This window comes from Sparus aurata, unplaced genomic scaffold, assembly GCF_900880675.1.
Source record: "Sparus aurata unplaced genomic scaffold, fSpaAur1.1, whole genome shotgun sequence".
Lineage (NCBI taxonomy): Eukaryota > Metazoa > Chordata > Actinopteri > Spariformes > Sparidae > Sparus > Sparus aurata.
Genome location: NW_022045141.1, coordinates 1 through 119,376, shown reverse-complemented (window position 1 = coordinate 119,376; position 119,376 = coordinate 1). Strand labels below are relative to the sequence as shown.

The window sequence follows — 119,376 nt, the reverse complement described above, 5'->3', positions numbered from 1 at the left end:
CATAAGTCGCGAAAACGGCGATAAAGTTTCCCATAAGGAATGAATGGGGGGGAGGCCAAAAAGTCGCAAATCTGCAACGTTTTTCAAACATCTCCTGCTCTGGCATACGTTCACGTAGAAACACCATTTCAGCTTTAAAATGTAGGCACAAGTACTGAGTATTTAAATTGTATTTGAACTTTTTTCCTATGATGTGTAGTTTTTGAACTGTGATCCTTGAATGACGGTGAGTGATTTTGGAAAAATTCTGGGTTTTCAATGATTGTGTATGGCGGAATGTTCGTGCAGCAGAGTGGAGAGGGCCAACTGACAGAGTGAGAGAACTTCAAAAATTTGCTCAGACATTTTCTCTTTCCGTGACGATCCTGACCACAAATTAGGCTCAAAAACAGTGATACTTTCCAGAGTTGTAGCCACACTTGTCTTCTTTCTCCCAATGTGTCCACTTTATCGGTAGGATTTACGGTTTTTGAATTATCGACCGCTAACCGACAAGAGTAGCTCTGAAATGCTCCATTTACTCCAATGTAAATCGGGAGAAGGATTTCCAAAACTGCACTCTTTTTTAACTCGCTGCCATTTCCACATTTCTGAAGCTAGGACAACAAAACTTAATGAGTGTGTTCTTTAAGGCCTTTCTGGCTCGATCGTGAAAAAAAATTGTTGATATCATGTAAGATTTTGACCAAATGGCACTAGTTTGACGTCCTAGATGTGAGGCAGAAATTGCTCTCAAATCAGCTCCCTCACAGGCCGTTGCTACGGCCCTTGCCAACGGTCACCTAGCAACCAAAAACAGCTGGGCCAAGAGAGAGAGTGACAGACAGACAGACACTAGACACACATCAGACAGACAGACAGACTGACAGACACACAGGAGACGCACATCAGACAGACAGACAGACAGACAGACACACAGGAGACACACATCAGACAGACAGACAGACAGACAGACAGACACACAGGAGACGCACATCAGACAGACAGACAGACACACAGGAGACACACATCAGACAGACAGACAGACAGACAGACAGACAGACAGGAGACACACACCAGACAGACAGACAGAGAGAAATGTACACACACACAGCCATCCTTAAACGTGCACTCACATGCACACAGACGCACACACACAGTATATTTCCCGACATTTAAACTATATTAAACGATCATTTTTTCACTCATTCAATGTGCGGCTTGATCGGAGTCTGTATGCTATTATTCAGTTTTCTAGAATATTAATGTTTCGCGTCATAAGACGCGAACAGCTGCAAGATACTTCCCATAAGGAATGAATGGGATGAGGTCAAAAAACTCGCAAATCTGCAATGTTTTTCAAACATCTCCTGCTCTGGCATACATTCAGCTAGAAACACCATTCCAGCTTTAAAATGTAGGCACAGGTCTTGAGTATTTTTGTTGTATTTGAACTTTTTTCCTATGATGTGTAGTTTTTGAACTGTGATCCTTGAACGATGGTGAGTGATTTTGGAGAAATTCAGGGTTTTCAATGATTGTGTATGGGGAAATTTTCGTGCAGCAGAGTGGAGAGGGCCAACTGACTCCCTCACAGTCCGTTGCTACGGCCCCTGCCAACTGTCACCTAGCAACCGAAATCAGCTGGGCAAAGAGAGAGAGTGACAGACAGACAGACAGGAGACACACATTAGACAGACAGACAGAGAGACATGTACACACACACACACACACACACACACACACACACACACAGCCATGCTTAAGCGTGCACTCACATGCACACAAACGCACACACACAGTATATTTCCCAACATTTAAACTACATTAAACGATTATTTTTTCACTCATTCAATGTGCGGCTTGATCGGACTCTGTATGCTATAATTCAGTTTTCTAGAATATTAATCTTTCGCGTCGTAAGACGCGAACAGCTGCGAGACACTTCCCATAAGGAATGAATGGGATGAGGTCAAAAAACTCGCAAATCTGCGATGTTTTTCAAACATCTCCTGCTCTGGCATGCATTCACCGAGAAAAACTATTCAAACTTTAAAATGTAGGCACAAGTCCTGTGTATTTGAGCTGAATTTGAACTTTTTTCCTAAGATGTATCATTTTTGAACGGTGAGAGACTTTAAAAAAACTGTCAGACATGTTCTCTTTCAGTGACGCTTCCAGCCACAAACTTTACTCAAAAACAGTGATATTTTCCAGAGTTGTAGCCACACGTGTCTTGTTTCTCCTAATGTGTCTACTTTATCGGTAGGATTTAGGTTTGGGATTTATCTGCCTCTAACCGACAAGAGTAGCTCTAAACTGCTCCATTCACTCCAACGTAAATCGGGAAGAGGATTTGCAAAAATGCTGCCTTTTTTAACTCGCTCCTATACACAAATCCGGGGCAACATCTATGGGCGCCGCCATCTTGCCTGCCGCCATTACTGCGTGGCTGCGGACTGTGAATTGCCGGTGCCCTCTAATGGATTTTCAATGGAAGCATCCTGCTCGTGAAAACGTCAGGTGACTTTAAACGCCGGATTCAGGTGTATATTTTGATTTAAAAAAAATGTCGGGTTATTTTTTATTTTTTTTAATTAAAGAAGGAGACGTGACCACTGACACTGCACGTTATTTCTTCTTCGCCTTTTTCACGTGCTGTGCTGCTTTCTGTCAGTCAGTATCACATTGATGATCACCATGGCTCCGGTGCAACAACAAATAAAAAGTACAACTTCAAATTCAAACTTTCTGTCGTAAAATATGCAGAGGAAAACTCGGGAGAAGCAGCCATGAGACGTTTCTCTGTCGACCCCAAGAGAGGGAGAGAAACTGAGCTTCAGCGTCTGTCCGAGGTGGACAGCAACAGGGCCAGGCTGCCTGTTGGAGGGAGGAAGAAGGCTAGAGAGGAGCCTGAGATAAACATGCGGGGATGAGTTATCAGCAAACGGGCACGCCACGAGAGAGTGTCCCGCAAAATGATCAGGGCGATGGAGAAACAAATGTCCGCCACTGTGAGTGACAGCAGAGATGAGGAGTTTGCAGAGAGTGCTGGTCAGCTGAATCTTTTCCTCTGCCGCAACAACTTCACTTGCAGAAGACAACTATTGCCCAGCAGGATGCCAGAGATTTCACCGAGAAGCTGGGTAAGTTTGTGACATTTTCATCCCGGATTTTTGAGAGGGAGGAATTAATCGCCTGTCCCAAATTGCCGCCTGGTCTCACAACATGTTCTTCCTGGCATTATTGAACAGCATACGTTTAAAAAAAAAAAAAAAGAAATAGAAGAGCATTTTCGCATCTACAGCTAACGTCTTCAGCAACCGCTACGGGACCAACACGCTACTTCCTTAGCAGCAAAGCACCGCAGTAATGGCGGCGCTGCTTTACTTCCGTGTTTCGCCGGATTAATGTATTACCGCATTTCTGAAACTAGGACCACAAAACTTGATGTGTGTGTTCCTTAAGGCCTTTCCCGCTTGATGTCGAGGAAACTTTGCTGATGCCATGTTTGCTTTTTCGTCACGGGGCAAAGCACACAGCCCACTCTCGCGATTTCCCGGCGGGGAATTGTCTAGTTAGTGGGCTGTGCTCGCCAGCCCACTATGGACACCTCTATAGCAGAGCTATAGGTGTCCATAGTGGGCTGTGCAGAGCACAGCCCACTATTGTTATTCCTCGACCCTCTTCTTATTATTATTCTTCCTCCCGCTCTTTTTTGGCTCTTTTCACGCCCCGCATCGTTGAGCGAATACAAACAAAAAATACATCAAAACGTGCGGCTCGGGCGGAAGAGTGCTGCTATTATTTTTCTCACGAAAATATTAATTTTTCGCGACGTACGTCGCGAAAAACTGCGAAGAATGTCCCATAAGGAATGAATGGGACGAGGTCAAAAAAGTCGCAAATCTGCGACTTTTTTCAAACATCTCCTGCTCGGGCATACGTTCACGTGGAAACACCATTCCAGCTTTAAAATGTAGGCACAAGTCCTGAGTATTTTTGTTGTATTTGAACTTTTTTCCTACGATGTGTAGTTTTTGAACTGTGACCCTTGAATGGCGGTGAGTGATTTTGGAGAAATTCAGGGTTTTCAATGAGTGTGTATGGCGGAATGTTCGTGCAGCACAGTGGAGAGGACCAACTGACAGAGTGAGCGAGATTCAAAAATTCGCTCAGAGATTTTCTCTTTCCGTGACGATCCTGGCCACAAATTAGGCTCAAAAACAGTGATACTTTCCAGAGTTGTAGCCACACTTGTCTTCTTTCTCCCAATGTGTCCACTTTATCGGTAGGATTTACGGTTTTTGAATTATCGACCGCTAACCGACAAGAGTAGCTCTGAAATGCTCCATTTACTCCAATGTAAATCGGGAGAAGGATTTCCAAAACTGCACTCTTTTTTAACTCGCTGCCATTTCCACATTTCTGAAGCTAGGACCACAAAACTTAATGAGTGTGTTCTTTAAGGCCTTTCTGGCTCGATCGTGAAAAAAAATTGTCGATATCATGTATGATTTTGACCAAATAGCACTAGTTTGACGTCCGAGATGTGAGGCAGAAATTGCTCTCAAATCAGCTCCCTCACAGGCCGTTGCTACGGCCCTTGCCAACGGTCACCTAGCAACCAAAAACAGCTGGGCCAAGAGAGAGAGTGACAGACAGACAGACACTAGACACACATCAGACAGACAGACAGACAGACAGACACACAGGAGACACACATCAGACAGACAGAAAGACAGACAGGAGACACACATCAGACAGACAGATGGACAGACAGACAGAGCGACATGTAGACACACACACACACAGAGCTGCTTAAGCGTGCTCTCACATGCACACAGACGCACACACACAGTATATTTCCCAACATTTAAACTACATTAAACGTTCATTTTTTCACTCATTCAATGAGCGGCTTGATCGGACTCTGTATGCTATAATTCAGTTTTCCAGAATATAAATCTTTTGCGTCGTAAGACGCGAACAGCTGCGAGACACTTTCCATAAGGAATGAATGGGATGAGGTCAAAAAACTCGCAAATCTGCGATGTTTTTCAAATATCTCCTGCTCTGGCATACATTCAGCTAGAAACACCATTCCAGCTTTAAAATGTAGGCACAAGTCCTGAGTATTTAAGTTGTATTTGAACTTTTTTGCTATGATGTGTAGTTTTTGAACTGTGATCCTTGAACGATGGTGAGTGATTTTGGAGAAATTCAGGGTTTTCAATGATTGTGTATGGGGGAATGTTCGTGCAGCAGAGTGGAGAGGGCCAACTGACTCCCTCACAGTCCGTTGCTACGGCCCCTGCCAACTGTCACCTAGCAACCGAAATCAGCTGGGCAAAGAGAGAGAGTGCCAGACAGACAGACAGACAGACAGGAGACATACATCAGACAGACAGACAGACAGACAGACAGGAGACACACATCGGACAGACAGACAGACAGACAGACAGGAGACACACATGAGACAGACAGACAGACAGAGAGACATGTACACACACACACACACACACACACACACACACAGCAATGCTTAAGCGTGCACTCACATGCCCACAAACGCACACACAGTATATTTCCCAACATTTAAACTACATTTAATGATTATTTTTTTGCTCATTCAATGTGCGGCTCGATCGGACTCGGGTTGCTCTTATTCAGCTTTACGAAATGTTAATTTTTCACGACATAAGTCGCGAAAACTGCGATAAAGTTTCCCATAAGGAATGAATGGGGGGAGGCCAAAAAAGTCGCAAATCTGCAACGTTTTTCAAACATCTCCTGCTCTGGCATACGTTCACGTAGAAACACCATTTCAGCTTTAAAATGTAGGCACAAGTACTGAGTATTTAAATTGTATTTGAACTTTTTTCCTATGATGTGTAGTTTTTGAACTGTGATCCTTAAATGACGGTGAGTGATTTTGGAAAAATTCTGGGTTTTCAATAATTGTGTATGGCGGAATGTTCGTGCAGCAGAGTGGAGAGGGCCAACTGACAGAGTGAGAGAGACTCAAAAATTTGCTCAGAAATTTTCTCTTTCCGTGACGATCCTGGCCACTAATTTGGCTAAAAAACAGTGATATTTTCCAGAGTTGTAGCCACACTTGTCTTCTTTCTCCCAGTGTGTCTACTTCATCGGTAGGATTTACTGTTTTTGAATTATTGACCGCTAACCGACAAGAGTAGCTCTCAAATGCTCCATTTACTCCAATGTATATCGGGAGGAGAAATCTCAAAACTGCACCCTTTTTTAACTCGCTGCCATTTCCACATTTCTGAAGCTAGGACCACAAAACTTGATGTGTGTGTTCCTTAAGGCCTTTCCCGCTTGATGGTGAGGAAACTTTGCTGATGCCATGTTTGCTTTTTCGTCACGGGGCAAAGCGCACAGCCCACTCTCGCGATTTCCCGGCGGGGAATTGTCTAGTTATTATTATTCTTCTTCCGTACGTTTTTTGTCCATTATCAACTCATTCAAACTTTGTCCGATTCAAACCATTCAAATATCAAAATGTTCAGCTTTTTAAGGACATTCCTGCCATTACTTTTGGCTTTTCTAACTATTATACTTTTGGAAATATTCAGCTTTTAATGCAAAATTTTCCCCATTCATTCTTATGGGGATTCTTTCAAATTTCATTCTGCTATAACTTCAGTATACCTTCAGCTATTTAAACCATTCAAACATTAAAATGTTCAGCTTTTTAAGCTCCTTCAGCCTTATAATTTTCAACTTTTCAACTTTTTAACTTTTTCAGCAATTCAGCTTTTTCAAAAAAAAATTTAACATTACAGCAAATGGGAAAATCTTCAAATCCTCTTCAAAACTCATCGCCTTTCAACCTCTTCTTGTTCCTCATACGTTGAGCGAGAGAAACCATTCAAACTTTAAATGAAGCACAAAACCTTGAACTATTGACACTGTGTTCAGATTTTAAAAATCTTGTACGGTTTTGAAATGGTCGCAGTTTTAGTTTTAAGGATTTTAAGCCCGTCTTCTGAGTTTATAATGGGTGTGTATTGCGTGAGCTAGAGTGCGTGACATCACCAACTGCCGCACCCCAGAGTGAGTAGCAGCACCGAAAACAGGATTTTTTTTTTGCTTCAGCTTGATTAGGATCCCAAATCTTGTACTTGACATAGACAATATAGGCATATAAATGTAGGAAATCTTGTTGGCTTTCAGCTGATCATCTCATTTCAGCTGTAGGACTTACGGTTTTGGATTTAGAAGCCCAGGAGCGACAAGCACGCCTGAATGTTCCCCATAAGCAGCAATGTTAATTTTGAGCCCAAATTTCTGGAGGATCGCAGACGGTACATGTTTTGTCTCTCGCTCCTGTGCCCTCATTATGCACTCTACAGAAATAAAAATAACATGGGTGCGTTCAGCAATGTCTCCTGTCACTCAACATACGGCATGTTTTGGCAATAACTATAACAGTTTTCTCAAGAATCGCAGGAGTTTGGGAGGCACTTCCGCATTCATTCCTTATGGGGACATTTTCGTCTGTGTTTCTGCTCCTGCTGCAGCATGTCTGCAGCCATTTGAAGCTCTTTCTGCATTTACCTTCTCACCTGTCAGCCCTTTTTTTACCTTTTTAACCTCTTTCTGCCCTGTTACTCTCCAACTTTTTGGCCATTTCAGTCTTTTTTTCACCTTTTTAAGCTCATTCCGCCCTCTTACTCCACAGCCTTTCATATGTTTTCACCTTTTAACCTCTTCCAGGCCTCTTACTCTACTGCTTGTCATCCTTTATTCACCTTTTTATCCTCTTCCAGCCATCTTACTCTACAGCTTTTCATCCTTTATTTACCTTTTTAACCTCTTCCAGCCCTCGTACTTTATAGCTTTTCATCCTTTATTTACCTTTTTAACCTCTTCCAGCCCTCGTACTTTACAGCTTTTTATCCTTTATTTACCTTTTTAACCTCTTTCAGCCCTCTTACTCTACAGCTGTTCATATGTTTTTACCTTTTAACCTCTCCCAGGCCTCTTACTCTACTGCTTGTCATCCTTTATTCACCTTTTTAACCTCTTCCAGCCCTCTTACTCTACAGCTGTTCATATGTTTTTACCTTTTAACCTCTTCCAGGCCTCTTACTATACTGCTTGTCATCATTTATTCACCTTTTTAACCTCTTCCAGCCCTCTTACTCTACGGCTGTTCATCCTATTTCCACCTTTTTAACCTCTTCCAGCCCTCTGACTCTACAGCTTGTCATCCTTTATTCACCTTTTTAACCTTTTCCAGCCCTCTTACTCTACAGCTTTTCATCCTTTATTCACCTTTTTAACCTCTTCCAGCACTCTTATTTTACAGGTTTTCATATCTGCCTATGCCTTTTTAGATATTTATGTTTCTGCCTTTTCAACTCCTTCAAACATACAACTTCATGTTCAGTTAGAGTACATGTTCAGCTATCAAACTGTTCAACTTTGTTAGCCCATCAAACCTATTGCTTTTAAGCTTTTCTGCCTTACCAGCTATTGGAAAATTCTTCCTTTTCTGCAAAATCCCAACCATTCAGCCTATAGTTGTATGCATTTCCGGCAGTACTTTCAGCAGATTTCGCTTCAGTCTTCAGCATTCACACTGTATTTTCGTAGGAAATGCAAATGTTTCTAGTTATTATTCTTCTTCCGTACGTTTTTTGGCACGCTACTCCTCCTTCAAATCTTCAAACCATTCAACCATTCAAATATCAAAATGTTCAGCCTTTTTAGGACATTACGGGGTCTATTTTTCTTGTTTCTACCTTTTATACTTTTAGAAATATTGAGCTTTTTCTGCAAAATTTTGCCCATTCATTCTTATGGGGATTTTTTCAAATTTCATTCTGCTATAACTTCAGCATACGTTCAGCTATTCAAACCATTCAAATATTCAAATGTTCACCTTTTTCAGCTCTTTCAACCTTCTTCTTTTCAACTTGTCAACTTTTCAACTTTTTCAGCTATTCAGCTTTTTCCCAAAAAAATTTAACATTGCAGCAGATGGGAAAAGCTTCAAATCCTCTTCAAAACTCATCGACTTTCAGCCTCTTCTTGTTCCTCATACGTTGAGCGAGAGACACCATTCGAACTTTAAATGAATCACAAAACCTTGAACTATTGACCTTGTATTCAGTTTTTAAAAATCTTGTACGGTTTTGAAATGGTCGCAGTTTTAGTTTTAAGGATTTTAAGCCCGTCTTCTGAGTTTATAATGGGTGTGTATTGCGTGAGCTAGAGTGCGTGACATCATCAACTGCCGCACCCCAGAGTGAGGAGCAGCTCCGAAAATGGGATTTTTTTTTTGCTTCAGCTTGATTTGGATCCCACATCTTGTACTTGACATAGACAATATAGGCATATAAATGTAGGAAATCTTGTTGGGTTTCAGCTGATGGTCTCATTTCAGCTGTAGGACTTACGGTTCTGGATTTAGAAGCCCGAGAGCGACAAGCACACCTGAATGTTCCCCATAAGCGGCAATGTTAATTTTGAGCCCAAATTGCTGGAGGATCGCAGACGGGACATGTTTTGTCTCTCGCTCCTGTGCCCTCATTATGCACTCTACAGAAATAAAAATAACATGGGTGCGTTCAGCAATGTCTCCTGTTACTCAACATATAGCATGTTTTGGCGATAACTATTACAGTTTTCTCAAGAATCGCAGGAGTTTGGCAGGCATTCTCCCATTCATTCCTTATGGGGACATTTTCGTCTGTGTTTCTGCTCCTGCTGCAGCATGTCTGCAGCCATTTTAACCTCTTTCTGCCTTTAACTTCTCACCTGTCAGCCTTTTTTCACCTTTTTAACCTCTTTCTGCCCTCTTACTCTACAAGTTTTTGGCCTTTTCAGTCTTTTTTTCACCTTGTTAAGCTCATTCCGCCCTCTTACTCCACAGCCTTTCATATGTTATCACCATTTTAACCTCTTCCAGGCCTCTTACTCTACAGATTTTTACCTTTTCATCCTTTTCTCACCTATTTGAGCTCATGCACCCTTAAACTTCTTTACCTTTTCATCCTTCTTTCACCTTTTAACCTCTTCCAGCCCTCTTACTCCACAGCTTTTCACATGTTATCACCATTTTAACCTCTTCCAGCCCTCTTAGTCTACATATTTTCATATTCTTTTCACCTTTTTAACCTCTTACAACCCTCTTACTCTACATCTTTTTACCATTTCATCCTTTTCTCACCTATTTGAGCTCTTACACCCTTAAACCTTTTCACCTTTTCATCCTTTTTTCACCTTTTTAACCTCTTCCAGCCCTCTTACTCTACAGCTTTTCATTCTTTTTTCACCTTTTTAACCTCTTCCAGCCCTCTTACTCTACAGCTTTTCATATGTTTTCACCTTTTTAACCTCTTCCAGCCCTCTTACTCTACAGCTTTTCATATGTTTTCACCTTTTTAACCTCTTCCAGCCCTCTTACTCTACAGCTTTTCATCCTTTTTCACCTTTTTAACCTCTTCCAGCCCTCTTACTCTACAGCTTTTTATCCTTTATTCACCTTTTTAACCTCTTCCAGCCCTCTTACTTTACATGTTTTCATATGTTTTCACCTTTTGAACCTCTTCCAGCCCTTTTACTCTACAACTTTTCATCCTTTTTCACCTTTTTAAACTTTTTCGGTCCTCATCAGCCTTTAACTTTTTGAATTTTTTGCCTTCTTTCACCTTCTTAAGCTCTTTCAGCCCTGTTACTCTACAGGTTTTTAGCCTTTTTAGATATTCATGTTTCTGCCTTTTCAACTCCTTCAAACATACAACTTCATGTTCAGCTAGAGAAACTGTTCAGCTATCAAAATGTTCAACTTTGTTAGCCCATTAAACCTATTGCTTTTAAGCCTTTCCGCCTCACCAGCTATTGGAAAATTCTGCTTTGTCTGCAAAATCCCGAGCATACAGCCTGTAGTTTTATGCATTTCCTGCAGTACGTTCAGCAGATTTCGCTTCAGTCTTCAGCATTCACACTGTATTTTCGTAGGAAATGCAAATATTTCTAGTTATTTTTCGTCCTTCTGTGATATTTTGGCACTTTTCACGCCCCGCACCGTTGAGCGCATACAGACAAAAAATACATCAAAACGTGCGGCTTGGGCGGACTCGTACTGCTAACATTTTTCTCAGGAAAATATGAATTTTTCGCGACGTGAGTCGCGAAAAACTGCGACAGATTTCCTATAAGGAATGAATGGGACAAGGTCAAAAAAGTCGCAAATCTGCGACGTTTTTCAAACATCTCCTGCTCTGGCATACGTTCACATAGAAACACCATTCCAGCTGTAAAATGTAGGCACAAGTCCTGAGTATTTAAGTTGTATTTGAACTTTTTTCCTATGATGTGTATTTTTTGAACTGTGATCCTTGAATGACGGTGAGTGATTTTGGAAAAATTCAGGGTTTTCAATGATTGTGTATGGCGGAATGTTCGTGCAGCAGAGTGGAGAGGGCCAACTGAGAGAGTGAGCGAGACTCAAAAATTTGCTCGGAAATTTTATCTTTCTGTGACGATCCTGGCCACAAATTAGGCTCAAAAACAGTGATTCTTTCCAGAGTTGTAGCCACACATGTCTTCTTTCTCCCAATGTGTCCACTGTATCGGTAGGATTTACGGTTTTGGATTTATCTGCTTCTAACCGACAAGAGTAGCTCTCAAATGCTCCATTTACTCCAATGTAAATCTGGAGAACGATTTTCAAATCTGCACCCTTTTTTAACTCGCTGCCATTTTCACGTTTCTGAAGCTAGGACCACGAAACTTAATGAGTGTGTTCTTTAAGGCCTTTCTAGCTCGATCGTGAAAAAAAATTGACGATATCATGTATGATTTTGACCAAATGGCACTAGTTTGACGTCCTAGATGTGAGGCAGAAATTGCTCTCAAATCAGCTCCCTCACAGTCCGTTGCTACGGCCCTTGCCAACGGTCACCTAGCAACCAAAAACAGCTGGGCCAAGAGAGAGAGTGACAGACAGACAGACACTAGACACACATCAGACAGACAGACAGACAGACAGGAGACACACATCAGACAGACAGACGGACTGACAGACAGAGAGACATGTAGACACACACACACACAGCCATGCTTAAGCGTGCACTCACATGCACGCAAACGCACACACACAGTATATTTCCCAACATTTAAACTACATTAAACAATTATTTTTTCACTCATTCAATGTGCGGCTTGATCGGACTCTGTATGCTATTATTCAGTTTTCTAGAATATTAATCTTTCGCGTCTTACGACGCGAACAGCTGCGAGACACTTCCCATAAGGAATGAATGGGATGAGGTCAAAAAACTCGCAAATCTGCGATGTTTTTCAAACATCTCCTGCTCTGGCATGCATTCACCTAGAAACACCATTCAAACTTTAAAATGTAGGCACAAGTCCTGTGTATTTGAGCTGCATTTGAACTTTTTTCCTAAGATGTATCATTTTTGAAAGGTGAGAGACTTTAAAAAACTCTCGGAAATGTTCTATCTCAGTGACGCTCCGAGCCACAAACTTTACTCAAAAACAGTGATATTTCCTAGAGTTGTAACCACACGTGTCTTCTTTATCCCAATGTGTCTACTTTATCAGTAGGATTCATGGTTTTGGATTTACCTTTCTTGAACCAACAAGAGTAGCTCTCAACTGCTCCATTCGCTCAGAAATTTTCTCTTTCCGTGACGATCCTGGCCACAAATTAGGCTCAAAAACAGTGATACTTTACAGAGTTGTAGCCACACTTGTCTTCTTTCTACCAATGTGTCTACTTTATCGGTAGGATTTACGGTTTTTGAATTATCGACCGCTAACCGACAAGAGTAGCTCTCAAATGCTCCATTTACTCCAATGTAAATCGGGAGGAGAAATTTCAAAACTGCACCCTTTTTTAACTCGCTGCCATTTCCACATTTCTGAAGCTAGGACCACAAAACTTGATGTGTGTGTTCCTTAAGGCCTTTCCCGCTTGATGGTTAGGAAACTTTGCTGATGCCATGTTTGCTTTTTCGTCACGGGGCAAAGCGCACAGCCCACTCTCGCGATTTCCCGGCGGGGAATTGTCTCGTCTTTTTATTATTCTTCCATGCGTTTTTCGGCACGCTTCTCCTCCTACAAATCTTGAGCTATTGAAACCATTCAACCATCAAAATGTTCAGCTTTTCAAGGACATTACTGCTTGTATTTTTCTCTTTTCAATCTTTCATACTTTTGGAAATATTCAGCTTTTTCTGCAAAGTTTTGCCCATTCATCCTTATGGGGATTTTTTCAAATTTCATTCCGCTATAACTTTAGCATACGTTCAGCTATAGAAACCCTTCAACTATTAAAATGTTCAGCTTTTTAACCTTTCAACTTTTTCAGAAATTCAGCTTTTTCCCCCAAAAATTTAACATTGAATCAAATGGGAAAAGCTTCAAATCCTCTGCATAACTCATCAACTTTCAACCTCTTCTTGTCCCTCATGCTTTGAGCGAGAGACACCATTCCAACTCTAAAAGGGTCACAAGATCTTGAACTATTGGCGATGTATTCAGTTTTTAAAAATCTTGTACGGTTTTGAAAATGGAGCAGTTTTAGTTTTAAGGATTTTAGGCTCCTCTTCTGATTTTATAATGGGTGTGTATTGCGTCAGCTAGAGTGCATGACATCATCGCTAGAGTGTGGAGCAGCTCAAAAAATGGGAGAAAAAATTCTCTTCAGCTTGATTTTGATCCTACATCTTTTACTTGACATACACAATATATGCATAGAAATGTAGGAAATCTTGTTGGGTGTCAGCTGATGGTCTTATTTCAGATGCAGGACTTACAGTTTCGGATTTAGAAGCCAGAGAGCAACAAGAAGTCCAGCAGCTGCCCCATAAGCCGCAATGTTAATTTTGAGACTACATTTCTGGACGAGAGCAGACGGTATCTGATTTGTCTCTCGCTTTTCTGCCCTCATTTCTCACTCGACAGAAATAAAAACAACATGAGCGCGTTCCGCCATGTCTCCTCTCACTCACCATATAGATATTTAGGCGATAACCATTAGAGTTTTTTAAAAAATTGCAGGAGTTTGGGAGGCGTTTCCCATTCATTCTTATGGGGACATTTTGATCTGGCTCTCCTACTTCTCCAGCGTGTGTATCTGAAGAATGCATGTGTAGTGCGTCAGCTAGAGTGCGTGACATCATCGCTAGAGTGTAGAGCAGCTGGCCAAACTGGAGAAAGAATTCTCTTCAGCTGGATTTGGATGCCAAATCTTTTACTTCACATAGACAATGTATACATACAAAATGTAGGAAATCTTGTTGGCTTGCTTCATGGTTGATCCTCCTCCAGCGTATGTGCAGCCATTTTAAGCTCTTTCACCCTTTGACTTTTTTACATTTTCATGCTTTGACACCTTTATAAGCTTTTTCGGCCCTCTTACTCTACAGCTTTTCATCCCTTTTCACCTTTTTAAGATTTTTCAGCGCTCTTACTCTACATCTTTTCATCCTTTTCATCCTTTTTTAATCTTTTTAACCTCTTCCAGCCCTCTTACTCTACAGGTTTCCATCTTTTTTTCACCATTTTAACATCTTCCAGCCCTCTTCATCTACAGATTTTAATATTTTTTTCACCTTTTTAACCTCGTCCAGCCCTCTTACTCTACAGCTTTTCATCCTTTTTCACCTTTTAAAGCTTTTTCGGCCCTCTTACTCTACAAGATTTCATCTCTTTTTCACCTTTTTAAGCTCTTTCAGCGCTCTTACTCTACATCTTTTCATTCTTTTCATCCTTTTTTCACCTTTTTAAGCACTTTCAGCCTTTCACCTTTTTGCCTTTCTTCACCATTTTAACCTCTTCCAGCCCTCTTACTCCACAGCTTTTCATCCTTTTTTCACCATTTTAACATCTTCCAGCCCTCTTAATCTACAGATTTTCATATTTTTTTCCCCTTTTTAACCTTTTCCAGCCGTCTTACTCTACAGCTTTTCATATTTTTTCACCTTTTTAACCTCTTTCAGCCCTCTTACTCTACAGCTTTTCATCCTTTATCACTTTTCAAGCTTTTTCGGCCCTTTAACTTAATCCTTTTTCACCTTTTTAAACTTTTTCGGCCCTCTTACTCTACAGCTTTTCATCCTTTTTAAAAATCTTTTTAAGCTTCGTCAGCTTTTAACTTTTCACATTTTTAACCTTTTTTCACAATTTTTACCTCTTCCAGCCCGCTTACTCTACAGCTTTTCACCTTTTCAGCCTTTTTTAAATTTTTTTAACCTCTTTCAGCCGCCTTACTCGACAGCTTTTCATCTTCTTTTCACCATTTTAACATCTTCCAGCCCTCATCTACAGATTTTCATATTTTCTTCACCTTTTTAACCTCTTCCAGCCCTCTTACCCTACAGCTTTTCATCCCTTTCATCCTTTTTTCACCTATTTAAGCTCTTTCAGCCTATAACTTTTTACCTTTTTAGCCTTCTTCCACTATCGTAACATCTTCCTGCCCTCTAAATCTACAGCTTTTGTCCTTTTTTTTAAACTTTCTTATAGTTTCATGCATTTACGGCAGTACGTTCAGCAGATTTCCAAAATTGTTTCGGCCTTCAGCATTCACACTGTATTTTTACTATTATTTTACTAGTTCCATAATATTGTCTTCCTCAGCTTCCTGCTTCCGTTTGATTGTCAAAGTCCTTTGTAAACACTGTTTTTAAAGGTCCTATATACATAAGGTTAATTATTAACATAATTCATAAATGGTAAATGGATACTGTGTAGTTCATTAATAAACATTATCTGGATGGCCTTTACAAAGTTGTGATGTTAATATACCTTCACAATGTCTTAACCCTATTTGACCATTTGTATCATATTTGATACATAAGTTTCTGAGACCTCTATCTTATCAACATACTCAATACTTTCCTTAAAAACCTGTTGTATATCATTTGATACATGTATTCTGCCCATTAGTGGATAATCATTCCACTGCAGGCAGTGGAAGGACTTTTTTTTGTTTTTTTCAAAATGGCTGCTGTCATTAGGCGAGTTCAAGATCACGCAGTGCTGTGCAGCGCTGCCTAAATCGTGATGCATGCTGGTTAAAATGTGTCCACGATGACCTGGATGGGAGTGGTTTCTGCGCCGCATCCGATGTCACATGACCTTAAGTTATCGCGGGAGCAAGGTGGCTGCAGAGCAGTTGCGCAGTTGCTCTCCAGGTACTGCGCGACCCTAGACCCACCTTCATGATATCAGGACTTTGCCCTAATTGGCTCTCATCTACGCTGACGTATATGACGTGTGTTTTGATAAATTTCCATATCCATAAGCGCCTGTGCCTCTTTTCTACTCAAATATCAAATACTTTAAGATACCGTATGGCCGCACCTATGGGATAGTCAACATGAATAAAGCTATAAAGTCCTTCATGTAACGCAACAACCCTGAAAGATGTCGTCAATAAATTGCTCAGTTCTGTCAGCTTACTTGTGGTGATGATGGCGAAGTGGTTAACTGCTGTGTCCAGTGTTATCTGTACTATCCACTCTTATTAATTAACCCTTTCTGTTCCCGTCACATCAACAATACAAATTATTATCCTGAGCTATTCTGCGTGTGATGAGATGGTGCAGCGGGACAAGGCATCTGATTCAGTCATTTGTTATGATTATTGTATTTCATTCATTCAGTGCAATGTATTTCATTCATTGTGAATAATGTTGCTATGAGAAAATGCATCATCTTATGTGTCTATAGTTATGCACATTTGTTAAATGTGGTCAGCAAATTCCCCTCAGCTGTTATAATCATGCACCTAAGCACAGTTGTCATCATAATAATTAATATCTGTTGTAATTGTATTGTATTGTTACTGGGCAAGACTTACTACAATGTACAAGATAGACAAAGTTCAAATTTATTTAATGGTGACATTACAAGGACATTATTACATTACATTTAGGCTATTCATCTACTCTTGATAAACCAGTTGGACCTTTAATGTGCCACTGTGTGACCGTTTGAAGTGAAGCAATTACAAAATATCCAAATTTGGAGTTGTTATTGTGACAAAGCTGTCACATTCTGTTGTCTCTAAATATGAACTGATATATATGTATATATATATATATATACATATATATATATATATACATATATATCCATAACTAATCAGATAAATACACCCTCTGCAAAAGACACACTTGACACAGGTCTTGATCCCCGGTCGTCTGCATGCAACACTGCAGCAGTTCCACTGCTCTATTCCCTCAGCCTACATGTTTTGGTTGACTACTATTTTGAACATCTCTGATTGAATAATTTCCGAAGGAGATTAATATGAGAAAAAGGCCAGCAAAGTTCCCATAGCATCAGGTCAGAAAACTGATCGCAGTCGTTGTTGATTTTCCTCAAACATTAATGGAATTTCAATTTCCTCCACTTCTTCCCAGACGAGAAAGACAAACACTGCTAGTTCAGCCAGACCACGTCACATCTACGGGAAGAGAGAGTGTCCGACTTCATAGCAGCGTTTGTATCCCCGCCCCTGCAGTTGCCCACAGATCTCGCTGATGTAGTCAGGCAGCAGGAGTTCAACTTGAACGCGCCTATTCAATCATTCTCACACTTTTGGCAGGAAAATCTTTGCTAATTTTCAAGAAGTTACAGTAGGAATAACATTTATATTGTTACTTATTTTTTCAAATAAATATGTTCTGTATTGAATCAATGCATAATTACTTCATGACTCACTCTTTATATTACAGTTAAACTGTGTTAAAAATGTGTGTATCAAATTTGATACTGCAGGTATTTATCCCTGAATGGTCATGTCACATTTTTATACTGTAATCTACATCAATCCTACCACAATACAACCACACACTATTTTACAAGCACTGCACCAGCAATCACCTCTCACATGCCTACTGTGAAGGTGTAAGGTGCATCTTTGCCTGATCAAGGACCAAAACTGTTTTTGTGTCGACCACAAAGTGAAAAAAATAGGTCGTGAAAAGTTTTATGTACAAAAAAACAATAAGAGAAATATGAAGGTAGATTTGTGTCTTTATTATTCAATTAAAATACATATTTTTAATAAAAAAAACCTTCACTTCAATCAAAAAAAACCTTTTCAATCAAAGAAAAAAAGTGTTTGAATGCAAAAATATAGTTGAGACTCAAAAAAATGCATTTGAACACTGTTTTCCTTTGATTGAAAATGTTTTCTTTGATAGAAGTGAAGGTTTTTTGTTTGAAGCAACTTTTTTGATTTAAGTAACTAGTGCATTGCCCGTAGGAAGCATGTATTCCTATAGAAAAGTGGGAGGTTAAGTAGCTTTTTTATGGATGGCCAAATGAGGCTGTGTTTGAAGGTGGGACGTCACGGATATAATTGGCTGTTTTTGACTACTTTTGATTATACCATTATATTTCACCTTAAAAACTATTAACCTTGCCTTACTTGGTGTAATTATTTTTAGCACAACCTCACATGTGTGACTGTACAGTTATTTTTTCATTTTAAGGTACTATATTAACACTATGGACCTAAAATCACAAAATAACATAAAATCAGAGTGGAAAAAGTTCGTTTTTTTACTGTGAAAACCACAAATATGTTTAATGAACCAATTGCATTAGTTATAATTCAAATATAAATTGTTGTTTACTAAATTGGTGCATAAGTTTTTGAAATTTACAAAGTTATGTGTAACTATTTACATTTAAATGCAGGCAATGCCTCAGGCTCCTCAGCTCATTCCTGCCTGTTCCACATTCAGCCGTCTCCTCCTTGGTTTGCCTCACAACACGACTCCACTACTCACTAAACACACCACACCAAATACTACATAACACACTAACTATACACTCCAAACACGCTATATGTCACAAATCTCTCAACTCTCAAAACTCGCTATCTCTGTCGCCATCTCCAACACATCACTGCTGTTGTCAATCATCCGCCGATGTCCCTCCCACATCTTCCTGTTCCTCAACAACCAAACTTGCTGCTTGGACACTTTCGTGACAAAAGCACATTTTTACTGTTTCTTCTTGCACCAGACATAAAGCAAACGTAACAGCAATGTTCGCGAAAAAGCGTGTTGGACATTATTTACCCTAAATCCAGTTTTGGACGTGCCAGTGCATCCGCTCCGTCAACTCGGGAGGTGGGCCGTGTGGGTCGGTTTGCGGCTAGCAGCTAGCTACACACGAACATCCACAGATTCCGATCCCACTTTGTTGACCGCGCGTCTCCGGATCTCCTCAGACCCGAACAGACTCGGTCGGGACTTGTTTAATCTCATTACAATCCACAACAGTCAGTTTAGATGAACAGAACAGAACAGAATGGGACCGAACCGCCGGCAAAATCCCGGTCCAGCTCGCGCCGCTGCAGGTATAAATCCGCTTGTGACAAAAGCACATTTTTACTGTTTCTTCCTGCACCAGACACAAAGCAAACGTAACGGCAATGTTCGCGAAAAAGCGTGTTGGACATTATTTACCCTAAATCCGGTTTTGGACGTGCCAGTGCGTCCGCTCCGTCGACTCGGGCGGTGGGCTGTGTAGCTAGCGGCTAGTGCTAGCTACACACGAACATCCACAGATTCCGATCCCACTCTCCGGATCTCCTCAGACCCGAACAGACTTGGACTTGTTTAATCTCATTAATCCACAACAGTCAGTTTAGATGCACAGAACGGAACCGAACCGCCGGCAAAATCCCGGTCCAGCTCGCGCCGCTGCAGGTATAAATCCGCTTGTTTTTTAAGGTATGTCGTAGGCTTGAGCTCTGCACTGATTGGCTCTGGTGCGCACGTGACTGTGGTGGCTCCGGTGGACAATGCTTGCAGAATTTGTAAAGCATTTATGAAATAATTTATTCACGCTATCATTGCAGTCCAAGCAAATGCTTAGTTGCACACCACTGAACCACGCAGCAGCCATGTTGAAAGTCTCAGGTCAGTCTGATCCTGATCCCGAGATATTTGAGGAACACACACACACACACACAGACACACACACACAGACAGAGATTTCTTGCTTTTATAGAGAGATGTTGTTTTTTGTTTGGGCCATATTATGGGTAGGACATTTATGTCTTTATAATTCAAACAAAATTTTCCATAAAAAAAATCACTTCAATCAAAAAAAAAGTTTTCAATCAGAGAAAAAAAGTTTTTGAATGCAAAAAAAATATTTGGGACTCAAAAAATTGCATTTGAACACTTTTTTTTATTGAAAATGTTTTCTTTGATTTAAGTAATCTTTTTTGTGTTTGGGCCATATTATGAGTAGAACATTTGTGTCTTAATTATTAAATCCCAAAAAAGTTGCTTCAATCAAAAAAAAATATTTTCAATCAAAGAAAAAACTGTTCAAATACAAAAATAGAATTGAATCCCCCCCTCAAAAAAAAAAAAAAAAATCATTTGAAGTGTTGTTTTTTATTGAAAATATTTTTTTTGATTTGAAGTGATTTTTTTTTTTTTTTTAATAAAGTGAAAAAAGTTTTGAAGTCGTTTTTTTTTATATTGAATTATTTTGACACAAACATCCCGCAGTGGGCGGGTGCTTCCCCATTGGTCAGACATGTTTGAGTGACAAGTGTCTACACCAACGACGTCTTTCTGACAAGCAAGTCATGGCCGCCAGCAAGCCAGGGAGCAGTGGTGGAGTTGTTGTTAACTACAGCATTAAAATGATTGGTGTCATGTTATTAGCCTACTCTGTTTGATATTTCAATTAAACATAAAGTTTGCTAACTTAGTTCACGTTGACTAATTTGTGTGATGGTGTTAGATATCTAACGCCGTCATATTGTCAGGCAGGCTAGCTGACAACGTTAGCCGATGGCCCTGCACACTGAATGAATTGTTTATTTCACCTAAGTACAGAGGCTTGCTATGTGCTAGTGCTATGTTATGTTATAATAAGTAACGTCATTAGTGGTCAAACAACAGTCCACAGGCCAACTGTTGCCCGCAGCGCTGCCTGTTTAACAGCAACAGATCATGCAGAGCCTGAGTCTATCTTCTCACACAGCCCAGTGGATTACTGCAGTCAAGCCAGCCGTGATTCGCGTTTGCTTGGTCAAATCAGCCGCACGTTGTTTTCTAGTGCGCGAATCTACTAACATTTACAGTAATCGTAATGAAACCCAACTTTGACGTGGAATAAAACGCTTATATTCCATAAGTAGTCCATGATTCACCACTGAACTTAGTACTTCCTAGACTACATGCATGCATAATATGAAATACTTTTACTGTGTACTGTTTGAGTAATCCTGTGTCAAAAAAAACGACTTCAAAACTTTTTTCACTTTATTAAAATTTTTTTTTACTTCAAATCGAAAAAAATATTTAACACTTCAAATGATTTTTTTTTTTTGAGAGGGGGATTCAATTCTATTTTTGCATTTGAACAGTTTTTTCTTTGATTGAAAATATTTTTTTTGATTGAAGCAACTTTTTTGGGATTGAATAATTAAGACACAAATGTCCTACCCATAATATGGCCCAAACACAAAAATTACTTCAATCAAAGAAAACATTTTCAATCAAAAAAAAGTGTTCAAATGCATTTTTTTGTGTCAAATATTTTTTTGCATTCAAAAACTTTTTTTCTATGATTGAAAACGTTTTTTTTTTGATTGAAGTGAATTTTTTTATGGAAAATATTTTTGTTTGTTTGAAGCATCTTCTTTTTTGATTGAATTATAAAGACACAAATGTCCTACCCATAATATGGCCCAAACAAAAAACAACATTACTTCAATCAAAAAAGTTGCTTCAAACAAAAAAACCTTCACTTCTATCAAAGAAAACATTTTCAATCAAAGAAAAACAGTGTTCAAATGCATTTTTTTGAGTCTCAACTATATTCAATATTGCATTCAAACACTTTTTTTCTTTGATTGAAAAGGTTTTTTTTGATTGAAGTGAAGGTTTTTTTTATTGAAAATATATATTTTGATTGAAGCAAACTTTTTTTTGAGTGAATAATAAAGACACAGATCTACCTTCATAGAGAAACTGCCTAAGATGTTCTATATTTTCAAAATGTTATTTGCACAATTTGATTTGTATCTAAAATCAACATTGTTGTGAGCAAAAAGTTGCCAAAAATGCCCAATGTATCAAATGTGATACAAGAAATATCTCATAAACAAAATGATATAGAAACATTTTTTGAACTGATTCGGTTAAAAGGTTTAATAAACATCTCACTTCCAAAAAATTTGAATTTTCTGACAATGTTTTGATGTGTCAGGCTTTAAGGTCTTTATATTGTCCAATATCAAACATTTGCCACAAGGGGCTTTTACAGTCTGAGCAGCATATGAAACCCTCTATCCTTAGAGTCTCAATTCAGATAAAACTCCCCTGAAACCCACCTGTGACAGGCAAAGAATTCAAGAAATCTCAGTGACAGCATAGAGGAATGATTCAGGACAGACAGACATGCCATAGATGTAGAGTAGACCAACACAGTACTACTACAGTGTGGATGATGAGGATGACACAATTATAGACAATAAATATATATGAGGAAAACATGTATGGAGAATAGAAGCTTTACAACCTACAACCACATCAGATTTATAACCTATTTTGAAAGAAAACATTGTTATATATTTAAAGAATAACAATCATTATTATGATATTGTTGTTGTTACTGTTGTATACTACAAGATATGGAGTCAGAATAAACCCAGAATTTCCTACCGTACATTTAATGCAGCAATATTTCAACTCTCCGCTTTGCACAGGTCTAAAGTTTTGTCATTGGTCGATCCTGACTGATGCCACAAAAAATCCCAAAATAGGATTGGCTGTCGCGTCCTGTCAATTGAGACAGGAATCCTGTAACCAGCGACCAGCCTCTGCGTTGCTAAGGTAAGATAAAGAGACAGGTCAAGCTCGTCGCATTTGGCCGTGAAATGAAGCGAGTTTGCCGTCAAAATAAAATAATACAGCTAGTCATTTTAGAAAAAAATACAAATATTTATGTGGGTTATCTGGATGTCGAGGTAAGCTAAAAAACATGTTGTTCATACTGTGTAACCATGGGATAAAAGTATGACTGAATGAAAGATTATATTGGAACTGCAAAAGCTACACCTCGTATTTCTGATGTTTTTAAAAAAGGGAAAAATTAGGTTGTAAATGTAAGCACTGATGTGATGATTTTTTATCTCAGTTAAGTGTCTGGCCTTAAAATCAATATCTATCTCTTTGGGTTTTCAGTTAGAATTCAAACATGCAAATCTGTGTTTCCTTAAAGTGACATTGCAGAGTGATTTATTTGTTTGTTTGCTTACCCCCACAAAAGGCACAGTGGTGTTAGCATCCCATAACATTACAATGATCAGTGTTGAAGAAGCTACTTTGAAAAGCAGAAAAGGTTCTGAACTATAGCAAAGCTACCCTAGGGAGTGTCTAGTTTGGTTTACTCAAGCTACTTAGAAATAGTAGTTCAAATGTCTTTTTACATTATGATCAGATTAATCATATAGGCTACATTCACTATGAAAAGGCGGCTGTAGTTCAGGAGGTAGAGTGGGTCGTCTAGTAATCAGAAGGTTGCTGGTTTCGAATCCCAGCTACATGTCGTAGTGTCCTTGAGCAAGATACTGAACCCCAAGTTGCTCCTGATGAGCAGCTGCCACCTTGCATGGCAGCCTCTGCCATCAGTGTAAGAATGTGAAAGAATTTGTAAGTCGCTTTGGACAAAACATCTGCTAAATGCCCTAAAATGTCAAATGTAAATGTACATGAAAATGAAACATAATACTATTATATATAAACGTTCTGCCTATGAAATGAAAGCAATAACTTGTTTGTTTTTTTATTATTATTTTTGTTTAATCCTAAAGCTAGTCCTGTACCAACGTGGCATAGTACAAAGTGAAAGACAAAATAGACCAACAAAAGTGGAACAAAATAACACAAGATACAACAAACAGGTCATGATTTCATTATTACTAATATGCATTTTTGTGGGAATATTAAATGTGTTTGTGTGCATGTGGGACTGTGCAGTTATGAGAAATAAGTAAATACATAAACTAAAATATTACACCAAATAAAAACATGTAAAAAAAGATAAAAACCATGATGAAAAAGAAAAATATAATAATAATAATGGCAATTTGGGTTTTGCAGGGGTTCAGTGCAGCCTGGGGAGGGGTAGCTCTCTCTTTTTCTTTGTAATAGTCTTCTCATATTTCTCGCGTTGGTGGCATTGCCGACGAAAGCTGGTCCACTACTGGTTATTACTGGTTTCAAATATTTGGCTGCCTCCAGGTCCTCTGGGAAGGAGCCAGTCCACTGTGAGTCAAATGTCATATTGGTGTTCTTTTCTCTCTCTTTTTTTTTTGTTATTTAGAATTTGAGGGGACCCATCTATCACCCTGGTTACTCCCACACCAGTTGGGTTCAGTAGACCCCTCAGGACAACATCTTATATTAGACAGGTTACTAAAAAGACATTAAATAAAACGTTGTGACAATGAATAATGGAACATAAACAGAATCATGTGTGCAGATGCATAACACAGTGTTCACAAAGGTAAATTGGAGAACACCCTTTGCCTAACATAGTGTGCATGCACATGGGGTGGCATTCACAAAACAAACTCTGCTATTGGCACTGGCGTTTCTAATGATATGATACTGTATGAAACTGTATTAACTGCCTGATATGAGTGATGACTTCATTGGCTTTCCTTACAAAATAACCACCGTATCATGTGCGTGTGATTTTTTTAATGTAATTTAAAAAATCTCTTTCTTAGATTGACTGGCCATTCTTTCATTTTAATAATCTAATTCAGAGTATGCATTACTTTTAACTTAACATACAAATATAAAAATATTTTCGCTATTGCTTTAAATGTGTTTCAAAGCTATAGACATGTATTGTAAACGAGTGTATTATTTTGAAAGCTGTAACCGGAAACGCAGTGTTTCATTGTGGCTATCTTGTTCCTGGCACTTGAAAGTGTTGGTGATGCTGTCAGTTCATATAGCTAACACTACTGTACAGCACCTGCTTAAACAATAAAGCGATGTGGCAGACTGGGGACATTGCGCTTTTTTAAAAGGATACATTTCCGGCGATTACACAGCCACCATTTTATGGAAAATGAGAGTACATGGAGTCATTTGAAAGCCACGCGTTTTCTCCCACAGTTGGAAGGCAGGTATCTTCCTATTGCCAGGCGTCGCACTGGGAAAGCATCATCTCATTGGCGCCACCGCCGGCTGGTGATTTAGCATGAATGCTACCTAACTAATGTACAGCACGCATGTTTGTATGTATCCGTAGAAGCAACATAAGGTTACGGAACAGAGGTTGTTCCTTTAATTCATGAGTTCTGGGTCCCCACCTCATGGGTCGTACACACACGTCCCTTCATAGGTCAGAGCCTCCAAACGTGAACTCTGAAGTGACTGTTCCGTGTCGGCTCATAATTCCCCCAGTCGTTGTGAAAAGAAAGCTGGGACAACGGACACTGCTTTTTAAAGTCGACATTCATTTGGCGTCTGTGGAGTGTGGCGCGCCCTGTATTCCGTGGTTTGGTTTAAAGGCTGGCAAAAGAAGCTTCAGGTATGGACTTTTCCGGCAGGATAAATGATGTGGACCAGCGCATCAGACAGAGGACCGATCCAAGCTTGTCACACCACAGGGCTGTGTGTCACAGTGGACGGAGCAGAGCATGTTAACACTGACCAGCCCTCCGACCTGACAGCTCCTCTTAACCAGCTCCACACGCTCATCATCCGACTGTGAGGACTTCATGGCTTTGTCCATGCGCCTGTCCCCATTTGTGTGTTGTGTGTGGTAAGCCGTCTGTGTGTGAGAGGACCAGCATTGGACAAGCCATGACGGGACAAGTCTGTTTCAGTCAATTAAAGGATGCCTGTATGAAATGTTATACATAACCTCACGTGCAGCATTGATTAAAACCAGGATCCCCCCAGCATAACCACATCAAGGATGATTTAATTACTGCACATATGCAGTAGGTACATGTTGATGATTGAACATTGCTGCATGGAACCTTTTCTGAGCTTGTTTTGGATTACTGTTGGCCCTATCATCTGGTGTAGAGACACCTGTGATCACATGATTTAACTGTGCTTAAAAATCTCATCAGTGGGATTCATTTTTTGCTCATTTTGCTGAGCACAGACTCCCTGGATACTTCCTCAGGGATCTGCTGGTGCTCACTGGACTCTACTTTAAGAGCCACCGGTTCCAGATCTCTTCTGTGTTCTCTTGGAGCTAGTTAATCACAACTCTTTCGATTTTCTTTCATCACATTAACAAATAACTTTTTGACCACGCACTGAAGACTGAACTGGAAGCCTTAGCAAGAGTCAAGTTTACACATTGTCAGCCATGCCTATCAGAAAAAAAGGTGAGTTACTGTACATGCCATATGTCTATTGAGAGTGTTTGCTCCACCCTTTTTTAAAATGTGACGGACTATGGGTGCTGTCACTTTGCCAACATTGCAAAAGTAATGGGAAGTCTAAACTCAAGCTGTTGTGTATATATAATGGTTCTAACTGGAGCCACAAACCACCAGGAAACACAGGTTGCAATCAGTTCATCTTGTTTATTTTCCCAGAATTATGTGAACTAGTGCAGTGCCCGTAAGAAGAGTGTATTCCTATAAAAAAAGTGGGAGGTTAAGGAGCTCCAAGATCTACTTGGTGTCATTATTTTCAGCACAACCTCACATGTGTGACTGTACAGTTATTTTTTTATTTTGACAAACTGTATTAACACAATGGACCTAAAATCACCAAAAAAACCCCATAAAATCTGAGTAGAAAAAGTTAGATTTTTTTACTGTGAAAACCACAAATATGTTTAACAAACCATTTTTTTTTTATTTTTACTTATAATGCAAATATAAAGTGATGTTTGCTAAATGTGTGCATACATTTAAAAAATTTACAAAGTTATATGTAACTATTTACATTTAAATGCAAGCAATGCTCAGGTCTGCCTGTGCTCCTTCCAGCTGAATGAAGAGCTGCACTGCCTGCTCCACATTCAGCTTCTCCTCATTATTCTGACTCATTAAACAAAAAACCGACTCCACTACACACTAAACACACTACACCAAACACTACATAACACACTAACTACACACTCCAAACACGCTAAATGTCACAAATCTCTCAACTCCCAATATCGCTGTCTACACACCGACCGTCGTTGCCTGTCAATCATCCGCCTAGGTCCCTCCCACAACTTCCTGTTCCTCAACAACCAAACTTGCTGCTTGGACACTTTCATGACAAAAGCCCGTTTTTACCGTTTCTTCCTGCACCAGACACAAAGCAAACGTGACGGCAATGTTCGCGAAAAAGCGCGGTGGACATTATTTACCCTAGGTCCGGTTTTGGACATACCGATGCTCCATCGGCTCCAACTAATGTTAAATACTTGTAAATTGGGATACAATTTATATTTAAACTTCATAATAAACTTCATAATAAACTTCATAATCCAAATGAAGCAGATAACATGCTACATACAGTGAGGGATTTGAAATACACAGGGCAAACTCAGTTAAGCACCAGCACACACTCAGCCTGATAAAAGTTTGAAGACATAGAGGAGGGAGGCCTCATCCAGGCCTCTATTTATAAAGTGGGAGGAACAGTGGGAGGTGCTTGCACCACTATTCCATCTCATCTCCTTGCCACAGACCATTAACAAGAAGGGGGAACAAACCTACTGTTAACACAAGTGTGTTTGTTCAACCTTTGGGTTTTTTGGTTTTAGTCTAAGTCTAACCCAATATCATGTAAGGCATATTTAAACTGCCAGATCCAGATTTTTATTTGGAGCCATGTTAAAACTGTTCTGAGATGTCAGCCATGTTATTAAGCTTGATTTTTTTCTCCATCAAGATCCATGCATTATTCCCCTGATAGATTAAATGAAATGTTGAAATGCGCCCTTGGAATGTTTAAGAAAGTGAGAAAACACTTTTGGATCTTTCCCTGTAAATGGATCCGCCCCAGAAGTTAAAGGGATATTCCGGTGTAAATTTAATCCATGGTCTAACACACCGTGAAACTGTGTTAGACTCCCTCTTGAGAGATAAAGTTTGCAGACCGCTAGCTAACGTAGTTTTAGCATCCTAAGAAACGACCGCACAACAACAATACATTGCAGTTAATGGGTCCAAATATAAAACCGCCATCAAAAAGCCACAAATAATGCTCAGAACAGCACCAAACTTCAGCAACATTAGAAATAGGGTCCCAGCACATATTTCGAGGCATCAAACATTTGATATCATTGCCGGATTTGTCGGAATAGATAAACAAAACTCACCACCCGAGAAGCCTTCCTTGCTGTGGGGAAGCCCTGTGAGTCGATTACCGACTGCAGTGGAGTCTTGCAGTAATGATCAACATTGAGCTGCGGAACTCTACTGCACTCGGTAATCGACTCTGAGGATGCTGTTAGACCATGGATTAAATTTACACCGGAATATCCCTTTATATATCCCCAGACATGGGTAAAAAACAAAATAGGGCAGAGGTAAGAATATAAACTTGTTTCGAAAATATTCCAGCTCTGCATGACGCTTTCACTAGCTGCTGATGCTCAACTCTCTCTCTCCACTCCCACTTCATGTGTCTCCTGTCTCACCTGCCATGTCTTCTTATCCCTGGAGTGCTAGTCCAGGTCCACAGCTAACTAAGCTACTTTTAAATGGCAGCCAGTTCCAATAGCCAAAGATAACACCAGCAAAGGGTTAAGTGAGCAGCAGGTAGCGGTTATGCTGCCTCCTGTAGTTTTAAATACATACTGTTGATTATATCTATCATGGAAAGTAATCAAGAAAACAACAAAGACTGTCTCATCTGCCTCTCCTCTGCAGACACAGCTCGCGCTTTGGAACTTTTGGAGGAGTACTGCACTAAACTAAGGAAGCCAGAAGAGCAGCAGCTCAAAACTGCCATTCAGAGAGTATTGGGGATTTTCCAAAGTAACCTGTTTGAAGCTCTTCTCGGTAAGTCTGTGAAACACAACCTAAACATCAAGCAACTGGAATTTTTGGGAAAGTTTCAATCTCAAGCTTGATGCTTTTTTTTGTGATCTTGCTTGATCTGTTAAATGTCGTAACAGCGGACATGCTGATGTAATACTCTCACCAGGGACGTGCACATGATTATAGAGGGGCAGGGGCTCAAAGTCAGAAAAGGGCAGTACGTGTTTGCTTTGCCAAAATTTTTTTCTGGCCTAAATAACACAATATGTAGATTAATTAATGTAAAATAAACAAAGTACTTATAAAAAGCTAACTACTTAGCTGTGTATCCTGTGTAGCTGTGAGTGATATGCAATTGCCATTTATTTTGTGTCAAATTATTGTCAACATGAGTTTATTCACATTATCATAATACTGAGGTTTGGAAAACATGCAATTCAGTTGCAATTCTTAAAAAGCAATGAAACACTGGTTTATTATTAGGCTATTTATTGGAGGGCAAGTGCAAACTAGAAATACAGGCTACACATCTAAATATGTGACAAAACCAAGAAATGACTACCGTGACTGTTAGTAGGAACAGCAATGTTTACAACAGCAGTCAAAATAAACTCAATATCTGGAAGAAGTTTAAGATTTGTGGCACGATAAACAGCCGACCGAGACAGCTGTCAGATTATTCTCAACTGTCATTAACAAGCAGTTAGCTTAAAAAGGACAAATGGACGCTCTTCTGAAATATATGTGGAAGGCGACTTGTTAGCCCCCACAAGGATGTTATGTTAATGGATTATAACTCACAAGTTAGGTTCAAGTTGCTCCACTGTCACATCTCATCTACGTGCGTGATGGAGTTCTGATGAGGCAGTGGCTTCTCTCTCTCTTTCTCTTTCTCTCTCTCTCTCTCTCTCTCTCTCTCTCTCTCTCTCTCTTCAAAATAAGAGCTTTACATTTACCCCCGCTGCGGGGGGCTTTTAATTTGAAAGTAGCGACCGTTCGTAGAGAGAGACAGAGCGGAGCAGCGGACAGAGAAGCGGCTTTAGGCTCAACACACACACAACACCATATTACGAGGAAATACGTACGGTAGATAACCGTGGTGTTTTTATACCGCCGTTTTTTGACATCCCTTTGCACAACAGGAATTTCTTTATTCATTAAAAAACACACAAAAAGGGCACTTTTTAATACGAGGCAAAAAGGGCAGGGGCTCAAGTACCCCTTGGGCCTTATGTGTGCACGTGCCTGACTCTTACACAGGTGTGCCATGACATGGACACAATAAAAGGCATCTCTAAAATGTAAAGTTTAACCCTTCGACATGATGCCATTGATGTTGTAAGTTTTGAGGGGGCATGCAATTGGCATGCTGACAGTATCCACCAGGGTAGTTGCCCTTGAATTTAATGGCCATGGCTCCGGATGAACTTTTTTCACCATCAATTTGGAAACGACCTGAAAAACAATATTAACTGCCCAGATATGAATGTAAACTGTCCAAAAATCAAAGTTTTGTTTCTTTCGTCACTGTTCGATGAATGTAGTTGCATTCACAGTACTTTCAACTGAAAACAGTGCTGAAATATCTCATCAATTAAACATAAACTTTTGTGTTGTCACATTAAACTGCAGTTCACTGTTTAGGGCTTTATTGTCTTCAGAACAGAAACTCTCAATCCTACTGTGTGTTTAGCTTTTCAAGATTACCTACATTAGCTCTGTTAGCTGTAACCCCCTTTAGCCTAACACATGGCAGGACTGCCAACCAGTGCTAACAGCTAAAAAGCTCTCCTGCTCCCAATTTCAATGGGAGTTGGTTGTTTATAATGTACAGTGTTTCCCCTACATACAAACGGCAGCTGTGGTTGTGTACAGAGGGCTGTGTTTTATCTCTGACGTTATATCATTGCGCTTTGGACGCTTCATATCTCAATCAATTAACACACCTACACATGATAGCAAGCGAAATGGCAGGTACATCAGAATCAGAATGAGATTTTTTGCCAGGTAGGTTTTTACACAAACGAGGAATTTGTCTTGGTGCAATGGTGCTTAAAATATACAGTCACACAAAAAATAAAAAGATAAATATATCAATTACACAACAAATATACAAGTCACACAAAAGTCACACAAGATTAAAGAACTTTAAAAAAAAATATATAGATAAATATAGATAAGAAAGATAAGAAAAGATAGGAAAACTGTACAGAAGACGGGAGTGCATTAATGTAATGCATATATATAGGGTGTGTATAAGAGTCAGTGTCAGTGGGGGATTCGAGCCTTGTTAATGAGACCAGCTGCAGACGGGAAGAAACTGTTTTTGTGACGAGAGGTCTTGGTCCTGATGGACCGTAGCTTCCTGCCAGAGGGGAGTGGTTCAAAGAGTTTGTGGCCGAGGTGGGAGGGGTCAGCACAGATGAGCCCAATGAGGCAGGTGTCATCCGCGAACTTCAGTAGTCTGACGAACTGGTGACTGGAGGTGCAGCTTTTGGTGTACAGGGAGAAGAGTAGAGGAGAAAGAACGCAGCCTTTGGGGGAACCGGAGCTGATGATCTGAGGGTCAGACATTTTTCCCCAGCTTCACATGCTGTTTCCTGTCAGACAGGAAGTCCACCTGCAGGTGGAGTCAAGCACAGTGAGCTGGGAGAGCTTGTCCTGCAGCAGAGCTGGGATGATGGTGTTAAACGCAGAAATGAAATCCACAAACAGGATCCTGGTGTAGGTTCCTGGGGAGTCCAGATGCTGGAGGGTGAAGTGCAGGGCCATGTTAACTGCATCATCTACAGAACTGTTGGCTCTGTAGGCGAACTGCAGAGGGTCCAGGAGTAGGTCCGTTATGGCTACAGGTGGGAAAGCACAAGGCGCTCAAAAGACTTCATGACCACAGAGGTGAGGGCAACAGGTCTGTAGTCATTTAGTCCTGTGGTCCTTGCTTTTTTGGGGACAGGGATGATGGTGGATGACTTGAAGCAGGCTGGCACATGACATGTCTCCAATGAGGTGTTGAAGATGTCCGTAAACACCGGAGACAGCTACTCAGCACAGTGCTTCAGGGTGGATGAAGAGACGGAATCTGGTCAGGCTGCTTTGCGGGGGTCCTGCCTCTTAAAGAGCCTGTTGACGTCCCTCTCTTGTAGGCAGAGAGTCGTTGCTGTGGTGGAGGAGGAGGGATTCACATAGGTGTGAAGTTGTGGAGTGGCCCTGGCTCCTGCTGAGCTCGGGGGGAAGGGACTGGTGAGGTGGGGCTGTTGAGGTGTGTCACAGGAAGGGGTGGGTAAAAAAAAAAAAAAAAAAATCGATTCATCAAAGCATTGCAATATATTTTTTCCCAATTCAATATCGATTCATAAAATCCTCTGAATCGATTCGGGCAAGCGAACACCTGCTGTCCCTCGCCGGACCTCTCGGTCCCCGCCTCAAGCAGCTGGAAGTGTCTCGCCCGCAACCTCACTCGAGGGTCGGAGGGTGATGCGCCGCGGAAACACCGTCGGAGCTGCGGAGGCGGGTAGCCAATGTCTGACGCACCGCTCTTTCGGAGACTGTAAACTCCCAGCACAGCCGGTCTCACCCTGGCCACTGCACCGTGCACCCGCGAGTAGCACTCTCCTCCGGGGAGAGAGGGGGGGTCAGTGTCAACGTTTTACCCCCTCGCGTCTAGCCGGTGGGCGGAGGGACGGCGGTCATGTCTATGTTGATGTCAGACAAAAATGTACCATGCAGTCCCAGAAACAATGGCACTTTCTCAGCTTAACTATGGTTGCACTATTTTATAACTATACACATGGAGTACCTTTGTTTACATTTCAATTCGAACTAGAACTTCCTAGAGGAAAGATTTATAATTTAAGAGGACTTTTTTTAATAAAAAAATTATCAACAGGTACTCTAATGAATTATTTGTTTATTACTACTTATCACTGAATCGATATCGAAGCATTTAAGTCAGTATTGAATCGTATCAATATTGAATCGAATTGCGACCTAAAGAATCGAAATCGAATCGAATCGTGAGGTTCTTAACAATACCCAGCCCTAGTCACGGGGGAAGGTATCAGAACTGCTCCTTTGTCTGTCGAAGCGGCAGTAGAACTCATTCAGCTCATTTGCCAGGCGCAAGTCGTTGATGGAGTGGGGGTTTTGGGCTTGTAGTTGGTTATCTGTCTGAGCCCCTTCCAGACAGAACCAGAGTCATTGGCTGAGAACTGTTGTTGAAGTTTCTCAGAGTACTGTCGTTTAGCTTCTCTCACCAACTTCCTAAACTTGTACTTAGACTCCTTAAACTTGTCCTTGTCTCCACTCCTAAAAACTTGCTCCTTCTGCAATCATAACTGTCTGGGTTTGGCTGTGAACCAGGGTTTGTCTACTTTCAGTAGTCTGGATGAGTCCTTCTTACAGTCAGACTTGTCTGACTGTATGAAGGAATCAGGTGGACCATGGCGTGGTCAGAGAGGCCCAGTGCGGCACAGGGGACAGCGTGATAAGCTCTGCTGACTGTAGGGTAACAATGATCCAGTATGTTCTTCTCTCTGGTCGGGCATTTGATGAACTGTTTGTATTTAGGAAGTTCATGATTGAGGTTTCCTTTGTTAAAATCAATAGATAAATTGTGTTCATTATTTCAGTCTTTACAATTCTAACAACGAATTTGCATAGAAACGAACAAAATATATAAGATGAATGGCAAAAAGTGACTAAACTAAAACTAAAAATTATGAAAGGGGGAAATACTGCCCCGCATACGTTTGATGATGCTTTAAGTACATATGAAAGTGTCAAACATTCATCTAAGATGAATTAGGTGTTTACATTTTTTAACATCATAAAAATTGACAATAAAATTGTATGTAAGCTAATTGTGGCTACAAAACTATTGCAGTTTCACAGAGTAAAGCTCTTTCAAGTTGATGTATTTCTAATTAAAAATGAAGTTTTGATAATTTTCCCTTCCTTGTTCTTAAGACAATTCGTGGAGCGCTGTAGTTAAAATGTTTGCAAATGTTTCGGTTTTTAGTAAGGCTAATAAAGTTGTAATAATTGACCACATTATTTCTGGATCTCAGCAGCCCTCTAATTTACCTCACTGTGTATGATGATTGTCACTGAAAAAACCTGGATTTGCTTTTGTCTCACCAATAGTATATTGAAAATGCAAGAAATTAAACTAATGTCAAATGTCAAACATCAGCAGGAACAAGCTAAAATCTGGAATCAAGTTAGTGCATATTACATTGTCATGTGTTAAAATAAGTGTTGAATAGCTCTATAATATAATAAACAGCTATTTAATCCCATCTTCAATTTATATTAACAGTAATCACTGTTAAAAAGTGTTTGGTCAGGCACCCATGTCTTTCCTCCCTCTGCTCATGCAGTAAATGAGAAAAGACATCTTCTTGTATCCCTATCCATTTTTTCCAATCAGGACAGAGAACTCCATAAAGATGTGGTCCTGTCTGCTTGTGAATATGCAGAGAGCAGGATCCTCCTGTTTGCTGCTATGTCAGGCTATTACTGCTGCATGTTTCTGTGGTGATTTTAGAGTAGAAGAATGAGATTGCTAACTGCAAAGTGCACAGGTTGCAGAGCCGGCCCGAGGCATAAGCGAACTAAGCGGCCGCTTAGTAAAAAAAAAAAAAATGCATCTGTGCCCAGAGGGACAGTAGTTCATATCTGTCACTGTATTAATCCAAATTATAATGTAACATTATAGTGTGACATTTGTGTCAATAAATGTCAAGCATAGGTGACTCCGCAGTGGTGGGAGGGTGGCCCCAAATCAAATTCTGCTTAGGGCCCCCAAAAGGCTTTGGCTGGCACTGACAAGATGTTAGCTAAAACAACAACGCTTAAGGCAGATCTCTCTTGTACACAGTCAGAATTGCTATCAGTCTAATAGCAGTTGCATGGATCTATATCATCTAAGGCCAACTTTGCCTCCCGTCATTTTTATCAGTGATGAGTTAGAGGCTCAGTAACCACTCAGGCTAACAGCCACTTGAGGGTTGACACACTGCAGCAAATTTTGGAGATGAGACTGTAGCAGCAGCTGAGATACTTAGCAGGAGTGAGACAGGTACAGTAGGACAGCAGTCTGCCTATGTAAGCCAAGATGCAGACTTTGTCACTGTTTCAGTAAATAAGTCTCTCTGCAATGAGTATACCAGGAGCTGTTGAGGGTGAAATGTGCTAAATAATCAGTTTTTCCCACAGAATGACTTTAAATGTGGTAGTGGTGGTGGCGGCAGCAGTGGTGGCGGTGGGGTAGTTGATAAAAAAGGGCAATGATAGTATTTTCTTTCCCCAATTTTGGCTTTGTTGACTGAGTCGATACCTCAGTACCCCTCCTTGTGCTAATATACATCTCTCATACCTCACTGATGGATACAACTGCAGGCCGGTAATTGTAGTATTGTATGTTGATTTGTTTTTTGATATTGTTGTTCTAGCTAGTTTAGTTTAGTTTAGTTATTTGTATTTTGTTGTTTGTTACCTGTTGTGTAATGTTGATTGAATTGTTTTTACATGTTTTACATATTTTTATTTGCAATGGGTTCCATAACATTACTAACTAACTGACACATGCTTCACTCCATGCAAAATCCAAAAGAAAAAAGGTCCTGAATATATCATTGATTTAATTGTGTTCCTTGACAAACATTCTTTCATTCAGTTATCACTATTTTCCTTTCCTGTTCTTATGTTTGAAATCAGGTGATGGTCCAGAATAAATATTTTGTAGATGATAAATATTAACCATCTGGACAAACTCCATTAGGAGTCTTTTTTCATTTAATGTGTGGATTACATGTTATAATCTCTCCCCCTGTTTGAATGCTTACATAATATCCTGCAACAGATGTTCTCCAGGAAAACCCTCATATCTTGGATGCATAATACTGTGCATAAAAAAATTCACTTCCATTGGACCACAAGGTCTCTGTAAAAAGTCAAATTTGATTATTGTTCATTGTTGACCAATATAGTGAGCCACCTAGTTAACTGTCATTTATTCATCAAATTTATCAGGATATTTTAAGTTGTAGTGATAGAGAGCAGTGATACATGTTTGCTTAATGTTTGAGATATAGTTTTGTAAATGTATAGAACTTCACCCAATTCCATTTTCATGGTTTCTTGTTTGTATTTTAGAGATTATTGCAAGGCTGTGTTAGTATGATGCAGAGTGGTTATTCGTTAGTCTTTACTACTCAATAAAGATAGACCCTTAATGTCTTACCATTTCCTCTGGCAGTGATGAGGAACAATAGGTCTATGCAATGCAGTCTAACACACTAACAACTTTGCAATGGAATAAATGCCTCCTGAAATAGATGTAATCATCTTACAAAGCATTAGGTGCTGTCTAATCTGGCCAGTGGCGTGGGTGCCCCAGCTAAACCCCACACTGCAGAGTGAATCTGTGTGTGGATTAACCCATTCATCATCCCTACTACTCTTCAGTCACTCATTTGCTCAATAGAAGACTTAGTGATCTGTTTACAGCACAAGCTTTATACTTACTTTGATTCACAGGGAAACAACTGTTAACAAATGTGTTTATTGATGTTTCAAGCTTTACATACTTAAACACACTTACAGAATTTTTCTTATTAAAAGCTTTAAATTCTTTTGTTCCATATATGAGGAAAAAAAGGCAAAAAAAGAGAATCAGCATGAACAGAGAACCAGCAAGGTGGTTCCATATTCTTATGACAGTGTCAAAGGTCCGAAAGTTAAAATAAATGATTGGATAAATAATAATAATATTGATTATTATGTATAAATAAGATTAAGTAAAATTACCATGATGATTGATACTTATGAAATGAAGACATAACAAAAACAAAAACACACCCTTTTACTTTCGAGGGTCCAGGCCTGTAGGTGCCTATATGATGCTGAATCACCTAGGTGTCCTGTAATGTTAGTCCAAAGTAAGTAATTAGTGGTTTCCACCTCTTCTTTAATAAGGCCATGTCAAGGTTGAGCTTTGCCGTTATTTTTTCCATTGTGTATACTCTGATAAGTTGCTCTTTCCAATGGTCTATGGTCGGGGGTAATGGCTTACACCAGGACATAGTTATCATCTTTTTTGCCACCATTATGAGGATTTTGAGTAGGTAAATGTTTTCTTTACATAAAAAGTCATAGAGAAGCACTCCAAGAACAAAGATCAGTGGGTCATTATTTATGTTAATTTGTAAGATGTTAGAAAGTTCCGCCTGGATCCCCTCCCAGTACATTTTCAGTTTAGGACAATCCCAGAAAATGTGTGTGTGATCTCCAATTTGTCCGCATTGTCTCATTGTCTTTGGAGATGATAAATGGAGTTTTGAAAAAGCGGAGATTCACTTTCCATTAGAATTCTTTCCATGTGGGGCTGGTCAGTTTATGCCCATTCTCACACACTTGTTCCCAAATTTGGTCTTCAATCACAACATTCATTTCTAATTCCCACTTTTCCTTTACTCCAAGAGAGCTCCCTGTTACAATTGTCTGTAGTAATTTATAGTGATACAATTTTTTTTACCATCCCCTTTTTTTATGATCTTGATGAAAAAAAGTTCTAAATAAGAAGGCTGTAATGTACGAGACTGCCATTCTTTATGTGAAGTCAGATAGCTTCTCAATTGCAAAAACCTGTAGAAATCTGTGGATATCAAACCAGATTTTTCCTGTAAATGGTTAAATGACTTCAGGGTTTCACCATCAAATAAGTCATCAATAAAAATAAGGCCCTTATTTTCCCAGTCTTTAAATCTTGAATCAAAATGTCTAGGTTTGAAATCTATTATCTCGGAAATTTTCATTGCCTCCAGATATTTGACATTTTGTTCTTTGTCCATATTTCATTTGAGCATAATGGTAATACTTGTAGTGAGACTCCAGGGCATGAATTTTGCTCTAAAGATAGCCATGTTGTTTCTTTATTTTGTTTCAACCATTCTACTGCCCCGTGTAATTGTGCAGCCCAATAATATAATTTAAAATTTGGTACATTTAGACCACAGCGTGCTTTACTGCTGGTCAAGTGTGTAAATTTGATTCTGGGTTTCTTTTTCTGCCAAATAAAAGAAGAAATCATTTTTTGTAACTTTTTGAATTTAGTTGCTTAAATCCAAATAGGAAGAGACAGAAACATATATAACAGTCTTGGCAGACTGTTTGTTCTGACTGTCTCAATCCTACCAAAGAAGGATAGTGGCAATATTTCCCATTTTCCCAGGTCCTTTCGTATCTGTTCTATTAATTTCCCATAATTCAAATTGTACAGTTGAGAAGCATCGGAGGAAATGGTTATTCCCAAGTATCGAAATCCCTGAGGTGACCAGTTAAATTTGACCTCATCAGATAGTTCTGATAGCCAGCACCCGTTCAACATCATGGCCTCAGATTTCGATTTGTTGACTTTATAGCCTGAGGCCTCACCAAAGTCTTTCAAAAGTTTTAAAAGTTCAGGTATAGAAGTGCTGGGATCCTTAATGTACAAAATGACATCATCTGCATGATAATTTGTGCTCTTTTGTCTTGTCTGATATACCAAGAATCGATGGGTTCCTTCTGATTCTGAACTTACTTCTGAACTCTTGAAGTGGGGTTTTTATATAGGACTTCGAACCATTCGATAAATGTTTCATCAAATCCCATTTTACTTAAGACATGCTCCAGAAACAGCCAGTCCACCCGATCAAATGCCTTCTCGGCATCAAGACCGAGAAGCATTGATGGGTGAGACTGTGATCGGGCGGTTGATATTATATTAAGCATGTGCCTAATGTTGTTTATTCCCAGTCTTCCAGGTATAAAGCCCGTCTGATCTGGGTTAATCAACTTATTGATGATCTTCTGGAGTCTTCTTGCTATCATAGCACTCAATATCTTTGCATTGTCATTGCCTAACAAACTTATTGGCATATATGAGGCACAATGTGTGGGCTCTTTCCCTTCTTTGTGTATGACCGAGATGACTGCTTCTCCCCATGTTCTAGGTGGGTCTCTAGCATTCAGCGCATAGTTATATACTCTATACTAGAAGGGGAACGATCTCGGCTTGAAAATATTTATAGAACTCCCCGGGAAACCCGTCCGGGCCCGGCGATTTGTTGTTTTTGAGCTTTTTAATGGTGTTTTTTATTTCCTCTTCAGTGATAGTTTCAGCTATAACTTTAGATTCATTTTGGTCCAGTTTGGTAAGGTTAATTTGTTGGAGAAATTGTTTAATTTTTTCTGATTTATTGGGGGAGGTTGTTGAGTCATAAAGTTGTTCATAATACTTAAAAAAAGCGTTGGCTATTGCTTTGGGATGGGACACCAAATTTTTTGAGTCCGGGCATGTAACCTTTTGTATTGTTCGGCTTGCTTGTGCTTTTCATAATTGGAAAGCGAGCAGCCTACTTGCTTTGTTCCCTTGTTCGTAATACTTTTGATTAGTGAAGCGTAAGGCCCCCTCTGCTTTGTATGTTAGTAAATCATTTAATTGCTGTCTACATTTACTTAGCTCTATGAAGATAGTGTTATAAGTTGTTTTTTTGTGTTCTGTCTCTAATTTCTTAATTTGTTCTTCTAATAATCTTTGATCTTTTTCATGTTCCTTTTTTAATTTAGAGGATAATGATATAATTTTGCCCCTCAACACTACTTTCGCTGTGTCCCACAAGGTGGAAGGGGAGACTTCGTTGTTGTCGTTTGTGTCTAAGAAATTAGTTTTTTAGCACTTTTTTTAGCACTTCTTTCTGCTGTGAAATGCTGGGGGCGTGTCAGTTAGAGGCGCTGGAACCACGCCCATGCGGCGGGGGGGGGACACATCATGTTAATGACGTCGGTGTCTCCCCAGGTGTTCCCAAGGTGTTCCCCTTGTCTATCTAAACCCGCGACAGTTTATAATCATACGGATGCTGTTATAATGTGTAGCGATTGAGATCCTGACCCACCAAACATCCTGGAAAGTGACGGAGTGAAGTTTTTCGCGCTAAATTACATAATTATACATAATCACCATAAGTAAACAGGACGCTGTCTGACTCTGTCACTCGCGGGGATGGAGGCTGTTTTCTGGGGGAAAGTTCCCTGAAGTCTCGGTCAGGAGGGCTGGCGGTTGCCATAATTTATTTTCGTCAAACACTCGGTGAGTTAAACACTCTTGTGACACGCGTGACAAACGCAGTTTTCTGAGCAGAAATGTGAGGGAGAGTCGATAGGACAGGCAGAGGACGGACAGGAGGACAGAGCTTCTCCACATACAGCTGTGGTTTTTGTTTTCCTCATATAAGTTGCCAAAGACAGTTACAGTTACTACGTTACTTTTGTTCGGTCATGTAACGTTGCTTTGTGGGACATTTCTCTGTATTTAGTTGAGTGAAGGACCTGTGCAGTTATCAGACTGTCAGACCGACATGCCCTCGCTCCGTGCCTCCGGATTAAGCCTGATTTATGCTAGGCGTAGCTACGTCGTCGAAGCAGACCCCACGCGGACCCTACGCCGTAGCCTGACGTGCGCCTCCAAAAAATGAGAAGGGTCTAGCTGCAGCCGCAGCCAAGCCAGAGCCGCTACAAACCACGCCCATTACAAAACACGCCCCCTACAAAACACGCCCATACAACACTACGTGGCTGTGGAGGCCCAGAGCACTTATAAAGCAAACACAAAGGAAACAAAGCAATAACCAGATCATTTTTAACAACTTTAATGGTTGATTCACAACATTAAATGCTTTTCAATGCAAACAATGTGCTTGAAACAATAAATATATACAAAAATAGAAAGTTAAGTAATAAAAAAAATTTAAGATTGGGATAAAAGATTAATCTGATAAAAGATTATATAGGACTGCTAAATCTGGTGCATGCATCTTTTCATTTTTTATATAAGTGACTAATGTATGTGCACAAGGTTATTTTAAACTCAATAAAATAAAATATTTACAATAATAATAATAATTAGTAGTAGTCAATTCAATTAAAATAGGTTGTTTCCACCAGCCGTTTTTCTAAGAGCCACACTGTCACAGAGCTTGGCCTACTACATCAGATGCCATAATTATCACTCTAAGGTGATGATTTCTTATGGGTTAACAGAAAAGATTGCTCGCCCTTTGACACAAATAAAATGTATTTATGTATTTATAAATATGACCATACACAGGTCTTTAAAATATGTACCTCAAAACACAAAAGTTGAGACAAATGAATTAGCCAGCAACAACTTTTATTGGCAATAAAATAAAACATTATCATTTCACAGACTATTTTTTAATTCATCCTACATACATACTAAAGCATCTTCAAAAACTCCTCAGAGTCCAGAGCTCTTCTTAGTTTTTCAGCATATTTTTCTAGTTGCTGTAGAGCCTCCTTGCTCATGTTGTTTGTCATGTAATGAGCCAACAGCCGTTTTTCACTGATGAGACAAAATGGAAGAAAATAGTGATTAGTAAAAGGAAATTCACACGGAAAGGCTGTCATAAACAATGTAAAAAACAATACTTATAGGTATTAGCACTCTCCTTATGTATGTAGCATACCTCAAGTCATACTGCAGTCCACATTGATACACTTCTGTCGCTCTGTCAATGGAAAATGCATGGAATGCTGAAAGGGCATGGACTGTTGCATGTGTCATGAGGTGAACAAAAGGACATCTTTCATTTAGACATTTAAGTTGTCTGTCATGTTGCAGTTAACAATATATTAACCATAAGTTAAAGACTGACAATAATAACATTTATACAAAATGTTATTATAATAAATAAAAAAGTTTCATAATTTACCTCTGGCAGAAGCACATCCATAACAAATGCCACGTGATTGTGACATCTGGTTGTCTGTGCTTCAACCAGGCTTGTCAAGAAGCCCAGCACTCTGTCCAGCTGCTCATCCTCCACAAAGAAAATGATCACCCTGCCCTTTGATGTTGCCCATGAGGATGTAACTTTTCATGCGATGACCGCCTGTAAATATATATATTTCTTAGGAGAATGCTCAAAATAAATGTACGAACACTAGGCTAACAGAAAATGTTTCACTTAAATCATTCATTTAACATATTTTGACCAAAATTAGTTACACTATGTGACTTAAATTCCATTTTCAAACTCACTTCAAGATGTTGCAGTAGACCATTATCCTGAGTGATGAACGTTACATGAAGGTCACTAGTGACTTTTCTATGGTGTTCAGCTTGCTGAGCCCTTTCCTAAAATTTGATCAAACAGCATTCAGATGTTAAACGTAATTATTCTGGTTAAGTATATCAAATAAGATTTGTTGTTTGTTGATCCTTTGCATGTCCTTACCACAAGCCTGTCGAAAGATGCGTCTTCACTCAGGATCCCAACGTCTCTGGTTGTGGTGACCACATCATGTTAGTCCATGCTGTCATTATAGTCCTTAATCAAGACACACAAAGTCCTGGCTTAGTGCACAGCTGTAAACACTGGATATGTTGTTCTCTTGGGTTAATCTTCACTCACATTAACATGCTCTCTGGGTGGAAAGCTGTAAGGCCTCTTACTGTACATGTGGTCGGTGTCCTGTGGAATCTGAGGAAAGCAAACCATAATTGTGTCAGTTTGTTTTATAGGGATCCAGGTAGGATTGACATTTGCACTTAAAATTATCGCACCCCCATTGCAAATTAGGTTTATTGACAAAATGTACTTTCTGCTTTTTACAATAAACAAATCAAACATGAAAAAAATAAAATCGATTCAAGAATACATCTGTCATTTTTGCAATAAATGTATTTGTATGTCACTTTCTGACATGCACTTAAACGTCACCGTTAACAAATCTCTAGCCAGTACAGTTATTTGAAGTGATATAAAACATTACCCTATTTTTTAATGTTTTTGTGTGTCAAAATAACACATTGATATGTTGAGTTAAATGACAATATTCTGCGTCTACGTGCCGTGTTCCCTCAATAGTTCTGTTATCATCCCTTGCTCAGTCATTAATCTGATTTTCATAACGTAAAAGACGACGCTTACGCACATTTTCAGTGTATCGGTTTGACGAAATGTGTTTTTTTTTACAAATAGTCCGGTGTCTTTGAAAAACAGTCATTAATGCTCTTTCTGCCTGATAAAAGACGTCTCAAACATTAAATTAAACGTCAACATCTTCCCAAAATGTAAACGACCTAACCTGAAACGGCATCTCCATCTTGTCTGCCTACAGGCGCTGCTGACAACTGCGGTTGGCAAACGTACGGTTAAAATGACATTAAGTGTTCAATGTTTACAACTCCTAACCGGGAACTTAAAAATAATAAAAATGTGTCTCACCTGAACTGCCATTGCCGTCTTGTCTTCGCTGCATTTGCCTTCTTCTTCTTCTTCTTCTTCTTCTTTGACTGCTTGCATTTGCTGCTGTGAGTTTAATCGTCCTTCCCGGCCACCGTAGCAACATGTAGGCGTAGTTTGTAGGGGCGTGGTTTGTATGGGGCATGGTTTGTAGTGGCTTCGGGGGTCGCAGTGGCTGCAGTTGGGTATTATTGCAAAAAATCCTGACTACGCGTCACATCGACGCGTCGAGACGCGAACGGCAAGGACTGTGATTGGTCCGCTCAGAATGTCATTTCCGGCAGTTGCTTTTCCGGTCAACAGTATAACAACACTGCCATTTTTAAAGTTTTTGTGGTACGAGCGGCACGGAAAAAATGGACCAGGCAGACGAGAGAATTATCTCCGAAAACACCCGCTCCATCTCACTTGCCATTGTTTACTGTCTGACCGGAAGAAAACCAAGGACTCCGATATGAACCCCCCGAAACCAAACAAAGACACAGCCACACCCCCCCGAGCGGCTTGGTGGTGAATTTCAGAACAACTCGTTCCCTCGACGCAGAACTCGAATGCTCAATGACGGCGTATGGTCGACGACGTAGCTACGCCGTCGCCTCGACGCAGAAGCATAAACCAGGCTTTATCCGTTCACACTGGGACGGCTCACCAATAATGCAGCCCTGATACTACCGCCACATACCGCTGGTGGGAGCCGCCGTCAGCGGGACGGAGAGGGTCAGCTGCGCCGGCGGCCACATTATGCTGGTGGCACACGCCGTCAGCAGGACGGAGAGGGTTGGCTGCGGCGTGGCGGCCACATTATGCCGGTGGCACTCGCTGTCAGCGGGACGGAGAGGGTCAGCAGTGGCCACATAAGGCCGGTGGCACTTGCTGTCGGCGGGAGGAGAGGATGCAAGCCGGGGACGGAGAGGGTCGGTTCGTGAGGGTCCCAGTGACCAGCGTCAACGGACTCTGCAGAAATCCAGACATTAGCTGGTGATAGTTGCTGAAACTATCAGGGGTAAAGTGGACACTGCAGAGACGGGTGTTGGTGGTGATGTTTAACTCCCCACAGTAACGTTAGCTCCTCTTGACAAAATCAATCCACCGTTTCCTTACGTTGTCATCCGAGGAAAAACTTAAATAAGCTAACAGCGCCGTCACCCTGCACACTGTGGCATCCAGGGAAGATGCAGAGCGATGTGGAGGAGACATGACTGGTTAGCTGACTGGTTGGCTGGTTAGCTAGCTGCAAACTATTGTAAGCAATGCTATCCAAGACTGGAGAGCGAGTGGGAGAACCGCTGAAGCTGACGCGCTGAACGTATTTATACCACTTCCACAGCAGGGCCGGGTTTATGCAAATCATGGCCGCGTTAGATTTGCATGATTTCTGATCCGCCAATTAAATCCTGAACGCAGAAATGTCGAAACAGTTTGTACGCCTAGCTCCAAAATTAAATTCTAAATGGTCGAATGGCTTTTACATGTTTTAAGTAAACACATTTATGACCTGTTTAATGTGTTTAGAAGAAAATGGCGGATTTTGCTTTACATGGACTTTAAAGTCCAAAAAACGCACTATTATTGATCTCGGCGGCGCTGTTGGCTTCAGCTTCGGCGTTATGGCCCTGTGAGCCCTCCCCAGATATATGTTCATATCTTCCTGCAATTTCAGAGTTGACTTAAAGAAATTAGTTATGAACGAAATCATCTCTTTACCCTCTGCTTCTTCAGGTATTACATACACTCTGATGTTGTTCCTGCGGAGCCTGTTTTCCAGGTCATCTTGTCTGGCGGTTAGCTTTGCATCTTTACTTAGCAGGTAAGCTAGCGCTCTTTCTTGCCGCAAGCCCTGGTCTTCGGTGTTACTCACTCTGGTTTCGGTAGTGGTCAGCCTCTCCTCAAGTGTGTCTATCCGCTGTTTAATCTCAGCCATTGACGTCTCCATCCGTGTCTGGGATTCTTGAATTTGTCATTGTGCCTCCCCGGACTCTTGTCTGAATTTTCGGAGCTCTTTTAGCATTAGCTGTTCGGCCCAAGACTCAATGTTGGCTAGGGTTGCCAACTGTCCCTTGAAAAACGGAATCGTCCCGTATTTAGAAACAAAGTTACGCGTCCCGTATTGAGCTTAAAAGGGACACACTTTGTCCCGTATTTCCTTGAGAATCAAAATGGTCTTTAAAATGTCAATGGAATCAATGAATGACGGCGTTTTATATGAAAATATATGGTAATCTTACTGCCAGCCCTCTCCTGCTCTGTGACCAATGAGCCGACAGCACACTCACACACGAGAATAACAATGCAGAATCCAGCTCTTCTCATTGGTCGAGGTACTGTTGCTCGCAAGAAGATACCGGAAGACAAGAGACTGAGGCAACTGGCAAAACAATCCAGCATGGCTCACAACGACACAGGTTCACAGGACACTGCAGACGGTATGCCTTCCACCATGAGCAGTAACGTTACTCCCCCGAGAGAAAAAGAAAAGGCAGCAAAAATACAGACTCGAATGAGAAAAAGAAAACGTGGCTGGAAAAAGTGTAGATAATGTCTGCTGGCGCACTTTTTCTGTAGGCCATGGTGAACTGTTTGACGTGAAACAGCATGCATCTAGTGGTCTACACGTGAGGGACAACCAGGTGGACCCTTGACTGGTTTGTTGTCCACCAGGCAACACCAGAGGCAGATATGGTATGTAGGTGGTCCCTTATTTATTTTTCAGGGAGTTGGCAACCCTACTGTTGGCTAACTTAGCATCGAGTGTTAGCTGCTTTTGTGTCGTCTTCGGATCATCGTTTTTCCCGGCTCTGGTGTCCTTTTTAGTCTGTTTTTGGCTTGAGCTCATTTTTCGTGGTCACTTTAAAGTTGTGAGTGGGATATGGTTGGTTTTCAGGCTATTTTAAACTGAAATCGGGCAGAGCGCTCTGTTTAGGCGTCTGACTTGGGCATGGCCGGAACCGGAAGTCCCTCAGTGTGCTTTTAAAGTACTAATGATTTCTCAGCAGTCATTGTCATTATTGTCAGGGTGTCATTATTTTTTAACACGCTATAAATTGCAATATATTCCTAACAGTGAATATAACATAATGAGTCATTCATAACAATATATTTGTTTGAAATGCATGTTGGTTCTGGGACACATCCTCACTCACACTTACACACTTACATTCATGACCTCTGACAGATGTAGCACATTCCATGAGAAAGACGAATCCTGGGATGAACCCTACAGTGGTGATGATCTGGGTTTTCAACTAAAGCCATCAGTTGGCAAAATTTGAGTGTTGTTACTTTTATCAATAATTGACATTTGTGTTGTCAACTCTGAAATGAAACATTGTATTATATTATATTATATTTCCAAAATCTTAGAGGGAACGCAGCTAAGGTGGTTACTAATGGCATTGCCACTAGCCTTGTTTGTTTTACTCTGTGGTTGGTTAGCAACAGTTAATAACTAAGAGCAAATTAGGAACTTTATTTTGTGGCCAATCATATATGCAGAAGTGCACATTCCTAGATTGGTTTGTAACTGAAAAGTTTCAATCAGATAAGATTTGTCGGTGTTAATATAATAGTCATTGTTTTCGTTATCAGTTGTGTTTTGTCAGTCCTAGTGGATCACTAACTCTGTGGCATCACAGCAATCACTAGCCTTACTTCCCTTACATGAAATGATCCTAATGAGTTCCACACGGTGAGGTTCCTCTTTGTCCTCAGAGTTTGAATTTGGGATCAAAAGAGAGCACTGTTTCCCTGAGTTGAGTTGATACAGGACCATCAAGGAACTTAGGAATTGGAAATGGGCAGGCCCTTTCAAAAATACTTGGCAGGGGATTGGAAGACCCATCTGTCACATCACAGGCCAACTTCAACCAATCAGATCAACAAACCATATGATGTTGTAGGAGTGCGCTACCAGTGGAGCATCTTGGTAAATCAAACACTTGACACTTGAAAAAATGTTGTTTTTAACTCTTCTTTCAGTAAATAAAAAATCCAGTTCTGATTTAAATTAAATTATAACAACATCAATGCACCTATGGCCATGAACTTTGGGTCATGACCGAAAGAATAAGATCCCGGATACAAGCGGCCGAAATGAGTTTCCTCCGCAGGGTGGCAGGGCGCTCCCTTAGAGATAGGGTGAAGAGCTCTGTCACCCGGGAGGAGCTCAGAGTAGAGCCGCTGCTCCTCCACATCGAGAGGAGCCAGCTGAGGTGGCTCGGGCATCTGTTTCGGATGCCCCCGGGACGCCTCCCTCGGGAGGTGTTCCTGGCATGTCCCTCCAGGAGGAGACCCCGAGGAAGACCCAGGACACGCTGGTGTGACTATGTCGCCCAGCTGGCCTGGGAACGCCTTGGGGTCCTCCCGGAAGAGCTGGAGGCAGTATCCGGGGAGAGGGAAGTCTGGGTGTCCCTGCTCAGGCAGCTGCCCCCGCGACCCGGCCCCGGATAAGCGGATGAAAATGGATGGATGGATGGATCAATGCAGATCATCAAAATACCTTCCACCCCATTTCCACACAGTCATTAATAGAATAGAGCTATAAGATATTAATGTGATTAATACTTAATAAAAGGAGACCACCAGCCAGAATATGTGTCATGGGATGATGGTCAAAGATGTCAGCTGATGTAATGTATGAGACAGAGATCCACTGAGACCAGCTGCAGTCGAGAATTTTTTAACTCTGTAGTGTTTTGAATGTTTTTTGTAAAGCCCTCTGTACCTCTGTAGGATAAGATTAGTCAGATGTTTAATTTTAATATTAGTAGTTATGTTTCTCCGGATAAAGGCCCAGCAAGAAAAGCTTAGGGTCCAATGATATTGATTTGGAAACAATCTTTTCGATTATGACTCTTATCTCTTCCCAGAATTTAATAATTATCCTACACTGCCAAAGACAATGATATAGTGTTCCTCTGTCTTCTGTATATTTTGCGCATATGTCTGGTATTTTCGGGTCATATTTATTCAATTCTACCGGCGTCATATACGTCCGCATTAACCATTTATATTGTATTATTCTAAGGCGCGCATTTATGGATGCAGAATGAGCATTGGCGCATGCGGCTTCCCAGTCTTCCTTGGAAATATCTGTTTGTATGTTGTCCTTCCAGGCCCTTAACTTATATGTTGAGTTCTCACTTGAAAATGATATCAACAAGTTGTAGAGTTCTGATATTGCACCCTTTCTTAGACAATTGTTTGTTACAATTTTTTCTAGTTCCGTGTAACAGGGTTTAGAAAGTACATTGTTTTGGTTTGTTTTAACATAATTTCTAAGCTGAAGGTACTTAAAAAAATGTTTTCTATTGAGGTGATATCTAGCTTTTAGTCCATCAAAGGACATCAAATCACCCGAGCTCGTTGTGTACAGATCTTGAATTGTTCCAAGTCCCTTGGTTAACCATAATTTAAATGTTGCATCTGCCCTTCCTGGCACAAAAAACTGATTACCCCATATTGGAGTAAATTGAGATAGTGATTGTGGTTCGTTCAAGTATTTCTTCACCTCATACCAAATCTTTATCATATGTTTTACAATTGGTTTCTTAGTTTGTTTACAAAGCTTTTGTACAGTGTCTAAATAAATGTATGAAGGGAGAGATAGATTTAAGCCATAAGATTCCATTTTGGCCCAGTGAGGGGCATTATCCATTGAAAAATAAAACATAACAGACCTCAGTTGTGCAGCCCAATAATACCACATCAAGTTCGGACATTGTAGGCCCCCCCGGTCAAATGGTAAGTACAATAAAGACAAGCGTAGTCTTGCCCTGCGGTTGTTCCATAGAAAACCAGCAAATAATTTTTTGACTTTTGAGAATAAATCTGTAGGTGGCGGTAACGGGATGTTCTGGAATAAATAAAGCAGCTTTGGCAAAGTATTCATTTTTAAAATATTAACTCTGCCCATTAAGGACACTGGTAGCGACATCCACCTGTCGATTGACTCATTTATTTCCGCCATTAAAGGATCATAGTTGGCACAAGCTACCTGTTCTAATCTAGGTACAATGTGTATTCCCAAATATTTGAATTGATCCACAACATTGAACTGGATTGCTTTAGCTATTGGATTCTTCCTTTCATTTGAATTAAGTAGTAATATAGAGGATTTGGTATGATTCACTTTATACCCTGAGATATCGCCAATGATTTTATCAGTTGTATCAGAGCTGGGATTGATTTACCTAAGTTGGATATAAGTAAAATTACTTTGTCTGCGTACAGGGCGATTCTGTGCTCTACTGGTCCTACTGTAATTCCGCAAAACAGTGGATGAGAACGTATTGCTATAGCAAACGGTTCTATTGCTAGTGTGAATAACAAGGTCGAAAGAGGGCAGCCCTGTCGGCATCCTTTGTTAATATTTATTGGTTTTGAGATATTTCTGTTCGTTAAAATTTCTGCTGTAGAGTTATTGTATATGACCTGCACCCATTTAATAAAAGAAATTTCCACAACCAAATCTTTCCAAAACATTGAAGAGATAAGGCCATTTGACCCTATCAAAGGCCTTTTCGGCATATAATGATAATAGGGCCGTATCCGGTTTATCTTCATTATAGTGAATGATATTCAGTATTCTCCTGACATTATGGAAGCCTTGTCTTCCTGATATGAATCCATTTTGGTCCTTATTTACAATATTTGGCAGAATTCTCTGTAATCTAATTGCTAGAAGCTTACATATTATTTTAAGGTCCGAATTTATGGAAGTTAAATCAAGTCATTAATCAAGAGCATAGATTTTCAGTTTGAGAGCATGATTTCATTCCTTTTCAGTGACACAGCTCCTTCGCGTGCTCAGATTTTTTCTCCTCATGCTCACATTTTGTGCTCGCACTTAAATGTCTTCTGCTTTCTTTCAAAATGTCTGCTTGAATTCAAAAATCACATGCCTGTGCTCACATTTTCCTTCTTGCACACAAAAATTTCGCTCGCATTCAAATGTGCCCTCTGTGCGCTCAGATCTAAGTGCACACACTCAGAACACACACCTGCTCACAGGTCAAGTTCTGCTCTCAGATCTCTCCTCTGCTCACGGATTTTTCTTGTGTATCAACACTATCAACCAATAGAAGGCCGGCTACTGTTGACCAATCAGATTATCCCCGCTTCTTTGCGGATGCGTTCGCTGTACTTCAAGGAGCGTCGCATACGGGCGGGCACTGTTTCTACCGGGTTTATCTACTTCCGTCCTCCAGGCTGTTAAATGTGGTGGTTCCCTTTATTTATGACGACTTTTGGAATAAAATATCAGTTAATCAATACACGAGCGCCCGTGCTTTTCATAACAGTAGCTACATCAGCATAAAGTAGAACAATAGCAGCTCTACTTTCGCCATATTAGCCAATAGCCAGCTACCCAGGCAGCGAGATATGTTATATAGTATAAATACTGAGGGGTTAGTATGTTTGAGATATAGTACAGCGGTTAAGAACATCAGTTTATGATGCTTTTTGCATCATGGGACGCTGGTTCGCATCCCGGCCCGGCGTACAGAGTTGGGTGTAAATGTACCGTATATTACCAAATAATAGCCGCGTGTCAATTAAACGCAGGGTCCCCTTTAAACGCCGATGCAGGTGTATATTTTGATAAATAACCTCTGGTTCCAAATAAATGCTGGGTCTAATTCATTTATTCTTTTTTAATCAAGGAAGAAGACGTGACCACTGACACTGCACGTTTTTCTTCTTCGCCTTTTTCACGCGTTGTGCTGCTTTCTGTCAGTCAGTATCACACTGATGATCGCCATGGCTCCGGTGCAGCAACAAAATAAAAAGTATGACTTGAAATTCAAACTTTCTGTCGTAAAATATGCAGAGGAAAACTCGGGAAAACCGTGAGTGACAGACAGCAGAGATGAGGAGTTTGCAGGGAGTGCTAGTTGGATGAATCGTTTCCTCCGCCGCAACTTGCAGGAGGATGCCAGAGAATTCACCGAGAAGCTGGCGAAGTTTGTGACATTTTCATTCCGGATTTTGAGAGGAAGGAATTAAACGCCTGTCCCAAATAAACGCCTGGTCTGTTAAGTGATTGAAACAAATAAATGCCGCGGCTATTATTTGGTATTTTACGGTATGATAGCTCGCTCGGCCGGGGAGAGAGACATGGATCACAGTGCTCAGCTGCAGACACATCAGAGAGGTGACGAGACGCGACTCATCATGACTGACAGGCATCAAGGCCACTCAGCGTTACCTTACTGACCCGCCCCCAGATATTTCATTCACAAAAACAGGGCCTGTGGCAATTCTGGACAGCTGTTTCTTTTTTCTTCTTTTTTTCTTCTTCTTCCTTCATGGGCCCCCTGACAAACGCTTAACAAGAGATGGTGGGTAAACATACGTGATTAAAAAGGTGTAATGAAAAATACGCTATGATGAGTATTTTTCATTCATTACACGAGCAAGGGTGCCGGCCGGGCCGGGATGCGAACCTGCGTCCCATGATGCAAAAAGTAACATGAACCGGAGCTCTTAACCGCTGTACTATCATCACAATCATGCTCACTTCTCACTATTTATACTATATAACATATCCCGCTGCCTGGGTAGCTGGCTATTGGCTAATATGGCGAAAGTAGAGCTGCTATTGTTCTACTTTATGTTGATGTATGTAGCTATTGTAATGAAAAGCACGGGCGCTCGTGTATTGATTAACTGATATTTTATTCCAAAAGTCGTCATAAAATAAAGGGAACCACCACATTTAACAGCCTGGAGGACGGAAGTAGATAAACCCGGTAGAAACAGTGCCCGCCCGTATGCGACGCTCCTCGAAGTACAGGGAACGCATCCGCAAAGAAGCGGGTATAATCTGATTGGTCAACAGTAGTCGGCCTTCTATTGGTTGATAGTGTTGATACACAAGAAAAATCCGTGAGCAGAGGAGAGATCCGAGAGCAGAACTTGACCTGTGAGCAGGTGTGTGTTCTGAGCGCGTGCACTTTTAGATCTGAGCGCGCAGAGGGCACATTCGAATGCGAGCGACATTTTTGTTTGCAAGAAGGAGAAATGTGAACACAGGCATGTGATTTTTTACTTTAAGCAGACATTTTGAAAGAAAGCAAAAGAAATTTAAATGCAAGCACAAAATGTGAGCATGAGGAGAAACAATCTGAGCACGCGAAGGAGCTGTGTCACTGAATAGGAATGAAATCATGCTCTCAAACTGAAAATCTATGCTCTTGATTAATGACTTGATTTAACTTCCATACGAATTTAGCAGGCTTATTGGTCTCAAATTCTCGCACTTATCAGGGGTCCTGCCTGCTTTTGGCAGCAAAGTAATCAGAGCTTTATTCATCAAGGATGGAAGACTGCCACTCTGAAACGCCTCAAGAAACATTTCCAAAAGTGGTGCTAGTAGTATGTTTTTAAATTTTTTGTACAAGTCAATCGGGAGACCGTCCGGTCCTGCTCTTTTTCCTGATTTCAAATTATCTATGGCGTTACCGATTTCTTCTTTAGTAATTTCTGTATCTAAATCTTCTTTATATTCATCTGGGGTGCAGGGAATAGGTAATTCATCTAAAATTCTATTCACATTTTGTACATCAATAGTATTAGTTGTACCATATAATTTTTCATAATAATCTCTGAAAGCATCATTTATTTCTATTGGGTTAACCACAACATTCCCATTGGATGTTATGGTTGTAATAGCTGTTCTGGTCTCTAATTGCCTTATTTGCCATGCTAACAGTTTTCCAGATTTATCACCTTCTTCATAGAATGACTGTTTTAGTCTTAGAAGACTAGATGCAGCTCTAAAAGCGGAATGTTTGTCATATTCAGACCTCAAAATGAGTAGTTCTTTTTCCAGTTGGGGGTTGTTTCTTTCATAAACTTTTTCTTGAAGGGTCTTCATTTTTTTTCAAAATTTAATCTCTCTTCTCGTGCCTTTTTTGATTTTGAACCTGTATAGCTTATTATATGCCCTCGGAGAAAGGCCTTCCCATCTTATACATGCTGTTGTCTGTGTAGTGTTAATTTTGAAGAACTCTTCTATTTGTTTTCCTACGTACTTTACAAATTTTTTATCTTGTAACCACTTATGCTGAAAGCACCATCTAGGTGGGTCTTTTGTCAATCTGTCATCTTTATATACCAAGCAGCATGGTGCGTGATCTGAGATCACAATACAATGTGAATTTTGGACCGTAGTTCTAAGGAGAGAATTCTTGAGTATGTTTGAAATGTGCTTGAGTAACATGAGTAGGTTTTAGCTTGTGGGTTACATTCTCTCCATATATCTACCAACCCCAGATCCTTTATAAAGCGATGAATAGTTGTTCTGCATCCATTATGTGCCTGGTCTATTCCTGTGGACCTGTCCACACGAGGGTTTAATGTACAATTAAAATCTCCTCCTATTATATAAGATCCTCCTGACGCTGACAGAGTAAGGAACAGATCTACATAAAAATTTGCATCATCTACATTGGGTCCATACACATTCACTAAATTAAGACTTTCTGTTAATAATGTACCTTGGATTATTAAGTATCTACCCAATCTATCCTTTATTACGTTTTTGACTTGAAATGGGACAGATTTATGTATAAGCGTCATCACAACTTGGGCTCGGGATGAGAATGAAGATGTATATACACTTTCTTGCCATCTTCTTTAAATTTTTCTGATATCCTCATCTAAAAAATGTGTTTCTTGTAAAAACACTACCTTGGTGTCAATATCTTTAATTTTGTTCATGACTTGTTTAATTTTTTTAAGTTGCTGCAGGCCTCTGCAATTCCAAGAGACAAAGTTTAACTTTACTCCCTGAGACATCCCTCACAAATTAAAATCAGATTAACCCATAGTACAAAAGTAGGTTTACAGAGAAGCATGAAAAACCTGGATGTTTGAACCGCCATCCAACACAACAAAAAACACACTGAACTTGGACATTTCCCCTGGCCTTGCTTAAAGAGACGTTCCCCCGAAACCATATTAACTTCCTGATATGGCTAGTAATATGGCTAGTAATAACTGTTCCAAACACTTAGTGAGGATCAGCCAGTCCACCTATCTTCTTCTTAAACTTAAAAGTCTCTTAATCAGTCTTTACTACTGCTATAGTGAAATTATTTTTATAACTCTTCTGTAGCCCAGCATTTAAACAATTATATAAAGCCAGCACCACATCGAATAAATGATTATGTTTTACATTGTCTTTTACACTGTCTCATACACTGTCGTGTCTGTCACATCATCTGTGGATTGGTTTAGTTTCCTCCAGTATCCTTCTGGATCTTTTTGATGAAATCTTCTGCTTCGGTCGGAGTCTTGAAGGTGTAGGTCCGGTCTTTATGAGTCACGGGTGAATCAGTCCATGCCGGATTCCCAGATTGCGGAGTTCCTGACGAGCCGGGTCAAATTGTTTTCTCAGCTGATGCAGTCCTGCAGCCAGGTCCGGATAGAGCCGTACACGTTGGTCTTTGTACATGATCTCCTTCTTTGTCCGAGCAGCTGCCATACTTTCCATCTTGTCCTTGTAATTATGGAACCTCATTATTAGTGTTCTCAGTGGTGCCCTGGCGTCTCTCATCAGACCGATCCGGTGTGCTCGCTCCAAAACCACTGCAGACTGTAGCGTTGCGCCCAGTGCTTCAGGGATCCACTTTTCTAGAAAAGCTGCCGTGTCTTTTCCTTCTGCCCCCTCCGGAAGATTTAATAGTCTCACGCTGTTCAATCGAGATCTGGCTTCTAGGTCCAAAAGTTTGTCTTCCAGACCTTTATTTTGCGACTCCAGTTTCTGCACTTTAGTTTTTAAGTCAGTCACCTCGTCTTCGGCGCTGGATATCCTCTGTTCCGTGTTTGGGTGTATCCTGTCTTTCCCAGGATAGTGACTCTTTGATGCAACAGATGGGACAGCAAATATCATCTTATTTACATTTCTATATCTTCCCATGTGGAGGAAGGGCCCCACCTGTGGCTCTTCGACACCTCAAGCAACATGACATTCTTGCTCCTGTTTTTACAACACATTTTACACATATGTAATTTCTTACATTCCTCCCTTTTGACACAAAGTGTCAACACAACATTTTTGGGAAATTACATTGAAAGATTCAAAATAGAGAAGGAAATTTTTAACAACTACAAAATTATTACAACTGACTGTTTTCTACAGTGAATAACAAAAACAAAAAACATCAATTTAAAAACAATTAATCTTAAAAGAACAGAATTATACCAACTCATCATTTGAATCATCATATGGGTTTCCTGGGGCCCATTCCATCATAGAATTTTCATCTTGCTCATTATCATTGATTGGCTCAATTGGTATTTTTACATATAATGTCTTCTCTCCTCCAACTACGCCGCTTTTCCATCTGTATATAAGGGCTCGCATACATATCAGTGCACAAGTACAGAAACACAAAACAATACCAAACACAATCACAACAGGGATTAACACATGAATGATGAGAGCACCCCAGGGGCCAAGGTGGTTGTTTAACCATTTGTTGAAACTAAAACCTGCTGATTCAGAGGGACCAAATGCATCGCAAATCTTTTCAAGTGCTGTGATTACACTTGTAATATTTTCAGAATTATCAGGGATGAGTGTGACACATGCTTCTCCAGTGAAATTTAGTGTCATGCATAGACCTCCTGTTTTTGCCAAACTGTAATCAAGGGCAATCTCATGTTTCAACAGAGTTAATCTGTGGGATTTATCATTTGCAGTTAGGTACTGGAAACCTTTTATTGTTTCATTTGCAAAAGCAGACATTGAATAAGTTATATTATCTATATGATCAGCCAGGAATGTTACACCATACCATAGGAGTAATCCAACACCCCATTTTTCACCTAAAGAAATATGCCAGTGTTTGTGAATGTGACCATTCTCTTAATGTTGTTTTAAATTTATAGGAAGTAATGCTACATTTGTAATGGTGAGGTTAACAAAATAACAACATCCAGAGCATCCTGGAGGTAAGAAAATGAATGCCTCATTTCCGCACAACAAATAAAAATTTCCAACAAGTTGGATGCCTTTATGCGCAGGAGCTCGAAGAAAATTATTAATTACCACTGTTTCTCCATTTCTAAAAGTAATGTTAGTGTCACCAATATTTGAATTTTGTGTGGTTAGACTAGCAACACGATTTGGGCAATGTGACACTCCCATAAATTGACCATTACCATTTGCACGTACACAAATAGGGTGTGAAATACTCTGGTCTATAGGAATTTCAGTTGATTCGGCATAGGTAGATTTGAAAGGGATAGTTTGTGGGAGCATATGATCACAGAACCATGCTATACAATACAAATACATGTTTGTTTGATCCGTTGTATGATTATATAGTTTTGTATTTGCATTATACCATAACTTTTTTTTTTTGGTTGGTTAGCATAATATTGGACTAAACTAAAAACTGGATCTAGATAAGGACAGTGTTTTACCTCAGAATGCAAATTTGCTGGAGGACTTTAAATGGCTAAAACAATGTTGGCAATGTACATTCTAGCTTCCATCCACCTGATAAAAGAGTACCAGCTATTTTTCTCGTTATAATTATTCATTAGTTCACCAGCATCGAAACCCCGGGGTTTCCAATCATGTTTTTCAAACAGTTCTCTTTTTCTCCTGATCACCTGCTCTGTGGCAAGTTTTAGTTCATGTCCTTTTACGATCTTTTGATCCTGCATTGGTTCTTCTGTGTCTTCTTCTGCTCTCGTAGACAGTCCATTTTTACCCTTCTGTAAGAGATGTGGTGTCTGAGTATCAGTATCAGTGTGATCGATGACTGCAGGTGAATCAGTTGGTGGTGTGAAAGATATGAATATATGAGGACGTTTGGAGTCCAAATTTCGCTCCGTTGAAAACCAGGATTGGGTAACGGCCATTGTGGTGACCAAACCAGCGATGAAGACCACAGTCATAATCGTCCAACAGTGTCCCCTCTCAGCACTCCGAAAGTTAGGTCGTTGTCCTTCCTTCGGCGGCATGGCTCGGAAAGGGCTTGCACCGGGATGCATGGATCCAGGTGTCCCTCTCAGCTATCCGGCCGGACGTGGGCGTTGTCAGCAGCACCTGATATGGTCCAGTCCACCGTGGTTGACGCCAGTGCTTCCTTCTCAGGTCCTTTACGACTACCCAATCTCCAGGCTGGATGTTGTGGAGTTGCACCAATGTAGGCTCCGGAAGGGCTGCTTTCACCTTAGGCAAGATAAGCTTCAAGGTATGGTTAAGTGCACAACAATAGCTTAGCATATCATCATCCAATCCGGTGAGGGTTAACCTGTTCTGAGGAAACGGGGTGTTAGTCATCCTCATAGGACAGCCGGTAAGTATCTCATAAGGAGACAGTCCAGTTGGCCTATGTGGGCGGCCTCTCATGAACATTAATGCAAGTGGTAAAACCTCAACCCATGACAAATCTGTTTCTGCCATTAATTTAGTCTGTTTTGTTTTTAGGGTCTGGTTTGGTCGTTCCACTGCACCTCCACTAGCTGAATGGTAGGCACAATGTGTTTTCAGGTTCATTTGCAGGCTTTCAGAGATGTTTTGAATAACATTATTTACAAAGTGTGATCCATTATCACTTGTTAATTTTGAGGGGAGACCCCAACGGGGAATTATTTCCCTCAACAGTGATTTTGCTACTGAGATCGCTGTTGCATGTTTACATGGGAAGCATTCAATCCATTTCGAAAACATGTCCACAATAACGAGACAATATTTCTACCTCCTACATGGAGTGAGTTCAATAAAGTCCATCATTAAATGCTCAAAAGGACCTTCAGGTTTAGGATGGGCTGACAGTGGCATTTTTACACCTCTGCCGACATTGTAAATTGCACAAATCACACAATTTTTACAAAAGTTTTAAGCAAAACTTGAAAATCCTGGCGCATGCCACAATCTATTTACAATATCCAACATCCCCCCTTTTGATACATGATCAGGACCATGTGTCAACTTTGCCAGAAAGGGGAATATGGCTTTTGGCAGTACTGGGAGGCCGTTTACGCCAACCCAGATGCCAGATAAGAGTTCAATACACTTTTTTCTCCAGCAACAGCTCCTGTTTAAAGCAGAGAGACATTATTAAAGGAAAAAACATAATTTTGGACAGATAAAGGCATTTGTAGAGTGGGGGAGACAGGTGAAAGAGCAGCTGTCTTAGCAGCTGCATCTGCAGCTGCATTTCCCAGTGACACTGGGTCATTAGCACCTGTATGAGCTTTACATTTGCATGGTGCTACTGACGCAGGCAGGAGTAATGCAGACAAAAGGTTAATGATTAGACTTCTGTGAGCAATAGGTTTTTCTGTAGATGTTAGAAAACCTTGATTTTTCCATAATGCGTGGAAATCATGACATACATTAAATGCGTATTGAGAGTCAGTATGTACTGTTATATTTTTCCTGGTCCCTAGAATGAAAGCACGAGTTATTGCAAATAATTCAGCTGCCTGAGCAGACAGGTTATTTCGAAGTTTAGCACTTTAAACTATAGCATGGTTAGCACATACTGCATATGAGACACAATGGGATCCATCTGTTGGATTTCTCATAGCAGAACCATCTACAAAGAAAACAGAGTCAGGGTTAATCAGGGGAGTGTCAAAGAGTGCATCTCTTGGTTTTGACATTGTGTCAAGAACTTCCAGACAGGAGTGTAGTTCTCCATCTTGAGCTGTCGGGAGCAAAGTTGAAGGGTTAAGGACAGTACACCATTTTAAGGTTACATGAGCCATTGTCAGCAACACATTTTGCCAGTGTAACAGTCTAGCTGGGGTTAGGTGGACGGTTTTTGCCTGTAAGACAAGAGAGTGGACAGCATGTGGGACATGTACAGTAAGTAGCCAGTGCCAATGTCACTTGTAGCCAGAACTGCCTCAGTAGCAGCCGCTACAGTCCCGAGACATGCAACCATACCTCTCTCTGTTGTGGAAATCCTTTTTGATCCTTTTTGAATTGCTGTCATAAAACTTGTTACGTTCAGAAACAAAAGATTCAAAGATTTGGTAATGTCTGATAGTCTAGGCAAGGGGAACTCGATAAAGCTTGTTTTAAGTCAGTTAAAGCTTTCTCTGCATCAGGAGTCCAAGTCAAAAAGTCAGTCGTGGCCAAATGTCTACTCCCATATCTGATGTCATATAGGGGTTGGGAGATCTCCACAATTAGATCAAATCCATGGACGACAATAGCCTGCTAAATTCAATAAGGCAAACGTTTTTTGTTTTTGTTATTTTCATTCGCAGTTTTTTGAACATCCAAGATTGTGGATATAATCGGGACCCAATTCACGACCTTCCCGAGTAAAATAACGCGTAACATTTTTTAAAAAGAATTTGCAACTTGTCCTTCAAAACTTCAGGACTGTTTTCTGCCAGAAAACAAAATGGAAACACTGTCTCAGTTTGACAATGCCCCTGCATAGGAAAACATATGCTAATGCTGATTTCTCAGCTCTACTGCAATCCAAAGTGAAATTGGAGAAGAAGACCCTATCCTGCATCCAAGAATAAAATTTTACCATTGATAGTGAAAGCAACACAGAACTGTGAGTCAGGATGAACAGGAATGCTAGAATATGCAATTGTTAAATCAATATCTGAAAAAATCCCAGTCTGATTAGAATGTTTACCATTAGTGTTAAAACATCTGCTGGATGCTGACCAGCTTCATTTATGACCCTAAGGTGTTTCAATGATCTCCACCCCCCATTTGGTTTACTTTCAGGCAAGATGGGGGAGGTACATAGTAAACCTTAGGAAGTCAACAATGGCACCTTAATTTATGCTAGACTGAATGACAAAAATACTGACTTCAACAGCTTTGGGGAATTTTGTATCTTTTATGTCCCCAAACATTTAACTTGCTTACAGCCCTCAAGCTATGAAATAGTGTTAGAAGCAATTTTCTTAGTCTTAAAGAGTTCATCAGTGTTTCTGTGTGTGTGTGTGTGTGTGTGTATGTGTGTGTCTCATCATTACTTGTGTCTAATTGTGCTCATGTCTATGTGCTGCTCAATGCTCTGACCTTCCTCCACTGTCTCCTCTGGTTGTGTCAAGGGGAATCCTGGAGAATGAACAGATGAACAGACACCTTTAGGTGGTGCATGTGGCCAGAATTCTTCTTGATCTCGTCCTTCTTGCCGATTAAGCTGCAATCTCTGTCCAGGACTCTGTGGCCCACCAAAACTCCCGTCTTTGTGTCAGATGGCTCCTCTGCAACCTCCTTCATTTCATTCAGTTGACATGGCCTGTGTACAAACACTTCTGGATCTTAATAAAAGCTTCCCTAGCCGTTTTTAGACAGAGCACCAAGCCGCCAATTTGCCCATCCTTTTGGCGGCTCGGTCCGCGGTTTTAGACAGAGGGCGGCAAATTGGGGGTCTGTTTTGGTCCGCCGATTTTCCGCCTAGGAGGGTACACTTATTTCCACCTGGACTGCTATTTAAAACCGAAGCGAAATGTGCCGGCCCGTGGGTGAGATGGGCAGAGGTGTCGATGACCTGCACTGCTGTGCGACCCACAGCCGGGGAGTTTTAAAACCAAGAAACAGCTGATCACAGCAGTCAGTCCATCATTTCAGCCGCGGACATTAAGATGAGCAACTGGACAAGCTAACACAACCAAACAGCCGCTGAGATCTCAGCGGCTGTTTGGTTGTGTTAGCTTGTTGGTGTAGCGCAAGCTAGGAACGGTCGCTACTTTCAAATTAAAAGCCCCCCGCTAAGAACCCAGTTCTAAACTCCGATAGGGTGCAATTTAAAGCTGTTATTTTGAAGACAAATTTGTTGTCACTGTTCACAGCCCACCTTCGAGCTTCACATCACGTCACATGTTTACGCTGACACCAGAGGCGGCTTTTGGAGAAGGAGGAATATTACGCCTCCGTTTTAGAAAGACAAGCCGGCAAATTGCCGCCCTTATCTTGGAGCAAATGTGCCACCTTTTCTATCTAAAAAGGGCTCCTGTTTGCCTCGGCACAGAGTTAGGGAACATCATCCCCTCCGTGATCTTTACTCCGCACCCAGTAGTCAGCAGAATCTGCTATTGGAGAAAAAGTCTTTCTTGGAGAAGCAGGGTTAATTTATGGCTGTTAAAGAGATAGGAAGACAGCTGAAAAGTCAGGGTGTAGTTGTTTCCCCCCTTCTTTCTTAGAGTCATCTTGGGGTGCTTGACCTCATGTGGAGAAGGTGTCGCTGAAGGGTTGTAGGTGTGCAGACAGCAAGAAGGAGGTCCATTTCATAAATTCTAGCCCTACATTCTTTTTTCTCTTTCTTTTTCTTATTCAAACCCTCTTTTCACATTTTTTTCAATCCCGCTACTGATTTTGAAAGAAAACAACCAACAACTTATCAGTACATCTTTTTCTTCCGTACTTTCATTTAACCTTTTCTTCTAACATACTCTACACCATCTTAAACATTCTGTGATTAATTTGCCTTTTAATGGAAACACCCCATGGGTGACAAAATGCCAAAGTTAACCACATTTTCCCCATTTGTCTGCTCTTAATTCAGCAGAGCCTGGAAAAGGTCAGATACAGTTTCTAATTTCCCCATTTTATTCCTCATGTTTTTTCAGTGACTAACTGGGACAGATTTGCTTAAACTTTCAATGGGCTTATCATTCACAGAAAACTTCACAATCACACTGATCTTTCCATACAGTGTATGGTTGGATCTCATCAAAGCACACACTAACTTTGAGCAACTTATTCAGCCAGGTGGTTTGTATGACACATTCGTTCCAAGCAACACACCCTTATAGCATGCAATCTGTATACTAGTCAATGAATGTCACAACAAAGTTTATTCTTTATACTTATTTCGTATATTTTTTATCACTCATACGCCCTTTTTATTGTAGTGGGGCCTCATATAATGTTATACTGTATCATATTATTATTACAGTATCTCACATATTATTATATTCTTATTTTACCTGTTACCAGGTTTGGTCAACACACTATTTAATATCTACTCATCAGTAAGTAGCATCTAAAATATCCACAGTTTCTTGAAATTTTCTTGACACCGTAGATATATATATATACATAACAATCTTTTCTTTCGCATGCTTCACTCAATAAGTGCAGACAGCCTCGTGCTTCGTTGTTTGGTATTTTAGTTTAGTTTTTTTTTTTTTTTTTTTTTCTCTAAGTTTTTCTCGTTTTTAACGTCAGCCCAATACCACACAGGTTTTATATGGGAAATAAAAAGGTGCTCCTCATTGAGCCCTTTAACTCAAACTTCGATAAACACAGATTTATATGGAAACTGTAGGCGTCCTCATGGACCCTATATAACTCACACAGTCAAAACCTCACAGGATTTACATGGAAAATTAGGCGTTTCTCATGACCCTATTATATATGACTTTCTACCACACAGGATTTAGATTACAAAAGTCAACCTGGGCTTTTAGAATTGAGCAAATGATTCAAAATGCCATACTCACTTATTTGATGGAGCGTCCCTTGTCCGCCACCCGTGCCTGACTTCAAGTGGGATCTAGTCCTCCGTTTGTCGGAGCGGAACTTTCCCTGCTGGCAGCTCCCTTCAGTCCAGGCTCAGGTGTTGATCAGCGGAGCATCCATCCCATCCCTCGTCGTCAAATGGTTTTGGAAATTCTCCTTTGTGAGGTAGAGAGTTGCTAAGCCTCCGAAGAACTTCAGTCTTCAGCTTATGAATCAGGGCCTGTATTCAGAAAGAATCTTAAGGCTAAAAGTAGCTCCTAACAGGCAAATTTAGGAGCAACTCCCTAAAAATAATGGGCGTGTCAGTCGTAACTTTAGGACTCCATAAGAGTTATTCACAAAACTTTTAGGACTAGAAGTAGCACCTAAGTCTGGGAGACCTTAGAAGTAGTCCAGAGGACTCCTAACTCGCACAGCCCAATGTCACAGCCTAACTCGTCACAGCCCAATGTTTTGGAGACGCTAAATGACAGGGAATTATTAAAACGATATCAGATGGACTGCGAAGGGATTGAAGTTGTGGTTGAGTTGGTGAGGGACGCAATAACGTCCCCAACCAACCGAAACAATACAATAATGTAACTGTGGCGTAAATGTAGTAAATGTAATAAATCCGGTATTTGGCTACGGAGAAAATGCAGCTCTGCAACATGGATAATTCAGGGATATCACAGCCATCAGTACGCCACTCTATCTACCAAACCATCAACGCGCCCTGTAGACCCCATATAATCCGTCAGTTTATCCGGTTTCCTTAAGAAAATCGCTAACAACAAAGAATCAAAGCCAAATTCATTGAAATTGCAGGTGTGACCGGTGCCATTGATGGGACGCATATTAAAATAATTGTACCTTCTCAGGATGAAGACGTCTTTGTCAATCGGAAAAAGTTGCGTTCTATCAATACACAAATCATCTTTGACGCACGTTACAATATACTGGACATTGTTGCGAAATGGCCCTGATCAACACACGATTCCCCAATTTTAATGGAGAGTGGTTTGACACAGCTTTTCGAGCAAATGCCGCTTTTATTGACAATGCACGTTATTCATCGCAATCTTGTAATTTGTATTTGGCCAAAGCATGTTTGTTTGGGGGGGGGGGGGGGGGGGGGGGGGTGCACTTAATTCTCCTCATAAATACATTTCTTTATCCAATATCTTTTCATAGGCTTTGTTCTGGGCTTGTAGGCAACTTCCTTATTTTCACTTAATGCGTTGCGTAGCCTAAATGACTTTTCAATAAGCTGTCCTGTCAATCAACAACCAATCACCGTTGTCACCAATTCTAAGTGCGTCCTTATAAATTGACGTCATCCATAGCAACAGCAAGCAATAGCAAGAGTTACTTCTAGTTTAGGAGTTAAGTTGTTTTCATAAGTAAAAGTAGGTCTCAGCAGCTTTGTGAATTACTTTTAAGAAAGGACTCCTACATAAAAACTTTTAGTCCGATTGAGGAGTACTCCTAACGTTAAGATAAAAGTCTTTGTGAATACAGGCCCAGATCTCTTTAATAACACGCAGCATGGAGAGAAGTCAAAAGCGTTCTCTCCCGAACTCTAAAATGTTACCCCTTAAGTATAGAAACAGAGAGGAGGTTACCTTCATTTACAGCAGTCATAAAACATTTTCTTTACATACAATGACTCTTTGATGTTTGGGTGTATCCTGTCCTTCCGAGGATAGTGACTCTTTGATGCAGCAGATGGGACAGCAAATGTCATCTTATTTACATTTCTATGGGGCCGTCCAGACGAGAACGCTCTCTTGCGAAAACGCACATGTATTGCATCGTTTTGGTCGACCGTCCACACGGATTCCGAAAACGCAGCGCCTGAAGACGCACTTTTTTGAAAACGGGTCTCAGGGTGGAAAAATCCGAAGACGCAGCCCTCCCGTTTTCGTGTGGACAGCGAATCTGCATACTTTCCAAAACGACGATGCCATCGCCCCACCCCGCTGAACCCCGTGACGTCTCATAACAACAACAACAACAATGGCGGACTACATGCTCGTGTTTGAGCCTTTCTTGCAACTTACTCGCCTTGTAGTTGAGTGTGAGTCGCAGCAGCAGTTCGACCTCATTAACATTCCACAAGAACGATTCTGGTTTCCTTGCACTAGCCATTTTCATCTTCTTCTTGTTGTGTTCGGTTTCTCTTTCTACTGTCTGTTTGTTTACAGCACGCAAGCAGTATGTGTCTCTTCTCCGTTTTTGGTGAATGTCAAGCGCCACCTATAGGCCTAGAATATGAACTACAGCGTTTTGAGTAGTTTTCAGTGGATCCGTCTGGACGCAAATATTCTTGCAACGATGCCGAGGAAGACGGAGGAAAAAAAGATCGTTTTTGTCCCTGTGGACGGCCCCTAAATCTTCCCATGTGGAGGAAGGGCCCCACCTGTGGCTCTCAGACACCTCAAAGAACATGACATTCTTGCTCCTGTTTTTACAACACATTGATCACAGACAGGAAAAACTATGTAATTTCTTACACTGTTCTGTAAAGCTGTGTTAAGTATATGTACAAATTTCCCTCAAGATTAATTAAACACCTGTCTGTCTGTCTCAATATTTTGTGGCATTTGTATAGCTGGGTTTTGTAGTGGTGATGTTTGGTGGTCGAACCTTTCTGTGTTCAATCTAATCTCAATCCCATGACACAGTGCTTCTGAACATATTTGTAAAATTGTCATTATAGCCAGAAGCTGTGGACTTATGCATGACTATAGTTTGTCCAAACTGCACTAACTACACTATGCCCCTACAGTAAAGCTGAATATCCAGTCTTCATCACAGTCTACCTGTGGCAAGCTTCAATGGCATGTGCTTGTTGGAATGAAGTGAAAGCTCAGGTGGGATTCTAGGGTCTGATCTCATAACTGCTGTCTGCCAGTATGCCCTACAAAGAGTTTTAATGAGCGCTATAAGTCACTGTCTGATGAACAAAGTCCTTTGTCCTCTGTCCTTTTTATAGGCTGTATGTCTCTGCTCTCCTGTCTGAGAGAGAGTCTTTCCTGGGAGGCTTATTTTTTTTCTCAACTTCTCTCAACATTAATTGAATCTTTCCAGGCAGACTGATAATACCAGTGGGAGTTAACATTGGGCTGCAGTGATAAGTTGACAAAAAATGACAATGTGTCGCCATATTCGGGCTCCCAGAAAACTATAATCGATTTACCTCTAATCAGTTAGATATTTTAGCATTTACTTCCCAACTGGCAAGACGCCACCTACTTCTTCATTGGAAGTCTACTAAAGCTCCGTCTAGCACTCAGTGGCTCAATGACACTATGTCTTTTCTAAAGCTGGAGAAGATCAGATATTCAGTGAAAGGTAAAAATTTTACAACAAGTGGCTTCCCTTCTTAACATTTTTTCACTCTCTTCAGTCTCTGCCCCTTGATTGATGGACCCCCCCACATCCCTTTTTTTTTTTTTTTTTTTTTAAATGTTATTATTATTATTTTTCTTTCTATTATCATTATTATCATTATTCTTATTCATTATTATTCCTTTTTTTGTTTGTTTGTTTTTGTTTTTTTGGTTTCCCTATTTATTATCTATTTATTTGTTATCCTTTTAAATTGTATATTGTTTCTTGTTTCGCCCGCCTATGTTCTCACAGGCCACAAAAGTTAAAAACATCCTAGGAGGTTGACTGTATGCCTTGTCCTTCATTCCTCAAGATGCAAAGTATTTCTACTGTATTGTATCAATGTCTATTGTATTGTATCAATGTTTATTTTTGCAACATGGATGTGATATGATACTCAATGCTAATGTGACATTGATTTCTTTTTCAAAGAGCCTTAACTCCTAATAAAAATATTTATAAAAAAAAAAAAAAATGACAATGAGCAGTACTTCACTCAAGATGAACTTTATATAAATATCACATTTTGTGAATCTTCCTGCTTGTTTTTGACCTTTCATCTGTTAAAGGGCACTATCACACTAACCCGTATGGTGTTAAACTGAAAATAATGCAGACCATCCACAGGAATGTGTGATATCAGATACATGATTTATCACTGATCATAAACGGTTAAAAACGTGATCTTTTATAAGTGATAATTCTATACAAGATAATTTGGTAAATTGATAACATGTATGTGTGCCACCACATGAGTGCAAGGATTATTCCTGATCAATCATAAGGTGAAGGGTTCCACCAGATACGTGTCCGCTGCATTACGTCTCCGCCACGCCAGTGGAGCTGATAGGTTTCACTTTAGTCTATGTGTTAACTTCCACCAGGTCCGGTGCACTGCGTATCCACTCCGTCCCAGCTCCGGCAGTCCGAAGCCCACCAGCACAAATACGCAGGACTTCTATTTCTGGCAGATGCCGGAGCACAACACAGCAATTCAGCTGAATTTAGCACTGAGCAGAAAGGAAGTCACGTACCGAAACAACAATAAGACATCGGTTACTTTTCAAAATAAAACACTGTGTTGATGCCAGCACACAAATCTCAGAAAAGAGCCAAATACAAGCTCTTCTACTAATCCTTTGGCCGGGAACACTGTGTGTTGTTGTTTTTCTAACACATACCTATAACTGCGGTCATGAGTATTTATATGATTATCGAGGTCTCTCAACACCAGCTGTCGACAGTACTGCACCATGGCGGACTCAAAATGCAACCGGTGGGGGTTGCCGGACAGCGGAGCAAAACTGGATCGGAGCCGTAACGCAGCGGACATCTATCTGGTGGAATGTTGGGGTTAGAGCTTTGTTTTGCTTGAGTCGTACTCTTTGGCATACCTCCTAAGTGCTTATTCCGATTTATGCAGTGTTATTTTGGCAGCTATTTTAGTTTTAGTCTTAGAATTTAAATATTTATTAGTTTTTAGCCACATTTAAGTTATTTTTAAACTTCATAATTTTAGTCTAAATCATTTTAGTCAGATTATGTCAATGAAAAGTCATACATTTCTGTCAACCCTTAGTCAAAATGTTTTTCTCTCTTTAAACTCATCCAATTAGACTCATAAGCCTCTGTACACTGTGTTCCAAATTATCATGCAAATGAAGTTTTTCAATGAAAGTTTTCAATTGTGCTGCTTCTCCTGTCTGTTTAGATTACTGACATAAATCTCAGAAAGGTTTGGTAATTAGTTTTCCAGGTGAGCCTTATTAAAGGGAAACTACTTAAGGAGGTTATTCCACATTATTAAAGGGATATTCTGGTGTAAATTTAATCCATGTTCTAACACACCGTGACACCGAGTAGGACCCCCCCTCGAGAGATAAAGTTTGCAGACCACTAGCTTGCGTAGTTTTAGCAACCTCAGAAACGACCGCACGACAACAATACATGCAGTAAATGGGTCCAAGTATAAACCGCCATCAAAAAGCCACAAATAATGCTCAGAACAGCACCAAACTTAAGCAACATTAGAAACAGGGTCCCAGCACATATTTCGAGGCATCAAACATTTGATTTCGTTGCCGTATTTGTCGGAAAAGATAAACAAAACTCACCACCCGAGAAGCCTTCCTTGTTGTGGGAAAGCCCTGTGAGTCGATTACCGAGTGCAGTAGAGTCCCGCAGTAATGATCATCATTGAGCTGCGGAACTCTACTGCAAATGATAATAAATTAAATATAAATAAATATAAATAATTATCATTTCCTGTATCCACGTTGGGACTGTCATCACATTTGACAAAATGAAAATTGACAAAATTTCAATGAAATTTGACAAATTAAACAATGAAAGTTATTACACAGTTAACACACTCAATATATATTGAAGTAGACTAGTAGTAGTATCAACGTCTGCTTGTAATCAAGAACTTACTGTCAAATGAAATGAAGAAAGAACATTACAGAAACATTCCGACAATATCTATTGTCACTTAACATTTAATTATACAGATATATAATACTGTAGATATGTATTATTTTCTCCTCTCTTTAAAGAAAAGAAGGGCTGCATTTAAAAATGATATAGTAAAAATAAATGAAATAGCTTTTTAAAAACTGTGCTTCTTTAAATAAAGTACTTAACTTTCGAAAAATATAATTTCTGTTTCTGTTTCCTTGACAACCCCCCCCCCCCCCCCCCCCCCCACCCCCCCCCCCCCCCCCCACCCCCCCCCCCCATCGGTAAATGGCATTTTGTATTGACCAAAAGTGCCCAGTGTGATAGTGAACTGCAGGCGGTGGGACTCCTTCACTAACAGTGATGACAGCTTATCCATCATCCTGCTCTCTCCCACCATCTGCACTGGGTCAAGAGGACTTCCTAGGATGGAGCTGGCCTTCTTGATAAGTTTGTCAAATCTCCTCCTACCTGCTGCAGAGATAGAGACAGCAGAGACAGACTACTCCATAGAAAATGGCTGATACCCCCACAGAGTTGTAGAAAGGTGTCAGGGATGCCCCCTGCACTCCAAAGGACCTGAGCTTCCTCAACAGATGCAGTCTGCTCTGACCTTTCTTCTATGTTGCTGCAGTGTGATCAGTCCAGTCCAGTTTATGGCTCAGGTGAACTCCCAGGTACTTGTAAGATGTCTCAATGTCCCATCTCAATGTCCATTCCCTGGATGTTCACCTGTGTGCAGGCTTGTCTGTGCCTGTGGAAAACCACCACCAGCTCTTTGGTCTTCCTGGCGTTGAGCTGGAGGTGGTTCTGATGGCACCAGTCTACGAAGTCCTTAATAAGTTCTCTCTGGGCTGTGTCGTCCCCGTCCCTGATGAGGCTAACAATGGCGGAGTCATCAGAGAACTTTTGTAGATGCCTGTGGGGTGATTGGTGGGAGAAATCTGCGGTGTACAGGGTGAACAGGAAAGGGGCAAGGACTGTTCCCTGTGGGGCCCCGTACTGCTCACAGCTGACACACAGTCCTGAATCCTCACATACTGTGGCTGGTTGGTGAGGTAGTCAAGGATCCAGGACGTAAGGTGTTGGTTCACCCCTGCGAGCTCCAGCTTGTTCCCCAAAAGTGCAGTGCAGGCTGTATGTTGAGAGCACTGGAGAATTCAAAAAACATGATCCTCACAGTGCTTCAAAGCTTCCCCAGGTGAGAAAGTGAACTGTCCAGGAGGAGGATGATGCCATAAAAGGACCCACCAGAGGGCGGAGATGGACAAGGACCAGCCGCTCCAGGGTCTTCATCAGGTGTGAAGTGAGAGCAACTGGCCTGTAGCTGTTGAAGTCTTTTGGGTGAAAAAATTGACAATATGAGGTACACTTAAGACAGGGTCTGATACATACATTAATAAATCATCCGCATATAGAGATAATCTGTGTTTCTCTCCTACTACTCCCTGTATTCATTACAGTGATTTAAGTGTGATGGATATGGGCTCTATGACCAAAGCAAATAGCAGTGGACTAATTGGGATCCCTGATGTTTTGGGTGAGGTACATAACAATTTGATCCATGAAATAAAATTAAGACCATCCCCAAATATTTTGAACATGCAAGTACATATGCCCATTCCACCCTATCAAAAGCTTTGTCTGCAACCACAGTCAGCGTTGTGCCTGAACGCGTTCAATGAACGATCGTTCATGAACTCGATCATATTTTGGGCGAACGTGAACTGAACGTACTGTATTCTGCCTGATGAACGTTATTGTGAACGCGTTCATTCTGGCGTTTGTGAACGGCGCGTTCTCACAGTTTAACTTCGTTCAAGACACTGCCAGATTTCCATCGAGCTTTCCAGGCGAAAACCGGCTAAAACACCCCGTGAACAGGCCTTAATATGTAGCGGAAAACACCCAATCTGGCTGTTGTGTATAAAAAGGATGCTGGACGAGAGGTTTGTGCAACTCGCTTTACTTTCGATCAAAACGAAACTTAACTATTCCAGACAGAAACAGCTGCATACCAAACATGCAGTGAGGCATTACCAAACGAACACAGATCAATTCGTCCTGAACGGACAGAACACTGGCAACACCAGCCACCACAGAGTTGCACCACGCATGCGTCATCAATGTGCTAAGCATGGAGGCAAAAACAAATGAGGCTTCACATCTGTTTTGTTATTGTGATATATCTAAAAAGTTTTGGAGTGATGTTGAATCTCATTTTTTGGATGCTGCTAACTCTGTCCCTTCTCTTACCCTTAAACATGTTATTTGCTGTTAACCCAGAAGATAATGCTCTTGAACACATGATGAACTTTGTTATCTTATGCAAAATGTTTTATTCACAAACAAAAATTTGCAAAATCACTACCTAAATTTGCTTCTTTTCTCCTGGAACTGAGCTCTTTGCTTAAATCTCTGATTTTGTTAAATAACAAAAAAAGTAATACCTTACTGAGTCATAATGAAAAGTTTTTCCTTGAAGCCACTGTCTGAACTATCTATTTATTTATTATTTTATTTTTCCTTTTCTTCTTCTTCTTTTTTTTATTATTTATTTACTTATTTATGTAGTATTTTATGTTTAATTTTTAATTTGTACTCTATCCTGTACCACAAACCTGAAACAGCACATTGAACTAAAGCACCTGGCGAGCCTTACAAAGTATGTGCAGTGAATAAAAAATCAAAAGACACGGCAACGGCGAGCCAAAACAGATCCTCTACCACCCAAATCACATTAACGGTGTACAGTAGCGGCTCCACTGTCTTCATCTCCCAGCCGCAGCTGGACCACCTGGTTTTGCAGAATATTGTGGGAGAGCTGCAGTTTCAGTGTTAAAACTGATCAAATAATAGCTGTCTGTTGTTCTATATGGGCTGTGGCAATAATTTAGAAAAATAATAGCTTGCAACAACATATTGAAAAATAAAAGAACTATGAACTAGTTCATTTTTGGAACTGTGAACTTAGTTAAAAATTTTGAATTATGAACAATGAACTGAACTAGTTCATTTTAAAGTTTGTGAACTGAACTTTGAACTAGTCCATGTAGAAAGTGAACTTTCCCAACACTGACCACAGTGATAACCACCTTGAGTACTACAGTGGACGCAGGAGCATGAATAATTTTTTATTTTTTTTTGACAATGTGTTTAAAGATTTTTCATAGTACTTAATAGTACATAATTATGCTGACATTTAAGCATTATTATGCAATATATTGCACAGCTTGTCTTAACTTTATCAAACAACTGCTTTTTTATTCAAAAGTGTATGTTATTTTCTCCAAGGACGTATTGCACCACATCTTTCATTCAGGCACTAGTTGTGGATGCAACATTTTTGAAAAGCTATTGTTTGTTTTGCCTGCAGTATTGCATAATCTATAAATGTATATACTCTGCTTCTCAAATTGAGAGCTATTGGATATAGATGTAGCAATATCATGTTGGAGTACAGTGGAATATTCAAAGACAAATCGGTCATGATTTGTTAGAGCACCTTCCTCAAGAATTTTAGAATTTTGTCACATTCCCAAATGCAATGTGTAAATGTTACCTAAGCCTTATTACATTTAAAACAAAAGTCAGGTACATTGCTGTTTTATTTATTTAACTTGACAGGGGTTAATAAGTCTGCATCAAGCAATTATATTGAAGTAATGTTTATATAACACCTTTCTAGTTTTTAACGCACCAACACTTTGCCCCGGGACAGCCAACGCACTTCGGTATGAAGGAGGAGTGTCTGGTGCGCCTCATCCTCATACCGCTGCGTAAAGATATGTTTGTTGACTGGGTGAGCTTTAATGAACTTTCTATTTTTACCACAGTCTTTAATGTTAGGTTCAGGTCTCCACAGAGGTGTTTGCCTGCAAGGGTGTGTTTGTGTATCATGCCGTGAAAAACTAAGCAGTGGGGCGCTTTCTCCTTCAAACAGCTGTTGAAGCCCTTATTTTTCCCCATCACTGCGGCGGTTCAGTCTGTGCAGCATGCAACTAAATTATTATAGGGAATATTGTGCTTTGTGAAGTACGTATCAACTATGCTGAAAATGTCCTCTCCTCTTGTGGTAGCTGTGAGATTAACAGATATAAAAATGTCTTGGTCTGTCGTTTGGTACCGGGCCGCAGAGAAAGAATAAATACGTTATTTTATTTCCGTTATATTGACGATCATACTCGGAAAGTTGTTTTATTTTGAAAAACAGATTCTCTTTTAACAACATGCCCTGACCACCTCTTTGATTTCAAAGATTGAGGTCTCGAGTTTGTCAAGTATGCTCATTGGCAGTTCCTCAGTTAAAAGACTGAAATTTAGTGACAGCTCAGTAACTATTCCCCCAAAACATTATGCTACAAATCACATCAGTTTCTTTATGTCCATCATTTTTTATCACATATTATGTCTTATTGCTGTCTACTAATAATGCTCATAGTCAGTTCATGTGACACCAGAGATGATAAATACAGCAGGTTGAAAAAAAATCAGCATGACCTAATGCTAGTCACCAGAGTTTAATTTCAGTGCATGGTTCCACATAGAGATGATGATGCAGGATGACATCCACAAAAATTGTCTAATAACTGAATATTTGATTGCGGCTTGTTTTTCTGAGTTTGCCTTACCCTGTCATGCAGAGCCTCACGTGAGTGTTGACATGTTAATAACAAATCCCAGTTTTTAACAGATCATATAGCTGCAACACAGACAGTTAGGTCTATCACTTACCATCAGTTAGTAATTATGTTTACAATATATTTATTTTTACACTATATTTTCACTAAAACCACTTGAAACTGCTTATCAATTAACGTGAGAGAAACCGACCCTAATGAGAACCTCATTTCTGTTTCCATTTCCGACAGACTGGACTCTGTTATGCGTGCTCTAGTTAGTATGTATGATTTTATGTTCACGTATATTGTTTTGTTTGTAAAAGCCAAAACGGAAAGCAAACCTAGACGTGTAACAGGTTGATTAACACATAACTTCTTGGTCTACTGTTAACTGCTTTGAATGACACTGCTATGTTTCAGTAATACCTGTACTGTACCATCTGTGCTAAATCCTTATCATACACGTACAAACAGTGACCTATAGCACCTAATAACAGGTAACCAAGAGGCTAAACTCCATCTATCAATCTACTGATCTACAGGTCATACAGTAGGATGATAATGAGTTAACTCTGAGCCCATTATAAACAATTTAAAAATCACTGCAGTTTATCCCTTTAATATGGTTGTTTGGCACCTTTCACATGTGATTTAGTATGGTTCTTACTGTTTAAGCTATGTCAAAGGTTGCGAGAGTCATTGGTAGGTTTTAAGGACTTCATGTGTACTTAATGGATTACAGGATTTCTCCGAGCTTCAGATCAGATAGGTCATCCATTGGAGCAGTTGTTAGGGTTAGGGCACATTCAAATCATTCGCTACTGTTGGTAAATATTGGAGGCTAAACAACAGTGCTTATGTAGCTTAACAGTGTGACTTTTGAGATGACTGCCTAGACTATTGTCTGTAGATCCAAAGTCATCATTCATATTTATATAGTTCAATTGTATAATTTATTGAACTGTACAAAAGACTTCTGTTTACTTTTCCATTTACCCACTAGCTCTGAAAAAAACAGATATTTGGAGTCAGAGAAAAGTCTAAGTCCTGCCATCTTGTGGAGTGAGATTTGCAATGAATCATGATCAGACAAATCCTGTTCCACCAACACATTGCGTGGTAGGAAACATTTAATATGTCATCCTACTGACAATTACAATTGTTTTGCTAGTGTATGTATGTACATCAAGGAGGAAAATAGACGAGAGAAACTTTTTCACTTACACTGTCATGTATTTTCAGCTGTAGTCAAATATTCATAATTTATTGATGTACTACATGCTTCATTGAATGTCAGATAACTGGGGGTTAAGTTATAAATATCTTAAATTTTCTTAATTTGTCAAATGATTGAACCTTATTTTTGCACTTATTGTACTCCAAGTGTCCCAGTTGAGCTCCATATTCATACATATAATTTTAATGTACTGCTTATTACAAAGGATGCAAATTTACCTTTTTAATTGGTTAAAGTCTTAACAGTGATTGACCAATTGGTGATTAATCATTAACATCCGGATTACAGAGTTAGATATTTTTGATTTGTGTTGTGTTAGATGAAAGCAGGTTGTGAGGCTATAATTGTCAGTTTTCATTATTTATCAAGGGTTCTCAAGCTGCATTGGTAATTATATGAGCAAAATGAAACATCTGTGAGACAATAATACAGTTTTAAATTTGGAAATTTAAGACTTCTTTCTGTTCTCTTACAGTTTGACTCAACTGATGTGATAGTGTTTTTAGACTAGATGCAAGAGGTAAGTAAAGCCTTATGTGTAAAAAAAAAAGCTTTTGGTGTGGTTAAAGGGATAGTTTAAAAAGTAAAGAGAAATGTAGATAACCATATCATTTTAAAAAGACATATCCGTCCGATTAAATTTATGAGCAGGCCTGACCATTCCTTAATGCTACTTTTTAGTTTCTTAATTAGAGACAGGTGTTGGGCCTCACATTACACAAGGCCCGGTTAAGGTGTGTTTAACAACAATAAAGGGGGGATTTAGGTTAAATTTGGCTATCAATAACAATTAATGATTATTTGGGATAATTATTAATTATGATAAATCATATGATCCAATTTGCATTAGATCACCTCGGGGCACCACCCTTGAAGAAGGGAAAAGATAGCAATTTTACTAAATCAGTCTCATAAAAATGTACTGAACTGTTTATAACTCTGGTTAATAATTAACTTAATAACTACAACCAAATGTACCATAACAGCTAGTAATGGTTGAAGGATTTTGGAGTTCTTGACAGTGTAGAGGTTGGCAACATTCACTCTTGAACAATATTAAATAGACAGCAAGAAGGTTCAAGGTCTTTTATTTAACACAAAGATGGAAACACACAATCTAACTAACATGTACTATATACAAGTGTGTGTGTGTGAGTGTGTGTGTGTGTGCCTGGCAGAACAAAGAAACAATGGCGGTCAATGATATCACATGTGGGTGTGATATGCTCTAGCCTCAAGGAATGTGTGTGTCTGTGAGTATGTGTGTGTGTGAGACATGGTGCCAAGTTATAGAAGATGGTTAGTTGCATGCAGAGACCCCGAGTCTGTGTGAAGCATAATTCGACTAATGTCGGAGTTAGCCGTCTAGGAAAGCAAACTACCAATAACTTGACTTGAGGTCACGATAACACCAAAACATTGAACAAACACATAAATTGAACACATTACATCAACCAGAGTTTAAAGTCCTGTGCTTTGCCGTGCTATGGTTTGCTATCTAAGCCCAGTTCAACGTTACCAGTCTTAGAAGAGAAGGTGCTGGTGGTTGCAGGAGAAAGTTGGGGCTCCAATGTTGAACAAAGCTGTTCTTGCTGTGCAAGGTTTGATGAAAGTCAGCAGAGGAGGAAACTGGTCGCTCCTTTCCTTTGTAAGGATAGCAGCTCGGTGCTAACCTGCTTGGTGTTCCTCAGCTCCTCAGATTGGCAGGACCTTGTGTCGCTGCAGTGAGGAGAAGTTCTTTTGGGCCTGCTGCCAATGCAGCTTGCAGCTCTCCACAGCTTGTTGGGCCCAGAAGAAGGGATCTTGAAGGCAGGCAGCCCCGTGGGGGGAGGTGGAGAGGAGCCCTTGAAGATCTGAAGTTGAAGGAGTAGAGGGCGTTGAGTGAGAGAGGAAGAACAATGTATGCTCTTGGGTTTTGACTACCTGATCAGCGGGGGGGTCTGTCACCCTGACCAATAGTAGCTCAAACCTGAATTCTGCACCTAGGTGTGAAGAATGGGGAATTCTGGGACACTGAGTTCAGTTCAGAGTCCATGTTGAAATCCACAATGAATGACTTCATCTAGAATAGAATAGAATAGAATAGAATAGTCTTTATTGTCATTGTACAGGAAAGTACATAAAGTTGAGGGTGCTCCCGCAGCAACAAATAAAAAAAAGCAACACATAGAACAAATAGTAATATAAATATAATAAATTATATATATATAGCCCAGGGGAAGAAGCTATCTGTCAGCCTGCTGGTGTGGGACTTTGTTGACCTGTAGCGTCTCCCAGAGGGCAACAGATCAAACAGGGGGTAGGCAGGGTGTGAGGGGTCTCCTGTGATGGCCTTGGTTCTCCTGAGACAGCAGGATGTGGCGATGTGTTCCAGGCTGGTCAGAGGGCAGCCGATGATCTTTTGGGCAGTGTTTATGACCCTCTGCACCGCCTTCCTGTCCTCGGCTGTTGAGCCTGCGTACCACACACCCAGACAGTACGTCAGTACGCTCTCCACAGAGGAGTGATAGAAGGCCAGCAGCAGCTTTGTTTCCAGTTTGTTTTTCCTGAGGACACGCAGGAAGTGTAGTCGCTGCTGAGCCTTCTTAACCAGGTCCCTGATGTTGTAGGTCCAGGAGTGGTCTGCGGAGATGTGGGTGCCCAGAAACCTGAAGGTGGTGACAGTCTCCACCTGTTCTCCATTTATGAGGAGGGGGGTGTGGTCATGTCTGTTCTTCCTGAAGTCCATGATGAGTTCTTTTGTCTTTTGGATATTCAGGGTCAGGTTGTTGTCTGAGCACCATAGCGACAGTTCCTCCACCTCGGCCCTGTACGCTGTCTCGTCCTCGCTTCGGATGAGTCCAACCACTGTGGTGTCATCTGCATATTTGATAATGCGGTTGGTTGGGTGAGTTGGAGAGCAGTCGTAGGTGTACAGGGCGTACAGAAGAGGGCTCAGAACGCAGCCTTGAGGGGAACCAGTGCTGAGTGTGAGTGCAGTGGAGTGGTGGGGGCCGAGTCTCACAGACTGTGGGCGACTTGACAGGAAGTTTCTAATCCAATTGCAGGTGGGGAGGGGGATCTGTAGTTCCAGCAGTTTGGTGATGAGAATGTCTGGAAATATGGTGTTAAATGCTGAGCTGTAGTCCACGAAGAGCATCCTCACATAGCTCTTCTTGTTCTCCAGGTGGCTCAGCGCTGTATGGAGTGTGAGGGCGATGGCGTCCTCTGTAGAACGGTTTGCCCTGTAGGCAAACTGGTGGGGGTTGAGGGAGGGAGGGAGACAGTCTCTGATGTGCTGGGAAACTGATCGCTCCAAGCACTTCATGATTACAGATGTCAGAGCGATAGGTCTGTAATCATTCAGGCTGTCTATGGCAGGTTTTTTGGGGATGGGGACGATGATAGAGGCCTTCAGACATGTGGGGACGGTGGCATGTGTCAGGGAGAGGTTGAAGATTTTGGTGAGGATCCCTGCCAGTTGGTCTGCACATGCTTTACTCACCGCCCCTGGGATACCGTCAGGACCAGCAGCTTTTCTGGGGTTCACTGCTCTTAAGTTTTTTCTCACCTCGTGCTCCTGGAGAGAGAGAGGTGGGGTGCTGGAACCAGGGGGAGGCAGGGACTGCAGGTGTGTGGTGGTGGTCTCAAACCGGGCAAAGAAGCTGTTTGGCTCCTCTGCCAGTGTGCTGCTGCTGTTGGAGGATGTGGGAGGGGGGTTGCCTTTGTAGTTGGTTAGGGCCTGGATGCCCCTCCACATCTGACGCGGGTTATTGTCCGTCAGGTATCCTTCTATTTTGTTCTTCTTCTTGCTGTGTTCGGTTTCTCCGTCTACTGTGTGTTTGTTTACAGCGTGCAACCTTAATGCACATGCTCCGTGTCTTCTTCTCCGTTTTTGGTGAATGTCAAGCGCCACCTAGAGGCCTGGAATATGAACTACAGCGTTTTCGGTCGTTTTCAGTGGAGACGTGTGGACGAAAATATTCTTAAAACGATGCCGAGGAAGACGGAGTGTGGACGGCCCCTCATTGTCCGAGGTAGGGGAGGGGGGTTGCTCTGTAGGCATGCTTGATGTTAGAATAAACATGATCAAGTATGTTTTCTCCCCTGGTTGCACACTTGCGGTGCTGGTGAAATTTCGGGAGAACAGTCTTGAGGCATGCTTTGTTCCCAGCAATTATGTGCACGCCATCCGGATGAGCCCTCTGTTGTTTACATACCGTGAGGTCAAGCTGGCCGAGTGCTGTGCTAACGTTAGCATGGGAGTAGGGCTGGGCGATATATTAATATAAAACTTATATCGATATATTTTTTAAATGTGATATGGAATTAGACCATATCGCATACATCGATATAGTTCAAATTTGCGCTGTGATCCTTGCTCCGGGCAAACCGCTGACCCGGAGCTCTCTGCACTGCTCCCCCCACCCCTCCTCCTTCATGCACAGAGAGGGGAGGGGCTGGAACAGACACTCCGGCACTCTTCAACAAACACTTTGGTGGCCGCCGTTGCCCCACACTTTGGCCTTGATACCCCGTGAAAAAATATCATCGCACGGCCACCGGACAGGGTAGCGGGCTTGCCCTGAATTACAGCCACCTGAGTGCACAGTAGTCACTCACAGTAACTTCAGTGAGTCCGCGGTTCGCGCAGGTGGAGTCTCATCATCATGATGATCTCACGTGAAAGCCTCTCAAACAGCAGCAGCGTCTCAAAACAGAAGAATGAAACTTACAGCACAGCGAGCGAGCTCAGCCGGTTTTGACATGATACGTAACTGACGTATGTGGTAGGATTTAGTCCGGTAAAGTTGGAAATATATTCACAGATTCGAACTTCCCGGATCAATAACTCATAAGTGAAACCCTGTTAAAACACAACTGACGGCTCTTTCCTACCGTAGTACGGTAGACAACGAGCTACAACCGTATGTTAATCAAAACGAGCGTCTGGACATTAACTCTGGTCTGTATGGTCAGCCAGCTGTGAGACAAGGGTGCAGGGACCGTCTACAAAGTGCAACACTGAAAAGAGAAACTACAAAAAATATTCAATAACTTCACTATTATTCAGAGTGTAGTGCCACCAAAATCATTCCACACATCAGTGGTCTCCTGCTGGTTATTCTACAATTTTTTTGTTTGGAAAAAATGTGCTTTGCCATAATTTTGGGGAATTTCTATTTGGGAGAAATATTCAATAACACTAATATTCAGTAAGGTGTCACAAAACTCACCTCACTCTAACCCTACTTAAAAAAACTGTTTTGTAATGTAACATTAACTTGATATTGGTATTTAAAAAATGTTTTAAGACATAATCCATGTCTTATTATAAATTAGGATGTTATGGTATCAGTCTGAAAGGTAAATCAACAAATTTTACTCAGTGGCCTTTGTGCCCCTGACAAAAAAAAAAAGTGAAGGCCAAATGGACTTGCCCCTAAAATGACGAAATTCCCACCCACATGTCATATTTGGCTTTGATTTTGACTGAACATTTGCTCTCACTTTGCATAAAAATATCGGGATATATATCGTATATCGATATTCAGCCTAAATATATCGGGATATGACTATTAGTCCATATCGCCCAGCCCTAATGGGGAGGGATGAAAACAACGGTTACTATGGCAACCGTTAGCTCCCGTGGCAGGTAGAAGGGTCGGCACTGAACAGACATGGCCTCTAAGTCCGGTGAGCAGTGGGTGTCTATCACTCTGCTGTCCGAGCACCAGTCCTCAAGCACATAAACACAGAGTCTTATTCAGGTCTTCCGGAATGTTGCATGATTCTTTATGAATTAATATCAATTCAGTTTTTTTCATTGTTCATCGTCTTACCTGATATTTCGGAGAAATCCTCTATGATATCCATTGCCTTTGGAAGAGATATATTTAAGTATTGGTAAATATAATATCAAGTCATTGCCACGAAAATTAATTGATATCATTTTTTATCTACATTATGCCTCCCAGTTCCTCTGTCTAATTTTCGAGGCCAAAGGTTTATCATGGTAATAATGTCTTGAGGAAATTCAAACTTTTCTAATAGGTTAAAAAAATAGGCACGCCGCAATCAATCAGAAGTTTCCTATCAAAAGCTTCCAACTACCATCAGCCTCAAGTCTAGTTTTTGCTTGTTGGCATTCAGTAACGATATACAGGTTATAATACTGGTTTGAAGCTTTTTCTGTAAAGGCATAAATTTGTATCTGGGCTATTCAATTGTTTAGGACTTTGGTAATAATTTTAGGGTCATTTTTAATTTAGCTTATAGTTTGATACTCAGATGAAGTTTAACTGTCCTTTTCTGGTTTTGTTCACATTTGTCATTGCTTGGTACATTGTTTTGAGGAGAACCTCAATGCATTATTTATTTTTTAATATAAAAAAAATATATAATTGTCTGCAATTCAGCATTTTTTGTTATTCTTTGTATGTTTATTCCTAGCCTCAACAGTCACTTATTTTTGACTGAATTGAGTTGAAATTTGTTTTGAACATCCGAGAGACCCTAAAGAAACTTGCTGTCATGCATAGATGTAAATAGTTGTTGCTAAACGGTAACAGACAGAAAATTTATAATAGGAGGTCATTTAAAAAAACGAAGGTTTTGATAATTATTGCATAAATATAAAATAAATCAAAAACTTAATCCTTTATCATTTTCACCACTTTTCACCATTATTGCCTTTTTATTACTTTTGAAATGAGCAAATCTTTCATACTTTTCACTAGCTGTAAAGTAACATTTAGTGGTTTTATTTTTTCTGTAGATATCTGTACTGTATTGACTTAAAGGTGTTCCATCAGTAAGATACCTATCGAGCCTGGTTTTCATTGGGTTCTAGAAATTTGCAAGATACAGCTTGTAATGGCTAAGTTTGTTGCATTCTAGATGATGTTATCTTGTTCCATAAGCCAGGACATAATATTCTTTATTTATTCCTCATATTTTTATTTCATCATTAAGCAGTTTGATGTGATGGTGAGATCATGAAAATTCTATAAAAAGCCAGTGTTCACAAGACAGCCTATGGAGATGTTGTTTTTGAGGTTGACTGATATCAGAATTTTGGTTCTGGTAAATTTGAAATTGTGATATAATATACCGTGTGTGTATAGAGTGAAGAAAGTAAGATTAATATTTTGGCCGGAAACACAGAACAAGATGACATAATCTTGAATGCAACAAACCATTATAAGCTGTATCTTGCAAATTTCCTAAACCCAATGAAAAACAGGCTCAATAGGTAATAGGTAACACAGTAAAAAAAAAAACAATTAAACCAATTCTTTTTAGGAAAATCTTCAGTGTGTCTAACACTGAATACAATAAGAATTACAATAATCAGATGAAGGTTAAATAAAAGCATGTATGATCTTCTCGAGATCAGGCCAAGAGAGGAAATACTTTATTTTTCAGATGCTTTTCAAATAATCAAAACATGAATGAACAACTTTCATAGCTTGTTATGGGTCACTGTCAAGTCATGAGTCACTGAGTCATGACAAATGAACACTGAGGTGGCAACCAACACTTGAACAATTCAAAACAATTCAAGCACCACTGAAGCTGTAAACAAAATTTTCTTTTCATTGTATGTGAAGTGAACAGCAGGACTAGAACTGGATGAGTATGTAAACAGCATCACACTACCCAAACATATGCATACATGTCGACAGCAGAAGTCAAGGTACTACATTTATCAGAATGTGAAACAGTTGAAAATGAGAACGGGACAAGCATTTTTCAGGATTTCTATTTTGGATTCTGTCTTAAGAATTTCATGTATTGTCTACATATGCATGAATGTGGATATTGGTATCAGCCCTGAGAGCTTTGAGCTTTGTGTTCAACACAAATGTCACGCAACCAACAAAGAAATTTGGAATCTGTTCTTGATTAAGCATAACAGGTGCGAAATTGCCATAGTGACTATGTGTATTCCACTAACCTGCTGTGCAACGTCTTCACTTGATTTTGATATTACGCCCTAAGTTGAGATGGAGTAATGTGGATGTGTGTAAAAATATACAGATGTACAGTATTTTTAGGTGGAGTTGGAGTTCCAGTAGAGGGAGCCAGAAGACTGAGTTTACTGTTGTCTATCTCCAGCTTCAATGCTTTACATCCTGCCTTGGCCAGTGTAATCCAATAAAGGCTTTCATTTAAATAATCTGTGCTAAATCATCCAGAGTTTTCCAGATCTGGGATCTAAAGAGTTTTTTGTAGTAAGTCTTTGTCTTTTTTTTTGTGCCCACATGGCTGAAACCACAGTGAATGGTGCAGCAATTTAAATGATTATGCAAGACAGACAGATGGAATTTACCTGTGTAGAGCTCTAAGTTGTATAATGTGGACACTCAAGTCATAGGAAGAACTATGCATATCTTAGTACTTTAATCTAGCACTCTGTCTGCTAAGTTATTCCTCCCACACATGTGAGGTCATTAACACACACACACACTAAACAGACGCTGCTGCATAGTACTAAGCTCTACCTCAGCCTTGTGGCTGACCTCACAGGAAATTGCAACCATACACGTAAAAGGGCCATTTGTTGCTGTTTTTAGACTCAAATCATGATCTGGGCAGTGGGCAGGCATGCAGTCAACAGTAAATCTTGCATTATGATATATCAGTTATTTTATCTCCTAAATCTCATTTGGTCCCAATATCTGCCTCAATGTTCAGTTTTATTTTACCCTCAGTGATATCTGTTATTATCTGCAGTGCATTGTTCATGAGAAGATATAAGTTTACAAGTGCCATTGAATTCGGTCTGTGATAAGAAAATGATAGAACTAAGCATGTACTAGGGCTGGACCTATGAATACATGGGCAGATATAGTATATATAGGATCATATCCAACTGGAGACATATACTGTTATATGTTGGTCATTAGATAAAGAGGAAATGCAGTGCAGAAATGCCAAAGATGTTTGGTCAAGTTTGCAGGTAGACCACCAAGCAATCAATTCCCATCACTTCTGTCACTGATAATGACACTGTTCTTGTTAACAGTGAGGCACATAGAAACATCATCTAAAAGTCTGTTAGGACAAACACACAAGCAGTCAGATAATAAGTTGGAAACCAACCTTAAGTTGAATCAAAAATAAAACCCTGATTTCATACATTTGGAATGATGTGTAAAAAATTGTAGTTAAGGGGTTATAAATGCAAAATAACGACATGGAGGCTCTGTTGTCTAAACCAGGGCAGCCAAGTCCAATACCATTACACACTGCGTAAAAACTTCAAATTACTTTTGATGTTTTCACTACCATGTCCCTAGATAAAATATCGTTCAACATGTTAGATAAAGTAGGAAATGCTGCATTTCATTTTAAGTAGGATGGAATTACTAGTTTCAGCTCACCATTTAATAGATTTCCATCCATGAAGCTGATTGGAAAACCCAACATTCTGGACAACACTGGAGTGTTTGGAGTACAACACTGAAACTGGATATTGGACTTCCTCACAAACCGACCCTTCTGTCCCCTGGCTGTGAGACTCCTCAATTCATCCTCCATAAAATACTTTATAAAATAGATTGTTCCATCTTTCTTTTGTTTTTTTTCTATGAATGTAGTATAAAAGAACTCAAACATGTTTTGTTTTTGAAACCCCAGCAATGTAAAACAAAAAGATGAATAAAATATGCTTTACCTTACCTTATTTGTACCAAAAAACTCAGTAGAGTTACACAAATTTATTTAGTAGACTTGTTTAAGTGAGAGTGAGAGAAGGTCCTGTACCCTGGTGTAGTTTTGAAGAAAATGTTGAGCGGAATCTCAATACATTTGCACTTTTTTTCGGGGGTACGAACTCCAAAGAGGAACTTCAAAAATTATTAACTGAGTAAATACTGACACAAATGACTGAAATGAAATGATTATCAGACATGAATATTTACCAAATCAAAGCAATCAAAATGATGATAGTGAATTGATGTTGCCCATCAGACTCTTAAATCAAACTCATAGTTTCCTTTTGTAAAGTAGCTGTGAGTGTCACTTTGTAAAGAGAAATAATTAATTGGGTACTTTGGTATCATGTTTTTAACCATTTTGTAAATGATATATAAATAGTTATCTTTCCCACCGTCAACAATTTACACTGTACTAAGCTGTTATATGAGAAAAGAATGGATTCAGTTTTTCTCGGGTGTCATGATAATCTGTTATCAAATAGTCATCTATTTATGTTTATAGTTCCTTACTGAGAGAGTTCTCAAACCCTGTTTTATCTTTTTATGTGCCTTTTTTATGAGCGGCTGTGGCTCAGTGGGTAGAGCTGAGGACTAGTGACCAGAAGGTCACTGGTTCAAATCCCTGGCTCCCCTGGGCGGGACTGAGCTACAAGCCGAAGCATCCTTGAGCAAGATGCTGAACCCCAACACTGCTCCTGATGTGCAGTTGGCACCTTCGTGGCAGCCACTGCCATCAGTAAGGGCCCTGCGATGAGCTGGCGTCTCATCCAGGGAGTACCCTGGCCTTCGCCCATAGAGCCACTGGATTTGGCCCCAGTATCCCCGCTCCACCTTGAAAAAGGTGGTATAAAAGCGGTAACATCACCCGCGACCCGCATGGATAAAGCGGAAGAAAACGAACGAACGAACGAATGTGCCACCAGTAGAACAGTATAATTTGTAGAAAATGATTACATGAAGTGGCTGTTTTTAAGTCATTTATATATCAAAAAAGAAGAGGGGACCCAGTATAAGACCCTGTGACACCCTGCATTCCATGACTTCCGATTCTGAAAATATCCCTAGCATCAAGCTGCCTTCTTCTTCTTCTTCTTCTTCTTCTTCTTCTTCTTCTTCTTCTTCTTCTTCTCCTGCTCCTCCTCCTCCTCCTCCTCCTTCTTCTTCTCCTTCTTCTTCTTCTTCTTCTTCTTCGGGAGATTGCAAACCAACTATTAAGGTGCATACCGCCACCTTGTGTACTGGGGTGTGTAGAAGCTATTCAATTTGATTTTGTTTTATGAGCTTTACAAATAGGCTATAATTTCACAGTTACCTACAAGTAACAGATGATATACATTTCTTAACATCAGGCCAATCATTTATCAGCTTGATATACAAGGTGCATCTCTAGAGGGATGATGGTATAATGTTTGTATACACACATACTTATCCCCAACTGTACATCACACTTTATTTCTGGCCATCAAGTTCCTGACATGTCTGAAGTACTTATTTATATTGTATGTAAGTTAAGTAATTTTTAAAACATAATTAATTTACCATTTATGCAATAGCCACAATAAGTTGTAGAGTTTACTGTAATGTCTTGTTAATCTTAGAAAAATCAGTCTACACTGACTGTAATTGAATATGGTTGATTAGCAGTAACTCTGCCAGGTAAATGGTAACTATTATTAATATATTCAACAAATAATTTCCTGTCTGTTTTCGTTCTCGTGGAAATCCCTGACTTGAGTATTACAAATCTGCATTCCCACATGAGTTCTTCTCATTTTAACACCACCAGTCTGACTGTATAATGTTATTTCCTTGAGGGAGATGAGAGCCAGAGGAGTGAGCAGTGATGTTTTACCAATAATTGGTAGCCTGTGTGTTGGGAGATAAAAGGATTAGCTGGCACCTTAGTCACTGTGGAGGAGGGCTAGCTGTAGGGAGGGGATGCAGCTGGAATAATTGCTCCCCAAAGAGGCCCAGCTACACAGGAGCCATCACTGTGGGCCCCAGCCCACTCCACCCACCTGTTATGTAAACATGAAGAAAGCAGATCAGTATTGTTACAGTGTATGTGTATTCACTGTAAATTTGCATGTGAAATATATATGTCAAAGAGGATGCAAATCTCTGCAGGTCCACTACAGGGTTGCCTAGGAAACCCAAAAGGGGTGATAGCAGCATGCAAACAGTTACTGTAAAGTAAGTTAATAAAGTATTGTAAAGCCAAAAAGAAGTGATGTGACTAGAGAAAATAAAAGCACTCTCAGATAACAATGTCCATAATAGAAATTTGATGTCCACTGCACAATGTATGTTGGCTACCAGATAATTCCTCAGATAGTGTGCTTTATAGATTACACAGGTAAGAACACAAGAAAGAAACAGTAAAAGCAGATACAGAAATATATATGTAGAAAAAAAATAATAATAATAATCTATAGAAACGGCATACAGCATACAGAATAAACACAGTAAGACAAACTAACAGATACATTTGATTTCAAAGAAAATGTATTAAAAGCAACAGGTTGGTCTTTAGCCTGGACATAAAAGTAGTTAAAACTGTCTCAAGTTCTAGCTCTTGTAGTAAATTGTCCCACATTTGAGAGGCATAGAAGCTAAAGGCAGCTTCAGCCATGCTTACCAGTGAGGTCGGCACGGTTCATAATATGTCAGAAGATCTGACGAGTATCTAGGACCTAATTCATTTAGTGATTTATGGACGAGAGTAAAAAAAAAAAGTTGAAGCCAATTCTCTCAGAGACTAGAATTAAATGCAGCGATCTGAGATGTAGCCTTATAAGCTCAGCTGTTTTGTTCTTGTTACAACCGTGGCAGGTCTCCACGACAACGAGCCTATCACACCCGTTACTGCTAAACATTAACAGTGAAAATTAAAGTTAATTTAAATAATGGTTCAGAATTGGAACAAAATTGCTGTATAAATCTCATCGCTTGATAGAGAATGAGTGGTTTAGTTGAGTGCTGTACATTTGCTCAAGTACTGTACTTAAAGGGATATTCCGGTGTAAGTTTAATCCATGGTCTAACACACCATGAAACTGTGTTAGACTCCCTCTCGAGAGATAAAGTTTGCAGACCACTAGCTAACGTAGTTTTAGCATCCTCAGAAATGACTGCATGACAACAATACATTGCAGTAAATGGGTCCAAATATAAAACTGCCATCAAAAAGCCACAAATAATGCTCAGAACAGCACCAAACTTAGCAACATTAGAAATAGGGTCCCAGCACATATTTCGAGGCATCAAACATTTGATATAGTTGCCGTATTTGTCGGAAAAGATAAACAAAACTCACCACCCAAGAAGCCTTCCTTGTTGTGGGGAAGCCCTGTGAGTTGATTACCGAGTGCAGTAGAGTTCCGCAGCTCAATGATGATCATTACTGCTGGACTCTACTGCACTCGGTAATCGACTCACAGGGCAACTATATCAATACACAACAATATACGACCAAATAAAATGAACTTAACTTATTTAAAAATTTGCACAATCCACATAGAAGAGGCCTATTTTAATTTCAGCAAAAAAATAAAATAAATCATGATACCAGCTGCAATATAGACAATCAGCAGATTTCTGGTCTCAAAAATCCCACATTGGTTGGGCTCTATATAGTACAACCACCTTGACCAGTTACAACATTGAATTGCTGCTTGCAGGTTATGAAACATTAATATAGTACTGTCTGACTAGGGGTGTCACAAAAAAACAGATCTTTTTTTTATTTGATTGATTTGGGTAGATAGTTTAAATACATTATTTTGTTGGCTTATAGAAACTTACATATGACTAATATTAATGGTCGTAGGAAAAATGTAATGCATAAAATAAAGCCTGGACAATTTCTAACCATCCGCAAGTCAAACTCTGGTATTTGAATCCAGATTCCTTCATTGACATAAGCAGATGCAGCTACTGTTTTCATGCTACTCACTTTGCCATGTTTTCTTTAATATGTTGTGCTTGCACTATGAGCAACAAAGCTACATTATCTCCAAGACACCATAGAAAGCCGAGGCCTGCTCAAAACATTTTTATGGTAGAGTGCTGAGGACAAATAGAGTTGTGTAGCCATGACCTATTTTTGTATGCCAACCTAGAAGTTAGCATCACTATGGTTCTCTCAAAAAAAAAAAAGCCCATGTGATTTTTACATAGGATTTTGGAATATCCCCAAAACAAGCTCTCTGGCAAACAACCTGTAAATTAAATTTCTGAAAGTAAAATGATAATGTAAACAGACCTGGGAAGAATGCTAACCGATTTCCAAGTTTTTGGACTACCAACTACACCACTCAATACAGGAGTCTCACAGCCTGCGGCCAGAAGCTGGTCTGATAATACAACATTTAAACATAGTATATTTAGCTTCACCATTGTCATATTTCAGCCACAAATAGATACATTGACGCATCGCTGTACATACTGAGAACAGCTTTCTGTTCAAGGAATAAGAATAGAAAATACAGTTCTCGTCTTCCTTTCATTCTGATTATAGTGGACAAACTACTTTGTCCACTGGGGCCAGCAGAATCAATACAAAATTAAAGTTCCTTGTAACTGCTTTGATTCCTTAGTAAACTTGATGTCACCCCAATTTCCCACCTAATATTTGATACACAAATGTTAATAACACAGTCTACAGCTGAACATTATTACGTGTCTGTGCCAAGGAGCAGAATGCATGCAACCACGATACATGTGGCCCTGCTGACAAAAAACACCAGATTGGGATTTTGTCATTGTATTTTCTGATAAAGCCTATGGCTTAACAGTTAATGCCCAAGGGTTAACAGATAGTTCCTCTGTTAAAACATAATTACATGATTTTAACCCCTTAGCAGGCACAGTTTATCCTGTTATATAATTTTCGGAATTTCTATGCATTCACCCATTTCATTTTGACCCACTTTAAAATTTTACCTTTGGCACAAAAACTGTGTTAAATATTAATTTCATAATATATAGCATCACTGTAGGCTTAAGCCATGAATCAAAAGTTGTGACGAAAATATCAACATGTCAGACAAAAAAGCTCAAAGCACCTGTTTAAATTGGAGAATTGTGATGTGAATATTGTAACAGTTGACTTCACTTGATGCCTGGTGGTCAAAGTGAATGCTCAGCTCTTGTTGTAATTTATCTCTGATGCTGCCTTTGTGGTGACAGATGATCGAAATAGGAGGTGGAGCTTGTCATAACAATATACCTGCAGATGGGCCTTATCCACAAAGTTGAATTTCTTTAATTGTAACCCCCCCTAAAATGAACCCCAAATATATATATTTGTATAAATATGTATCCATGAATATAGATAATCAATTCCTCCTTTCTCTTAATGGCAGTTTTTAATGGGATACACATTATACTGATGGTGAGGAACATAGAGGAACATAGAAGAACTGGAAAAACTGGAATGAGTATCCCCATTGTAAAAATAGACTGGAGTGGTCTTGAGACGGAATGGAGGTAACAGCATATACACAAACATAATGCTCAGTGACAGGGCTCAACCTACATTAAGTGACAATGGACACGTAATGCAGTGGATACAGGAACACGAACAACTGGAACTAACAACATTTGAATACAATGAAAGCAGTACATTGGACATAGAACAGGATATCGATCCAGACAATAACTTCTTCTCCACCATAAACACCACATGCTATTACTACAACAATGATCAGTATAATGATAATATTATGGCAAAGGATAAACTATCTATAATTCACTTCAATAGCCAAAGTTTATATACAAACTTTAACAGCATCAGGGATTATCTGCACACATTCCAACAGCCATTTAACATAATCGCTATTTCTGAAACCTGGATTACCACTGAAAAGGGAATTAATTTTGAGATGGAGGGCTATGGATTTATATATAAAAACAGACAGAGCAAAGGGGGTGGTGGTGTTGCAATATATGTTGATCTGAACTTAACTTTCAAGATCGTAGAGGCTATGACACAGGTGATTGACAGCCTTCTTGAATGTCTCACAATACAGATTTGTATTGAAAAGAAAAAAGATATCATTCAGTTGTATATATAGAGCTCCGGGTATTGATAATTTCGAGGAATGGATGGAAAGCATGGTAATAAAAATGGGTAACAAAAATATCTTCATTTGTGGGGATTATAATATCGATATACTAAACCCCAACAATCAGAAAAGTATTGAAGAGTTTTTAAACTCAATGCATAGTTTGAGTCTCTTTCCTACAATCTCTAGACCCAGTAGAATAACGTCTCATAGTGCAACTCTGATAGATAACATATTCACCAATGTAATAGAAAACAAGACAATAAGTGGGGTATTAATTAGTGATATCACTGACCACCTTCCAGTATTCACAGTATATGACAATAATTCTAGAATTGAAATAGAGGGACATAAACAATATAGACAAATTAGAACAGAGGAGACAATAGCTACTCTAAAACACGAATTAATGGCACAGGACTGGGATGCAATATATAATGAAACAGATGTAAATAATGCATACAACAAACTATTGACTACATTCACTTCATTATATGATAAGCACTGTCCCATTAAGAGATATAATAAAAAACTAGCACATAAGAGCAATCCATGGTTAACTAAAGGTTAAAGAAATGCATGTAAAAAGAAAAATTTACTCTACAGGAACTTCATAACACAGAGAACAGAAGAAGCAGAAGATAAATATAAAAGATATAAGAATAAGTTAACTAATAGTATAAGATTAAGCAAAAAAGAATACTAACCATCCATCCATCCATCCATCCATTTTCGTCCGCTTATCCCGGGCCGGGTCGCGGGGGCAGCTGCTTGAGCAGGGACACCCAGACTTCCCTCTCCCTGGACACTGCCTCCAGCTCTTCCGGGAGGACCCCAAGGCGTTCCCAGGCCAGCTGAGTGACATAGTCACACCAGCGTGTCCTGGGTCTTCCTCGGGGTCTCCTCCCAGCGGGACATGCCAGGAACACCTCCCGAGGGAGGCGTCCCGGGGGCATCCGAAACAGATGCCCAAGCCACCTCAGCTGGCTCCTCTCGATGTGGAGGAGCAGCGGCTCTACTCTGAGCTCCTCCCGGGTGACAGAGCTCTTCACCCTATCTCTAAGGGAGCGCCCTGCCACCCTGTGGAGGAAACTCATTTCGGCCGCTTGTATCCGGGATCTTTCGGTCATGCCCCAAAGTTCATGGCCATAGGTGAGGGTCGGAACGTAGATTGACCGGTAAATCGAGAGCTTCACCTTTCGGCTCAGCTCTCTCTTCACCATGACAGACCGATACAATGACCGCATTACTGCGGCCGCTGCACCGATCCGCCTGTCACTCTCACGCTCCATCCTTCCCTCACTCGTGAACAAGACCCCAAGATACTTAAACTCCTCCACTTGAGGCAGGAACTCTCCTCCCACCTGGAGGGAGCAAGCCACCTTTTTCCGGTCGAGAACCATGGCCTCAGATTTGGAGGTGCTGATTCTCATCCCAGCCGCTTCACACTCGGCTGCAAACCGCCCCAGGACATGCTGGAGGTCCTGGCTCGAAGGAGCCAACAAGACCACATCATCCGCGAAAAGCAGAGATGAGATCCAGTGGCTCCCGAACCAGATCCCCTCCGGCCCTTGGCTGCGCCTAGAAATTCTGTCCATAAAAATAATGAACAGAACCGGTGACAAAGGGCAGCCCTGCCGGAGTCCAACATGCACTGGGAACAGGTCTGACTTACTGCCGGCAATGCAAACCAAGCTCCTGCTCCGGTCGTACAGGGACCGTACAGCCCTTAACACAGGGCCTCCGACCCCGTACTCCCGGAGCACCTCCCACAGAATGCCACGAGGGACACGGTCGAATGCCTTCTCCAAGTCCACAAAACACATGTGGACTGGTTGGGCAAACTCCCATGAACCCTCGAGCACCCTGTGGAGGGTATAAAGCTGGTCCAGTGTTCCACGGCCAGGACGAAAACTGCATTGTTCCTCCTGAATCCGAGGTTCGACTATCGGCCGAATTCTCCTCTCCAGTACCCTTGAATAGACTTTCCCAGGGAGGCTGAGGAGTGTGATCCCCCGATAGTTGGAACACACCCTCCGGTCCCCCTTTTTAAATAGGGGGACCACCACCCCGGTCTGCCAGTCCAGAGGTACTGTCCCCGACTGCCACGCGATGCTACAGAGACGTGTCAGCCAAGACAGCCCCATAACATCCAGAGACTTGAGGTACTCAGGGTGGATCTCATCCACCCCCGGTGCTTTGCCACTGAGGAGCTTCCGGACTACCTCAGTGACTTCGGCTTGGGTGATGGATGGGTCAACCTCTGAGTCCCCAGCCTCTGCTTCCTCTATGGAAGGCGTGTCAGTGGGATTGAGGAGATCCTCGAAGTATTCCTTCCACTGCCCGACGATGTCCCCAGTCGAGGTCAACAGCTCCCCACCTCCACTGTAAACAGTGTTGGTGGAGGACTGCTTCCCCCTCCTGAGGCGCCGGATGGTTTGCCAGAATTTCTTCGAGGCCGACCGGTAGTCCTCCTCCATGGCCTCCCCGAACTCTTCCCAGACCCGAGTTTTTGCTTCCGAGACTGCCCGTGCTGCCGCACGCTTGGCCTGCTGGTACCCGTCAGCTGCCTCAGGAGTCCCCCGGGCCAGCCAGGCTCGGTAGGACTCCTTCTTCAGCTTGACAGCAACCCTTACTTCCGGGGTCCACCACCGGGTTCGGGGATTGCCGCCGCGACAGGCACCAAAAAAGAATACTATAAAAAGAAATTAGAAGATAATAGAAACAATATGAAAGGGATATGGAATATACTAAACAATATTATTAGAGATGGTGCTAAACAAAAGAATTTACCTAAATACTTTGTTATAAATGATAACAAAAATTATAATATGGATGAGGTGGCAAATAGTTTTAATCAGTTCTTTGTAGATGTTGGTCCTGAGCTAGCAAAAAACATCCCAAATCCAGGGCCGGATGGAGACTACATAAATAATCTAATAACAAGGAATCCCCACTCAATGTTCCTGAAAGCAATAGAGGAAAATGAAATTATCAACATTGTAAAAAAGTGTAAAAAATAAAACATCTACAGATTACAATGGCATTGATATGTAATTATTAAACAGGTCATCGAAGGGGTATCAAAGCCATTAGCACACATCTGCAATTTGTCTTTTCAAACTGGTACATTTCCAAACCAGATGAAAATTGCTAAGGTCATTCCGTTATATAAAACTGGGAGCAAGCACAACTTTACAAACTATAGACCTGTCTCAATACTGCCACAACTCTCAAAAATATTGGAAAAGCTTTTTAACAATAGAATGGATGCATTTTTGGAAAAACCCAAATTATTTTCAGAGAGTCAGTATGGGTTTAGGGTTAACAGATCAACATCACAGGCAATAATGGAATCAATAGAGGAAATCACAGATGCAATAGACAACAAAAAACATGCAATAGGAGTATTCATAGATCTTAAAAAAGCGTTTGATACAATTAATCATAACATACTATTCAACAAATGGGAAAAATGGGCAAAGAGTTATTTGAAAGGACGGCAACGGTTTGTAAAGTTGGGTAATCACTGCTCAGGATATTTGGACATTGCTTGCAGGGTCCCCCAGGGGTCAGTATTGGGCCCCAAATTGTTTATCCTGTATATCAATGATATGTGTAAAGTATCTAGGTGGTTAACATTGGTCAATTTTGTGGATGACACAAATATTTTTGGTTCAGGAGAAAACATTAAACAAGTGGAAACAGTTATAAATGAGGAAATGAAAAAACTAAAGACATGGTTTGACTGGAATAAATTGTCATTAAATGTAAGTAAGACTAAGTTCATGTTGTTTGGCAAATGCACATAGAACACAAAGGTGCGAATAGAATTAGATGGGGTTGAAATTGAAAGGGTGCATGAAAACAGATTTCTTGAGGTTATAGTAGAGGACAGACTGAGTTGGAAACCACACATCAAACATGTACAGTCCAAAGTTTCAAGAAGCATTGCACTCATACACAAAGCAAAACAATTACTGGATCATAATTCCATTGCACACTGTACTGTTCACTGGTCTTGCCATATATACATTACTGTGCTGACTACTTGGAACATACAAATCCACTTTTTATACAATCAAAACTACTGAAATTCACTGACATTGTATCTTACCAAACAGCAATCATCATGTATCAGGCAAAAAACACACAATTACCAGAACATATACAAAATGTATTTAGGAATCGGGAGGGAGGTTATCAATTAAGAGGGGAACATAACTTCAAAAGATTAAACAGACGAACAACCTTGAAAAGTTTCTGTATATCTATTTCTGGTGTCAAGCTATGGAACAACCTAAGTGAGGATCTCAAGCAAAGTCCAAATATCAACCAGTTCAAGAAAATGTACAAACACATGTTGTTTAGCGGGTACAATGGATAATGGTCATTAATGAATATTGGTGATTATTATTTATTAATTGATGTGGCATGGTGATGAGAAGTAGAGAATGTGAATGTGTATGTGGATGTATGTATATGTATGTGTATATATGTGTATGTGTATGTGTGTATATGTATGTATGTATGTGTATATATGTGTGTATGTTTATTTATATGCATGTATATGTGGGTGTGTATATGTGTATGTAGATATATATATTAATTTAATTTAGACAAAGGGGTGAGAGCTAACAAGCTATGCTTCTTCTCACTCCTTTTCGAATATGTCATTTATTTATTTATTTTTTTTTTTTCTGTGCTTCATTATTATTTTGCTTCCTCAAAATCTTCATTTCTATATTATGTTGTGCAAATAATTTGTTAAATAGCAATCAGGAAGCGTGTTCTATTTGCATATTCGGAATAAAATAATAATAATAATATATATATATATATATATATATATATTTCTGTTATTTGCTTTGCTGGGTTATTTCAATTCCCATGTTGATTGAGTTTTAAATAATTTTGAACTGAATATTAGACTGTTGGATGGACAAAACAAGCACATTTACGAAATCACATTATATAATTATAAACAAAATAACCCCCAAAACAATAGAGTGATTGATATTGATAAGCTTTTTTGGTCACAGCCAATGTGAATTCAGTAAAACAGATACTAGTTGTACATTGTTAATGAGCTGTACTGGTGGAAGTTACATACAGCAAGTACTTTGAGGTTGTTTCTGAATATTTAATGTGCAGTTGCATAACACAGAAAGAATGTCATAACAATACTTTGACATTAATTTTGAATCTTTTGGATTCACTTTCTTGTCCTGTTAGTGACTTGCAAAGCCATCATCCTCATCAGTGGTGACTCCCAGCCAGGAGACATTGTGTTAGCCATGTTCACACACTGCACTAGGCATGTAGCTTAGGGTTAGGGTTACTATATTTGTATCAGGTTCTTAATGCCTTTAAAATGTGAACATAACATGATGAAAACACCACACTAACATGAAAAGCAGATTATGTGAGCTAGAATAGAACTGCATGCCTGGTTGTTGATGAGTTATTGAACCACTTCATCTGTTGATGGGAGAAGTGGAGTTTTGTTCATTGCTTGGGCAGAGTTGCTGGCTGTGTTAAGCACATTACCCAGAGGAGAGCTGAATTAGAAATCAGCTATGCTGGGTGTAAGGTCATTGTCTGTATTGAAGGGAACAGGCGGCCTCTATGTCTGAGGATTAGTCTCGTTGTTAGCTCGCCACCAGACATCTGGTCCTCTCACAGCACACTGTTTCGCAGGATAGCAGTGCTGCATCAGGACTAAGAGAGCAGGGAGGTTTACTGCACTGTGAGTTACACATGACACCTTTTTACCACTCAATTTTGATCTGAAAGTATTGTTCTCCCTTTAGGAATTCGTATTGCTTATCACAGCAGATAGTTTTGATGGTTTCTGTAACGTACTATGGAGAGGGGAGAATTCCAGAACAACTGTCAGTACATGTTAAATTGACATGGAGCTGAGTTCTACTAATAGATGTCTGGTTAGATCTTCTCTTTAGTGAAGTCGTTTTTATTCTGATTCCTTACAAAGAAACAAAAGTCTTTTGTAAAGAGAAGCTTAATTTGAAAACATTAGTCTCATGTGCTGTATTGTACAGTGTATGTATAATTTTACTGCATATTTTTATTTTGTCGTAATAACCAAATGAGTGACAACTAACAACTGGTTTTGTACCACTTAGATTCTTACACACATTCTAAACCTGCTGTACACAAACCATTCAAGAGCTTTTGGGGATTTGCATACATTTCCCTGTATTCATTCGCATCCATAATAACCTGTTTTAATTCAAATGACAAAAATACCTGTTTATTGTTTGTTTTGCCAAAGACTAAAACTAATATTTATCACTGATGTAGTTTAAATTATCTCCTGCTTCTGAAAACACAACACATGGAACCATATTTGTATGATTGGGACAGACACATGATCCTGTGACTGGTGGTGAATGCTAAGAGTTTGTTTTTTATGAAGACCTATTTAAATGTAAATGTGTCTGTTATTTAGAGAGACACAGCATTGGACTGGCGTGGCATATCATTTGTTATTGGGTTTAGTTCTTTAGTAAACCATGCCCAAACATTCAAAACATGTCTCTTTAACATTTGAATAGAATGCCAAACAAAGAGCTAACTTGAGTCATACAGTTTAGATTTTTTTGTGGTAGATGTTGTTATGATGCACCAACTGACGTGAGAATTCCTGATATTTAGTCAAAGTAGACCAATACAGTCATTAGTCCTGGTTTTCACCTAAAAACCTTTGACACCAACATTAACCATGTGTGGCTCATCTAAAGGGGGTTAGTTATCACATGGCCGCCAGTTCAATTCCCAAGCTTCCCCAGCTGCATGTCGAAGTATTCTTGAGAAAGATACTCCTGATATCTTTCTCAAGGTATCAAGAGTATGTGCTCTTGATAAGCTGGTCAGCAACTTGCATGGCAGCTTCTGACATCAGTATAAATGTGTGTGTGTGTGAATGGGTGAGTGTGACACGTGCTTTGAGCAGTCATAGGACTGGAAAAATGCTGTAGAAATGCAAGTCCATTTACCATTTAATATAGATACTGATCAACATATTAATATTTGTGTGAATAATTACTTAGCTGGCCATTATTGACAATAAATTCGCATTGCTGGCTTCAACCTTTGAATAATTAGGGATGCATGATATATAAATCGGACTGATACATTTTTAATGAAAAATGTACATTACCAGCTCTGGCAAATAAAATTATTACCAATAAATAGAACCGATAATATAAAGCTGATTTGCTTTAGTTGACTTTAGTTGAAGTGCAGCATTTACACACAGTATGATGGGGGTATGCACCTTTAAAGTTGGTTTGCCAGCTGCCAATAAACACAGAGAAAAAGAAGTACAACAATGCTGTAGTCATGTTGATGATGTAGAGCTGCTGTACCTGTGTAGAGCCACGCAATGTAGACAAGAGCCACACATGGTGTCGCTGGAATGGGCGTTGTTCTATAAGTTCAGAAGAAGACAACACAAATGTAACTTGCAATATGTGTTCTGCAGGTGTTTGGAGAGGAGGGAAAACATCTTTGTTTTGGCTTTGAATTAATTTACTGTGTGTGTGTGTGTGTGTGTGTGTGTGTCTGCCATTGTTAAAACTGCACTCAGTGATACATTTTTCTCTGTCTTTGCTCAATTGTTATCAGTTGCCATGGTGATGGTAACGGACTGAGGGAGGTGATCTTATAGTGGTTTTACCTGCGACTTACCTCACATTATAATGATTCTCCTCAACAACAGTAACTGTTATGGCTTAAATGATTATATAATGATAAGAGTCTAATGAGCAAACTGTGACATTTTTGTGTGTTCATTGTCAAAAATATGGCTAATGGAGCATTTAAGAAAAGTGGATGTGTTTGCAGGCCTCCAGATATTTTCCCTCTCAGTTTAAAGACTTAATGCAACAGTTGGTGAGTGTTCCTGTCATTTAAAAGCCCACTGAGCCAAATTGTTGGTCTGACTGCTTCTGGAACTACACGGTTCTGACCAGCATGAATTTTCCTGATGTTTGAATAATGAAGGTGGAGTAAACATTGTGGAAATAAGATCGAGTTGAAGACAAGGCTTTTGGAATTTTTCACAACCCCCACTCTGTCAGTTGAGTCCTCCATCCTGGCTGTCACCATTCTGTCCCATACACACAAATGTAGAAATCTGAAAATCTCAAACACACATATGTGTTTTGACATATGACACTCAATCCGTGTACCCTTCGTTCTTTGGTTTTTCCCTTTCAAAATGTAATTCATGTAATTCACACAGAAAGCTGCGCTGCCGCTCCTAAAGAGACTAGACGGTAGACGTCATGATGATGACGTCAGGGTGTTTCCCAGGTGTTTCCCCTGCGGTTATTTATCAAAATATACACCTGCACCCGGCGTTTAAAGGGAATCCGTGTACCCTTCGTTTTTTGGTTTTTCCGGAAACAGCCGTTTCCAGATTGGCGTCACTCCTACGGCGAAGGTTGTGCTCCACAAAAAAAAAAATAATCGGAAAAAAGAATCAAAAAACAAAAACACGAAAATTCCCCCCATGTCGAAATGCAAGTGGTTGGACTATTATAACACAACAAATCATCCTTCTGGCGACTTTTTTTGTCAAAAGCGACTACCGACAAATCTAGCGACTTTTACTGGTGTTATTGGAGACTTTTGTGGTGTTTGGAGACTCTGACTTAAAAACACTTATCACTCTGCAGTTACTGTGCTCAACGAGCAGCGGGTGCTGCCGTGAGTCCCTCCCCCTTCCAAAAGCACTCACAGGCGGTCAGTCTCTCAGTAGCCGCGTGCAGCAGTCCAGCCTGCAGGAGGAGACACACAGCACTCCGCCTCCAGACTGCAAATGAATCGCGGATGCGCATGGCCGCCGCCGCTCCGGCGTACAGAGCGGATGTAAATGTACCACATATTACCAAATAATAGGTTTCAATTAATCGCAGGGTTCCCTTTAATCCGTGTACCCTTCGTTCTTTGGTTTTTCCGTTTCAAAACCAAATTAAAATAACAGAAAAACAAGTTTGTTTTTCTGTTATTTTGTTTTAAAACCAGAACGGAAAAACGGAAAAACAGAATAACACAAAATCACACATTTTGTAGCTGTTATTCTGTTTTAAAACAAAAACAGAATAACGTGAAAATTTTGTTTTTTGATTTTTACTGTTTTGTTATTGTGATATTTGGAAAATTCGGATTTAGGAGCGGCAGCGCAGTAATTGTAATTCATGTAATTCACACTGAAAGCTGCGCTGCCGCTCCTAAAGAGACGTGACGGTAGACGTCATGATGATGAGATCGGGGTGTTTCCCCTGCAGTTATTTATCAAAATATACACCTGCAGCGCGCAGGTGGTCGAGTGGCTAGAGCGCATGTCATAAACGCAGCCGACCCCGGTTCGATTCTGGCCGGAGGTCCTTTGCTGCATGTCACATCCCCCTCTCTCTCTCCCGTATTTCCTATCTGTCTACTGCTTAATAAAGGTGTCTATGCCAGAAAAAATCTTTAAATAAAAAATATACACCTGCGCCCGGCGTTTAAAGGGGACCCTGCGGTTAATTGAAACCCGGCTTTTATTTGGTAATAAATGGTACATTTATACGCTGGAGCGGCGGCGGTGGCCATGCGCATCCGCGATTCATTTACAGCCTGGAGGCGGAGTGCTGTGTGTCTCCTCTCTGCTCTGACTGGACTGCTGCACGAGACTACTTAGAGACTGACCGCCTGTGAGTGCTTTTGGATGGGGGAGGGACTCACGGCAGCACCCGCTGCTCATTGAGCACAGTAACTGCAGAGTGATACGTGCTTCCAAGTCAGAGTCTCCAAACACCAAAAAAGTCTCCAATAACACCAGTAAAAGTCGGTATTTGTCGGTAGGGGAAACACCCCGACGTCATCATCATGACGTCTACCGTCACGTCTCTTTAGGAGCGGCAGCGCAGCTTTCTGTGTGAATTACATGAATTACAATTACTGCGCTGCCGCTCCTAAAGCCGAATTTTCCAAATATCACAATAACAAAACAGTAAAAATCAAAAAACTTAATTTTCACGTTATTCTGTTTTTGTTTTAAAACAGAATAACAGCTACAAAATGTGTGATTTTGTGTTATTCTGTTTTTCCGTTTTTCCGTTCTGGTTTTAAAACAAAATAACAGAAAAACAAAGTCGTTTTTCTGTTATTTTAATTTGGTTCTGAAATGGAAAAACCAAAGAACGAAGGGTACACAGATTGCTACACAGATTACACACACAATATATATTTTGTATCTCTTATTTCTTTACTACAGAGTATTTGAGTTATTGTCACTGTAACATCTCTTCATACCCCATCAGCTGCTTCTCCACACAAATTCAAGTCAGCAGTGCAGTTTGGCTCACAACTTGTACAGTAGTTATTTTATAAGTTGTTATTGTTATATCCTTTGATCTCACCCCACCATTATGACTCTTCATCCTCATTCAGTTACAACTACAAAAATGTGAAAGCCAAAAAAATCCGTTTGGCTTTAGCTTTTCAACAAACCTTTTACATTTTTAAAATATTTTTGGCATCATGCAAAGTTTAACAGCCAGCAATGCATATTTGGTGTAAACTTTTCAACAACAAGCATTTCCAACCACAAGTTCTTGAGAACTTGCCTTCTTTAGTTCCTATTGTAGCTCCTTTCACACAGCCTTTTCAGCAGGAATGTTGCACTGTTATTCTGCTTCGCTATTCTTGGAGATGTAGAAAATGTGTGAGTGTATGCTAATGAAATTAAGTTTGATTATAACTGGGCGGCCATTTTCAAAGCCTGGCTTGTTTTCAAATTGGTTCCCACCCACCCTAAAAATATGTTGTGTCTGAGGAAAGGTAGTTCATATGAATACATTCAAACAGTAGTTTTGGATGGTCAGTATTGCTTGAACTGTATCTTTTATTATTATAAGAGGATGGGTTTCTTGCTGAGAATTGAAAACGATGCAGATGAACACTGTTTGCTTTTCTTGAAGTTGAAGCAAAGGAGTTAATTAATAATTAATAATACTGTCTCTATATTTGGTTTCAGAATCAGAATCAGAAATTCCTTTGTTAGTGCCGCAAACAGGGAAATTTGTGCATCACAGCAACTAAAGGACAGTTCAATCTAAAAATAAACAATTATAATTAGGGGTGTCACGATTCTCCAAATCCACAATTTGATTACATTTTCAATTCTAAGGTCACGGTTCGATTCGATTCTCGATTTTTACATTATTTTTTTTTAAAGCACACGTTGCTATGCCATTTTTAGACTAGACTTTTATGCAGTATAATATCTGACCTTTGTTCACAATGTACGACACTACATTGTCAAATGTAAAACATTTATCAACAACATAATGTAACAATAACTTATATCTTCTGTCAATTGGAAACTTAAAGTGAAACTCTCACCAAAATGCAACCTAGGCTTTTTTTTGTGAATGTATGTGAGTGAAACCTTTGTGTAAAAGCATAATTACGACGAATGAGGCACTTTTAAGATTGACCATATTTTCGTTTTCGGCTCAAACTCATTTTCAATGGGAGTGCATGGGGCACTTTTAAGCTAGCATCAAAATCGCTATTTTTAAAACACTAAGAAGACTTGACACAACATGAAACTTTGCTCATAGTATCACCAGGGTCTCTACACATGAACACGAGCATTGAGAACATTGTTTGTGTACACAGAGTTTGCTAGAGTTTGGGTGAGAGTTTGACTTTAAACAAAATAACCTGCCATCTAGTTTCTGCAGAGCTTGCAAAGAGTGGCTTTTTTGTCAACAACGCGAACATTGTCAACATAACTCATTGGAAATCCAAAATACTTCCACACCGGCGACTTCAGTGAAAGAGGAGGGGATTCAGGTTCTGTCTTTGGGTCTCCTGCATCTGCAGTTGCCATTGTTGTGAGAGTGGCGTAGCCCCTTTTAGGAATAGGGTCGTGCGTGAGGTGTGTTTGCGTAAGGTGCGTAAGGTGTGAGTGGGCGAGCGAGAGTGAGGGAGCGTGCCTATGTGCGGACAGTGAATGAACGGTAAAGGAAGGAGAAGTGAAAGGAGTAGCAATAGTAGCGACAGCAATAAAGTGTACAATATAGTCTGCAGTTTGGCTGTGAATAATGGTGACGGCTCCTCAAGATATTGCAAAGCTCCCTGGTATTAGTTCCAAACCAGCTTAACACGTAAAAGGAGGTTCACCCCGAAGGTACACAAACTTCGGCCCTGGAGGAAATCATCTCCCCTGTGGTTCCCGTCCACGGTCCGGGAACCGAACAGGAATGGTGTAACACCATGCTATCGTTTGACTGGCTGTTGCTAATAGGTACTGGCTTTGCTAGTCACTAAGTTAGAGGAGGTTTACATGACATGGGGGCGTGGCAGCATCAACGATTCTATTTTTTAATTCAAAGTTCGAGATTGTAACTTAGTTTCAGTGGATTCCGATTTAAAATCGAAATCGTGACACCCTTAATTATAATAGTAAGGAATAAACTAGACGTGGTGGAAAACTCTTTGACTGCAAAACACTCCTAGCTCCTCCCAACTCTCCGTTGTCATGGTTACACATTAACACTTAGGGGGGCAACTAGGGGGCAATGCCCAACAGTCAGTTGTAAGTAAGAGGGAAACTACCCAGATTATGGTGAATTATGTCTGTCCAGTCCATTAAATACGTCCTCCCAGAATTCACCGTAATGGGAATAAAATGACAACCTCAACATGTTGGAGGGTTGATGGTCTGACAGGTGAACAGGTGTGGGGGCTGGGGTTCTCGCCGGGGAAACCGCTGGGTCTTGCAGCTGTGTAGGGGTAGTGTGGGTGGGTGCCCCCTCCGTGGGTGCTGGGTCAGCCCCACAGGTCAGTCCAAGTCCAGGTGAGCTGGTTTGAGGCGGTCTATATTTTATTTTCTGGCTTGCTGCTGATGTCCACCACAAAGTGTGTGTCCCTGGTCCCACAACACGGAATTGTTCATCATGGTGGGCGTCATTGTTGATGAAAACATACTTAGCTACCTGCAGGCTCATGGGGACATGACTGAGGGAAAAAGTATTTTGAACTGGCGATTGGTGTGATGGCTCTGGCATTGTCCAGGAGCAAGATCCGCTGATGCGTTGCCAACCAAGGAGCTGCTGTGTTGAGGACGAAATCCGCTGGGACACACAGAGGTTGTTTGTAGACCAGTTCAGCAGATGAGGCCTGAAGGTTATCTTTGGGTGCAGTTCGCAGGCCTAGCATTACCCACAGGAGCCTGTCCACCTTCCTGGAATGATGAAACCGCTCGCACAGCCCATAAGCCTGTGGGTGGTCCACAATGGTGAGGAGGTGTGTGAAACAGTGGGATGGGGGCAGGGGTCTATGTTAAAGATGTTGTTCCTTTCGGGCATGGAGAACTGTGCCATTGGGCCTTGGTGTGGCGTGCACCTTAGCGTGTTGGCAGTCAACGCAGGAGCCAGTCCAGGCCCTAACAGACTTCTTGAGACCATGCCAGACAAACTAAGCTTTGACAAGGTTTCCTGCCTGGGTGAGGGAGGCCATGAACAGCATTGAAAACTTGCCGTTTCCTCCCGGCTGTTTCCTTCCAGGGGGCTGACAACATCCCACTGGAGTAGAGTGTTGGCCCTGTCAAAGGCTACGTCCTCCAATCCCAGCCCAGTGACTGCTGTCCTGAAGGACTGAACATTTGGCTCGGCGGCTTGGTCTGCTACTATGCGGGCGTAGTCAGTCCCTAAGTGGACAGCCCTTGCGATGCCATCGGAGAGGCAGTCAGATGGAGAGGTAGGGAACGAAAACTTTACTGTCAAAAGTGCAAGATTTCCGGTCGTTGGAGCGTAGCTGCCGCTGAAGAAAGTAAGCAGTTGCCAGGCGCCGTTTACCCACTGCTTGTGTACCGCGTCAAATGAATAGTCTGATCATATCATCTTGATGATGGTGTCCAACTTCGACGGGAGGGGGACCTATCTTTGGTGACGCAGTGTCAGAGAAAGTTAATGGTGGACAGCCTGAACTGGCACTTGGCCAGGTTGATGATCAGTCCATGCTTGCTGAGTATGTGTGGGACCGAGTAGTGGTCAGGTGTTGTTGCGGCGTTAAGGCCCAACTCTGGTCTCCATACTGTGCTATTTGTGATTTGTGCTGATAGTTGAGAGCATTCTGCATAGATATGAGCAATGGTTTGCGTCAGCTATTTATAAATATATTATTCAAAAGTCATCCCTTCATCTTAGTAGCTACGATCATCTTCACAATGTGTAGCCTTCTGGAGGATGTAGTTGATTGTTGATTCTCATCCCATGTCATCAAATATTGATGCTTTGGGTTGGCAGCTCGAGTCAGATGCCAACCCAAAGGGTCGATCTATCTCAAATTTACCAGCAGCTGATTACAAATCACACTGTAGGCTTTGGAGGGAGCCGTCAGTGGCTGTTATACTGTTTTCAGCCACAAGGTGACTGCACTGCTGCAACTTTTCAACATTATTATTACAATTTAGTATTTTCACACCACAAAATCAGGGGCTAGGATGGATAGATTTGAAGTCTTATCATTTCCAGCTGTCACTTTCTTCATGCAAACCTTGCGCACAGCCATTTGCTGGCTCTCCCTGGTCATTCAGTTCGAATAAAAAATGCTGCCAAATTGCAGCAAAGGCATTTTTTGGGTTTGCCATATGCAAGTGACCAGCACCATTGTGGGCATATACATGCGCACTGTGTGGCTGCTAGAGGTGGTGAGTGAATTTCACACACTCTTAAGGCATTTATTATAGACATGTGAACATTGGGCAGCAGATTTTTTTTAAAGAAAGTAATTAAAAGGACACTGGTGCTATTTTGAAATACCACGGGATATTGATTAACACCCAACCCTAATTAGTCTCAACAATCAGCTATCTTCTCCAGGCAGTTACACTTTGTTGCTTTAAAGACTCCTTTGTCACTGGAACAGCAGTTTATTTGGAATTGAAAAAACAATTATTCCTCACCAAAAGGTGGAGATATTGATAATGAATCATGAGACTCTCAGTTCCATCATTTGATGGAATCTCTGCTCTGTACATAAAATCTGTTTATTTTATTGATGAGATCATTGCTGTTTTCTGTGAAGAGGTTAACCAGCAGCTGAATCATGGAACACTTATATTTCCACAGATATCCAGGAGTTCTATGAAGTAACATTGCTAAACACGCAAAAGAGCTGCGAGCAAAAGCTGGAGGAGGTCAACCACATGGCGGACAAGTGGGAGAAGAGTGCTTCTATACAAAACTCTGAGCTTGCTCAATCTGCTTGTCCAGTGGAGGAGGTGAGTCTCTCATACACTGTTTCAGACAAGCAAAACCTCATGCATACCTGAACTAAATAATTACCTCTGTATGACTAGGCTGTCTACTGAATCCATTCAAAAAGTCCAGAAATAAAGCAGATGGAGGCTGAGCTGGAGTAATTTCTCGCAGACAGCAGCAGCAGTAACAGCAGCAAAGTAATAATCAGCAGACACACAGAGCATGATTGTCAAAGCCTTTAAATAGACCACCAAGTCATGTTAGGGAGATGTGCTGTTTTTTTGAGCTGTTAGCTGAACAACCTTATGTGATGTTTGACATACAGTGTCCTGGCAGATAAAGTTCACCGAAGATATACAAAGATAACCATTTTTATAATCAAGTAAAAGTGAATATTTAGAAAATATGGTAGCGTCTCATTACTTTAATGGGGCTCGCTAATAATTTTACAAATTAAATTCAGATTACTCTTCAAGAGGAGAACTAAGGTTTCTGACTGCAGTTGTATAATGTGTTTTTGGCTTTCTGTATAGAGCTTTGACAGAGCCTAAATTAAAAGTGGACATTTAGGAGACAGGGAGGGTCTAGTGAAAGATGTTGCTGCTGCTGTGGTTTGACCACTTCTTTTCTCCTGTGAACTAACTGACTGGCATTTGAAAATGTCTTGAAATTACAGGTTTCATGTTTGTTGTTTGCATATATTTATGAGTCAAATATTACTACAATACTACAATACATGACTACAGTACAGTACAGTCATTTTACCATCTCATGTGGAAGCCTCAAACAACTGACTCTGTATACCTGTATGCCTCAAACTCTGCTTTTGCAATTGTTTTTGGAAACATTTATTTCAAATGGTTCAGCTAAACCTCACAAACGACAGTCATCTCTTCTTGTTTGATGAAGAACCCACATAATTTGGTAGAATCGTGACACAAAAGTTCTCAGAAATACACTTCAAACTCATTAACAAAGATTTAATATAAATACATTGTCTTCGAGAGAGTGTATTCATGTGATAATCATCTTCACACAATCCTGTGCTCCAGAATCTCTAATAGGAGCAAAATGTACTTAACTTGTTTTATGTTTTTTATGTTTTATCTGCAGCTCCCTCTTGACTTTACAGAGTTCATAGTGAGTGTCATTTAACTGTTCAGCTGTTTGGCCGACAACCTTACTGCTTTTGTGCTGTCATAGCGACAGCTGTTATCAGAAAAAAGCTCTTAGACCCACTGTACACTGCATTTAGCAGCTAAAGAGCTAACTAACTAATAAATGGCAATAAATCCCTCCCCTTTAGGTGGAGGACCATGGTACCTTATTTAGATATTAAGTATGTTAATAAATGGCAAGAGCCAAATTATTTTTTGGATGATTACACATATGATGTCAAAAAAAGACTGAATGGAAACCCATAGCAAGTACTAGGGGGAAAAAAGAGCTTATCAAAAGTCAGTGTGCCGTTTTACACTGCTCGAGAAAGAAAAAAGTAGATTTGGTCCCTGAGCTCCTTCTTGACAAATAAATAAGACTTCTGAATCTCGGTTTCTTACTGGGCAAACAGGGGAGCAACAGAAAAATAAACAAGTAAAAACCCCTTCTGCTACTTTTTTAAAGCTGCATTGTCGAAAAAATGTTCCATTAATTCTGTTGTCTAAATCCAGACATTTCTAACATTCCTTAGTGCAGTGGTTCTCAATCATTTTTTTTCATGCCCCCCCTAGAAGACAGAAATTTTTTCGCGCCCCCCCGAATTGAAATACTATTGAGAACCTGATGATATTTATTTATTTATCTGTATAAACCACTGTATGAGTTGCAGCATTCTGCATACAATCACCTGATTATCAAAATGGTTTCATGCTGCCCTGCCAGAGTTTTTAGGCATAAAACACAAACAGGTCTTTCCTCATTTCCGACCGTGTTCACGGTAAACCCAAGGTCTATGTAGGCATCGTCATATTTCCTGCTGCATAGTTCCCGACCGAGAGATTAGCAGAGGAGCTTGTGTTTGTCTCTTTTTAGAGGTGTCAACACGGAGTGTTTTATTTTGAAAAGTAACCGGATGTTATATTGTTATTTCGACGCTTGATTTCCTGTCTGCTCGGTGCAAAATTCAGCTGAATTGCTGCGTCGTGCTCCGGCATCCGCCAGATATAGAAGTCCTGCGTATCTGTTCTGGAGCCCACGCGACTCCGGACTGCCGGAGCTGGACGGAGCAGACACGCAGCGCAGCAGACCTGGTGGAAGTTAACACATAGGTTACACTTTCACTTTAGCCTATCAGCTCTGCTGGCGTGACGGAGACGTAATGCAGCGGACAAGTATCCAGTGGAAATAGACCTTCACGTCCTGCCCTGCCTCTGACGCCCCCCCTGACACCTCACTCCACGCGCCCCACCATTTGAGAACCACTGCCTTAGTAATTGCTTGCTGTGTTTGTTCTAGCGCCCTTACCCTGTCTGTTTTTTCACTGAATGAGTTTCCCATTTCCTCATAATTGCTGGCGGTTTCTGCCTGTGCCTAGCTGAGCCTTGCCAACTCCCCGGCTAGCTTGTCATGGATGGCACCTATGTCAGCTTTTGTTTTCTCAAGATGAGAGGATATGTCAGTCTGAATTTCTTTAAATAATGTTGCTCTCAGCCTTTATCAGCTCAGATGTCTGTAGAAGGTGTGGTATGAAGGTGTGGTCACTTTTGCATTGCCCGCAACTTTTGCTGTGTGTGAAGACACAGCGTGTCAGTTTGTGTTGTTTTACCTTTTACTTTGCGTGAACTTCTCTTTATATCAGGAGTTTTAGGAGTGTTTGTTTGGTAATTTATCTAGGTTGGGTTCCGTTTTTTCAATACAAGGATGTTCAAATGACCGTATCAAGATTTTTATTTTTCTGGAGCTCCTCTCCCCTGGGGAGCCGCTTCTCGCTGTGAGAGAGAGAGAGAGAGAGAGAGAGAGAGAGAGACTCCTCGCCGTTAGCCAGGGGGTGCGGTTGGCGCTTTTCTGTTCTATTTAACTTGCTCCTCCGGCGCTCCTGATGGGATCCCGCAGTTCAGAGTGCTGTTTTCACAATATTAAAAACTCGCCAAATGTGGACAAAAGCAGCCCAAATTTTATTCACCCGCCCAAAGAATATTTTTCCCGCATGGCGTCAACAGAAGTAGCCCAATTGGGCGGAAAACCGCCCAATCTGGCAACACTGGTGCCTGCTTTGTTTTTCTCATACACTTGTTATCGTAACTTTACGCAGCGGCGTCAGGACTGCGTCTGCCCCTCCCCATGAAGCAGGCAGCCAGACTTACTCTTCACCACACGTGAACTGCGATGATTCACAACAAACAATATATAATTTGCAACCTGCAAGAAATGTGTTTTATGAAATGTGTTTTATAAAAAAAGGAAGCCTGAGGCCCAACCCGACCTGGCTCATTTGCGTATTTTTTCGGCCCAAACCCAACTCTAAGTCACAGCATATCATTTATTTTTTGAAAAATATTTTAAGCCGCATTTCTTGTATGAAAGTTGCTATACTATTAAAGATTAATGTTATTACAGTTGCATTATTATTTTCACACAATAACAAAAGTATCATACATCTTCTGGGCTTTGAATTCAACTACTAGTTGTGAGATGGGCATGTCGATTTTAATAATTACCATCTCTAGCTGTTAACTTCTTCATGCAAACCCTGCACACAGTATTTATTTGCTGGCTCTCTCTTCTTCTGATCGCCATTTGCAAGTAGTGAGCATTTATAAATGTGTACTGGTATGACTGTGTTGCTGGCAGTAGTGAGCAGATTGCCAGCTGTAAACACACAGACCCTTCGGCTTTGGGTTTTGCAGATTGTCTGCACACTGAGCTACGGTCATTATGACACATTTGGTCATTACAACACGACTTAGCCTTGATGAGGCTTGATTTGCGCCTGTCAGTCAGCACGGAGGGAACACTAGCACTGAAGTCAGTAGCACTGTTCGTATACAAACTAGCGTCTGGAGGCTCTGTGCACACAGCGGGGGCGACGCAGGAGACCAAGAGATCCAATCCAAGCGATGGAGCCTGGGGTGAAGTGACAGCAGAGGTCCAGGTGCTCCTGTGCTGAACACCTGAAGACCCCGCCAGCAACGGCGGAGTAGCGACCATCCAACATCGCTGCGAGCCGGGGAGACCGCAGCAGCAGAGGAGAGCGACAAAGGAGCCCAGCGGTGAATAACCCTGAGGTTGTGGTGGAGGGAGGACCAACGGAGCAACGATGGACAGCCCAAAGAGTATTGAGTACATCGGTTTGAAAGTTAGCGTTGCTAGGCTAACAGCTGATCGGTGAGGCTAACAACACTTGGCGGGGCTAACAGCTAATCAGCGGAGAAATGTGACGTGAGTAAGTGCAACGTCCTGCAAACAGGAATCCAAAATAAAATATAGCAGCTGAACCTGAGAATAAACTAACAAAAAGTTGGTCATACAACAACTTGTGCTCTTCCAGCATGCGACACACTGACGCTGACGAATGATGTAGGATGTGCTGCGACGGAGAAAAAAATAAAACTGTGCCCGTGGATCTGTTAATTTTTCCGATCCCCGATCCAGCCGTTTTGTCAATATCGGCCGATATCCGATCTCAATATCAGATCGGTGCACCCCTAATCTAGCCTGCCACTCTCTCTAGCCCAGAGACACTCCAGCAACAGAGAGCAGCACTGGAGAAGAAAACGCCTATAAATCAAGAAGACTAGCAGCCATATGGTCAGGAAGGACAGCAACAGTTGAAGAGGCTAGTGTATTCACTGGGGAGACTACAGAACACTTTCCCTGGTATTAGAACCACCACTAAGCACTGGTGGACAAGCTGGAAAATTGTCCCAACCCTAACCTTCACCAGTATGCTTTCGGAATCAATAGATCCACAGAAGATGCAACATCTACTGCCCTCCATTTAAGCAATATTACCCGAGAGGGTGTGCTTTAACGTCATTTGAGCACGACAGTGATGCGGTCCGCAAGCAGCACTGAAGTGCTCAAATAACGTTAAAGCGAGGGTAATACTGCGATTATACAACTAATACCAACAAAAATAAAAGGTATAATCAAAATATATCCATGTTGATGGACAATTTGCTCTCAAATTTTAAAGGTTTTTGCGAGTGTGTGTCGCGTTTCCATGGACACCTATGGGGTCTGACTAATAACTGAAACAAAATCAGTCACGACAGTAGACTCATATGTGTAATGGAACGTAGTTTACCACTCCAGCAAATAATCCAACCCTTAGTAACGACCTAGCGACAGAAAGGATTTTCTAGTGCCAGATGAGTGAACTCTGAGCTGAAGCTAATATTTTATCGCGGTCTCGGAATTTCCCGAACTAAATCAATACTGCACAGATAAACAGAAAATGCTTATTTTTATCGTCCAAGTTATAACAAAGATGTTGATTTTTTTTTCTTTTATATTTTTTATAAAACGTTTTCACCGCGGTCACAATAGTGTCTCTCACACTGAAGGGAAAATAAATGATAGCCGGGGCGTTTATTTTTTTCAATCAGTTAACAGACCTGGCGTTTATTTGGGAGCAGGCGGCAATTTGGGACAGGCGTTTAATTCCTTCCTCTCAAAAATCTGAGATGAAAATGTCACAAACTTCGCCAGCTTCTCGGTGAATTCTCTGGCATCCTGCTGGGCAATAGTTGTCTTCTGCAAGTGAAGTTGTTGCGGCGGAGGAAGCGATTCAGCCAACCAGCACTCACAGATAACTCCTCATCTCTGCTGTCACTCACGGTGGCGTACATTTGTTTCGCCATCGCCCTGATCATTTTGCAGTACACTCTCTCGTGGCGTGCCCGTTTGCTGATAACTAATTCCCGCATGTTTATTTCAGGCTCCTCGCTCACTCCCAGCCTGGCCCTGTTGCTGTCCTCCTCGGACAGCTCCGTTTTATTTTATCGCCAATCTCTCACTCTCTTGGGGTCGACAGAGAAACGTCTAGCGGCTGCTTGTCCTCTGCATATTTTACGGCAGAAAGTTTGAATTTCAAGCCGTACTTTAAATTTCTTTTGCTCCAGCTCTGACAGTTACTATGTTGCCATGGAGATGGATACACTAATGCCACAGATTTGGCGGAGTAATATTTTGAGTAATGAGTCAGGTGTGCTGTCATGCTGATTTGAGCACGGTCTAAATGTCTTGTTGACCAATCAGATTGCTTGGTCGGAACTACTTGTTGTATAATCAGTCCTCACATACCTGGAGAATAAGAACAGCTACATCAGAATGCAGTATGTTGATTTCAGCTCAGCATTCAATACTAACTACCACACTCTGCAACTATAGTGAAGCACTATAGTACTATTTTGAAGCACACGAATGACACCACCATCCCCAGCCACATCACAAACAATGATGAGTTGAACTTAGAGCCATTTCTTACTATATGTGGACTATGTGGGTGCAAAGGGCCCCCGCACCAATAGGGGGCCCCCTCAAGTTGAAAGTCCCGCCTCAATATCTGAGGAGCGACCCTGCGGAAAAGGTGTGAAAAGTACCTGGCCCTTTTTTTTCGTGGCACCTCCGCTGAGGTTCCAAGCGAGCCAAGGCGATATGTACACCCGCTGATCGTTCAGATCTGGGGCCTCATGTATCAATGTTGCGTACGCACAAAAACGAGGCGTACGTAATTTTCCACGACAACGTTCAGATGTATCAAAAGTGAAATGACCGTGGAAATGTGCGGTGCCCCACGTCAGCTTCATTGCTCGCGCCTCTTTTTATTAGTGGGCTGTGCTCACCAGCCTACTATGGACACCTCTATAGCAGAGCTATAGGTGTCCATAGTGGGCTGTGCGGAGCACAGCCCACTATTGTTATTGCTCGCGCCTCTTCACACTATTGTTCTTCTCGTTTATTATTCCTGATTCCGTACGTTTTTCGGCACGTTTCAACTCCTTCAAACTTTGACCGATTCAAACCATTCGAATATCAAAATGTTCAGCTTTTTAAGGACATTACTGCTATTACTTTTGGCTTTTCTAACTATTATACTTTTGGAAATATTCAGCTTTTAATGCAAAATTTTCCCCATTCATCCTTATGGGGATTTTTTCAAATTTCATTCTGCTATCACTTCAGCATACGTTCAGCTATTCAAACCATTCAAATATTCAAATGTTCAGCTTTTCCAGCTCTTTCAACTCTCTTCTTTTCAACTTTTCAACTTTTCAACTTTTTTAGTTATTCACCTTTTTCCAAAAATAATTTAACATTGCAGCAGATGAGAAAAGCTTCAAATCCTCTTCAAAACTCTTCGACTTTCAACCTCTTCTTGTTCCTCATACGTTGAGCGAGAGACACCATTCAAACTTTAAATGAATCACAAAACCTTGAACTATTGACCTTGTATTCAGTTATTAAAAATCTTGTACGGTTTTGAAATGGTCGCAGTTTTAGTTTGAAGGATTTTAAGTCCGTCTTCTGAGTTTATAATGGGTGTGTATTGCGTGAGCTAGAGTGCGTGACATCATCAACTGCCGCACCCCAGAGTTTGGAGCAGCTCCGAAAATGGGATTTTTTTTTGCTTCAGCTTGATTTGGATCCCACATCTTGTACTTGACATAGACAATATAGGCATATAAATGTAGGAAATCTTGTTGGGTTTCAGCTGATGGTCTCATTTCAGCTGTAGGACTTACGGTTTTGGATTTAGAAGCCCGAGAGCGACAAGCACACCTGAATGTTCCCCATAAGCGGCAATGTTAATTTTGAGCCCAAATTTCTGGAGGATCGCAGACGGTACATGTTTTGTCTCTCGCTCCTGTGCCCTCATTATGCACTCTACAGAAATAAAAATAACATGGGTGCGTTCAGCAATGTCTCCTGTTACTCAACATATAGCATGTTTTGCCGATTACTATAACAGTTTTCTCAAGAATCGCAGGAGTTTGGCAGGCATTCTCCCATTCATTCCTTATGGGGACATCGTCGTCTGTGTTTCTGCTCCTGCTGCAGCATGTCTGCAGCCATTTGAAGATCTTTCTGCCTTTAACTTCTCACCTGTCAGCCCTTTTTTCACCTTTTTAACCTCTTTCTGCCTTCTGACTCTACAGCTTTTTGGCCTCTTCAGTCTTTTTTCCACCTTTTTAAGCTCATTCCGCCCTCTTACTCTACAGATGTTCATATGTTTTCACCATTTAACCTCTTCCAGACCTCTTTCTCTACTGCTTGTCATCCTTTATTCACCTTTTTAACCTCTTCCAGCCCTCTTACTCTACAACTTTTCATATTTTATTACCATTTTAACCTCTTCCAGCCCTCTGACTATACAACTTTTCATATTTTTTCACCTTTTTCACCTCCCCCAGTCCTCTGACTATACAGCTTTTCAAATGTTTTCACCTTTTTAACCTCTTCCAGCCCTCTTAATCTACAGATTTTCCTGTTCTTTTCACCTTTTTAACCTCTTCCAACCCTCTTACTCTACATCTTTTTACCTTTTCATCCTTTTCTCACCTATTTGAGCTCTTTCACCCTTACATTTTTTACCTTTTCATCCTTTTTTAACCTTTTTAACCTCTTCCAGCCCTCTTGCTCTACAACTGTTCATCCTTTATTCACCTTTTTAACCTCTTCCAGCCTCCTTACTTTACAGCTTTTCACATTTTTTGCCTTCTTCCACCTTTTAAGCTTTCAGCCCTCTTACTCTACAGCTGTTGATATGTTTTCACCTTTTAACCTCTTCCAGGCCTCTTACTCTACTGCTTGTCATCCTTTATTCACCTTTTTAACCTCTCCCAGCCCTCTTATTCTACAGATTTTCTTATTCTTTTCACCTTTTTAACCTCTTCCAACCCTCTTACCCTACATCTTTTTACCTTTCATCCTTTTCTCACCTATTTGAGCTCTTTCACCCTTAAACTTTTTTACCTTTTCATCCTTTTCTCACCTTTTTGACCTCTTCCAGCCCTCTTAATCTACAGATTTTCATATTCTTTTCACCTTTTTAACCTCTCCCAGCCCTCTTATTCGACAGATTTTCTTATTCTTTTCACCTTTTTAACCTCTTCCAACCCTCTTACTCTACATCTTTTTACCTTTCATCCTTTTCTCACCTATTTGAGCTCTTTCACCCTTAAACTTTTTTACCTTTTTATCCTTTTCTCACCTTTTTGACCTCTTCCAGCCCTCTTAATCTACAGATTTTCATATTCTTTTCACCTTTTTAACCTCTTCCAACCCTCTTACTCTACATCTTTTTACCCTTTTATCCTTTTCTCACCTATTTTGGCTCCTTCACCTTCAAACTTTTTTAACTATTCATCTTTTTTTCACCTTTTTAACCTCTTCCAGCCCTCTTACTCTACATCTTTCTGCCCTCTTACTCTGCAACTATTTGGCCTTTTCAGTCTTTTTTCACCTTTTTAAGCTCTTTCCGCCAGGGGCGTTGATAGGCCTGCAGCTTTACAGGGGCACAGCCCCCCATCCCCTCACACACACACACACACACACACACACACACAAACACATCCTCATCATATTAGTGCCAAACAGACAAATGCACTATGATTCTGAATAGTCTTGCGTCTGACCAGTGTCCTCCTCAACAGATATATCTGTTTCTATGGAATCTGTTCCCTCAGTGTGATGAAGTGATGGTCCCTCATGTCTTTTCCCTCTCTCTCGTCTGCCTCTCTCCTCCACTTCCTCACTCTGACTTGACTGTCCACCTGCATCTTCTCCTGCTTTCACCTGTCACAGGAGCTGTCAACTACTCCATTCTGTGATCATAAACTGTCTGTGATGAAAAATAGACTCAATGTGAAATTTAATCTGGAATTTTACAGGGGGGCACAGCACATGTTTACCGGGGCATGTGTCCCGGTAAAAAGTGTCTGGCTACGCCCCTGCTTTCCGCCCTCTTACTCTACAGCTTTTTAGCCTTTTCAGAAATTCATTTTTCTATATCTTCAGCTCCTTCAAACATTCAACTTCATGTTCATCAATTAAAATGTCCACCTTTTCCACTCTTTTAGCCCCCTTAAGCTTTTCTGCCCTTTAAGCTTTTGAAAATATTAATCTTTCTGCCTTTCCAATTCCTTTAAACATTCCGCTTCCATGTTCAGCAATGAAAATGTTAAACTTTATGAACTCTTTTAGCCCTCCTAAGCTTTTCTGCCTTTTCAGCTTTTTAAAATATTCATCTTTCTTTTGAGATACAGACACCATTCCAACTTTGTAATATATAAATATTTTGGTGATAACTGTTACAGTTTTTTCAAAAATCACAGGGGTTTGGGAGGCATTTTCCCATTCATTCTAATGGGGACATTTTAGTCTTTGGCTCTGCTCCTGTTCCACCATGTGTGCAGCCATTTTAAGCTTTTTCTGCCTTTAACTTTTCTCCTTTTCAACCTTTTTTCAGCTCTTCAAGCTCTTTCATCCCTCTTGTCTTCTTTCTCCCAATGTGTCTACTTTATCGGCAGGATTTATGGTTTTGGATTGATTTGCCTCTAACCGACAAGAGTAGCTCTCAACTGCTCCATTCACTCCAATGTAAATCGGGAAGAGGATTTGCAAAACTGCGGCCTTTTTTAACTCGCTCCTATTACCACATTTCTGAAACTAGGACCACAAAACTTAATGTGTGTGTTCCTTAAGGCCTTTCCCGCTTGATGGTTAGGAAACTTTGCTGATGCCATGTTTGCTTTTTCTTCACGGGGCAAAGCGCACAGCCCACTCTCACGATTTCCCGGCGGGGAATTGTCTAGTTAGTGGGCTGTGCTCGCCGGCCCACTATGGACACCTCTATAGCAGAGCTATAGGTGTCCATAGTGGTTGTTATTGCTCGCGCCTCTTTTTATTAGTGGGCTGTGCTCGCCAGCCCACTATGGACACCTCTATAGCAGAGCTATAGGTGTCCATAGTGGGCTGTGCTCCGCACAGCCCACTATTGTTATTGCTCGCGCCTCTTTTTATTATTTTTCATCCTCCCGTGATAATTTGGCAGTTTTCACGCCCCGCACCGTTGAGCGAATACAAACAAAAAATACATCAAAACGTGCGGCTCGGGCGGAAGAGTGCTGCTATTATTTTTCTCATGAAAATATTAATTTTTCGCGACGTACGTCGCGAAAAACTGCGACAAATTTCCCATAAGGAATGAATGGGACGACGTCAAAAAACTCGCAAATCTGCAACGTTTTTCAAACATCTCCTGCTCGGGCATACGTTCACGTGGAAACACCATTCCAGCTTTAAAATGTAGGCACAAGTCCTGAGTATTTTTGTTGTATTTGAACTTTTTTCCTACGATGTGTAGTTTTTGAACTGTGACCCTTGAATGGCGGTGAGTGATTTTGGAGAAATTCAGGGTTTTCAATGAGTGTGTATGGCGGAATGTTCGTGCAGCAGAGTGGAGAGGACCAACTGACACAGTGAGCGAGATTCAAAAATTCGCTCAGAGATTTTCTCTTTCCGTGACGATCCTGGCCACAAATTAGGCTCAAAAACAGTGATACTTTCCAGAGTTGTAGCCACACTTGTCTTCTTTCTCCCAATGTGTCCACTTTATCGGTAGGATTTACGGTTTTTGAATTATCGACCGCTTACCGACAAGACTAGCTCTGAAATGCTCTATTTACTCCAATGTAAATCGGGAGAAGGATTTCCAAAACTGCACTCTTTTTTAACTCGTTGCCATTTCCACGTTTCTGAAGCTAGGACCACAAAACTTAATGAGTGTGTTCTTTAAGGCCTTTCTGGCTCGATCGTGGAAAAAAATTGTCCATATCATGTATGATTTTGACCAAATAGCACTAGTTTGACGTCCTAGATGTGAGGCAGAAATTGCTCTCAAATCAGCTCCCTCACAGGCCGTTGCTACGGCCCTTGCCAACGGTCACCTAGCAACCAAAAACAGCTGGGCCAAGAGAGAGAGTGACAGACAGACAGACACTAGACACACATCAGACAGACAGACAGACAGACAGACACACAGGAGACACACATCAGACAGACAGACAGACAGACAGACAGACACACAGGAGACGCACATCAGACAGACAGACAGACAGACACACAGGAGACACACATCAGACAGACAGACAGACAGACACACAGGAGACACACATCAGACAGACAGACAGACAGGAGACACACATCAGACAGACAGACAGACAGACAGGAGACACACATCAGACGGACAGACAGACAGAGCGACATGTAGACACACACACACAGAGCTGCTTAAGCGTGCTCTCACATGCACACAGACGCACACACACAGTATATTTCCCAACATTTAAACTACATTAAACGATCATTTTTTCACTCATTCAATGTGCGGCTTGATCGGACTCTGTATGCAATAATTCAGTTTTCTAGAATATTAATCTTGCGCGTCGTAAGACGCGAACAGCTGCGAGACACTTCCCATAAGGAATGAATGGGATGAGGTCAAAAAACTCGCAAATCTGCAATGTTTTTCAAACATCTCCTGCTCTGGCATACATTCAGCTAGAAACACCATTCCAGCTTTAAAATGTAGGCACAGGTCTTGAGTAGTTTTGTTGTATTTGAACTTTTTTCCTATGATGTGTAGTTTTTGAACTGTGATCCTTGAACGATGGTGAGTGATTTTGGAGAAATTCTGGGTTTTCAATGATTGTGTATGGGGGAATGTTCGTGCAGCAGAGTGGAGAGGGCCAACTGACTCCCTCACAGTCCGTTGCCACGGCCCCTGCCAACTGTCACCTAGCAACCGAAATCAGCTGGGCAAAGAGAGACAGTGACAGACATACAGACAGGAGACATACATCAGACAGACAGACAGACAGACAGGAGACACACATCGGACAGACAGACAGACAGACAGACAGGAGACACACATGAGACAGACAGACAGACAGAGAGACATGTACACACACACACACACACACACACACACACACACGCACACACAGCAATGCTTAAGCGTGCACTCACATGCCCACAAACGCACACACACAGTATATTTCCCAACATTTAAACTACATTTAATGATTATTTTTTTCGCTCATTCAATGTGCGGCTCGATCGTACTCGGGTTGCTATTATTCAGCTTTACGAAATATTTATTTTACGCGACGTAAGTCACGAAAAACTGCGATAAATTTCCCATAAGGAATGAATGGGGCGAGGTCAAAAAACTCGCAAATCTGCGATGTTTTTCAAACATCTCCTGCTCGGGCATACGTTCACGTGGAAACACCATTCCAGCTTTAAAATGTAGGCACAAGTCCTGAGTATTTTTGTTGTATTTGAACTTTATCGGTAGGCTATTGTTATTGCTCGCGCCTCTTCTTATTATTTTTCATCCTCCCGCTCGATTTTGGCACTTTTCACGCCCCGCACCGTTGAGCGAATACAAACAAAAAATACATCAAAACGTGCGGCTCGGGCGGACTCGGTATGCTATTATTTTTCTCAGGAAAATATGAATTTTTCGCGACGTAAGTCGCGAAAAACTGCGACAAATTTCCCATAAGGAATGAATGGGATGAGGTCAAAAAACTCACAAATCTGCGATGTTTTTCAAACATCTCCTGCTCGGGCATACGTTCACGTGGAAACACCATTCCAGCTTTAAAATGTAGGCACAAGTCCTGAGTATTTTTGTTGTATTTGAACTTTTTTCCTACGATGTGTAGTTTTTGAACTGTGACCCTTGAATGGCGGTGAGTGATTTTGGAGAAATTCAGGGTTTTCAATGATTGTGTATGGCGGAATGTTCGTGCAGCAGAGTCGAGAGGGCCAACTGACACAGTGAGAGAGATTCAAAAATTTGCTCAGACATTTTCTCTTTCCGTGATGAT

General features: G+C 40.7%; 1 protein-coding gene and 1 long non-coding RNA gene across 2 annotated transcripts; one reads left to right on the top strand and one right to left on the bottom strand.

The window, feature by feature from the left end:
• Positions 1-24,964: 24,964 nt before the first annotated feature.
• On the top strand, positions 24,965-105,798 carry LOC115577967 (disks large homolog 1-like). Its single transcript, XM_030410832.1, has 4 exons — positions 24,965-26,401; positions 28,895-29,026; positions 105,404-105,555; positions 105,634-105,798. The coding sequence occupies exons 1-4, from the start codon at positions 26,383-26,385 to the stop codon at positions 105,643-105,645; spliced, it is 315 nt and encodes a 104-aa protein (XP_030266692.1). The 5' UTR covers positions 24,965-26,382; the 3' UTR covers positions 105,646-105,798.
• LOC115577968 (uncharacterized) lies at positions 41,358-42,556 on the bottom strand. The gene is made up of 6 exons (XR_003983321.1): positions 42,481-42,556; positions 42,304-42,396; positions 42,108-42,203; positions 41,779-41,958; positions 41,533-41,574; positions 41,358-41,408 (listed from the first exon to the last, which is right to left on the bottom strand). It is a non-coding gene; the product is annotated as an uncharacterized LOC115577968 (long non-coding RNA).
• Positions 105,799-119,376: the final 13,578 nt, after the last annotated feature.

Bases quoted from the DNA above. Each gene is read 5' to 3' on its own strand.
- LOC115577967 (XM_030410832.1), top strand. The intron at 29,027-105,403 runs GTAAGTCTGTGA...ATATTTCCACAG, and splicing joins CCTGTTTGAAGCTCTTCTCG to ATATCCAGGAGTTCTATGAA.